The following is a 144,179-nucleotide window of genomic DNA, read 5'->3' as shown; positions in this document are numbered from 1 at the left end:
GTTCCTATCTTGTACAGAAATAGTTCATGGCTGTCTTTACAAAGCCTTACAGCTATGCTCTATTTTGAAATGCGATGTGTGAGCAGCATAAATCAGCAAACAGCAATCCACTGACAAATAGCTTCTTTCTTTATAGGTGACAAAGCAAGAGCAGAAATCACAGAAATTTAGCTGTGTAAGAGAAGAATCAGGTCCATGACACAGACATAGAGCTAGATCTGCTCCATTAAATCTGACACTCGTTGGTTTATATGGTTTGAACCACAATTTCATGGCCCTTGGAAGGATTGTAATTTATTCTTTTTTAAAGGGAATGCAATGAAGACTTGCTTAAGGTTACGGAAGATGGGATAACTGCAGGCTTTTGTAACAAACTTAGCGCCTCAATTCTAACATATGTTTCTAGTAACTGAAAGTTCACTACAGCAAAAGATCTCCAGCATTCAACAGACAGATCTGCCTCAGTTAGGAGCAATCCTCACATGTAAAGTTCATTGCAGCAAGTGGCATGCTGGCAATCTCATTAAAGACCTCTAGAGGCAAGCTGGCTATGGGCCCACGTCACAGCCTCTTGGCAAAACAATTCCAGAGACTCACCAGCCCTAATTCCAAAGTACCATCCATAATGCAAAAAGAAAAATAGATGCTCCTTTGATCATGCTTTCCTTAAAAAGTAAAAAATTCAGTCAGAAATAACTTCCAAATAGTTTCTTAGCTTGGTGACGTGTTTTGTCCTGCTTCATTTGAGAGGGAACATGCAATATCGTAACTGCCTTCTGTGATCATTTTCAATTCATGAATCACCAGGTAGGGAAAAAAATGCTCATTGTTCCAGCAACAGAAGAAACCAATGTGGAAGGTACTGTCTCTGCAGAGGAAGAGTGCACACAAGTAGCTTGGGCCTATTCACTGAAGCAATTATTATCAATTTCTTTGACAAAACCCTTCATGATTTCCAATAAAAGGATGTCTGTGTAGCAAATAGTGTTGAATTTAAAGACTTCGGGTTAAAAGGATGAAGAAGAGAATATCTTAAGTATTCCCATGTGTTGTTACTTGTCATGTATGACTCAAATCTTCTGGTTTGTCTGTGGATCCAAGATTTCATCATGTCTACCCAAAGGCTGACATACAATCTTTTCTATATATTGCAGCAGGAAGCCCATTTTATTACTGTTCCAAGACAACAGTTCACAGAGCTTTTCTAACTACCTGAGGATTAACAGTTGCAATAAAATTCACTCCCAGCTCTAAAACTCAGTTAAGAGGCACCATAAATGAGATGTGACAAAAGAAAATATGAGATATTAAAAAGATGAAGGAAAAGGGCTGTTCATTAACTTAGCTTCAGCCTCACCCTTCCATAGTTCCAATAAATGTTGAGAGCAGTATGTTACACTTGTGCAAGTGGAAGATAGGCTGCAGTCATTACATTGCCTGCAGTATACACTTCATGAGAGTAGTACAAGTTGCTACAGTCCAGAGCTAAATCAGTTTTGCTGTCACCGGTTTGCTGTTTGGCATAATCTCCTCCATGAAGAATGCATCTAGACACAAGTATACAGCACCTACAGTTTCTATTTGTACATCAGTCTGTTGGTAAGAAGAGCATAGTGACTAATAATTTTCCTCCATGGAAATAACTTTTGAAAGATTTATTTTTGAAAGTAGCAAATTGGTCTTGTTTTCAATACTATTCAGATGAGGATACGTCAAGGGCTACACACCAACTCTTCTGTAAAATGATACTATCTGAACACAGAGATAATTATGTTTCTTTTCAAGCCTTGTATTTAACAGCAGTACATATTAGATCAGTCTCCTTACCCCTCTTCCAAAAAACACCAACAAAAGTATTCACTATTATTTTCTCTAAAGACAGCAGCAACTCTGATTTCTATCCCAATCATATCACAGTACAAGCGCCTTAAAGCTAATGTGAAGGGTTGCCTAGCAACAGCACTAAGCCTGCCGGGATCATCCTGCTACTGATTTTTGCATTGATATTTTGGTTCCCAAGATGCTTTGTAATAATGAAAGACACTATTAACCCTATTTTCTTACCTCAGAATTTAATTAATGCTTTTACTGGTGTGAAAGTCACTGCTTTCCAAAACGTCTAACTATTTTGTCAGCTCTCTTAGGGCATTTGGGAGCAACACATAGCAATGGGTCCATCAAAAGAACCACAGGTTTCAAACAAACAGCATCTGGAGATCTTATGATACTCTTAAATCTGCACAAAAGTCATTATTTGCAATGAAACTATTACTGGGTGAGACTTCTGAGTTCACAGAACAAGAACAATTACATGCAATCTCTGATGATGACTTCTGGAAAGCCTGTATCAATGCTAATAGTTGTGTTCCACATTTACTAGCTAAACAGAAAACAGTTAAAGGAAGAATTATCACAACTCACAGTACCCAAAACCAACCAAACAAGTTGAACTAATTAAACAGCAAACATTACACTTATTTGGAGAAGGAAGGACTACATATTAGTAAGCATTTCAGGTTAAGGGAATTGCTGCCAGGACAGCTAAACTCAATGATAATGTTTTTTATCGATACTGCTCCACAGCAACAACAGTCTTACAATGAGTGTAAGGCCCAGGAATTGCGTATTGACATACAAATGGATTTACCTTAAATCTAGATTGAAGGCAAGGGGAGAAATAATTTGTGCCTTTAAGAAAGCAGAATATTATTCTTGGGCTAAGAAGTGTTCCATCCTGCCCCAGCCCTAATGCAGTGCCATCTCAAAGATGCTAATACCCTACTGAAAAGCCATCACTGTGTTGAGGAGGGGACTTTATTCCTCTTCGTTTCTGCTGGACTGAATAGAAAAGACATAGCTATTGAGACAATAAATATTTTTCTGCTATTAATATTGAAATGCAAAACATGGACAAAAATCCTGGTGTTCTCAGCTGCCATAGCCAACACAACAAGAATCAGTGAGACTCAGACAGAGACAGAGAAGTTATAGACCTGCAAATAACAAGCAAGATGTGAAGCAGATTCTAGCACTTTGTCTTTGTGCTTGAGCAAAGTTTTAGGACATTCATAATTCTCCATCGTCTAGTGACTGTTCACATGAGGCAGTTTCATTTCAGAAGTCAGGAGGCTTCTTTTTTTCAGAAGGTTAGAATCTGCTGATGTGCATCTCTTTCATCAACTAGGATTTTTAAGCCTCTGTAACTGACAGCAGGTACTTGAATACACGCACAGACAGGGCCCCAGAGCTAGACATCATATCTGAGAAGAATCGCAATGGTAAGATGACTCTTGCTAGAGCTTCCGCACAATGAGCCAAAGGTAAAAGTTCCATTTGCATCACTTCGTGCTACCCTATCAAATGCAATTCCTGGGTGGTTACCGTGGTCCTGACCCAAGACTAAGGCTAGGGATAAAAATTGGCCAACATGCCCCTCTAGAAGCTGATGTCAGATTGTATGATTTCAAGAGTATTCCAAACTAAAAAGCCCCAAAGATCCAGTCCAGATTGGCTTTGCAGTAGCAGTAATGTAGCTATTGTTTGATGGGAAGTAGAATGAGACCATCCGCTAATTCCTTGTGGGAGTCAATTAGTTCCCGTGGAAAATGACTGGCCATGACATCTAGACACTGAAGTCATGATCTCCACAGCTCTCCACACACTGATTTCAGGCTCTCTGTCCTCAAATTCTGAAAATCATGTCAGGTTTTCCTTTCTGCCTTTTCATGTGCCTGGTAGCCACACTGTTATGGAACCTTACACCTACCTTCAGGGACAGCAGACAATCTCCCAGGTTGCAACCTGCAGCCCAAAGAAATCAACTGGCACTATTCCCTCTATTTTCATAACAGAAGCAGCTCTCTTTAACAAATCAATTCCAAACAGAACAAGCTGTTTGACAATTACCATTTTGAACAAATATTTCCAGCCACACGCAAAACACCGTGGCAAAAAAAGCAAACTTTCAATAAACAGAAAATAGATGATTGTTCTAAAATGACAGCTTTCATGCTGTTTATCCCAAAGGATCCTCAGAGCTTATGTAGTATGAAATAAATTCGCCACTGGTTAAAAATGTAAATTCTTTAAATACATAAAACCCTAATGAAAAGGCTTGTAACATTTCCCTTTTCCTGATTCCCACTTTTCTCTTTTTATCTTCCTAGAAGAAGACGTTGATTATAATTACAGTGGAGACTAAAATGTATGCTTGATTTTGTGTTTAAAAAATTATTTGGAAAGTAAAATGGGCTCTTAGTGTATGCATGTGATTGGGCGTGTGTATGTGCTTCTACACATGCATGCATATATGAATTGTTTCGTGGTTTTTGAAGAATTTTCTTTTAATGCACCAAGTACATTCCATATTTAAATGCACATAATTTGTAGAGAGCACACAGAAGAGAGAGTCTGCCTATGGAGATGGAAGGGAAAAGCTGCTTTGAGATTCCATCACCTCTTTAATGCTTTCAAGATGCATAGTAATGCAGAACACAGGGACTGACTGCCTTCCTAGTGGAGCCATGAGGGCTGCAGGATCAGTGCCACAGCCTGTCACTTTCTGCTCCTGGTTAGCAGGAGCTCGTGATCATCACCGCGGGGTCAGCTGTTGTCAGGTCAGAGTATGCTACAACTAATGCTCAGTCTCCACTGCCCTGGAGGCACAGAACACAAGCTCAGGTCTGAGGGAACACACTGTGGCACACAACTCAGACTTGCAATGGGACCAAGTTGTTGATAGTCAAGTGGACTAATTTCGGATGCTTTTTTTTTTTTTTTTTTAAACTAGGATTTCCAATTTAGCATATTGCTCATGGAAGTGAGGAACTTAAAGTGAAACTAATAGAGAAACTAATAGTTTGCCTGAGAGGAGCTGGGTGAAAAGAAGGCAGTTTGGATCCCTCACATGTCAAGCCCCTACATCCAAACACAATTAAGACCAACTCCCTGCTTTAGTTCACAGTGCACAAAGTGAACACACAGGTGTGGATTTTCTGGGTAATGGATTAAATTTAAAAGCACTCGGTGACGTCTCCCCTAACAATTATTCTTTTCTTTCCTTAGCAGTCATCAGTGCAGATCCTGTGAGCAGGCTGAGTCCTTCAACAGATAGCCACTGCATACGTGCAAATCAAACATGCAACATGCAAGTAGTCAGCCCAACAAGACGCTCACAGGAGTAGCAGGTGCAACGTGCTGGACTTAGGACATACAAGTCATACATACACAAGTCCAGCAGAGTCAGAAGGTAGGCACCTGCACCACATTTAGGCAGAAGTCTGGCACAATTAGGACACATCAGCCTACCTGCATATCAGACAGCAACTATGTGATCCTGCCTTCTGTGGTAATCCCCATGTTATAGTGATATGATCGACTTTACTAGCTATCCTAAGATTATGCCTGCCTCTACCCCAACGCATGATGATGATCTTTAAATGTGCAACTATTAGAACTCCACTTCACAGATCCTTGAATCAGAGAGCAGATGATCTGGGCTGTAGTCCCATCACTCCTGTTCACTTGCTGTACGGCTGCGTGAATAGTAGTTCACATCTCATTCTTTCTTGAGAAAACAAAAACATCCTTCTTGCATACCAAGCTTCCCTTCTCACACTCAGGTCACATTCTCTTGGAATGTATCTCAGCAAAGTAACTAAAATTACTATTGGTCTTTTTTTGATTTTTCCTTTGCAGTTCACAGGGGGTGCAATAATGGTGACTTCTGTGCTGCTGCCTGGTGAAAACCTGTTTGACAGGCCAGAGCTGCAGGCATACTGTGTACTGGGTGCCATACAGTGGCCTAAAGACTTTTGGGTGTTGGATTGTTTGAGATGAAGTGTTCCAAGCAGGGTATGGACTACTGGAGTAGTTTCTGGAAAGAAGTCTCCTGTGGTCTGTGCCTGGATCTGCTTTTGAATGGCAGCACTTAGTTCATAGTGGATGGAACCCCAGGATGAAACTAGCAAGCACATACTATTGACAATCAGCTCTAGGGACCAGGGCTTGCCCTTATTCTTGAGGCTCAGCTCAGACTGCCAAGTCAAACATATCTGGTCATATGTAAGGGTGGAAGATTAGAAGCAAATATTTCCTTTGGGATCCTTTTCTAGTGGCAAACTGTAGGTACAGACAATGACTAGTTACCTCATTTATAGTGCTGAAGCGGTAGTCACACCGAACTCTCGGTGTCAATACATAGCCCATCTATGTTCTTGTTCCCACCATTTTTTGTGATTATTCCCAATTCATACAAACAAAGGCCAATGATGGGAGAAAGTTAGTTATTATCCTTTTCATTTCATAATTAATGCTTTCTACTATCCTCATCAGTAGCTGTCTATTGTGGAATTTCCTATACTTTGCCTTGCCCCCAGCAGAAAGATACTAAATTAGATAAATTACTGTTCTGCTCCAGCATGGACAACCCCACAGTGATACATATATCTAGCTTGAATGCACAACCAGTAGCTGAATGACATCAGAAATTTTCAAAACGTTTGGAATGATCATCTGTGCAGAATGTAATATCGTGAACGGTAGTCTTCCCTGGAGTGAGGCAGCTGAACAAAGAGCCAGGGTCCAGAGATCCCTTAATTATGGAGGAGCTCAAGTTTTGCTTTAAAGTTAGCAATGTAGATCCTTCTCTGCTTCTTTATTTTTTAGTGAAATCAGCCTAACGAGAACATTGTTTTTTATAGTGATATGTCTTGCAAGCATTTTCCGTCTTTCCATCTTTTTCTAAACCATTACTAGTTTTTGCAATCAACTGGACAAGCACCAGCATTACAAACAGTGGATGTCAAGGGTACCATCACCTTCCTTTAGTTACAACAGAGACAGAAGTATGAAAGGAACTCTAACATTCAAATGGGTTTTAATTCAAATCTGAATTGTGCTTTATATCAACTTTAGACATTCTTTAACTTTTATAACTTTTTCATGGGTGAACTTTGACTTACTTGGTTGTCTAAATGTGCTTTGAGCATGCAGTTCACACTGACTCTGAGACTATAAATCTAACAGTCAAACTCAATCCTCAGTCGGACACTGCACAAGGAGCATGTTAGGAAAAAACAAAATGCTTGAAAATGCAAAACCACAGTCACATTTCATTGCTACATATGACTGCATTGATGACAAAGGAATTTACAAAAGCGTGAAATAATTTGAACCAAACTAGACCATTTGTTACCCAGTCCACATCGTGTATCAAAATTGAACTAGAGAGGTTGAGAAGCTTCTCCCCGCTGCCCCCCCCCGCCCCCCCCAAGTGATTTATTTATGTAAAGAATAAGAAGGAAAGGTTATACAGTGCAACAGATATCCCCATTCTCCTACTAATACTATTGCGTGGATTGAAACTGGTAGTAAATTAACATCCAAAGATCTATTGCAAAGATGATAGCAATTCTAGGGAGGTGATTTCCAAAGAATTTGTTACACGGTTGACTTCTTTGATGCCACAAAAGGATTCAAGAGTTTCTCATGGCTGAAAGTTTTTAATACCTTGCTTCCATGACAGTTTCCTTATGTCAAAACTTGTCAGTGTGGCTTTTTGCTCTGTGAGAATATAGATTAAGTTCTGTAAATAAAGCATCTTTAATAGGTTGGCTGTTCTCTCCTTGGCTACTTATTTTCAGGAACCTTATAGGAATTTAATGTCTTAAGCCCTTTGTTCCTCATATCATATCTGCTTGAACTTTACAGAGTACAAAGATTACTTAGAGCATGATGAGAAAATGAGCATCAAACATCATAAGATGCATTTCCTTAGGAACCTAAGATGAAAATAAATAAGTTTTCAAACCCCTGGTTGGAGAGCTTGGGAGGATACAACTTTGCAGGCTTGCCTCTGGGCTCAGCTGGGAGCAGCTGATGCAGAGTTTCTCAGGCTCTTTCTCCTATTCCCACATCTCATTGTTTTCGTGCCAAAATAAAAGAATCAGAAATCTATTTTTATACTAGCTAAATACATCCATCATTTTCTGAAGGTATTACATGTGGGTGAACCTTCTCTTTTCATTCCAAACCAGGCTGTATTTTGCAAATACAGTTTGCAATTCAGGCAGAGACCAGCAAACCTGACTCTTCATCAGCATGCTACTCTTAGCTGCACACAAGACACTCGAGAGGTTTTAAGTTGCCTGACTTGCCCCTCCAGTTTCTCGTGTGGATTCACGGGAAAGATGCAGAGGGAACTTTGCACCCTGCTGCTACTGCTTGGAAGTCTCTGCATGATAGATTTGTCCAAGTTATTTCTGTTGAAAACAGCTATAAATAGCTTGCATAACACCTCAAGTGTGTTACAGAATTATTGGGAGCTTTGCCTGATTAGAAGAAATAAGAAGTAAAAGTTCTGAGAAAGGAGCTCAGGATTTTACATAGTAATAAAGAACAGCAATTGAAGGGCTATAGATCTATTCATGTGCTTAAAATTAAGAACATACTCAAGTGTTTCGCTCAGCTGGAGATAATTTGCCTGTGAAATAATGTTGGTCCTTATTTTGCCAATATAAAAATGGCCACAAAATGTTTCATCTCACACACTGTGTGTGTTAGATCAGAACTGTTTGTTACTACCAAAGAATTTGTTCACCAGCATTCTCACAAGACTTGTTACTCAGTGTGTTTGGATTCCCTTCCTTTCCTTTTCATACCCAAGATCTGGAAGCAATTTCTCAGTAGATGTCTAAAGAAAAATAAAAGGCTAGAGTATGCTAGAGAATAGACTACAGCATCCTTGGAGCAAAAGATGCATCAGATTATAGTTTACCAGTTGCGTACACTTCCATGCCTAATGCCTGAATGGGCATATCAGGATTTTGAATAGCACTATGGGGACAGCTATTCCTGCTTGGCCAATAAATAAAAGATGCAACCAAACACCAGTCAGTACTGTTTTTTGAAGGGCAAGGGGATAACAATAACGAGCTCCCTTCCTCTCATAGGTATATACATATCCTTTATAATGAATTCAAGCCAGAATGAATAACAGCTTTATTGGAAATTTTTCTCGTATTCAGGTGATGCATTAAGGAATGCTCTATGTTTCTGCTGGAGCATGGAAATAGAGCACTCATCTTGCTCAAGATAGTTATGTCCGTCCTTCACAATGGTCTCTTATAGATTCATTCAGAAATAGACTTTTTCATCTCTTCACTCTCAGGTAGCTAACAGCATGCTCTCTTTGGAGCAGTTTGTTTGTATACTGGCTGATTACAGGCCAAAGATAATACTTCCCTTACACTGATTCAATGTACTTTACATTAGGCCTTGAGAATCAAAGTGCATTCACCAGTGCGATTTACAGGTGAGGCAATAAGAATATGTCCGTAGCATCTTAGGCTACCTTGTATTTATTTCTAAATGTGGATCAGTTTACTACAGTAGTAGATAGGTTAGCTTTTCTTCTAGTCTAGCACATCAAAGCCCTTTATCTCACCTACACATCAAACCTGATGAGATGCTGGCTGAAGCGTTTCACTAAACTGGAATAAATAGCTGAGTCTGCACTGCAAAAAGTGCGTGTACTGTTCTGTGTACATGGTATTTATACTGAGTATTTGTTTTCATGGGATTTGCAATAGGACAACAGGCCTGCAAAGCTCAGTTCTGTTTTTCTTCTGGAGTTGTAGGTTGTTGATTGTTTATTTGGTGTATATACACTTAGGGGTAGACTTATGGCATGTCTTTGAAAATCTCTTAGAGTCTCTTTTTACCCAGAACAGAGTTAAAGCTCCTTACATTCCTCCTTTTTCAGCTGTGTCTGAATCAATCATCTGAGTGGTGTTGCAGGATGAGATCTGAGATAAAAGGATTAGATGAATCTCACTCCTTTTCACAAAACACCATAATCTTTAATTCTCTTTTGCTACAAAGTCAGTGCAACAGTAGAAGCTTTTATCACCTTGGGTGGTGTGTTGCTGTTCTACTTGGGATCTAAATTATATTGGGTTTTGGTAAGGTGGCTACCTACTGGAATAGCTTCAGAAGTTATGGTTTGCATTCATATACCACAAACCCAAGAAATTTTCTCAGTTGAAAAGTTTTCTGCTAAAACCCAGACAGTCATTACCTTTTGTAAATGAGGACCCTCAGGAAGAGCTGGCCTGATGCCCACTAGAGTCACTGAACAATACCTGTGGCCTTCAATGGATATTTGAAAAGACTAGCAATTGCAGAGGTGTCCTGCAAAGACGAAGAGATATCACCTCAATCACATCACACCGATTCAGGAAGATGCCATAGTATCACATGCTATGGATGATAGTAAGAGAAATGTGGGGTTTTTTCATATGGCCAAAGATGTTACAAATGATAGTTAATCTAAGCTAATCATGAGCATCAAACATCAATGACATCTGAAGAATGTGATTTCTAGATTTACTCATCATGGGAGAGTTTTCTGAAGTCACTATTATTTAAATATGGCCCCAAACACATTTTTCTGAATAAATTTGGAAAGCTTAACTACCCATCAACACGGCGAGTAAGAACTCTCATACTTCGCATGACTCAGGGTCAGAGTACAAAAGCTAAAGTGCTAGCAAGCAAAGGGTTCACTTTCCCAGCCTTCTTAAATGTAGCACTGCCAGCTCTGCCTGACATCTAAGACTTGCCTAGGGAGAACATTGTGCACAACCACCAACCTCCCCTGCAGAAGAACTGTTTCCCTCCCATGCAAGGAAACACCATGTTTGCCTGGTGTGGTTGCTCACTTTCAACCCGAACAATGCGTCATGTACAGTATTTCAAACAACACACCTGAAACATGTTATATCGATGTATATATAAAACATTTCATTTTCAGAGCAGTAGATTTTGGCTTTCCTAGTGAGGAAAGGCTGTCCAAGGACACTGTACAGAAGTCAGCAGTTTCCTTCAGCCAGACAATCAAGCTGCTTCCAGCCACTTGAGAGCTGAACATCTGTTACTTAGCAACTGGGGAGACAATTTGGGAGCATACACCACCCTTGCCACTCTCTTCTTGCAAACCTGTCACAGACCCAGCTACTGTGTGCAAGTAATCCTTTCCACAAAGGCAGAAGGCTAATGTAAGAAGATTATACATTTCCAGAAATAAAACTTTACTTCAACACTTCTCTAAACTATAGCTAGGGAATGTTTAGTATATCATTTTCTCCACAACCACTGGATACTTAATTCAACAACTGATCAGTCAAAAGCTGTTTCTAGGTCAGAGACACAGCTTGGGTAAAGCATTTAAGTACAAGGGAATTCATCCCTTGGTCAACAGTAGGCCTGCTTGCTTTTACAGTTCAGATAGACCACATGTCTGTATGAGGTTTTTGTTCTGTTTGTCAATAATCTCAAACCCCTTAAGTTATTCATATACACACATTACGTAGGTTCTCCATGTTAGATACTGATGGATTTAATTTAAGGATTGGCTCACTCTGCATCATTCTTTCCAGATACAACATGTTGTTATCATCTTGAATTAATTTATTTACTTTGGTGCTTTGTTGCCAGTTTCCTTCATCCTTGCTCTTACGTATTTTGAATTGCATCTTTCACAGTCCTCAACTTATTATTTCTAGCAATGATTTAGAGTTGCAATTTAAGATCCTACCAACAAAATCATGACTTTGACTAACTTGCTTAGTTCTCTTGCAAAAAAATGCATGCCATGTTTACTTTGCTTTGTGCAGTTTTGATGTGTTATCTTCATGGGACAAGGCATTGTAGATGTTAAGTCATTCAGGTGGACTTTTTTGATCATCATATCAGCAATAAGTTTTGTTTTATACTTTCTTTTATTCTAGTTTTCATGACAGCTATTGTTCCAAAAGTAAATTTTTGGTTTTTTTTTTTGCTTGGAATTTTTAGATGGCATTTTTGAAGCTTTCTTAGATTCACATAAGCAGAACAGAGAGGAAAGGTTTAAACCTGTTGAACATGTTACCATATGAAGCTTTTGAAAATAATGACATTTTTTAAACAAATTGCTTTGTCGTCAATAAGCAACACATTTCTTAGGAGTTCTATGATTCCTCATACTAACAGCTGCTTCCTATGTGACTAATAGTTTGGCACATTTAGACATTGTATTGTTGACTTGATAGGCAGGACAATTCACAACCTATCTTTTCCAAGTAGGACAGCCAGGTTTAAATACTCTATCTCTTCTTCCCCCTATATCATCATCTACTTGGATAGAAAGACATGTTCACTTTCTATGGAAGAAAAAAGTATAATGAAATAAGCCATGACAGTAAGGAGTAGGAAAAAAACCAAAGCATCTTCTCAATTATTTCATGAATATTAACAATAGATTTAGCAACATATCTTAATTCTATGGAAGGCTAATACAAGCACACAAGTCTACTTTGAAAATATGTATGTACAGCCTTGAGATATCAGTGCATTACAACAGTGCATCAAATCAGGAGAGCAGCCAATTACACAGAAACAATTACTGAATAGGTCTTCGTCTTGTAGAGAAGAACCAGAGAAATATGCAGCCAACCATAGTGACTTACATGGTTTTATTGTTCTTCCGACTTCATTGCTGTGAGGCCATTCTGACTAAAACTTGGGTTAGATAGGTAGGCTACTAACTCTGGTGCTCTTTTGGCTTGAAACAAGTAAGAATGCAAAATTATTTCCTGTTTAAATGATGTGTGAAGGTGACCATATTTACCACTGGCACCCAGAGACTGCTGCTACACACCTCCCATCATTTTTCCAGCATTCATGGACACTGTGTGTGGTATTTACACCTGCCTTCAACTGTGTTTCCCAGCTGCAATTGAGAAGTATGGCCCTAGGTTGCATTTCCTCCAAACAGACTTTGAGCCCAGGTGCTTCTGAGACTTCTTATCACAGACAAAATGGTATGTTTGCAATCCTACTTGCATGTGTGAATTTGAAATCTGTACTTCATGTGTTTAGTGTGAGGGAAGAAGAGGTGTCTGTGGTCTACACTAAGTTTAGGTGTAAAAATTCATCTACCCCATTGAAGGGGAGTGCTTTTATGTTCTACATTTGAAGTCTAGGCTCAGTTATCTAACTCTGTTCAGGATAATGATTGCATCTTCTTCCAGCTCTCTCCAGCAAAGACTTCTACAGCTAAGGAAGCTTGGTTTACTAAAATAACTTTATGTTGTTAAAAATTCATAGAAGATCCGACACAAATTCCTAAATGCTTCTACGATACAGGTAGTCGTTCCTATTGTGGTAGCTCAAAATTTAACCTATAGGTTGCAGTAGAGATGCATCAGTAAAACTACGCACTATGCAGAAAGCAGTGCAAGTATTAATAAAGAGATGGCAAATATTCTTTAACAAAGGCTTGCTTTGTTACTTCGGTCTTCAGAAATAAACCACTTGAATTTTGGAAAAGGTTTCCTTCCAGCTAAAAACCTAGTGGTAACAACTGTGGTAAAATGAAAGGAAGTGAAGGATTAGAAAATTATTTTCTTTTAGTTTTTCCACTGTCACCTTGAATTTTCTTGTATAAATCCTTAAAGCTTTTCTAGCATGTAAATGAATCGGGTGGATGACAGTTCACCATCAGTAATGCTTTGAGTCTTCTAAACACATTATTAAGAGTTAATGATTTCTAATGATGGTTTCTGTAGCAATTAAATTATTGGCTTCTTTTCAAGTATTAAATTAGGATTTTTGCTTCTGTTCTCCATACTAACACACATTTGGCATATTGGTAGGTAGCCTGAATACTGCAGTGGTGCATTTATACATATAGAATGGCTCCTGTAACAGAGCTGGGATGTATTGATGAAATGAAAGTATTTGTTGCTGGAAAGTGATCAGTGTTAGTTTTATGTAAGACCTGCCACAAAGCAGGTCATTTAATCTGAAGTCAATTGCAATTTAAAATCTCAATGATTTAAAAAAAATCAATACTTCAAATAGCAAAGAAATCTTATTTGAGATGGGCTTTGAAGAGCTATAAATGCTCCTTCCTATAATTAGATTGTGAGATGTAGCCACAACCATATTACTGCACACTCTAAGATTATAAGAGAGTAATCAACTGTTAGAATAGTTTAGCAAGGGAAGTAATGAGCACGTTATCACTGGGGCCTTTAAAATCAGCCTCACCATCTTTCTAAAGCATGCATTACAAGTTATTAGACTTATTGCTGCAATCACTGTATGAAATATCTGTTTTGTGGTAGGCAGGGGCCAGATAACGATTGCAACTGGTTTTTTTTATGGGAAGCTACTGGAAGATTTACTATAAGAGGGGAAGAAACCCCTCAAGTATTGCCAGTGGAAACTGCAAGTAACTGTTTACACAGCAAAGCAGTACTGACACTATCCCAGGTTGAGAGACCCAAGGGTTCTTCAAACAGCTGTAATTTAAGCACCAACATGAATGAGAAGATGTTAGTGAACTGATGGCACTGTGGTCAATATGCTGGCTCAGACCAAGTGAAAAAACAAAATTACTTGGGGTCATTAGACAAGTGAGATTTCATGGATCAAGTATCCTTTTACCTCAGCAAAATCTGCATCTCTCATGTCGTCTTACAAAGGAGACTGGGTAAGCATCTTTTGATATCGCTTCATTTTCAACAGTTTAGTGTGCTGACATGAAGACATCTAAACAGGTCAACACAAAGAGCTTAAAGGTTTGATTCTCAGGCAGCGTGAATAGCCTAGAGGAACTACAGCCTTCAGCAGTAAAATTTGAAGTTACAGGTTGGTATAGGCTTCAGACAGCAAGCAGAAAAAAACTAAGGATTTAAATTTTACCACAATGCACAGTCAATCAAGTTTCTTTTGTAGGTTTTCACTAAAGAAGTTTTAGAAGAGGAGAAAAGGTGACTACAATCTGTTTCCTTCTATCAAGAGAAACAGCTCTAATTTGAAGGGTTACAATACAATACAAACAATACAAAATGCTTTACCAAAACCAATATTTGTGCTCTGGAAGAGCACAGTGTGCTATCTGTGATTGCCACCTTCTCACTGATGAGAGCTGCGTGAAATCTTTATCTAAACCCACAAATAACTGGAAACTTGTAATAAAGAGAAAAAAATCAGGCTAAATGCTTGCTCTCTGAACTGGTATCAGGCATTCAAGGCCTAGACTTGCATGGTTTTTAGTTCAGACTTCATGCTGTGTAACCTCACATTTACTGTGCTGTGTCTCAGCACATGTCCCATTTTATCGCATCAGAGTGATAGGACAATTAGATATGAGCAAACCATTTCAACAAAACAAGAAACCAGCCAAAACCTTCCACCTATGTTTAGGCTTCTACTGATATTCAGAAAGATTTTAAAAGGACAGTGTATTTTTCCATAGGTGTACATGGCAAGAATCTAAAAATAGAATATTTCACTTCCTAATGCCTATCATTTTCTGCTTTTAAACGGAAATAGGATATCTAAACACATCAGGGCTGTCCTGTGTCAGATCTGAACCAACTCTGAAAGTTCCACTGAGTTCTTAAGGTGATCATGACTTCTGGGCTCACTGACCCTGGGATGCTCCAGAGTGGACTGAGAAGTCTCTCTGCATATAGAGCAGATCTCACCGAAATGGGAGTCATCAGTATGAAACACCGAAGCAACAAGTATTCAGGTATTTAATTTTTGTTAAGAAAAATAAAAGAGAAAGCAAACAAAAGTAGGACACGTTTCACTCCTCACACCATTAAAGAGAAAGAAAGCAAGTATGAATAGGAAATTACTACATTTCCACCCAGCACATATGCATACACAGATGGCCATCTGTTTATATGCACACTCACACATACCTATACATAGCCACCCATATATTTATATATAAATAAAAATCTCCTTATGAACTACAGAAAGTGCAGCTCAGTCCCCCACCTTTTCTACAGCCCTGGTTCAAGCAGTGAAAGTCTGCAAACCATCTGCAAACCTAGCCCTCCACAGAAAAGTTTTGTTCTGTTTGTACAGCATTGTGGAACTACCAACTTGTCAGCCTCACCTCTGTGCCTGGGAAGATCCTGGAACAGATCCTCCTAGAAGCTATGTTAAGGCACGTGGGGGACATGGAAGTGACTCAAGACAGCCAGCATGGCTTCACCAATGGCAAGTCATGCCTGACCAACCTATGATGGAGTGACTACATCAGTGGGCAAGGGAAGAGCCATGGATGTCAACTATCTGGACTTCTGTAAGGCCTTTGACACAGTCCCCTACAACATCCTTCTCTCTAAAGTGGAGAGATAGGGATTTGATGGATGGACTATTCAGGGGATAAGGAATTGGCTGGATGATCTATCTAGAGAGTAGTGGTCAATGGTTCAATGTCCAGATGGAGATTAGTGATGAGTGGTGTCCCTCAGGGGTCCATACTGGGACCAGTACTGTTCAATATCTTCGTCAACATCACAGATAGTGGGATCAGTGCACCCTCTGCAAATTTGCAGACAACGCCAAGCTGAGTGGTGCCGTTGACACAGCTGAGGGACGGGATGCCATTCAGAGGGACCTGGATGGTTCACTCAGGAAGTGGACCCATTGAACTTCATGAGGTTCAACAAGGCCAAATGCAAGGTCCTGCACCTGGGGCACAGCAATTCCTGGTATCAATACAGGCTGGGGGATGAAGGGTTTGAGAGCAGCTCTGCTGAGAAGGACTTAGGGGTACTGGTGGATGAAAAGCTGGACATGAGACAGCAACATGCACTCGCAGCCCAGAAAGCCAACCGTGTCCTGGGCTGCATAAAAGGAAATGTGACTGGCAGGACAATTCTGCCCCTCTACTCTGCTCTGGCAAGACCCCACCTGGAGTACTGTGTCCAGCTCTGGAGTCCTCAGCACAAGAAAGACATGGACCTGTTGGAGTGGGTCCAGAGGAGGCCATAAAAGTGATTAGAGAGATGGGATATCTCTCCTTTGAGGAAAGGCTGAGACAATTGGGGTTGTTCAGCCTGGAGAAGAGAAGCCTCCAGGGAGATATTATTGCAGCCTTTCAATACTTAAAGGAGGGGACAGACTTTTTAGTAGGGCCTGTAGCTATAGGACAAGGGGTAACAGTCTTAAACTAAAAGACTGTAGATTCAGACTAAATATAAGGAAGAAATTTTTTTACAATGAGGATGGTTTAACACTGGAATAGGATGCCCAGAGAGGCGGTAGATGTCCCATCCCAGGAAACATTCAAGATGAGGTTGGACCAGGCTCTGAGCAACCTGATCTAGTTGAAGATGACCCTGCTTCTTGCAGGGGGTTTGGCTAGATGACCTTTAAAGGTCCCTTCCCACCCAAACCATTCTATGATCTTATGATTTACTGTGCACAATAGGTTCTTGGTCTATGGATCTGACTGGACTTGTGACATTACAGTGCAAATTTAATAATCATCATAATCTCAGTCTGCATGAGCTTAAATTTACACAAGAAATCAATAACCTTTTAAGTACATGAGGCTGAGCGCAGAGTCTGTAGCTTCACCTGTGTTCAGGAGAGCTCTCACTTACAAAAATTTCACAATCCACTGCAGGTACAAAATTAAGCTTAGCCCAGAAGCATGATTTTACCATTTTGCTATAAAAACTCTGCTAGATTAAGCAGGAAGATTTTAATGAAATCTCTTAAGCAGATTTTGATGAAGTCACCAGAAACTTTTCATGGAAAGCCTTTCTAGACTACCCAGTGCACAAATTTCCTTTTAGGAGATCCGTTCCTCTGGATTTGCGAGAGTTATGAAAATATATATATGCATGAGAACAAGTATTGCTATCAGAGCAAGCAAATCCATTGCTTAGAGCAACTGCAGAAAGTAGCCTCATCGTGGTAGGAACCTTGGTTCCTTCCTGGCTTTGTTTGTAATCCCAGCCCAGGGGATGTTTATATATACTACAGACCTGTTTAGATGGAGTTGAGGTAACTTTAATCTACTTACACAGGCCCAAGGCTCTGGTATCATTACCAAGTTGATGATCTAAGAAGCTAGATAAAAATCTTGGTACAGTGCACATCTCAGAACTCATAACTGAGCTACCTTCTTAAAGAGATCAACGACAATCCCCGCTCTGTTGCATAAAGCCCTTTAAATAAGGCCTTCTGGAGTGAACATGAGCTGAAGAAGTCACAAAAAAACCCCTTCTAAACTAGTAAATACTGTTTTAGGAACAAGTCAGGTCAGACATTAGCATAGGCCTGCTTTTTTGTTCCGTAGAACCAAGGTTTGTATTTATACTAGAGATGGAAAAATTTTCCAACTTAATGGATGTAGCAGAATGTGTCACATGCACAGACTAGCCATGAGAAGACCAAGCTTCAGACAAACAGTCTCTCTAGTGTTTCTCTTGCAGTAGTAAGACTTCAACCAGAGCTATGTCCCACAAAGAACAACCCATACCCTTTAAAATTTTTCATGGCAAGAATGGTATAATAATGCAAGTAGTTGATCCCTTTCCTAAAAGGACTGCTAGTAAGGACTCTCGTTACTGCTTCAGGCAGGTAACTTGGTAATGATATTCATGACCATTAGTTTGAGCCACCTGTGGTTTGTAACACTTTCAGTTAAATGCACCAACAATCAGCCAATATAATCAAGCTTCTAATCAGGAAAGTAACCAAAATACCTTGAAATAGACCACAACTACCTGTTACAAATTAATTTTTATTTTTATTACTGTTTTAATCAAACTATGATGAGGTGCAGTAAAAGAAAGACAGAACCTTTTTAACCCCCTAGGGAGGAAGTTGGCAAACCGAGGCAAGGTATTAATACATTTATGACTAAATGAGGCCAACATTATTTAGTGAATAAAACAGGAAACCTCTGTGGTGTTGAGACAATCAAGGATCCACTGCAAAAAAGGGATGTACAGTGTCACTACAGCTTCACAAGAAATTGTGTTTACCACCATTACCCCCAACTCCCCAGCAGTTGTGTTTAGAAGAGAGTATCACAGAACCCTGAAAAAAACATCATTGATGTTTGACTCCTTTCAGAGGAGTTTGCCAGCAGCCTTTCATTCTTTCCAGGTTAAATAGTTGAATGTCTCCCCACCTGGGGCAGAAGGTGATACCACATAAAAGTCACAAGTCACAAAGCACATTTCTGCTCTGATGGACATGACTGATTGTTCCTTTAAGGGGCATTTCATGGCCATGAGCTGACAGAATCTTAGTAATCAGAAGTAATATTAAATCTCAGTGGGAATATTTTCAGAATAGCATGTAAGTCCCATCTTTGATGGCAGCCATCACCCATGCAATGGGGAGAGATACGAGTTGGGGGTTTTGCCTGGGGACAGAGGCCTGTCTGTGTCTTACATTTTGTCTTAATGAGGTTTTGGACACCTGGAAGTGTCCGAGGACTCTATTTTTTCTGCCCATTTAAACGAATGATAAAGAGGCACATAGGGAAAACGAAGGCCCCTTGCTGACACTTATTAAAAGGGTTGAACTATTTATGTATCATCAGGGAAACATTCATTGATTTCACAGAGATGAGCTGGGTAATGGAATTCAGAGCTTTTCATTTGTAGCCGCTAAGTCAAGTGCAGGTCATTAAAGACAAAAAAGAATCATCCCATTGCACTTCAGCAGTATCTGTGAAGCTAGCTTACATCACTACCGCAAATCTCACTATGACCTCTTGTTTTAATCCCTTCTTCAAAAAGAGCCCCAAACTACAATTTCTAGGATAGTCCCTCTGAGATTTCTGCTGGTATCAAAATTCACGAGGAACAACAATCCATATAAAGCTATACTAGGAAATAGTTTGCTACATGCCAAAACCATCTATAGTAGGGCTCAAGTTAAAGGAGAAAAAGTTGTATGACTCAGTCAACTAATTATGTAATTAAAATTTTGTACAGTGCCTTGATATTCTGTTCTATTGTACGACACGCATGAAAATTATCCAGCTTGCTATAGCAAGTAGATATTTTAGTGGTACTTGCTGGACTTTCTAGCTATCTGTATTTGGTATTAGATATATTTTAGGAGAAAATAGTAAGTCTAGTTAAATAATTTTAAGCAGTGGCTGCAGCTTCTGTGCAAACACTTTAAGACTCTTTCTTAACACCAAGAGTAAAAGGATGGTGGAAGACAGCGACTTTGCCCCTGCTAAGGTGAAATGTAGGGAGAACTAGTCCAACCTGTGTGAAAGCGAGCATGCTCAGCGTTTTATGCAGGTTAGCCAAAATGTAAAGGGTGGTAGACTCATAACAAATGTGTTCAGCAGAGATCAAGATGCCTGTACCTCAAGGAAGGATCAGCTGTACATGGATAATTTAAAACATATTATGTAAGCTATTCTTACAGTCTTTCACCAATGGAGGTTCTCTACTGGTGTACTTTAGTGCTTCTCTACTCTCCCCAGCATCTTGACAGGATGCTTATCTATCTCCATTAACACCCACTGTCGATTTATAGCTTTTGTCGATTTGTGTCAAGTTCTCTGCGCAACAACTTAACCCCATTACTTATTGTTCTGTCCTCAGATGAGTCCCTTCTCTGCTGAGACATTTTATATATGAAGCCCATAACGTCAGCATTCTTGGTCCCGAGCTAAATTATCCTTTTGCAGATTAGTGACTTACAACTTCTTGTCACTCTGAAAATAGGAAATTAAGGAGAGGGTTAGATTCTGCTGACTTTTAACTCAGCTTCCATGCTCTCCACTGAAATTCTCAGATATGTATTGACATGGGACAGAAAAATAGTCAGAGTTGACATTTGCCTTGCTTCTAAGGCCCAAACAACCCGTGAAACAAAGTAAGGTTCTAGAAAAGAAATCCTGAAAAAATCAGGATGATAGATTCAATGTTGATTTGTCATTGCTAATGATTTACTGAAGAAAATGAAATGTAGTTGTCTTTTGCCTGATGTAACACTTGAGATGTCAATGGTTTCTTCATGGCACCGCCGATACGGCAACTTTTGTATTATTTTGTCCTCCTTTTGCTGAGAAATCCAGAGTTTAACAGGCTGTACACTGTTTTATAATAGAAGTGTAAAGATTTGTATTGCCAAACTACTTTGAGCTTTGTTAGAGTGACATCCAGTGGCATATAAAACTTTCTTGCTTGTGGCAGCATATAGCAGATAAATATCTATTTGCGTGCTACCAGCTTTAATAACATTTCTTTTCATGATCATGTAAGTAACTGAGACATTAGAAGGAAAGTCCTCAGACTGGGTTGCCTGAAGTAGGACATGTAAACTGATTTTTAACATATCTGTATAAATGACCTGTTAGTGTTGAGAAAAGCAGAACGCTTTGTTATGGAATTTGTGGACAACTGAAACTTCTGAAGAACATGGATCTAGTACCCACTTCTGAAAATCCCGGTTTGTTGGTTTCAAAGACCACTTGAAACTCCTAATCTCAAAATTCCTAAATGTATGCATTTATGAAATACCTAAATACCCTGCTGGGAATTGCAGAATTAAAACCTGAGAAAAACATTACCTCTTCTGGCACAGCTTTTTAAATCCAGCTGTTCTGACATAAAAGGCATTAGAACCTCAGAAATAGATTCCTATACATATTTTTTCCGCAAGTCCTGCAAAAAAAGAACCTAACAGGGCAAGTCAGGGGGTAGACTCGAAGGAAGTTTCAATGTCACAGGAAACAATGCTGGTGATTTCAGGCCAAGCTAATATTTATCAGTAGAAGGCAGCCACCATGTTTTGAGCAGTAGAGATAGCCCACCTAAATTTATTCTTCACTGATCAAAAAACAAGCAGGGAGACACAAAAGCAGTTCAAAGACATCTTTGCCCTTCTCCACACAGAGCACACTAAAACTACGAAAGACTCAAATCTGAGGTAGAAGTCACATGCCAGAAAGGAGGCATTGGACCAACTTGGACGTATTTTGCCATTCCAATAAGAATGATAGCCTGTACTACTGTCTACTTCTTCTGCATGCTTATATTTAAGGTTCATTCATTGTTTTATTTAGCATATATGAACAGACATGCCCAATCTCTCAACCAGTTTCAACACTGGATCATAGTTTAAGCATCCTTCTGTACAGCAGGATGGCAGAACCATGCTCTGTCCAGCAAATATTTTTTATTTGAAACATATTTCACATTGATATGAACAATACGCTTCCATCTGAGTTCAGACCCTCAGTGTAAAGTGTTGGTCCAAAGAACAACATAAAAAGGACAGACAGGGAGTATCTAGCTCAGTATGCAAGACTGGCAGAGGTGATCCCATGTTCATACTTCATATATTGCCAACTTTTCTGACCTTTCTAACTTCTCCCATTGAGAAGGTATTAAATCACAAAGGAAATTACATCCTTCCTAGGCTTATGGGCAACATTTTCCTCCTAGCTTTGTCTCCAAAGGCTCTGAAAACGTTCTTACCAGGCAGCTAGAGAAACCAAAATGAGTTCTATACTTTGAGCAGGGGGCCAGTTTTAAAGTCATGATAGAAAATGAGATGAAACAAATCTAATTGCACCTTGGCAGCAGCTGGAGACTCAGCCTACCATGGCAGAGGACTGATACATCTGCTGAACTGTACAGTGCTACTGAGACTGAGGTCACTGAGGATCTAATTCTTAATGCAATTTCTTTTGTGGAGAGGAGAAGAAAAGGGTGCACATGAGGTGAGCCCTAGGCCAAATGAGTGTACATCAGGCGGGAGTTTCACATTTTGAGCATCAACTTTTTCAAGAAAGAAGCCACTGGAGTGGAGTGACAGAGGTTGCATCAGAACAACTGGTGAGACAAAATGCTGAAAAGTAACAGCCAAACAGGCCAATGTATTTATCTCTTCCTCCCTCCTTCCCCACACTGTTCTTGGCACAATGGGGGGGAAAAACCCATAGAATCATAGAATGGTTTGGGATGGACCTTAAAGATCATCTAGTTCCAGTCCACCTGCCATGGACAGGGACACAAAAATGTAGAAAAGGTATTGGAGACTGATAGAACTTTTATAGAATACTTCAGGTTGGAAAAGACCTTTAAGATCATTAAGTCCAACCGTTAACCTCACACTGCCAGTCTAAACACCACTACCCCTAAACCATGTCCCTAAGCACCATGGCTACATGTCTTTTAAATACCCTCAGGGATGGTGACTCAACTTCCCTGGGCAGCCTGTTCCAACGCTTGACAAACCTTTGGGTGAAGAAATTGTTCCTAATATCCAGTCTAAACCTCCTCTGGCACAACTTGAAGGCATTTCCTCTCATCCTATCACTTATTACCTGAGAGAAGAGACCAACCCCCACCTCGCTACAACCTCCTTTCAGGGAGTTGTAGAGAGCGATGAGGCCTCCCCTCAGCCTCCTTTCCTCTAGACTAAAAACCCCCAGTTTCCTCAGCTGCTCCTCATAACACTTGTTCTCCAGACCCTTCACCAGCTTTGTTGCCCTTCTTTGGATGCACTCCAGCACCTCAATGTCTGTCTTGTAGTGAGGGGTCCAAAAATGGACACAGTATTCGAGGTGCAGCCTCACCAGTGCCAAGTACAGGGGGACGATCCCTTCCCTAGTCCTGCTGGTCACACTGTTTCTGATACAAGCCAGGATGCCATTGGCCTTCTTGGCCACCTGGGCACACTGCTGGCTCCTGTTCAGCCGGCTGTCAATCAACACCCCCAGGTCCCTCTCTGACTGGCAGCTCTCCAGCCACTCTCCCCAAGCCTGTAGCGTTGCTGGGGGTTGTTGTGACCCAATTGCGGGACCCAGCACCGAGCTTTGTTGAACCTCGTGCAATTGATCCAGCCTGTCCAGATCCCTCTGTAGAACCTTCCTACCCTCAAGCAGATCAACATTCCTGCCTGACTTAGTGTCATCTGCAAATTTACTGAGGGTGCACTCAATCCCCTCATCCAGATTGTTGATAAAGATATTAAACAGAACTGGCCCCAGTACTGAGCCCTGGGGAGCACCACTTGTGACTGGCCACCAACTGGATTTACTCCATTTGCCAGCACTATATGGGCCTGGCCATTCAGCCAAATTTTCTGTGAGTAAGGTCTTAGTGCTGTGAGTTTTACAGAAGTCCTTGAGTGCAGTGTTTCCTTTCTGCTGCTAAACATGGCTAACAGAGGAGAGGAACTGGAAAAAGTGCTTTAAGACAAAAAAAAGTTATGTTTATTAACATGTTACCAAGCAAATTGGTTTCAGTGAGTAAGCTCATTGATTGTTGCTCAGTTAATTTACTATTCCTGACTTATTCACAAGTGTTCACATCTCATTCTTCTTGCATTTTATTCATAACTTTTGATACATAACACTACTCATGTGATGAGAGATCAGTTGCAAACAGACACTAGCTGTAGACCAATATCTTCATTCTTACCAAAAAATCATGAATCCAATGCAAGCCAAGCTTTTGTGCTAGAATGCTAATGGGCAGACCCCTACACTACAATTTAGTAACAAACACCCTGGCTTTCAGCGTGTTCATAAGCTGCATCACACAGCCCTAAAAAAAAAAAAAAATCTTTTTACATGAATTAAAAGAGGCCTCGGTATATCCTAGGTAAAGTACTGCACAGCATGCAGCAGTTTCACAATAGTTAAGTTTCCTCTGCAAATTTTCTCACTGCAGCAGGAGAATCACTACTGTGTATACCATTATCACACAAGGAATCTGTAGGAGAAATGGGGACTTAATTTAGTTGTTGCTGTATTTTGCTTTGCATACACAAAAGTATAGACATATTAGAACCTTTTCTCATATGATTACAAGAACATAAACATCTCCCCTTCTTTATATATTCTTGCATGTATACAACCAATCCAGTCCATGTACAAGTGACAGCAGAATTTATGTTCAGGCTCCATCAATCTGCTGTAACACTGTTGTATAAGCAGAAAGAAACTTTCTGGTATGACAGGTACAGGATAATGTCACGCAGCTGGTGCTTTATACACTCTCCTTTGCTTCCCACTCTTCTTCTGCCAGTTTAATGGTGCTAGAGATTCAAACGTACAACATAAACATAGCTTAACATACAATACAAAATTTGTTTCGAAAGACAAAATTGCTGAAGCAATTTTAAACGTTTTCAAAAGCAAATGTTGCTCAGACAGACAAATCTAGTTTTGACATGCGCCCCAGAAATAACCATGTCAGACTCAGAATTTACATCTACATAAAGAAGGTCAATGAACCAGGCAAATTGTACTGCACAGGAAACAAATGCCAAATATTGCTCTTAGCTTTTTCTTGTGAGTCAGTGGCTGCTGTGGAAATGAGGGTACTAAAATAAATAGTACCACATCCTTATTACAGTTGGAACATTCCAAAATGCCATGAAGCTGTCGGTCTGCATGTCAGAATCAATGTGCAAGTTTGTCAGGAGAAAGGCAGGGTAAATTTGGAGCTTTAAATAGTCACCATCTTTTACAGTTATTAGCAATAATGGTAGAAAGGCCTCCTTATGATTGGAAAGCAGGCTTTTTATTCAGAACTGCACTGTAATTACCTTTTCATGTGAAATTTGTAAGGAACACATATTTATTTATGTCTGAAAGAAAAATCCTAGTCAGAGGTGACAACAATTCAGGTTATTTGAAGATGCTCAGGGCTCCAATCCAAGATTAAACTTGGAAGCGTTAACAAGGTTTGGGGGAAGGGGACAGGGGGGACTGAGAAAATAAAAGAACAGTTTTAACTGATACTGGCAGAAACTTAAGCTCAACAATGCAGCTATTTTGAAGAATCACAGAATCCCTAGGGCAAACCCCAAGGGTCCAAGCTCAGTTTTTAATGTTGCAAAGAACTCTCACAAATTAGAGCTGAAGGACCATGATTAGACCACCAAAGATCCAGTTGCACAGTTGCTTTAACAAGAAAGCTCACACTAACTTCTATGGTCTCTTAGTTAAAGCCTCAGTGTGAATTGTTCCTTGCTTGACATTTTTTTGACAAAGTCCCGCTCAATCTCAGGTGACTTTTTTTCTCTCAGACAGCTACTTTTCAGGTCTGTTCAAAGAATATGTAGCTGTATCGAAGGCTTTGCTTTACATGCATACACGTGCACACACAAATACATATCTGCACCTTGTTCCAATTTTCCTTTGCCTGCTGCTAATCAAGTACATCTCATTACCTCACATCTGTATACAAAACTGTATCTACAGGTACTAATTATTCCCTCTTCTAATTTAATAGGAGGTAGCAGGTTTGCTTCAACTATTAATTCTCCGATTCCCAGACACTCAATGAAGCATCTAGGAACCATGATCATGGTTGAGGATAGGCTGACAGTGGGGATGTTTTAGTTGTGCGCATGGAAGACTGTATGTTATGTGATGTTCTTCAGAAATATTTGACAGGATTCAGACAGAGCAAGAATAATGAAAGGACTAAAGTCAAATTTGAATTTGACTTTTAATGTTCCAGTAACTAGATCTGAGCAACAGATCCATATATTTAATTAACATGAAAGAGTGACTTTGGAATGAAACTAGTTTTACTGGCTGAAATGGCTGTTTGTGGGTTTTTTTGGGGTAGGGGGTTTGTTGTTGGTTTTGTTTCTTTGTTTTTAAATGAAACATGGTTCATATCAGATCCACTGATCCATAACAGTTTTCTACAAGTCTTCCCGAAGGTCTGAAGTAACTCTAACTTATTTTATTACATTTAGGAATATATCAACTTGAAGAAAATCCAAATTAAATGAGCAACCCCATTAGAAATATTTCTAGCTGCATTCTAACAGTGCTGGATGCAGGACAAGAAAACAGTCCCTTCCACCTTGGTTATTACAGCCTAAAATTCACTTGTTTCAACTACTAACAAGAAAGCTGTGGTTCTGCAATGTCAGTGAACTGCTGTAGACATCAGTATCCGTGAGTATCTACAGTTACAGGCAATCCTGAACTCAGAAATTGCTTTGTGGTGAAACTACATACCTGTAGGATGCAATTAATTCCATCTATTTCATACTCAGTACAAATATGATAATTTTTGAGGACTACAAATAATTATGTTGTCTCTACACATCGTGGGTTTGACTATTTGACAGCAGAAGTTTTGCGGAAGTGGAAAAATTCATCTCTGCAGCAGCTAACACTAGTTAACATTTCCAGTTGACACCTGCATTTTAGGCACGCACAGATGTACAAGCTAGGGATCTCTGGTAGCATTCCTGGAAAAGCTGCCTTCAGTGAAGGCCAGTAAGGGAGTACCGAATAGCTCATCGCTCTCACAAGGTAGCTGCAGAACCTACTTCCACAGCTTAGTGCAATGTGTGTCATATCACAAATATTTACAAATACCTCCTTAGTGCGGCTTGAGAAGATAAAGTTAATTCTGAAAATCACTCATCAAAACTCAGATGAGAGCTAGCTGTGTTATGATCTAGACCATCTCTCAGACCAGATAAGAGCGTAAATGCTTGAGAGCAATCACACTGGAAATATTTCCTCATATATTTTTAAAAAGCCACATCACTGTCTTTCACTGCTTATTTTCTGGTAAGTTGATTCCTTGTTTGATATTTGTCTGTTCAATACAAAGTATGAAACCCTTATTTTCTTTGTTTTCTGTATTCTACATGGAAATTACAATTTCTTTCTGCTTCAAAGAAAATGGCATGAAAGATTTTTTTTTCTTGAGAACACTACAGCAACTGTTTAAGGTAATAATTTCGATATGGTAGTAATGCCTCTCAGTCACTGAGAAAAGCATATTGCTGTGCAGATCTACCTTCTCTTTTCCACAGGATAAGTTGTGGGTTATCACTTTTCCTTATACCAATTAATTATTTCCCATTATTTTACACATTCATCGCAGTCTCACTGAAAACTCAACAATGGCAGCTTCAGCATGAATCTTTAAGGATTTTTCATACAAAAGAAGTGTTCTTATAGCTTCTCTGTAAAGACCAGAAATGCATTCTTCGCATGACAGTTGGGGTCTAAGGAAACCTCTTTTGACTCCACGTCCCTCGGTTTGGTTGTTGAGCTATAGGGACAAAGTGATTTTATGTTGGCATGTGCTGCCACCTAATGATATGGAAACCGTGTTTTTTGACAAAAAGAATCAGAACTGTATCAAAACAGGCTGCAACTGCAGAAGGGACTTGCAAATCTAATTACCCGAAACGATGCGTGTCAAGTACCTGGAAAGAACTAGGAAAAACTAATGGTAGACTTGACCTCTACTTGCCTGTTGCGGTGTGCAGATGGTTTTCATACACAAACCCATAGATTCATCAGGTTTAGACCGATTCTAACCAAAAGGTGTCCCCACTGCACCACAGAAATGCCGTTAAAAGGTATCTTTCTGGAGCACCTAACAGCCAAGGAGGCTGCTCTTATCCGATACCTCAGCTCTTCACCCCCACCGAGAAAGGAAACGTCTCCCAGGGGTCTCCTCTACATCATTGCACAGCACAGCAGAGAGACTGCAAAGAGCATAAGCTGTTTTCTCCGATTTCAGTTCTGAAATGGAACTTTCAGCTGGGGGAAATTAAATTTTTAAGTCAGAGAGTTCATTCATTATTTCCATCTTAATAGGAAGAAATAGTCTGTTTCAGCTAATTGCACGTAAATGAAGAATGGCAGATTCTGCTGCAAGAAAGCAGCATTCCAGTGTGCAAAGAGCAGTAGCTTCACTGAGTTGAAGCATTCAGAGAGTTCTATTAGCCCATGAAGTTACCACAGTAATTTTTATTTAGTAACCAATACGGAGATGCAGTACCAAATTTACTGCCCTCAATACTGTATCTTCACTCCATTCTATCCACATATTATTTCCCAAAACAGAACAATACAGCTTCCAATACAGAACTGTCTATTATAGCATTTAATGTTTTCATACAAAACCCCAAAACTCTATAAAAATACAATTAAACTACTACAGCTGAATAGTTAAAAGCTTGTGTTTACCCTACCTTGATATACCAACTCAATGGATATCTAAGCCCATACAGGCTAGTGATGTGCAACAGGACTACACCAGACTAGGTGTTACAATTCCCAACAAGAACACAAAAGGTTTGAGAACATTTACAGAAAAAAAAAAACCTTTAACTCCAAAGAATTTTAAACCATTTTATTTGAATGATCTAAATAATTAGGATTTTTAAACTGTCAACAGCACTATAATACATAGAGCAGGTTTATAATTTAAACTGTGCATGAATGGGATAGATACTAGAAGAGCTTTGTGGAGGTTGAGCTTGGCAAGAGTAGGAATAATTGAAGAACAACCTGCACATTCTCTTAGTTCAAATCCTGCAATAATTTTGCCACTTCAGATCATAACATACAAAAGCCTCAAACACAATCCAGAAATACTCGAAAACAGGAGCTACAATGCTAAAAAAGTAGTTAAGACAAAACTGCCAGCCACCCCTCATTTCTCAATCCCTACCTATTGCATGCTTGAGGAAGGTAGAAGAGATCACAGTCACTACATCTACAATATCAGCTCCAACAGACAAAAAGAAATACATAACAACACCCCAATAATACTTGTTCCCAAGTCTCCCAACTTCTCCCTACCTTCTATCACATTCCTTTTCCTCCCCAGTCATGGTCACCATGTGCTGTCAATTACTTTTAATTAATCCAATCAGCTAATAGCCTCCAACACCACCACTTTCTCCTACTGAGGAAGCAGAGACTATTCTGAATTGCACTGATGAGGAAGCACAGATGTATGGAAGGGGGAGGAGAAAAGGGTACCTACAGAAGCAGGAGGCCTTAAAGCATGGGGAAGAGGAGAAGTCTGTACCACAAGAACTCAACAAGTTTTCTGTGAAGTCTGAGGCAAAAGCTTGGCAGACAAGCAGAGACTTTTAAACATAACCTGGGCTAGTTTTTTGGAAAGCTTATCTAAAAATAAGCAGTAAAAGTTAAAAGCTTATTTAAATGTCACTTATAATACATCATGTTTTCATCCCTTCAGACAACACAAAGAGATGAATTGTCCTTTGCTTCTCTTAATAGCCTATTCTTATCTTGATTTCTGCTTACTGACCTGGTACCACATCATTTGCCTTGTAATTTTTGCCTGCATTTCAACATAGACAACAAAACTAATTTCACTAGAAAAGGAAAAAAAAACACCAAACCAAGCAACCCAATAAAGCCCAAAATAATTTCTGGATGTGTTTCAGTTGAAGTTTACACATTTGTTCTTGAGAATTATTTTGGGAGCAAACTAAGAGTAGGGCTCAATTAGAAAGAACCACAGTGTTTTGGTGTGCCTACTTGAGCAGAGCTCAAAGCAAGGTGGTGCTCTGCAGCAGTCTCTGATCCTCTGCTCACACAGCTGAGCTTGCTCCTGCTAAGCCCAGTTGTGCTGATTCACAGATGGAATGATGTAAACACAAAACCAGCCCTGACATCTCTGTCCCATATGCATAAACCGCATAATTCCTTTTCCAAATGCATAAGGCTTGTGAGGGTGCAAGTGGTACAATGTCTCGACTGCGTCCCTTTACCATGCTTTGTGTTGTCTTGGTCCGTTGTCCCTCTCAGTTGTGCATGTGGGTGCCAGGCCTTCCTGACACCAGTGCTGATCAGATCATAGCTAAATTCCATGTCACTGGCTACAACCAAACTCAGAATTGGCCCTGGAGGTGGCTGCCTGAATAGCTGTAGTTTGCTCTTTTGAGCATTGCATGCCTTAATTGCAGACAGTTTTTAGCCCTTTGGGAAGAGGAGAGGAATGACTCATCTGTGTATAGTATGATAAGTAAGTGGGTGTTTTCATTTAAATAAAAAGAGATCAGCCAGAACTCTCAGTGTTTCTCATAAGATGTTTTACAATAACATTTCAGAAAAGCTGCTGTGCCTCTTATACAGTGTTGTAGTAGGTGCAGGGAATGGATAGTGGAGTTGGCTGACGGACTGTATGAACAGCAAGTCGATAGAAATAGAAAACATACCCCGATATTTTGTCACTAACCATTTATAGCAAGGAACTCTTGGCTATCTTTACGCTTCTCTTCTTGTTTAACTGGAATACCACAGTAGCCAGGACTCCCTCATTTTAAAAGCCATGGACCTCATCACAATGTAGAAGGACCCTCTCCATCAGCTGGCAGTAACATCTTGTCAGAAAAAGGAGGCTGGTGAAGGCTTCTGGTATGTGTTATAATAACATTGGAAACAATCGCTGGGAATGCATTTCTAAGAATATACAAAGATTTTTGTTCCTTCCACTTATGACAACGTGTGATACTTGGGCTTCTGATTTGGCAGTACCAGCTCAAGGCTATTCTGTTTGCAGGATGGACAAGCACAGACAATGATCAAGGCAACTGAGGTGGGCAGATGCAGAAAATCAGCTTGAAAGCCCAAGAAGAGCCTTCTGCAATCAATGTGAGCACGGCCAGCCAACAAGGAGGTGGATGTGCCTGAAATTCAGGATGACTTAAGGGAGTGTTGCTAATGGCTGAGGTTGGTTGCAGTTCTCAGACAGCAAAAGTTAAAAAAGATGAAGGAGCTGATCCTTTTAAAATTAAAGGGGTGTGCAAATCTTCCCTCAAATTCTCACTTCAAATCAGCAAATCTTGGTCCCTTTTGCTGTATTACATTGTAATGAATAGTTTATATTTTAAGAGTAGCTTTAGAAAGACCTGGAAACTGTCTTGCACTGTTAGCACTTCCCCCTTACAGTTCATACAGATCTGGGGAGTCTGAGCATTGTGCATTATGCCTTCTCAAGCTGTTCAGCCTTCTCCAAACCTTTTTTAAGAGCATCCTAGCCAATTTTCTGCTTTTTTTCTGCATTTGTGCAAATTTTTACATCTTCTTTCAGGCAAATGTGCAAATATATAATCCACTAGGACATTTTTGATCTAGTCAGAAACTGGTGCTGCTGCACTGTGCATGACAAAGTTCAGTTATTCCTCTGAATGGGGAATCATCAACATCTGAGGCCAAATTTTCCGATATGTTCAGATTTACTCAATATTTAGTTGCAAGATGGGGCCAAGAACCTTGTAATGATCCTGGCTGGATCCTAGGTCTGCCATGGGCTGCTGCTGCAGGTACAAGGACATCAACCCTGGGAAAATGGTGCACATCATTCCTGTGGTATCTTTGCTGCTGGGTAGAGTATTTGGTACAGTCAGAAAGGAACTGAAAGGCTTTGTCAAAACCCATAGCACATTTTCCTTATTATATCCATGCTTCATTAATCAACATGAGAAACAGCCTTTAAGAAAAGAGCTTCATTTCTTCTGTGGCAGGCTACCATATAATAGGGTGCCTCAGGGTAGTATATGAGAATTTTTCATCAGTGTGTCATGTACTAAAGCAAGCATTTTTCCCTGTACATGGGCCACTTACATAAGAAAGAATCACAGAATCACAGAATGGTTTGGGTTGGAAGGGACCTTAAAGATCATCTAGTTCCAATCCCCTGCCACAGGCAGGGACACCTTCCACCAGCCCAGGTTGCTCAAAGCCCTGTCCAACCTGGCCTTGAACCCTTCCAGGGAGGGGGCAGCCACAGCTGCTCTGGGCAACCGGTTCCAGTGCCTCACCACCCTCACAATAAAGAACTTCTTCCTTACATCTAATCTAAATCTCCCTTCCTTCAGTTTAAAACTGTTACCCCTCATCCTACCCCTACACCCCCTGATAAAGAGTCCCTCTTTCCCCACCTTTCCTGTAGCCCCTTTAAGTACTGGGAGGCGGCTCTGAGGTCTCTCTGGAGACTTCTCCAGCTGAACCCCCCCAACTCTCTCAGCCTGTCCTCACAGGGGAGGTGCTCCAGCCCCCTGAGCATCTTCGTGACCTCCTCTGGACCCACTCGAGCAGCTCTGTGTCCTTCTGATGTTGGGGGCCCCAGAGCTGGACACAGCACTGCAGGTGTACAGTAGAGTGTAAAAGCATAAAATTATAGCGCAAAAAATCGTCAAAGATACAGAGCATTGGCCTGTGACTGAGGCCACGGTTAGAAGGTTATTTTAATCCAGCACTACGTATATAGCAGCTGGAAGATGTAATTCACCTTCCTGTGGTGTCTCCCTCAGCACTAGCATTTGTATGGCCAGGCAGTAAGCTGGAGTTGCTGAGAACTAACCGTAGGCTCTTGTTAGGTGAAGTTTTAGTCAGACTGGTTCCTGAGGCAGCTCTCTACATGGCTCTCCTCACACTGCCAGCGACACAAAGCAGGCCACAGAACAACACAGCCAGGAGTGGGGAGAGATGAAGGCAGGGGGAGGAAAGTGGCAGCAGGTCTGCACTTTTCCATAGCAACATGGATTTGTATTAAATAACAGTGACATTAAGTTGTGAGATCAGGAAACTTCAGTCTGTTTCAGCCATAGATTTACTGGATGAGCTCAAACAAGTTGCTAAATCTTCTCTTGTTTCTAAGTTCCCCATTTAAAATCAAGGGACATGTCTGCCCTAACAGGGTCGTTGTGATTATTTAATTTGTTAGGTGAGACTCATATAAAATACATTGATATAAACTAAAATACACAGGATGGGTTTTGCCCATTTCCTTTAATTTTTGAAAACAAGTAAGTAGACGAAATTTTGTGCCCTTCAAAACCAAACAGAATCTTTCTTTGTGTAAAATGTTCCATAAACCTTAGTGGTTGTTCATTTTTATTGTATTATTTTTAATAATACTGCAGATATTTCAGAAAAGGGCAATATTGTTTCTACTGCATAAAAAAAAAATCATCACGATATAGTTGGGTTTTGCATTTTCCCCTTCATATTGTTTGAAAAAAAACCCCAAACAAAACACAAATACTATTAGGAAATTTACCCTCCCACATCCCTCCCCACAAAAGAAAAATATTTTTTAAAAAATCAGTAAAGTGTTAAACAAGTCAGATATTAAATGCACACATTTACAAGCACAGCACATTAGTAATACTGTATAATACTTTAGACCATGCCAAACCATATGTATGTGTATAAAGCTACAGGTGAAATGGTTCATAGCAGCAGAATAGGAAGCATGTTCCATACAAGTACATAGTTCCTGTGGAGATATATGGATGAGTGCAACGTTTCAAAGTACATTGACAAGCTAAAACACACAAGTTTTTCTGCTACAGCAGTGTGTGTTATGATTCAAAGGGCAATCTTGACTTGTCTGGGGTTTTGATTTTGTGTCTAATGGATGGCCAGTTGAGTGGTGTGGGTTCCACCTCTTGGCACACTTTACTGTAAACATTCATGAGGAGTCCTGATTGCTGAAGATAACTTCATTGAAATCAAGGCCAAGTATAACCTAACAGTACATCTACATTTGCACATCCCCCTCTGATAAGAAAATGTGTTGATGTGTACTCTGGAAGAGAACATAACCCATCCCAGGGCCCATATGTGGCTTTAGGGCCTTAGTTCTGCAACTCTGGTGGGTGTAGAGAAAGACCAGAAAGGGACACTGGATTAGAAATATTTGTGACTCATTAGGACTTCCAAAAATGTTAATTTCTAGGTTTTGGAGTGGGCATTTTTTCAATGTCAATATGTAGTTTTCAGTTGCTTCGTTGTATATAACTCAATCTGTAGTTTCAACTCTGGGAACACTTCTCTTCCAGAAGTATCATTTTCCAGTGGGACTGTGATTTTCATTGGTAACCTCTAGTTATGGATGCCAAGCTGAAGAGCCCCTCTGAGGGAGGCCACCATTCACAAGGTGATGGTTCTGTACCTTCATAAAGGCAGGCTCCTTCAGAATGTCCTTTCCTAAGCACCTAATGATGGAGACATGCAAAGGCAAGCAGGACGTAAAATATTTGAAGTAGAATTGTGATAGAGAAGTTCTCTCTAAGACTTCTACCTTACCACACAAAAAATACAACTAAGATAAAGTAAAATTAAATAAATCTATTGGATTTAATGATGTGACTTGAGACAAAGCGATTCTATGAAAATGCCTTTTTAAGCCATAACTGTAAAATCTCAAAGAAATGCAGACTACCTGTACAGTTCTATGTAATATTAAGATATACTTAGGGACTTCTAGTGAAATGTTTTCCTCTGTAGGCGGCCAGCAGCCACTTCTGTTTCTAATAACTCCAGATGCTGGTGTCTGAGGTTTGGTGATTTTGAATTGTAGAGAAGGCAGAAGATTTTATGACATTTCTTCTGAGCTGTCATAGGCTTTTGCTTGTCTCTCCCCATCAAACAGTGTGCGGTATAGTACAGTATTCCTCCATAGGTTTCTTATACAACCGTTAAATAAAAAAACAGTACAAGAAAAAAAATAGTTCAGAACAAATAATAGTGTTTGGAATATTGGCAGAAAAAAAAAACCAACCCAAGAGATAGTCTAGAGATTTTGATACTGGGACTAGCATTTGTATACCTCATGGTAACAACCATCCATCAGCTGGATTCACATACAACACCTCTTTTAAATCAGAGGGAGTCAGTTCATACAATTGATAGACTAAGAAGGCCTGATATCACAAACCCAACATTCCTCCCTCTGTGAAACAGAGAAGTCACAATATCCCTGTCTTAATTCCTTCATCTGCACCATATATAAATTACCTTCTGGAACTCTTGTAGAGGTTAAGGACCAGTTACTCTACCCTTCCACCAAATAAGCTCCTATTCTGACTTCAGTGCAAGCCTTGATACCATTCAGGGTAGGAGAATCAGTGCCTAATCTGCGACTATCTAGAAAGTACCATGAAGATGAGAAAAGCGATATAGTGCTACATATTGTCATTGCAGGATCCTTCATTTCTCTGAGGGGAATGAATAGATGTTCAGACAGACAGACTGGCAAACAGATAGAGACAGATGGAGAGGCCAAGGTATGCAGAGCTCTAAATGTGCTCTTTCTTCCTCAGAATATTGCCACATATATAAAGTAAGCTTGGTCTCCTGTTGTACCAGCATAGACAAACACATTTCAATGTAGGGGATGGGAAGTGTCAACCAAAATGAAGTACTGGCCACCCAGACACTAAAGAAAATGAAAAAGTTAGAGGTCTCCTGAAGCAGCATACATCATCTTAGAGACCATTAACTTACAAGAGCAGCAAAATTCATAACTCTTTAGAAATATTCTCTATCCAATCTCCAGAAAAACAGTGACTCAGAAGTGGGCCCATTCCACCACATTTTTAGACCTGTTGAAGGGGACAGGGGGTGGAGGGAAGGCAATAAGAGCAGCTGAGGTGGTGCTTCCTGTTGGCTTCACAAAACTCGCCCTGAAAGAAGAGCTTTGTTAGATGCAAAAGTCAGTCTTGCAGCTGCCCGAGTCTATGGAAATCACACACAGCCTGGTGCAAAAGCCACTGGCCTCAGCTGGGAAGGCTCACTCTGATTTGAGTGGACCTTGGATACAGCCCACATTTAGACAGTAATATGCAACAGCAGTTACAAGTCCTCCCCCCATCCCCTCACAATTTCTTCCAATATAAACAAAAGGACATTCTGGTCCCCTTTATATACATACATTAAAAGCTGAAATGGTCTGAAATGCTTACAGATTAGAATGCATATATCTATACAACATTACACCTGCCAGAAATCAAAGTAGAAAAGTTTTACAGCACATTATACAGATCCCTCTAACTTCTAAAAAAAACATTTACTGAAATCACCATATTACAAGAAGTCATCACTAACATACCATATAATACTATTTCTTTTTCTTTTACATAATCATTACTTATATAGTAATTTAAAAAAATCACTTTTAAACAAGTATACAATTTTCACTTTAAAATTAACTGGTTAATAAAATTTTGTGCAAAACAAGCCAGCCTCTATAATTAAGTGAATTTATTTATTTATTTATTTATACAAAAAAATAAAACAAAAAAGATAGTTCTTTCAGAAATGCGTCTCCTTTTCTGTAATGGTTGAAATGGTGCCATCTCCTTTCAGTTTGGCATCGCAGTCATTTATTGCTGCAATGTAGGCTCCTCCTCCAAGTTTCCCTCTCATTTTCAGATCTGAGCTAGGTGTAATCAGCTTCCTGAATTTCTAGAAAATTTGAGAAAATGGAAAGCATTATCTTTTTCTTGGTCTCAGACACACACTTCTTAAACAGATTGACTATAAAACCCTTTTCTCTTGCATGCCTGCTTCTCATTTCCCTGTTATAGGTACATCCATAAAGCTGCATGCTGCACAGTTCTTTACAAATCACACCAGACCCAAGGCTAGAGAATGCAGGTGAAGACAAAGTCAAAGTGAATTCTCATGCTGATTTAGAGCAACATTCCCTTCCATGAAGAAACTCAGCACAATGCTTTGGGTAAGGCCTGTTATATGGGTACATTTTGTTTCTCATGGTATAGTCAAAGGTTACACACAGAAAAAAATAAATAAACAAGAGACTTTTCAAGTGTATTAAGCTACAATAAAGAACAAAATAATTCAACTCAGTGTTCAGACAAGAACCTTCTCTTTTATAGCAATAACATCAGTAGCAACATTGCTGCTTACAGCCTGGGGAGCAGAATTGTTGCAAGAAGTTGGCTTCCTGAGAAGCTCCCAATTGTAATTAAAAAACCCTCTCATTGTTTATGTATGGAAAAGATAATGACCTGTCTGCCGTGCTTCAGACTACAAGGCAATGCAAAACAAGATTCTATAAATAAAGTCTATTTACTTGCAGAGACCAGGTAAGGTTGATGCATTAAGGAAATATTTCATGTTAAGATCTGTGCAAAACTTCCTTCTTTGACATGCTAAGAAAACTATATTATGGACAATTAATTTTTTTGTTTATATACCCACAGTAAAGATTTCCTACGTAGTCTCCAGGGTGTATTTAATCAGCTTAATGGAGTCATTTCAGTATGGACTGCTGTCAGCCAGAACAACAAATTGCCTGTTAGCTTCTCCATTCAAGAAAGCAGTAGCTATCACATTGAGATATACTCAGATATATTCAGATGTCATACACTTTTGTTCTGAGTGGAGGATAATTTTGAAAGTGTGGATATACACTGTGAGACAGATCTTTCAAACATGCTAGAAAAGTTAATGAGCCCCAGGCATCCTAGACACAGGAATTCCTACTGTTTTGTTCTTCATGTTGGCATTATCCTAGCAAATATCAGAAAGACTGAGAAAGCGTGAAAGTACCTTCCATATATGTACTGAGATAGGAGGAGGCAGTACTGGGATACCGACTTTTACTGACTAGTATCTAAGGAACTCCAGATGACAGAACCAGGCTTTTCTGCCAATATGAGAAAGCACAAATGGCCAAGTAAGATTTATATTCTTGTTTCTTCCATTACAACCATCTTCACTGTCTTGGAGAAAAGGTCTTATATTTAATAATCTTAACCTCAGCCTAGATCTGAGATAACCTGATACAAACGCTAGTAAATTGCACTGAATATTTCTTTTTGTCTCTATTTCTCACTTAGAGAACTGTAATCAGGAAAACTGTCCAGAAGACATGTAAGTGTTTGCTACCCAGCTCCTGGAGGAAAATCCTGGCAGCACAGACATTAGTTACCAAAAACATGGAAAGAAGGCAGCTGACCTGAGTGAATGGCTGGTACAAACCTTCTTGATGGGTTTAGCTGATGTTACAGACATTTTAAGCTACAAAATGAGCTGGAACAGAGCACCTTAAAGCTATAGTATTAGTTTACCACAGGCTGAAATCATCAAAGGCAAAAAAAAGGAGGAAATTCAGAAGAAAATACAGAAAATTCAGATGCCTCTTTCCACCAGTGACTGAGAGCCCTAACCCAAGCTGCCACTGGCACAGGTATGTGGCACTGCTTTTTCGATTCAACTGTGCTTAGTCTTACGCAGGTGAGGATTCACTTTCCCTTCCCACTTCTTCTTTCAGTATCATTAATCTGAAAATATATCTTACCTCTATGAAAGTGCCTTCTGTCTTCCACAGCTTAATGCAGATCCACAAAGGGATACAGATCATGGAAGAGAGCGCCATCATCCATCCTATGCCATAGCCCCAGTCAGGGTATATATATATATTGTTGTATTTCAAAGGCTTGTATTTCACCAGGAAAAAGATGAAGATTCCCTGAAATAAGAAGAGAAACACATTAGCAGTATTTGAAAAAACACTGCCCTGTGTAACAAGAAAATGATCGACTGTTTAGGCAAGGCCAGTCTCCCTAAAGATGGAAAGTAGAGGTAAGATTTTCACTCAGAGAAAAAAAAAAAAAAAACAACAGCAATATATTCTTTTATGTACAGCTTAAATAACATGTCTCAGTAGCTTCCACAGAACCTTTCAAGTTTAAATCCTATTTACCTCTATATGACAATAAAACCTGCAAAGAGTACCTGGGCAGGAAAGATTAAGTTTTGCTACCACAAACCAGCTGTGATTCAGTAACACAAGCTCTGTTCTCTCCAACCTGTCATGATGAAAAAGGAAAGTTAAAATTTTCAAAGTTGCCTTAATCCACTGTCTGTATCTGCAGTTCTGCAGGCCAACTCTCTCATCCTCACCAAAGCTCAAATATACCTGTCTGAATTCAACAGTTGTCTAATCAAGCAGTTTAGACCATTTAAATTTATGAAGTATAGAAAAGTTACTATGTACTTTTCTTCAAAGTGGTGAAAAGAGTGTACAAGAGCAAGGGATATTAAGTTCATTTCAGACTTGGTGTAAATGAGTCAGAAATTTTCCCAAGTTTGCAGATGAACTGGCAGAGCTCAAGGGGACCTTGATCTCCAGGTGCCCCAGCATCTGTGGTTTTGCAGTTGCTATCATTTACGTACTGGACAATTGGAAGGTTTTAGTATCTAATCCTCAAGCATTGTGGATCAAATTTATATATAGTATCTAATCTGGTCATGCTCCTTTTGTAATTTTGTCCCTGTTATCTAGCTGCAGCAGACTGCCAGAGCTGGCACCAGTACTGCTAGCTTCTGGTATGGCAAATTCCTTCCCCCTCTTCATGCATATGAGATGTGCTTTTGGCCTCTTCTACTACTCCTGATAGAAGAAAAAATGTCTATTCGCCCAAAGAGAGCGAAGGAAATAGGAACCTGGAGCAGCAAGGGAACTAGAACAAGTCTAGTGGAACTGGAGTTATGCTGGGTAGACACAAGGTATACTAGCAGTGCAGTGAAAAAAAGGCCTCTGTTGTATTGGCAAATGTTCATATAGGGCCCTGAGTTTATTTCTTTCCTATTATTGTGTATACTAAGATTTCTCACAATTCACAGAATATTTAACAATTTTTGCAGATCCTACAGAGTGTTTTTTAATTAAATCATATGCTACAAATCAGTAAGCATTTTTCTCAACTGTTGTGAATTACTAGCATCAGCAAAATTCTAAAAAATATGCACTTTATGTCTAAACCAAGTTATTTCAATATTCTGTACTTACTGCGCAAATACCTGGAGTTAAGACCATCCAGCACCATTTAATCAATGACAGTGGTTTGTACCCAATCATATCTTCAATGTTATCATAAAAGCGATTGCTGCCTGCCCCAAAAAGCAAATTAAAAGCAGATTAGAATGTACATGTAAGAGGTTGTATAGCCCAGTATTTAAAACAGTAAATAGAAAAAAATAGGTTCTGACAGAGCTGCAGAGACTGAAGCTGCTATCTCTTTCCCTGACATGCACATCTCTCCGTCATCTGCTCCGTCCTCGTGGCAGAGACTGTGCCTACATCTGTATCTGTCCGATATGAACAGAGAGTAGGAGTGGGCAAGCTGTCAAATAGAAATGGCTTCTGGTCAGTAACAGTTTGAGCAAGCCCAGTTAAAGAGTATATCTATGCTACAAGCTCATGTATGAATCCCTAGATAGCTTGGGGACATGTGTGAACTGAAGTCTACATGTTGTTTTACAAAGTAAAATTGTCAGTCCTTTGTGTGCAAAAAACACCTGAGGATGTCACCATGAACATGCCCGGCACTGTGGTGGTTTTCTCTTGACTTTGCTGACAGACAGAAATGGCAGAGTGAGGGACAGTACTATGTCCCTTATGTGTTTACGATGCATGAATTCCAACGTTCCTGGATTTATCTGTGAGTGTCAGAAGTGGATGGGAACATGCCCTACACAGATGCTTTGCGAGAGAAGAAAGACTGATTGCCACCCCTACTTCCTAAGGCAGCTAGGGACTTCCTTGGTGAAGGAAGGTGGAGGTCAGTCCTGACAAAGACCAAGGGGGAAAAAAAAATATCTATTCCACTATCTTTGTTATTTAGAGTGGAAAAAAAGGCATTCCTGACTTTTGGTAGGGCATGGAATGTGGAGGGCCCCAGTCCATAAGGATACAAGTCTTTCACATTGCTTTTATGCAAATAGAAAACTTTCATAAAAACTGAATACCACAGCAATTTTCAGCAACTCACCGTAAACCCAGCCTATGCAGACACATTCAAATATGGCAACAAAAAGAAGGCACATGCCACTAGCTGCATAAGAGTCAAATAACTGAAAGACGTACATCCCACCCTAAAAGACAAAAACAGAAAAAGGAAAAAAAAAATATTGTGTTGGCACCACTAGGAATATTTCATAGCAAATATGGCTTTAATTACACAGTCAATCTGTTGGTTCCCTGGCAATCTTCCTACTAAAGTTGGTTCCTTCTTGAACAAAGAATCTTCATTTCCTAGTGATTTCTTTTGGTGAAAGATTTTTTTTTTTCCATAGCACTTAAGATTATTCCCTATGCCAGTTGAATACTGTGCATTTGCTTTAAGGTACTAAATCCTGGAGTGGAGAGAACTGCATTTGACTTGTTTCCAAAACACTCCCACCTCCATGCTTTTTTTCAACTTCATTTGTTATCACATCAAGCTGTAGACATCTACGGGTGCTTATGATCTTAGATCACTGCACATGAAGATGCAGTGTCTTGGTTTTGTGTCTGTGCTACTAATATGTAAAAGAATTATTTAAAATGTGGGGAAAGAAACCAAAATCTGTAGCTACTGGAATCACTCTCCAATGGCATAGGGACTGTAAAATGAGTAAACTGACGTGCAAGGTTTAACTGTAGCTCACAGCCTTTAAGCCACATTACTGAAACAAGTCATTATTATCTCAGCAAAAAAAAAAATGAAATAAGAATCACCCTGACTCCAAGCAAGCTTTTTAAAAATGTTTTCTTAACAAGTTAAAAATTGTTCTCCAAATGGCTTTAAAATAGCCACCTCTGCACTTCCAGAAAGGAGAGCAACCAAAACCAAGCAGTGTCCTCAGTTAGCCTGGCATCCATACGCGAGGCACACTGTGCTATCCATGAGCTGTAATTTTCTGCATTCAGTGGTGCCAAAATACCAACTCGTATGAAAAAGGTAAATGTGCTTAAGACATCCTCACTTACTTACTGTTTGACTATGACTCAACTATATCTGTTGTCACCGCTATCAAAGACATAATTCTTTTCTTCTTTTCCTGTATTTTTTCTCTTGCTTGCAACAGTCAGAGCCGTTCAGAGAACTGGCTGGCTTTCTAGAGCCTTTGCCTCGAGGCAAGATGAGAAGAAAACCTATGAAGTCCAATTAATAACATTATGGATAACCTGACTATTAAAATTATATGAATAGTATTACACTACTTTCTAAGCAAGATACTTAATCTTTTATCACATATGCGTTCAATATTGAAATAATAATGAGGAGGAGATTCAGAAAAGATCATTTCCACAGAAAGGAATCCTAAGACTTCCCTCTTTGCAGAAAGCTATGTGAAGGGAATAGGGGCTTGAGATCATCTCTTCAGTTGAAATGTAATGCTATTTGAGTAGTACATATGATCCATTACATCTCAGACCATTTTCTGCAAATGGAAGAGAACCCTAAAAATATAAAGAAAACTAAATCAAAAACAATACCTAGGATTTCCCCCTTTTTTCTCTGTATTAACTGACTGAAGGTAAGTTAAGATGGACTCTGTAAACTTGAAATCCTGTCTAAATATTACAGAACGTAAGAATGTTCTAAAGTTATTGTGTACAATACTGCACTGATGTCCAAGCAGGCGTTTGGCAAAACTAGTGCTGTATAGTTAGGAAATGACCATATATAGAATCACAGAATCATTCATATATCTGAATGAGAAAGTTTTCCTATAAGGTAAAATACCTTTTATGAATAATCCAAAGCCTGAATAAAATCCAGGAACATGTATTTAGAAATGCAAGAGAGGCCAAGGACAGAGTTGGGATATATGTGTACCCTTGGAAGTCTCCCTCATGCATAATGCCTTGATGCCTTACTGAAGTACCATGGAATGGAGCATTCTCCACCAGTGTGTCATTTCTGCACTGGATCACAGCTACTCAGATTGCCTAGTTGATGATGTAAATAAGTCACATCTCTCAGTAATAACTTATGTCTCTCTAGCGATACTGGGAAAAAGGTGTTTCTCTGCCCTTTAAGGTTTTTGTTGAGCAAAAAGTTATAGTAAAAGCACTGTGGAATGTCAGCCCTCCCAGACCAGAATGCAAATGTTGAAGTAAAATTTTTTTAATTAAATGAGATTTTTTTTTTCTCCTAATGCAGATGCTGCTTTGATTATCTGCTACACTGCTTTTAGTCAGCTCTGCTAGCTGACTGCTTCTCAAAATCTCAAGTTCACAAGTGGACATCTTTACTGCAAAGAGCTCATGGTGAGGTTCAGCAAATATCTGAGCCAATTGGAAACTTCAGAGATCAACCAACTAAGACAATACAATGTAAGGAAACCAATTCCACAAAACTCCTGCGCAAATATTCCTGTCATTTTGGAGAACTTGCTTTCCCTTCACTCTTCATGCTTATATTTCTTTTAGCCTGTACATCTTGATAATGTATCTCTCAGTGCTCTGAGACACTGAGCAAAGACAATTTATCTTACCAAAAGTAAGAATGATTAAAGGCAAACTGGTCCCTATAATGTTGCTCTGCTCCAATGTTCAACTTACAGGGACACACAGCTGGCAGGAATTCTTAATCAACCACTCACAGGGAACTGTGTCACATAATACCCTTCATAAACTAACTGACAATCTAAATTCCAGTTTAAAGCCAGAACTATTTTCTTGGACAAACCTCTAGAACACCACTATTCTGGTGGATAGAAATCCTTTCTTAATTTTCAGCCTAATTATTCATGGCCAGCTTATACAGCCTGGATTGGGGATGAGGGAAAGGGAGCCATTCTTTTTGCAGAAATAGTACATGTTTATACTCACTGTTACGTCTATCATGTACTTACAGAAAGCAATCATACACCCTTGCTAATATTATCATCATTTTACTAGTTTCTGGTAAAATCGTCTTTGTACTCCTAGGATCATCCTCACTGCTCTTGCTTTGCATGCTGTTCCAGTCTGAATACAAGTATCCAGTCATACAGAATACTTCAGTGGGACTATTACCTTTTCCAGTCATGGGACCATTCCCATCTCTTAATTGGAAATACCTTTCTGAAACATCTAAGAAAGATAGTTTTATGTCTACAGCATATTTGTAGAGTTTAGTTTCACATCCAGATACTTCTCTTTCCGAATTGTTTTCAATGCCTAGCAGAACTGCTTACTACTATATGGACAACCATATACCTTGTGCTACTATGGTCTACCCCATCTTTAAGAGTCCAGTCACCCAGTTCTTCCCTATTATTACGCCTTCTTCCGTGACCCAGGAACATTGGAGTTAATGAAGCCTGATTTGGACTTAAATCTTATAGATGACTGTAAGCCCTTATACTTCATACACTCATTAGGCTACAGCTATTTGTGAATTCTCTGTTTTTCAATAAAGACTGAACTCATGCCTTGTTCTTTTGAACAATAAGGATACTGCTAGGACTTCTCTACCTGGCTGTCAACTTTCAGGAATGTTGAACTTTCATGGAAGAGGATGTATCTTTGAAACTTCTGTTTAATTGACTGAAATCTGCCAATAGGTTCAAAATTTAAAATGAAGAAGGAATACATCTCCAAAGAGCTAGTCTTATGTAGCCAATATGTGTCTTGTTTCCACAGTGAGTCAACTACAGATACTAGATAAAATTTCTACCAAGAGCTGTCTGTGTAGCTTCACTAAGAATCTCTTTTAACACCAACAGCCATCATCTCCTTTTTGTCCAGTCACTTGTACAAGTCCTTTTCTTCTGAATAAAATTAATAATTTTTCTTGTGGTGAATTTTCAATTCCTCCACTGAAGTATATAAAACTTCTGCTTGCTACATTTGCTTCATACAGTGTCATATCTCTTATCAGAGAAAGATAACTGATTAGTCTCGCACAAACTGTCACTGTAAAAAATAGTATGTTTGATTTTGTCCTAGTCTTCACTTTCCTCCCCATCTTCAGTCATTCTTTCCTTGAAAGTGTATCTAAAGCTAATATATTCTGATTATCAATTTATTCTATTCGTTGTAAAGCTTGAATACTGAGGACGACGGACTAACATGCTTACAATTGGCTAACACCTTTTTCCGGTGAAATCTGCTCATTTTTAGTAACAAAGCAATTTGAAAAGCACATAGTATAAGTACTGTGTATCTCTGTAGAGGGAATTTAAGTGACCCCAGATGGGTTCACGAAGCCCTGGGAGACTGCTTCACTGGGAAACCCTGCCTGAGATTGCTGCACAACAGAGACACATCGTGGCCCTTCACAGTTAATACAGCCAGCCTTCCTCGGACAAACATTCCTCAGACATTTAATTCTACAGCTCCTCAGACATGAAACTTTTTTCATTGCCTCACTGCTTGGCACAGGGAGGCTTTAATGGCACAGCAAGCAGAAGAATGTGGGCAGAAGAGAGTGGGGATTCTGCCCGTGTTCTTCCTGTCTTGAGAGGGAAAGGTGAAGGAGAGGAAGACTGTTGATACAACTCGTTCTCTAAAGCAAGCACTAACAAGTACCAAAGGTTCCCAGAGTCCCTCCCACACCTAGGTACCAAACACAGTAGTGGCAGATATGTTGTACCATGAACTGATGGGATGGACTGACACCATCAGAATTTTAGGTTAAGAACATCCCAAAGCAAACACCCTGGTTTGTTTGAAAATAAAAAATTTTTTTTTTTTTCCACTCTTACTGAGGCAATTTTTTCTCAGAGATTGTCTGTATTGATTGACCTGGCCTGGTGATATAAAAATCAAAGATGTTTTAGTGTTCTATTTTCACTTTACTTCATCTTCTTTACTGGTCTATTCATCATATTGATCTAGTTGTTTTCAGACTGGTTTGCCCAGAGTAAATAAGCAGAAACCATGATCAGTATACCTGGTTGGCTGGCGCAAAGCAGATGGAATTTCCTTGGCTACGTAACTTTGATTAAAATATTTCCTAAGCTCAACTGAAAAACTGAGGATACATTTCACATTTCAAATGTTACACAGTAGTTGAGAACAGTCTCTTAAGTATTTTGTAGTCATATTCCTGACAGTGAAGTTTGTCTATGGCAGATGTCCTTGCATTTTATTTGTTATGATTATAAACAGAAACCCCTTTCCTTTTTTCTGCTGTAGTACAACAAAGCACATCTTACCTCAGTTAACATTATTAGGCCAATGAAGTATGACACAATGGAAAGGCCGAGAATCAACAGTTCTCTTCTGTAGCCCCTTCGGAAAATCTTTGGGTACATATCTACAACAGCTGTCACAAGGCTTTCAACACACACGAACTAGAACAAATGATAGGAAAGTACAATGAAATATGTGTCTCATCTGCTGTTGGGATTTGCTACCAAACACTTCAAATATCCTTCTGTGTTCTCATCATAGAGACTGAATGATCCCTGAGGACACTCTATAAGCAGAAGCTCAAACTGGGAGGAACATAATTTCAAAATTAAGAAGCCCACCACCAAATTCAGACACTTGAATCCACTAATATTATCTCAGAATGCATTTGCCCTGTAGCAGATGGATTGCATAAAGATTAAATCTTTCAAATGGGACTTCAATGGGACTTAAATATTGTACAAACCGTTCACAGGATTGCATCAGAATTTCATTCTAAGCATTCTGCTCTTCTGTCACTCAAAGGAATGATATGCAGTGCTATGCACCTTTAAGCACTGCTAAATGAACTTCAGGTTTTTTGGAGAAGGTCTTTCCATTTTACAGGAGAGAGAAGTTCCACAAAGCTATTAAGTGCCCAAGCCAAGTACATCTAATGAAGGAGGGAAGGAACCTTCTTACTAACTTTAAAAATCAGCAGAAAGCAAGAGGCCTGAGCTTCTGACTCAGGGCTCTGGAGCAAGGTTTCTAAAATAGGCACCAAAATTAATGTCCAAAAGTAGACAATACAAAGCCTGCTTCATTGGAACCGTCAAGAGTAGAATTCAGGAATTGCTCATTTTAAAAAAGACTTTTACAAAAATTGTTAGATCAGGAAAAAGAGCAGTTATTAAAACGTTAAGTTTAATGATTGGAAATGTCATGCATAATAAACACTGAAAGAGCTTTATCTACAGCATACAATCATAAACTTTCTGGACCAAATCACGCTGAGAGCCGAGCTGCATGCTAAAAATGCCAGCTACTTTATATTTTCCATTGAACAGCTTTCACAATTTTTAAGGTCACATAGGAAGGACAACTTCTACGCCGTCACTTTGCTGAAGAATATGACTACACATTTCTTACTGTGGTATCCTTAAGTATAAATACACCATAGGAACTTACATTATCACTATCTGATATTCAGTTTCAAAATTCATTGCGAAGTGCTTTAAAAACGGGAAAAGAAGACACACTGGTATTTTACTGAATTGTGAATTTTAATCACCCATATTTAAGTTCAGACTGATTTCCATATTAATAATGAAAGCTGCAGTCAGGCTGAATCAGTGTTCACAGTAAATCATAAAGAAATCTCCAGCATCACATAACTAAGATTTAAAATAAGGAACTTGAATCAATGGTTTTAAGCAAGGAATTAAGTTAAGGTTCGTTCTTTCCTCAGGTTATATGCTGTTTACATCAAGGATGCTGATCTATACATGTTAGGGAATCTGACAAATTGTTTAAATAGACTTTGTTTCATACCTGACTATCTAATCCAAGGAATATGAGCATCATGAAGAACAGAGTTGCCCACAGAGGAGAAAGAGGCATCATGGTAACAGCTTTAGGGTAAGCAATGAATGCAAGTCCTGGTCCTGAAAAGGAAGAAAAGAAAGGAAATAGTTTATACTTGTGCACTGGGTCTGGCTGAGATGGAGTTAACGTTTTTCATTACAGCCTGTACAGTGCTGTGTTTCGGATTTGTGGATAGAACAGCATTGCTAACACCAACGTTGTGGCTATTGCTGAACAGTGCTTGCACAGTATCATGTATTAAACTGTCTTTATCTGGACCCACCAGTTTTCTCACTTTTTCTCTTCCCGTTCCCTTTCCCATCCCACTGGGGTGGGTGAGTGAGAGAACAGCAGTGTGGATGCTTGGCTGCTGGAGAGTCAACCCACCACAGCTTGATTGTTCTTTTATGGCAGATAAGAGGAACTAAATACAAGATTGAAAACCTTGACAAACTCTACATCTCTAATAGTCTAAATATTTGGTGATGAAGTTAACCAGTAATGAAGACTTGCTTGACACATCAACTCTGCCTACATCCTGTCCAAATGTTTGAAGGTCAAGACTTCTGTTAAGACATCACTGTGCTTTACATTCTCCTTCTTCTTTGTGTGGATGTACAGCAAGACTCACATGCCTGAATAAATAATAGCATGTGGTCCTGTGATTGCCCGATATAACTTAAAACATATTCTGGAATAGTGGTTTTTTTTTTTTTCTTAAAACAGCACTGTATCTGACATCTTGTGCAAGAATGCAGTCAATGGTAAGAACTGCACCTTGGAAGCCATACATGGTGCAAGCCAAATGTCTACTGTTTGTTCAGAATCTGCTCTGCATTTTTGAGTGCTGCCGTTGGTACGTAACATTAATTCATTAGCTGCATATTTACAGAAACCCTTAAAATAGAACATTTTTGCAACAGCAATTGGGAACTTCTCAGATCTGCTAAAATACCATCTCAGCTCATATTTTACTGTTCTTATTTACCTGTGCCCATTTTTCAGCTTATGCTATAATAGCTTTTATTGAAGTTAACCAGCTTGTAAAGCAGGGATACAAAGGCAGTATCACAAGGCTGTTAAAGGAGTACCTCTGTGCTCCTGCTGCAATAACTTCAGTGAGGACCTGTCAACACACTACTTCTTTTTCATTTAATGCAATATTTACAAGCTCCTATAGTCTCCAGAGTTGCTGTAGTCCTTTAACCTTTTTCTATAATAGTATAAGCCAGTTGTCTTGATGGCTTTAGGAAAAGAGAAATATTTTCCATGACAGTATCAGGGAAGCTCTACTTGCTTTGCAGTTTTCCTGCTAACCTTGACTAACTTCATGAGAGTCATTTCTCCTTCTCAACATTATACTGGTTTTCTTTCTGGGCAGCACTCCTTTTTATTCTGTGGAGTTTTAAGTGATGCTTAAAGATGCTACATCCACAAAGGGGTTAAAGAGCAATTCACTTTCATTACTTCAAGTGATGGTAATGAATATTAGATAGTTAATTTCTCACAGAGCTGGGCCTTTGTGCCTTTCTGGACTCAAAACAAGAACTTTTATACTTAATCAACCAGAGTGTCTCAGTGTTTGTCCCTGGGAGAATACCTTACTGACATTAGGAGATGGAATTAGCTGTTCGACTGTTAGAAATCTGTATTTGGAAAGTATACAGTAAGCAAGACTTCAGAGGACTTCCAAAGATTTCTCCTAAACAGCTGGTTTCTCATTACTTTAATAGATATATCTTTTGCATTTTCTTTTTATTTTTATATTTTTTTCTTCAGAAGGAACAAATGTTTGTGTGCATTTTGGTCGGTCTCATTTAAAGAAAAATGAACGCCCCATTCATGGGGATATAACACTCAAGGGGCATAACTGAGCTAAACAATCTTCTGGACGTTCAGCTGGAGTAAGTTTGTGTTACAATAGTTCCATGACTATGAATTTGGTGCTATGCACAGTAACGTCAATATTTGCCACACATACGTGTATGACCATAAAAATAGTTAAGAACTCTTCTTACAGTAGCTATTCTCATGAGTCAGGTAGCAGGTTTTTAAGACGAGTTTTGTAAAACTATCTGCAAAACAGTCAACTTATTCATAAGACATGGCACAGGAAGCAACCTCTGGGCATTTTTTGTTAACTTAGAAAACTGCTTTTGGAACTTACCTGATTCTGCAACTTCTGCAATGGGCACGCCTTGTTCATAAGCCATAAATCCAAGAACTGAAAAGATAGCAAAACCAGCAACAAAGCTTGTGCCACTGTTCAAGCAGCAGAGCATGATGCAGTCTCTGAAAATACAAATAAAAAACACTGCAGTTGATCTCCAGAGCTTGGGTTTCTTTCATACACAGAGCCATAGGACTAACAGAACCCCAAGGTGCAGGAATGGACATTAAGTTACTCAGTAAGAATGAGATCCCAACTGATATTATGTCTGAGAGAAATCAGTCAAGCATAAGCATTTGCAAGAATATACCATCATAATACCCTTGCTTGTGTTTTAACTGGTTGAATTGCAAACCTGTTGCTTCTCACTTACTGTTTTTCAATAGAATCTTTAAAAAACATGTAAAAATGCTGTAAGAATGGTGTAAAGAACAATTTTTCTACAGTAGTTGTAATACTGCATTCCAGAGGATATGAACTCATTTATAAACTATATAAAAATCATAGTAATTTTTTTCCTGGAAAAAAATCCTATGGTCAGGTATTAGCTAATTGTATTCCAGTTACAGTGTATTGGCAATATATATCCATATGAAATACAACTCCAGTTTAGTTTATAAACTTTTTTTAAGAATCTGTGGTAATGAAAAGCACCATACACAATCTAAGAAGTGTGTACATGCCTAAAAAAGTGCCTAAAAAGTAGGCAAAGACAGTGCAGGGACACTAATCTTTCAGACCGATGTATCCTACCCATCAAACAACGACAACTACGAGGCCAAGGTGAAGAAATATTTCGTTTCCCAGATTGGAAATGTCACAATAGTAAATCGCTTTAAAAAAAAGGGAAAATACTCTTGCAGAAAGGTGTGATCTTTCCCCAGAGCTCAGTGAAATATCATTGTTCATGCTGCTTTCAGGCTTGAGAGATGATGAGTTAGGAATAATTTATCATGACAGTCAGTCTTTTAAGACTGTTTGCTATGAGAGACAGCTGTGTACTTGAGAAAGTAATAATCTAACCTAGATGGCCTGAAAGTAAATTAGGATCCTAAAACACTGAAACACAAGGCAAGCCTGTAGCTCTGTCAAGCCTATCCCTTAGTCTGGTTTGTTTATTCCCATCCTACTACAGCTCTGAAGCAAATTTTTGTGCGAGCTATCGATGAAAAGAAATGACCCTGTAAATTCTAACAGATTCTGAACGCACATCTTCAATAAAGATTCCCATCTTTGTCACAGATTTGTAGTGACTTTTTGAGAATCAGAGACAATTCATATTTTTGAAGTCCTGGCATATATTCCAGCAAAACTTCTTTGGTAATCTCCACCCTGTTGCTTGCTTCATTTGGTATTTTTATTCTGTAACTTTACCTCATCAGTTTATTAAGTTGAAAGTGAGGTGACCAGTTCCAGCATCTTACTCCTTCACCAATGAGCCCTGACCTGCATCCCACATCTGTTCAAAGCTCTTTCTGTTACTTTGATTCACATTAGGATCTCAAGCACAGATATTCTAAAGGGCAGGAGGCGGGCATGCATTTCAGTACTACAAAGTGAGTGATCAGCTGAACTACGGCCATTGGGCCACGGAAGGCTTTGGCTTTCGCTCATCACCTTACCTACAGTTAATTTTAACCTTTATTTTGAGAATGTTTTTATGTTTTCATAAGCGTTGCATAGTAAAAAATTTCTAGATGGCATATCATCTATAAATTGACAGAATTTGTCCAGAAATGAAAAAGAATGAACACTCCCATTTGTAGATCAAGACTCGGACATGGAGCAGTCAATGCTCTATGAACAGAGATGTTCACACTTTTTTCATGCACGGACTCTCTCTAACATTATTTGTTCATTAGCAGGGGTAAACAGCTCCTTTAAAATACTTTCTGAAAATTCTGAAAATGGTCAGAATTCTAAACTGTTTATTTGCTTTCCTATGAAATTGCTTCCTGTAGTTATGCACAGCCAGGCTAGTTACACACTTTGGATGTTTTAAAGCAAAACAGCAATCTAAAAGAAAGCCACCAGAGGCACAGAGTTCTTTGTACTTTGCAAAGACATAAAACAAAGAAAAAGGTCATCTTCCTAACCATTTTTCTCAGTGTATTTCAGCACTGAAGTAGCTCTGGAAAGATTCCCACCCCAGCCTATCTCACTTCAGAAACTGGTGAGTTTAGTGCTGAGAAATTAAAACTAAGTGTGATGAAAATGTCGATAAGAGATGTCAGAAAGATGTATTTTATAATCCTTTCAGAAAAAAAAAAGAGATACTACTTCAGTGGGATGGATCTGGCTGCTCACCAGTCATATGATGCCTCCATTTGGAACAGCCTGTTTTCTGCAGATAAGATTTATTTTAGATAATTCCCAGGCTTCGAATGCAGTCCAAACAACCAGATATTTTTCTCTGGTGAATGATGTGGCACAGGACATTTGAGAGCTGCTGGTTCCTAACCATGTGAAAAAGGGTTGAGGTGGAGACGCATTGCTCCCTGTGCACCTTCAGTGCCCCTGGCAGCTTCTGCTGCTTTCTCTTGAAGGAAAGTCCTAGGGCAAGGCCCAAGTAGCTTAAGCTGGACGATCCTATATAACTAGATCATCTGTGACAGAGCAAGACGAGTACTAACGTTTCTCCACTCACAGGGAAGACCCACGAACCACAGTGCCATGGTACAAAATAGTTACAGGGTAGATATGCATTTCTCCAAGGAAACGGGCAAAAGTGAACCTAAGGGGATTTTCATCATCTCCAGTTAGTGAGGTACCTATTCTTTTAATATCACACAGACACAGCTCCATCATCTTCTTCCCAGTTAGACAGTCATAGACTGAACACTCTGTTCTCTGGGGACCTAGCAGTTTCCCATCCTAATAAAAATACAACCTCTGATTTTAATTTCCATCCTTCCTTTATCTTTGCAGGAATTCTACTCACCCCTCAACTCCTGTTTTTTTCCTTTAGATAGAAGTGTGTAACCCTTAGTTCAGTCTTTTTTTTTTCTGCTATAGGAAGAAAAACTGAGAGGGGAATCTGGATCCATTGATTGTGAAACCAATGAATTTTAAAACACAAATGCTCGAGAACTATTGGAAGGAGAACATGAAATTTATCTCATTTACCATCTATTTTTTATAAGCATCCTTGGTAGGAAGGCAACAGCCTGACTGAAGCCCAAACTGACTTCAAATGAAAGCAAAACTTCAAACTTTTATGAAAACTTCACATTCTTCCAAATTAATGTCTTGCCAATCACCTGAATAATTCAAGACATGCATCCCTTATCATCTCCCTGCCTGACAGGCAGGATACTGCTGCAAGTTGATTCTGCCTTCCTTAAGGAGCTTCTCTGATTAGAGAGAAAAGCCGACAGAGCGTTTTGCATCCCTCCAGTTACTTCCTTGCCTTTATGAATCCCCTCAAGACCAATTCCCATTCTTCTTTTCCTCTTAGACTAGAAACTCGATAAAGGACACATCTTCATTTCTTAAAAGTTCTGTCCGTTTGTTGACAGTGTGTGAAATCACTCATTTATCTTCTGCACCACAGCAGCAACACGGCAGCTAACCCCTGATCTGTATGTACATGGAGCTCATACAGAAAAGATGGTACTGCTGAGCTGCAGCCTCCCGTACAAAGGAGCGGTGCTGTGAAGCCAGATGGCATTTCCCCCAGTGCGGAACTGCACAGTGTCCAGTGGGGAGCTGGGTCAGTGCTGCAAGTACAGAGCGCGTGAAGCAGGAACAAGAACATTTTCCTATTCTGTCTACTGGGGTTGTCTGAAGTTAATCCATCCCTTAAGAAGGTCTGAATGGATTAGGAATTCTTAGCTTGCTGAAAATTACAGGAGACATCAGTACTCCTTTCTTTTATTTATATGGGGAAAACATTGCCTCCTGATGGTACTGCCATTACCTTCATCTTTTCATTAGAGTCACTTTTGATATAAACTGTTGTAAATCCAGGGAGGATCTGTATTAATGTATTACAATGAAAGATAAGCAAGGACAAATTCATTTCCTATTCAAAAACATGACTTATTTGCAATTCATTGACAATGCTAATGAATTAGATCAGGTTGATAATAAGAAAAACCCAGGTGCAGTTTAGATTTTCCCTTTTCCCACTAAAATACCTCATATTATTTTCCACTTCAACTTTCCCTTAGAAAAAATATTCCAGCAAAACAGAGTGCAAAAAGAGTGGAGGTAGGTGTTACCACCAGTTGATACACTGTGGGTATTGCAAGAGGCAAATCTATAGCTTGATATTAATGTTTTTAAGTACTAGTTAGAACACAAGTTTAATTCTGCTTTCCACCGCATAGCTGCTTTGTATGTCCTGCTCTGTGAACAGCCCTGTTTAACCCAGATGCTTTCTGCACTTAACTTCTGCCCTACTTCTTTCCTCAGATTTCTTAAGAGTTATACTTCAGGACTATTCAGGAAATTTGTGAAAACATTTTGTTAGGGGAATTGTGAAGCTTGTATTCAGTAAAAAGGATTCTGTTGCAGCATCTTGCCTAGGAACTTTAAAAGAGAGCGGCTGATGTTTTTTACAAGCTATGCTGCTAGGGTCAGAGGAAAGGAAGGAAAATTACATAAGCTCTCTGACCACACATCAAAACTCCTGCTTTCTATAATGAGTTACAAAACCATAGTGACAATATTACTGCTGTCCTTGAGGCAGTGACCAAATAGTTTCTAGCTGGGATGCAACTGGAAAGAAATTTAAAAAAAAAAAAAAAAAAAGAGAAAAAAGAAATAGTGCCTTTGTTAAAGTACCACTTATGCTAATTAGGGAAAAATTTCATTACCCACTGTTCTGTAGGGGCATTCTTTACCCTCTGTTGGGGCATCTTTAATATTATTCTGAAAATAATGTCAACCAGCACTGAAGATTGTAGCAGACTTACACTACTTTATGCAGCAAAACAGTCAGAATTTTGGCTGTCATAGCCAAGCAAAGAGTGACTTACGATGCTGCTAAGTTACTTTGCATGTTTAGAAGGCAAAGTACCCTCAACTGCCGCTAGAATTTGCAGACATTCAGCTGGCAGATACATGTGTGTGTCTGTGGTTTCCAGTATCCCAATTCCCTCTCTGCCTGGAGGGTCCTACTGTTTGGTGTTTCTCTGACAAAAGAGCAACTTCTTGCTAAGACATTGAAAGAAGAAGGCGTTTCCTAAAAATGTCTCCTGAACTCTCCAAGTAAAACTGTAGTTTAGAATTTAAATACTTACACTTTGGGGGTTTTGGGGGTGGTGTGTTTGAGGTTCTTTTGCTTTTGCTTTTGGACTGTATTATTTCCTTTATATGAGAATGAAATTTTAATTCTCTGTCTGGAGATCATAATGGAGTCAGCACAATCAAACTGTCATTTACTGTCTGTATTACAGGCTGTTGAATAGTAGGAAAACTAATTCAGTAACTACTGATGCCAGAAGAAAAAAGTATTCATATTCCTGCCCATGCCAGTAAAATGGAATGAGGATTTTGTGTGAGTCATATCCTTTTGGCATTGATTCAGGAAAGATTAAAACCTACTGAAGTCATTAGCAATTTTCTTACTGGTTTCTATAAAGATAAGCAATGAAATGCTCCCCATTTCTACTGCGCTCTAGCTAGGAGCCAGTAAACTATTGGAAAAAGTGACATTCAGAGCATAGACCAAACTCAGGTGAGTTTTAATAACAATTTTTTGGTAGGATTTTTTTTTTAAAGCAGATATACATTATACAATCAAATATTGGACACAGACGCAATTATACATGTATGGAATTCTGTATATTACACATGCAGTTTTGTATACCTGTGTGTACTGAGTGGCTTGTGGCTGTGCAAGGGTCACATATGATCAAAAGGGATGAAAACACCAAATTTTGGAAAAGAGTTCCTCTGAAACAATTATAAGAAATACTACAGATCTCTGTTCTACAAAAACACATGCATATGCTTATGATTATTCATGTAAATAGCTAAAGGAAAAGGGAAGTACTTCTGAGTGAAGCTACGTATACGGACACTTCCATCACTGAAACTAAATGTAAAAATGAAGTGTGGAAGATATTACCTGTAGCAGTTATTATTGTAATTGTTGTAACTTCCCAACGCTGTCAAGCACCCCAAGCAGATCGCATAAGAGAAAAATATCTGTGTACCAGCATCCACCCACACCTGAAGACAAGAAAAATGGAGTTGTTAAAAAAGGTCAAGAAGGAATCACTTCTATACATATAATAACTGCAAATTTTCAGAAGCAACTGTACAGCGTAATAGTGTCTATCAAACCTTTTATAAGTCACAACCTTAAAAAAAAATATGCCATGAGTTAAATTCCCCTCTCCTTCCCAGTGGTATAAACAAGGAGTAACTCAGCTGGTCTTTACAGATTCAGCCCAATCTAAGTAGCAAGAAAGACATAATTTCTGGAGAAGAACATGACCCAGTATGAATTCCTTTATGGTTTTATTAACACTATAAGGTGTTAGTAATTGCAACCTAGATAGAATCATCTGCATAGTCTCATTTGATAATTATTTATTTAAATTTTAAAAGTTAGTGTGAAAAAATATTGTAAAGACAAAATACGCCATTCATACAAAATATACAAATTGAGCTGGGGAAAGAGAAGAGACAATTTATCCAGGGAAAAGGGGGTTTTTAGCAATACGTAATGGCCCCAGTTAGGCACATGGACATGGTTGTTCTGATCACTGCATAATTAATGAATAAAAGTCTGTAGAGCTTAAAAGTAGCTTTATAATATTATTATGGTAACACTTATATCCTAAAGTGATGCAAATACTAAATTCTAAATCAGAGAAAAGAAAAAAAAAGGAAGCATTAGTTGACACAGTGAGATTATTCTCCTCACAGCCATCTCAGAACATGACTATAACATGCAAATTTTTTTTACTTTAAAAATACTCCAACAAAACAGTTCATTTCATTCAGCTAGAATCTGGGTGTCTTATTATAGGAGGTGAACATTTTAACTCTTTTAACTCCTGATTTTGCCATGAGAGCAACGTGAAGAACCCACATCTACACAGCTGCACTGTTATTTTCAATTCGATAAATTCTGACTCCTGGTTTCCCAGGATAAATAAGCTCTCCAGGTTGGTTTTTTTTTTTTAAAAAAAAGCAGAGCAACCAAAGTGCTTTTCAGAGAAGTAGCAAAACACTGACTGCTGACCAGAGGCAATAGCTGTGTAGCCATTAGCTACTCTAAGTTTGAGACAGGAAAGAGGTAATAATTTCATTACTAATAATAGTAATATTAGTAATAGTAATCAAATACTTATAAATATGAAGGGGGTGTGTTTGTTTTACATGTGATCAAGTAAGACCTTGGTCTCTGGAGTTGTTGAGAGTGTTTCTGTTTAGGAATAACATTACGATCACATTTTATTTGCATCAGTGGCTTAAACGGTTTCATTGCTGTCATACTGAATAAGATACAGCTGGTTACATCTCAAAGTTTCACCACTTGGTAAGGAAAAAAACTGCACAGAGAAAGCTTTTTGAGAGACAGGCTCTTTAACAAGATCAGAAGCTCTCAAAAAGCTTTAAGTAGCATAGGTCAACTGAAAATGCACGGTCTTCTTAAGCATAAACAAAAGCTAGGAAACTGGATCAGCACATGTAGAATCTGCTGTTTCCTTCCATTTCTGTTTTAGCACAATGTATTGTTGCAGCCCATTGTATAGCACTTAGATGAGCAATAGCCTTTCCTCTTGGCATACGCCAGCTCCACAGAAGTCAGATTATTTCTTGGACAGCAAGTCCTAGTGGAAATGGGAACAAAGAAGAATTGTGCTCTCAAGTGAGAAACCCCAGAGCTGCTTGAGATGAGCAGCAGAGAGCACATGCCTCTGGAGGTCCTGTGTACCTAGTTAGAAAAACAGATAAAATTCTGGCCATAAGTTATATTATTTCCTTCAAAGAAAACAAGTTTCCTCTAAAGACCATGACATTTGGCAGTGCTTCAGCATAAGAAGTGGCAAATACTTTATGAGAAACATGTTCCATAAGCAAATACTCATATATTCTATAAAAGTTGAATTAGACAGACGAGCCCTTTGTTTTTGTTGCACTGGATGACATGATCTAGAAATTTCATCAGAACTTATGGCTAATGTTTAAACAGAAAGGAGGAAGTAATTTTATTTACTGAATGGAATAATAGAATCAGTGTATCTTCTTTTGGGTTGTATACTCAGAGAGCCAGTGACATTTAATTTGTGATGACCATTAATATTTTCATTTCAGGTTTCTGAAACAGCAAAACCATCTACAACTGATCAAGGAAGTGGCAAATAAGGAAATGAATTTAGAAACCACAGGTAAATTTTTGGTAGCTGGAAAAACATAAGCACTGGACTAACTGTTGTATTTTTATCACAAGCCCAGACATGTCAACATTTTAAAGCCATGCAGTTGATATTACAGATCAGTTTTTCACATCCTTGCCCCAACAGCTAGTGACCTTTTGACATTCAGCATCAGACTGCAGTACTCATTCATGGTCAGAGAATTCGTTGAGGTACGCAAATCGTTTGTTAGTCTAAGTCACACCCAGTCTTAGTCATTCATAAACTGCACCTCAGGGAAAGTTGTTCACATTAAAACTAGTGGGTACAGATGAGCTCTTGTAGATACCACTCACAAATCCAGGTGTCATCCATCTGGCTTACGGCAACAAAAGCATTATAAATTATTTCTGAGTGCTGAATTTGCAATGTCTGGCTTAGACTAGAAGTTGTAACATTTTCCAAGTACATGGAATGCACGTAGCACGATTTTGCAGAACAATGAAATTCTGAAGGACAGAGACAAAGAAAATACTGCCAGTAAGCTGCAAACCAAGGGTTCTGGAGCCAGGAGCTGATGAAAGGCTGGGACAAAAGGGGTACTTTTTTCTGAAATGAGGTGGGGCTTAATACATTTCTGGCATAGAAAAATTCCAGAGGAAAGGACCTGCACCAGATAACATCCTGTTCATGCTTTATAAACTTCGAACCTTGAAAATAATTTGGTTAATGATAATTAAGTCCATTCATAGCATGCATCCATAAATTTGGGGACTGAAAATGTTTTATAGTCTTACACTAGCTCCTACTTTAGAAGATGGAACTAAGTGTTTCTCCTTACTATTTTCATCTCATATTTAAAATGTTTCCCTGCCAAACCAAGATTAAAATTAAAGCACAACGCCTTTGTTTATAATACCTGAATATTCCAAAAATCCAAAAGCACCTTTATATCTACCGTGCTTACATTTTTGCACCCAAGTTACAGCCATTTTCTAGACATGCTAGGCCCAGTGCTACATTAACAACAGTATGGGCAGACTAGAAGAATGCAGATGCCAGCTCAGAATACAGCAGCACAGCTATTGCTCTGACTCCTGTACAGAAATAACGCTTGCTGGCTAGGAAGAAGGGACCGTTCAATGAGCTCATGCGGTGATGCTCTGTTCCCAAAGGGAGAGGCAAAGTAAACAAGCCTCAACTGTATGGCACTGCCTGCTTTCTTCAATTAGAAATGAAGCATGACAGTGAGAGATTGTGTCTCTCCACTTCCCATTTTCTGAGTGGGAAGGGGACCAGCAGAGCTGTCTGTGCCCTGATCCCCATTTTGAGGCTTTCCCACACCTCACTTTACAGCTTTCGTGATTCACACCACTGTCTCACAAGCAGTGGTCTCAGCAGTGTCCTGCTGATAACTAACTTACGTTGGTACAAACACAATTCCACAAGACAGAACAAAGAGGATCATTTTTTACTAAAAATGGAAAGTGCTGTTTTGCGAAGTCCAGCTCTCAAAAGCTAGCAATACTCAGATAATAAGTCTGACTGGGTAATCTTAATTTGGCCTTCTTGTGTGTAGGTCTAGGATACAGTCTTCATTTACATGACTATTCATCTTTCTGCCCGGGGAGATTAATCGGGCTAGTCAAACAGAGGATCCTGTTGTCTGGAGGATCCCTTGCCTCTTTTGTTGCCATGATTGTAGTGCATGTAATGGATGGAGAAGGTTGAAGAAGGAAGAAGGGGGATGTGCTGTAGTGAAGACAACAGAACACTGCTCTGGAGAATTAGGTTCTTTTTATGTCTCTGATACAAAGTTTCTGTGTGACATTATGTCCATAAATCACTTAAACCAACCCTTTCTCAAATGTTCATTAACTGGGTAGTCCTCATTTAATGGGTGTCCAAAGTGAAGTACAAAATTACTGAGCGTTCACTGTTGCAACCAAGTTGAATGAAAGCTCTGTATGGAACAAGTGAAAAAAAAGCAGTATAAAAACCCAGGTCTACCGACTGCAAATTGAAAATCCCCAAATGACCGACAGCCTCTCATTTTAGTCTCACTATATATTGCTTTACACCAGTAAGAAGGGTCATGCCATACATTGAAAACTGAGTAAGTGAGATTTATGAAGCGCACGGACAGCACAGAAATAAGTCACTTTGAAAGGCTGAGCCATTTTTTGTGATGCTCGAGGTCTGAACCATATGCAGTATATTTACAGGGCCAAGCAATGAGTGAAAAGGATAAAGCGAAATACTGCATAACTGTCCTGATATGAGCTTAGTTGATGCTGTACCTAAATAAAGCAGAGACCTTGGGGAAAACCAGTTATATGTGGACGTTTATTATTTCCATAATGCATGGAATAAAAATGAACATTATTCACCTGAAGGACTATCATTGGACTCCAGGTTCTTCTCTAACTTTGTACCTTCCCTTTACTTTCTGTACTGTCTGTATAGACACAGTACAGAATTACAGAAAATATAAGTACATGGATTAGACAGCTGGGCAGACAATACCTCCATAACTAGAATCAGTACTGCCGTGTCTCAGTCCTTACTGCTGCCTTACAAGACACGTGCAGCACAGATTGTGACAGCCTCATATAACATGTACGGTTACGTGTTACCTGGGATTTTCACTCAGCAGGCTCACAGTGCAGGCACAGCAAGCTCCCAGCTGCTTCAGAGCACAAGTCATCCAAACTCATGTCTTCCCAAAAAGGTCTGCACAGCTATACTGACATATTCCCTATGCTGGGATAGGGAAACCACAGAGATCAGGATCTATGGGGATTCCTGCAGCAGCCTCTCTCAGGAGAGAGAGGGAGCCCTTGCCACCTTTAGTCCATATCATTTCCATGTATCAAATAATTGGGAGAATATTGTTCACTGCTTAAGACCATACTTCATTCCAGAAGTCCTTTACTGCTCTTAAAGCAAAGCAAACCCTACTATGCAGCTATTATGGAATCCTCCTATGACTGCAGGAAATCTCTCCCCGTATCAACTGCCTTTCACTAGCACTTCCACAAGCTTTTAGAGTCATGACAAACAGCTGGATATAACTCAAAAGGTAAAATTGTTTCACGTCCGGGGAACATGGGAAAAATAAATAGTTATTTTCAGTCTGACCCTCCTAAAAGAAATGTAGTTTTAAAAAAATATGTTGTCACCTGAAAAGCTTAATTTTACACTGCAGCTAGGAAGCTATTAATGAAATTTCACTGTTCTGTCTCCATGTGAATGTCTCTGCATATTAGCCTAGAGGAAAAATGCAAGATGCCTAAAACGCATGTTGAGGACATTTTGAGCAGAACTGGGAAGGGTTTGTTAAAAATGTGATACTTGGAAATTATATTTGTGGCAGGTTGTATGTTCAATTCCACGGCCAGCCATCTCGCACCTCAGTGCCTGGGCCCTGGAGGAAGACAGGACCTGGTCAGTCTACATTGCCTCTGCCAGCGAGGATCAAGTCTGTGGGCTGGGTAGACAAGTTCTTGGGATAAACACCAGCTTATGCTTTAGTTTTTAAGTCTGTTGCTCAAATAATGGTAAAAATGGGAAAGGCAAACAAAATAGAATATGATTTTTTTAGAAATGGCCCAGTGCAGCACTAAATCACCTCAACCCCTTCCTATACTTACTCCTTGTTCAAATGCCTGCCTCTATGTTCGGTTGTGTGCGTAGCTGTACATCCTCACAAGAACCCTGCACATGGTAACAGCAGCCTTCTAACTTTATTCACAGATCTACCGTGATTGCAACGTGATTTTTTTTTTTCTCTACTTTAAGTCAACAGATGAGAATAACTGTGTAACACTAATGCTGTTGTCACTGTGGCATGAAATAGGAAAGACCGTTTCTGGGCCTGAAAGATACAATGGAATTTACACCAAAAAAACCCACGCCTAACTACACACAAGGAGAAGTAGCAGGAATTAATAAAGCTGCTATAAAGTAAGGCTCCCGGCTTTATAGCGAACAGGAAAACGTATTGTCAATGTCGTTACAACTGGTGCAGACCTAAGGGCTGTATCTGACCTGTCACAGGAGAGATGTGATTTCCTCCCAGCGGTACTGCTCTCTGAGCTCACAGAATCAACAAGGTTGTTTGAGGTAGTAGCGGTGGATTCTTGATACTAATCTGGACTTAACACGTAGGTTTCAGGTACCTGCATATTATGGCTTCAGAGAGATTTGTGTATGTAAAGAAACACACACTTTCACTTTTTGCAGTCTTCCTAATTATATTTCACAGATTTCTTAATGGTTCCAAAACATTTTCATATTTTGGTTCAGGAGACAGTTTAGAGAGTTTCCAATGTATCGGCTGATCTAAAAGAACTGCAACATCCAGGTTTCTCCATACATTACTAGAAGAGCAATCAAGCACTGTGAGGATTCTTCTGTTAAACAAAACAGATATATATTGTTTATCTGTCTTTCCATGACCTTTCCCGTAGTCTACAGTTGACAGATCTGTTTGAAAAGATAAACCTGTAAGGGCTGCTCATATTTGTACCCACACACTTAAATTTGCTTCCTTGAGTATTTCTATCAAAATCAAGGGAATTAATTTCACATTGGTGTCTGAGTAATGGCTGAAATATGCATCCCAGTGGTGTAGTTTCATAAATATGCACTTTTTTTTTTTTTTTTTTCATTCTTAACAGTGAGATTAAACACCCACTTCAGCTGCAAAGCTCAAAACATCCTTAACTACAGAGTGGTTAAAGACAATTCCATAATGAAGCACTCTGTCTGAGAATATGGGAGATCTCATAGGCCAGTTAAATGCTGCACTCACTCTTTAAAACATGATGTTCCAAATGTTGATAGTCATTTATTTCACATTTTGTTATCAGAGAATGAGCAATCACTTTACAGTTTTCTTTTAATTTAAATTATTCATTATTTTTTGACGAATCTCAGCAGTGTTTGTATTTTTAAAAGCAGTTTGCCTTTGGTTTCAAGTAAGAATTTTAAAAAGAATGCCTTTGCTGTCAGGATATCATAAATGAAATTTCAAGGTAAAGGCATAGAACAGTTGCAGATTTTTATAACAGTAAGAACGCCTGAATAAAACAACCTGTTGCCAAATAGGTGTAAATAGGAGCGTTAATATAAGTCCTACACATCATGACAGGTTTAAATGTTCACATGTCAGTGTCTCTCACAATATGTGGGGGAGTGTGTAGAAAATGTCAAAAATTCATGTCAGCTGCAGAACATCTCCACCTATGCTAGACTGCAATGTTTAGCATTTCAAGTTGGCTTCTAAAGCATATCCTTGGTGAGTCTATGGTCACAAAGCATGGTTTACGTCCAAGCCACCTCGGAGTCAGTCAAGTTATCTGCATATTCCATGTACTGTGAAATGTAGGCAAATTCAATGGATAGAGGAGGCCACGAGAGGACTAAGCCAAGATCAGAAAAAAAATAAAAACAAAATCCATATGCAGTGCAGAAAAAAGAAGAGAAGATGGACAGCAAACAGAGACTGAAAACCGGATATAGAATTCACACAGGATGGCCAGGATAAAGATCTTAGCTTTGTTAGCTTTGTCTTTTGGGGAAAAAGCACTGCACATGCTTTTCATTATCATACAGATTTAGGTGTCATAGGACTGTAAGATGGTAGGTCTTAATCTTGAAATAGCACCTGCACCTAAAAAGTACCTCCATCAGACATGAGGGAATTAACAACATGTTTAATTATGACACTAATAGAAGCTTTTGGAGAATCAAACCATTTCAAAAGAATCCGCCAGCCACGGCCCTAACATAGGCTTCCTTCCTCTCCTCCTGCCCCCTACCCCATTAGGTAAGTGTTTAAGGGACTGCCTTTGGTGATGCCAACTACAGCTCCAAGCACTGCTACAACAGGTCAGAATATGCCTATAATTTCTGCATAAAACTGTAGAAAAAAAAAATATGCTGAGCATATTATGATGAAAAAATGTAGTTTCTAATGACTTTGGGAAAAAGCCAAAGTCCCTATTTCACCCTGTCCTTTCATCCCAGATAGTCTGGGTATTTCTTTTCTATCAGGTCATCACTAAAGACTGTTTTCAGTTACTACTAGCTAACATACCTGCCTGAATAGGAGCTGAATTTAAAAACCAAGCTGACCTTTCTGCTGTAACCCCACAGAAAAACAGCAGGGATTGTGCTGTGAGCCTACACATACAATTCAGAGGACAATCAGATGGATGGACAGATACTACTAAAAAATTCTGACCTTGTTGCAAGGTCAGACTAGAATCTTTCTTTCATCTCATGACTAATAGGCCTACATTTTACATTGACACTAATAAAAAGAGCTCTGATTGTACATATGAAGCAAAATAAACCATGTTCATACATAATGGTATGTTTTTCCTGCAGACATACTTGCTAATGTACAAATCCTGCACATGCAGAGGCTCCTGACTGTAACTGCTCTGCTGTAGCAAACTCCAGGGCCCCTCGACTCTGCTACTCAAAATAATATTTTGATATTAAGAAAAGCGAGAGAGCACATACTCTCTACTGCCACAGGAAAGTACCACACAGCCTGAAGTTTCCTAGGCAGAGAGCTTTACCATTTTTTATTTACAAGACTACTTTTTCCAGTCCTAGATCCCATATCTCTTAAGTAAATGACAATACTATCACTCAGATGAACTTTTGAAGACACTGGGAAACTAAGAATTATTCTACTAATTGAAGCGTGTCTACACAGTGTAGGTTAATGTGCAACTGTAAGAATCATTCCCAGAACATTTCTTAAATTGCCGTTTATTACATTCTTCTGCTACAAGTTACATTTTTATGTATATACGAATGTATCTTCTACGAAAAATTATAAAACAGACAGTAGCGGACTGATCATTTTACCTCTGATCTTATTCCAATTAAAGCCATTTTTTCCAGCTTTCTCATTATGAAGAACATTCAACCACATCACAGACTATTGTGTTTGGCATGGTGTAGCATAGTTCACAATAGCAGGAGAGAGCACCAGGATGATAAGTAGACTGGATACATACACCCTGGAAGGAGAGCAACGGGTACATGTGGGGGGGTTTTGGGGGCTTTTTGTTTGTCTGTTGTTTTTTGGGGGTTTTTTGACACTTCCTATGTTGCTCGTATGCTAACCAAGATGACGAATGTTGTACATTCACATGGCACTCCATCAGACAGAGATTCATTTTGAGTATTTTCCGTTTCAATGCTTTGTCAAATGGATGGAGAAGAGGCTGAAGCACCTACATCTGCCCTGGAGGCCACACTGGGCAGGAACATGCAGTGGGTTTAGATCCCGTTGCAAGAAGTGCAAAAGGTTATACTCTGGACAATTCACTGACATCAACTGAAATCTCTCTTCAAAGGCATGAAAAAGAAAATTAATCAGTTTTCATTTATTCTCTAGTCACTCTCTCGTAATCAGCTGAATTTTTTTCTTCAATAGCAGCTATCACAAAAATCAGCTGAACGTCTGTGCTATGCAACTCCGCAAAATACATATTTCAGTTCAAAGTACTTTTCTATTCTCAAAGCCAATCCAAACGCTTAGAAGATGCAGACATTCAAAGTGAATAAATCCATTGCTTGCATGCATTCTGCTCTTTTCCTGACTAGCAGTTCACTGATAATGTATCTTATTCCTATGAATCCTGCATACTAAATCAAACAGGGAAGAATAAACTTTATTATTTGGATTTTCCCACATAATTAGCACAGTTATTACAACTGCATAATTTCTCATGTTGGACTACAAAATAGTAAAAAAGACTGATTTTCTCATCTTTGTATATGCTTATTTTTTAAAAAAAAATCTGCAAATCTTTTCAACAGGGTTAATAAAAAAACCACACTTTTATTTAAAAATCAGACAAAAAGATATTTCACAAAATTAAACTAGTTAATCCCGGGGGTCACAATGAAAAGCTTTTTGCTGACTAGGAACAGCTTCCAGCTTGAAACTGAAATCTTGAAACAACCAGCGGGCAAAACAGACTGTTACAATGCAAATTTAAAGTAACTTTCCTGAGTAGAATATTACTTTAACTAAAGGCACAGTTAAGCTTCTGAGAACTTATATGACAACCTTCGCAATAAACCCTTCTGACAGTCACTGTGTCAACAAATATACTTTCAACAGTAGCTCAACATACTTTTGATATACTTACACTCCATTAAATATACTCCTTTAGAAGAAAACGTTCAGTTAACCAATCGACATTTATTGAACCTATGCTAGAAGTGTGATGTAGAAAAATAAGGATATAAATCAGACTATTCACTGAAAATATGCCTGTCCTCAGGCTACTTTAAAGCGGCAACTGTTTGTTCAGACAGTCATAGATGTAAAAGAGAGTTTAGCATGATGTTTTACAAGTGAAGCACAACTCCTCTAGGCTTATCCAGAAGGTAGGAATAGTACTAAAATATCCCTCAGTTATCTCCCTGCAGCCTCAGTCAACTCCAAGGAATTGTGGCTGAGGGCAAATCTGGGGTCCCCGTGTTCAGAAAAGTAAAGTAAAAAAAACTGCTGGATCCAAGCACGCTGGCACCGACTGCATTACCTAAAGTAAATAAGCTCTTTAGCCCTTGCCCCCTGTCCCCAAATGCCTTCTTGGAAAAAAAAAAAAAAAAAGAAAAAAAAAAGAAAATAAAAATTATCTTGTTACTCTCTCAACTCAACGGGAAATGTCATTAAATGGGAAACTAAACCAAAACAAAATATGAACTGTGTATTGTGGAGAAGCAGCAAAAAAAAATGTTGAGTTTTGGATACAGGACTTAGTTTGTTTCTGAAGTTTACTACCCAGGGGTTTTTAAACAACACAGCTTCTGAAAGCAGAGCCTTCATTAGAGCAGGAAAACACAACTTAAACGGCCAGGCAGAAAATGGCTGAATTAAGCTCTTTTTTCCCTCTCTTTAATGGTAGTTATTCTCAAAAGATTAAAAGTAGGTTAGGCGAATAATAAAACAGCTATGTTTCTAGTGTCTACCTGACAACAGCTTTTGTAGAAGTGAATAATTACATGAAAATCACTTCCTTTCCACCTCTCTTTGGGATTTCTGTGGGTTGCTAGGCAGTCTCTCTCCTACCTTCTGCTAATGTTACTTACAGACGGGATGAATACAGTATATTCATTATGAGAATGGTAAGCTGAGGGGGAGAAGGACCTAAATACTTGAAGTTTTGTGTATTCATTGCTGCCTTTGGAGACCAACACTATAGCTCAGATTACTTTACACATATTTAAATGCTAATTTTCCAAGGCATAATTGTTAGCCAAGTACCACCCTGTTAAAATGGAACAGGACCTTCCTCAATACAGGAGCCACACTAGTAGTATGTTTCTGTGTTGCCAGCCAATGTTGAAAGTCAGGTGCTGGAGCAAAGCATACGGAGGTTCCTTCTGGGACTTAGAGAAAGAATTCTTTCACTCACCCTTATTGCTTTTCATGACTGAAATAATGTTTGTTATGAGACTGGTTTACTTTCCTGAACTCCTTAACCCAAAACTTAGGAGGTATCTTGATTGCCTTGGCGTGATTCCAAAACTAGCAGCCACAAAATACTGCTGTAATTCCCTGTTTGCATAATCACGAGCACACTCACATAGGTTAGGGTATATGTTCATTAAAAATAAATAAACATTATCCAAAAATCACTCTTCTCTGCAGAGTGCTAGCTGAGATAACTAGGGGCGTGAATGCTCACTTCAGATATCAGGTATGCACGTGTAGTTGTGGGAAGGGCACTGAACCAAGTGCAAGGCTTTGTGGGTTTTTAAAAATGTCTTTGATTTCCAAACTCTGATTTCAGTCTTCTGAGCCTACAATTCACTTTGATTATGGACTTGTCAGTTGACATCCTCAAAGTTACCTCACTCAGCATGGTACAACAGGAGACAGGAAGAAGACCAGAGGCTTTGGATTCAACTCCCAGTTAGCATCTTCTGACGGCAGGATTCAAATACACAAACTAGCACCCCAATTAAGAGAAATCCCAACCTGGCAAGAACCAACATGCTAAACATTGCATTTTGCATCGTTATTTTAATAGTTTCTTACCAATTGTCTCCTTAACTTGGCTAATTGCTGAGGACAGCTAGCTGTACACCCCACGTGCCCCACACATCCACACAATTTTACTTCAAATTTAACATCATTACAGAAAGAACAGAAGGTAAAACTCCCAGCTATAAATCTGTTATTCCATTAAATTGCAGTACAGTGAACTAATTTATTAAAAGAGCAATCTCCGCCTCCTACTTCACCCACTCTCTCAAAGGTACAAGGCTCAGATGCATTCAATGCTGGGATGCTTGCTTGTCTACTTCCATTTCTAACCTCTGTATTATCTCCATTTCTAATTAGCATCTCAGACCTCAAGAGGGGTCTGAATTCCAGGACACAATACTCAGGGGTGACTTCAGTCTTCCACAGTGGTAGAGCTGGAAGCCTTGTTTCTGCATGGCATTGCCACCACAATGACACCTTGGAGACCTGGAGGCTCAGAACTATGCCTGGGCCACTACAGGAGTGACAGCGCAGGTAAAGAGCATGCTTTAAACTCTGAGCTGTCCCAGTGTCTTTACATCCCCAGCTTCACTCAGAAACAGAAATGCCTAAGGGCAGTTTTGCCTGCGAGTGATGTAAAAGGAGGCTATTACGGCCATGAAAGCACCCTTTCAGGTTACCATGTTCAGAGATTTAGTCTGTCACAAAGATACATCACAAAGAGCAATTGGAGGTGTGTAAAATAGCATTATTAGGGTTTAACCCTTTGGAGCTGCTCTCTCTAACCAGTATTTCAATGGCTATTTCCTGACCATCCAAGAAAGGTAAAGGTGTGAAAGAAATAATAGATGGCTATCTCATGTTCCTTGTTAACTTTGTTTTAATAGCACCAACCTATCTTATGCCTTGCTTGATTTCTTCTGTGCAGATATGCAAAATCCCAGGAGTAAATTTCATAGAACTTCTCTCATATTAGAAAAAAAAAAAAAAAATCTAATGAAAGAACAAATATTTGGCCAGGCCTATCTTTATCTGAAAGTTAATACTAACATTCCAACTTTACGGAAGGGAAAAATCCCAGCTACAATGGTAGTTATAAGTCCAATAATTTCTCTAAACTACCTTTATGATAAAACTTGCATGTTCTCATTTACAGCCAATAGTTACAACAGTTGCCTAGAATACGTGTAAGGAGAGAGTTAGCTTATAATATAGAATTTTCCCTTGAAATATATACCAGTTTTCCATTACTTTAGTTCTGAAGCATAAGGTAAGGAGATGGCTGACAGTTTAAGATACACAGAAATATTCAAGAGATATTACTTGTATAAAAACATTTATGTCCCTATGATGAACACGATTTCTGGGGGAAAAAAGTCACTGAGTAGCTGGAACAGTCCTTTTGTGCCTGAGCAATAAGAAATGAAAATTGTCTTCAGTAGACTGGTGGCTTAAATTTGGGAATCTGGCAAGCTGGAAACTTTTTTAAAGAGGTTTTGGTAAGAGGCAAAAATATCATTAAATCCCGATATCTCTTGGGAGTCCATTTTTTCAGACTCATTTCTTGTAACTGCACACCAAAGGTATCTAGAGTTCAGATTCAGCAGGATGGTTTGCATCATTCCTCTGTGATGAAGCCTGCTTGTATTGACAGTTCTTGGTTACACTGAAAATCATCCAGCATTCTGGAAAGGTAAAGTCATCAACTGCTAGAGCATCCACAGGTTCCAGTTGTGCTGTACAGCTCTCTTGTAGTATGCCTTGAAAGCATAAAAAATTTTGCCTTGCACTACATAAAGCTTCAGGCATTTGGAAATAAAAGAAGTTTTGGGTTTTTTCTTTCTGTGCATGATATGAAAAAGCACAAAAAATAGTTATTGCCTTTCTTTCTCTTTTCAATAAAGTGTATTTTCAGTGTCTTAGAGACACCAGACTTTAACAGGTCTTTCTGGGGGCATGTTTGAGGGTTGAGGCATGCCTAATGTCATTTCCTATAAATGATAAATAAAGATGCTCAAATTTTTTAAATAAATGCAGGAAGTGCAGTTAACTAATTTCTAAAATGAGGGTGTTGATTAGTGTTCCTCTTTACTGACTAAGACACTATCATCAAATGCTCTCAGAATGAGGTATTTGGCTGCTTCCACATATACTATAATGCCTATGGACAGTCAGAGGAGCTTCAAAATATTTATACTCAATTGCATTGAGGGATTGACGAGAGAGGTCATCCTGAGTAATTTCTGGAGTATCCTGAATCCAAACCAAGATGTTTTCAAGGTCTTTTTTCTTCAAACATTCCATTTGCATAACATTTATCAGAAAGTTGGGCTCCGGAGCTGGTTTGGTTTTTAGGTTTTCTGGGGGAGGGTGAGGTAGGAGTTTTGGCAAATGTAATAGGGTTCCATATCCTCTCAGCAAGTTGATCATTTCAAGATACCTAACTGCTGTTACAAAGCTGCTTGACTGTAATATCACAGAGACAAAACAAATCCTTCTCTGATAGCTTTTCTGTTTACTCCTGTTACTTTCTTAAGATTCTCATTTGGCATCCTTGAAGCCTGAGGAACTCTGGAGATATTAAACACAGTATTCAGCCCTGATTGCAAATACTTTTAAAAAAGGGGTCATGAATCATTATTCAAAGAATTCACTTCATTCAGAAATTAAGAGGAAACTATACTTAGGTTATATAACATTAGGTTAAATGTTATTTAATCTAACTTCTTTGGAAATAATAATTCTCAAGATTCTTTTTAAGCAATCTTCTTAAGAATACTTATTTTAGAAACTGGACTTTTAACAAAGTATCTAAAAAGAATGGAGTGTGAAACATACAGTTATAGAAGCATGAGAATTATTTGATCTTGAATTCTTCCTCTTATTGAAAACAGTCTAAACCTCATACTAAACTAAGTTTTCCACAAGGGCATTTCCATTCATTCCTGCAATTTAGACACTGTCCAAGTACCCAGTGATGAATGCTGAAATGACACATAAACCCTGACTAAAGCGAAGTTGACTGAGAAATAAAATGTTGTGCATTGTATATGTGATATTATTTAAACAGTTATTGCTCAGTTATTGCTGTACAATGCTGATCCAAAGGTTTCAGATGTATTGATGAAGTAACTTAGTGCCAGGTATTATTCATATGCAGTAATAACTAGAACACATACTGAATATTACTAAAAATAACTGACATAATTGTATTGAACTACATATGAACCACTCTTAAAATAGAGGCTAGATTTCTTGAAAGAAGTATTTCCTCTTCTTTGAATACTATACTAACTGACAAAAAGCCCTTTGGTTTGTGTAAACCTGCAATTCAAAGACAGACAGACTGTAAAATCACACCTCAAAAATTATTTTTAGATAACTCCATTTTTCATTTAGGCACAATTGGAACTCGCACGGTACTGAGAACATGGCAGCAGCATACCTGTAATTTCTTCCAGTTTCAGTGTTTATACACTAGACAGTTCCACAACAAGGTCATGCAATAAGGCTGCATAAAATAGTCAGGTCTGCACTAGTTTGTTAAGCAGCCTCACAACAAAGTAAAATTTAAAAAACACTATGGCCATACGCAGGCCACAACTATTCCATCCATACAAGGATGCTATACTACAGGGCTGAATCCAGCTGTGCTGTGGAAGAAGCTGTGCAGGCATGCCTGAATTGGAACAAAAATGAAACACTGCTACCAGGAGCGGGTAAAACAGTGGCTTATAGTCCCTCTCCCTGCTCAGTAGATCTGTGCCTAATATGATGCCAGAAAAATATTCCCAGAGTGGATTCAGTTTGTTAGGAGAACAGAACTTCTGCCTGTAGAACAAACCATTTGCACCGTCAAAAAATGCATCACATCAAAAGCATGGTTTTCCCAGAAAAACTATCACTATATGAGGAGTTTTTTCAGGATTCTTATGTCAGTCAAGGATCCTGCTCCTTCCAACTAGTGATTATAAGATAGCTATGATGCCAAAGTCTGTCTGCTGCCTAGGTTAGAGACTAATGAGGGTGCTTAAATCAAGAATGCACTCTCCTGAGTTCTCCTGTAGCCACAGGCCCCTCCTCGGAAGTCACTCAATCATTAAGTGTGATAAATTCCCCTCCAGAGGATCCTATTTTCTCTCTGTTACTTATACACTGAATTAAAGGCATTACATTCAGGTTCTTTAGTAGGGTACCTAATATCAAATGGCATGAACACCAATATTCAGGAGCCCCCAGTGATTTTCAGTTGGGACCTGTGGGAACAGAACATCTCAGACTGCTTCGGGTCCGAAGGTTCTACTCAAGTTGCATATCTCATCTCTAACATCTTTTAATGTCTACTTCACAATGTGAAAATTTCTGTTTAAGGAGAACTTACATTTACCGCTATACACTGTTAAAAAGATAAAAAGGAAAGGAAATTCAAAACAGAAGAAAATTAATGTGCTACCTCACTACTGAATGCTTTAAAATTTTACAGTTCATTTTAAACAGGTAAAGCTTATGCAACGTTAAGGCACAAAATTTAACACAAATTTTCACATCAATTTCCAGGGGCCAAGATTTTGCCTTAATAGTTTTTATAGAATTGGAATATTTAAAAACAATAAATGCAACAAAAAGACTTACTTATTGGCTTTTTTTGTTTGCAGAAATATTGATCAAGCTAAAGTTTGAAATATGAAGAGAGAAGAGCTAATATGTATTCTACTTCTCTAATGTAGCATTTGGCAAATTGTGGGCTTGAGGACACCATATGCAGTGTAAAATAAAAAAAATACTCATCCCTTAAATTATAAAGACTAAGGTTGAGCTGCATGGGAATAATTGAATTTCTTATACAAATTCTCATCTGAACAAAAAATACCCCTCAGGAACATACTCAAATTTTCTAAGCAGTTTATCTCACGAAAGCTTATCTATATTAATTATATCTTTGTTTACTTCAGAAATCCCTTTCATGATACAAAAGATTTTCCTGATTGCGAATATCTTGCAGAAGGAACCCTAATGGCAGCGTTTGGGTATTAGGATAATTGTCATAAATATGATAAAATAAGCACATATAGAGATTCTACCCATGTATACACTGTTGCAAAGACAGAATTCCCTGTTCAGGTCACTGCACTATCTGGTCAAGTCAGTCTGAAGATACTGTTGATTCGCAGGTCTGAGAGATCAATGGTTAGTACACAATGCATACCCAAGGTCTTAGTTCATGTCTTTGCACATGAATACAAAGATCTCGTTAACTCCTGATGAAAAGAACTGTCTTTGACTGGAGAGTTTGTGTCAAGGGATATATGAAAGTGATTTGGCTCCATGTACCAATACTGTATTTTTTTCCCCAGGTTGCATTCTGCAATGACATCTAACTCTTTTCCTCAGAGTCGGTTGTGCAGAGATTGACAGGCACTGTCAATACAGAGAAAGAGCAGACAGAGTGGAAACAGCTCTCTTTTAAAATGTGCTCTTCATTTTACACCTGTTTTTTCTAGTTTGTTCTTGCATTTTCTATAGTAGCAGCACCAGCACTAAAGGCTGTTTGGGGCAATCAATGCACTAAATATTTGTTTCACGCTTTCTCAGATCAGAGTACGCTATGCCTTCCTCCAACTGTGTTGGGGGACGTGGCATTAAGTCTCAGTAATCTTTTTTATGGCTGTAGTTTCTACTCATACAACCTCTTTTTACACTGACTGCAGTCAGAAAGTGATTGTAAGGAAATGATCTGTCTCTATTAACTCTTCACAGAAAGCAGAATAACCCACTGCCTTTCTCCAGCCACTGTCAAAAGCGTAGAAGCCCAAAGGCAAATTAAGCAAAAGTCTGCAGTGTTGACTTGCCCAGAGGTGAAGAACATATTTCCCCTTCTCAACTACAGTGGCACAGTGCTGTGGGTGGGCACCTCGACATTGGATTCTGGCCCAGCTGCTGGAATTGTGCCACTGGCAGCTGCATTTCAAAAATTAAGAAACCAATCAAGTTTCTGTATCATTACCAGTGCAGAATTCATCTCTCTCCATTTCCAGAGCGCGTTCCCTCTGCTCCTTCTGTTCCTTCTATACTTGGCATTAGAAACATGATAGAAGCTGCTGGTAAAGCTTAGAAACTGCAGAAAAGATAAACCCTAACCAAGAGAGTTTATTACTCCTACATTTTTTGGAAGTGGTCAGCAACCATGCAGTTGAAGATGATGTAAGCTTATTTTGATTTTCAAAAGTATTTTTGGAAAAATCTGTCACCAACGACACTTTAAGAAACCAAGCACCTGTGGTTCAAGAAAGAAAGTCCTTACTGGAAAAATAATTGATGAGACAATAGAAAACACCAGATAAGAGTAAAGGAATAATATTTATAGTGGAGGGAGGCCACCAATGGAATACTACAATGACCTGTACCTCTGCTGTTCAGTTTCTTCACAAGACACTGAGATAAAAGGGGTGACACACAGTCAGACTAGAAAAGATGGTAGTTAAAAAAAAGTGACACTACATTACCCAGACTAGCAAGAATGACAGCTAATTGTGATGATGGATCTTATGAGCTGGCGTGACTGGAAAATCAAATTTAAAAAAAATGGCAGATAAAATTCAATCACATTTAAAGTAATATATACAAGAAAAAGCAACTCTGATTTGACCCATGAAATTATGGGCTCTTAGCTGTTAATTTTGATTTGGAAAGATTATCTTGTAGTGATGCTGGCTAGTTCCAACAGTGCTCAGCAGTGGTCAAGAAAGCAAACTAAGTGCTAGGCCTTATTACGGAATAAATACAAGGAATACTAAGGAAGAGAACAGCATTATACCATGGACTAAATCCATCTTTTGTCCACATCCTGAATACTCTCTGCAGTTCTCATTATGATCTCCTCACATTAAAAAGTTACAATAGAGTTTGAAAGGGCTAAGATGAAACAGGTAACCAAAAACAGTGTTGTATTTGTGGTATGAACAACCCCATGTATCCATACAAGCTAAGGGACAACCTCCTGGAAGGTCCTAGAGGACAAGCTGACCTGACCGTGAGTCAACACTGTGCCCTTGGGGCAAAGACAACCAACAGCCCCCTGGGCTAAGCATGAGGAAGAGCATTACCAGCACATTAAAGGAGGGGAGTGATCCTTTTTGTCTGCCAAGCACTGTTGAGACATGCCTAGATTGCTGTGTTCAGAGCTGAGGTCCCAGTTCATGAGAGACATAGACTCCACTTGGTGGAGTAAGTCCAGTAAAGGGCTACAAATATGATTAAGGGACTGTTGCATCTAACACGCAAGGAGAGGTTGAAAAAGCTGGGACTGTTCAGGCTAGAGAAGATAAGACTCAGAGAATCATAACAATGTGTATAGATACCTGATGGGAGGGAGTAAAGAAGAGGGAAACAGAGTCTTCTTAGTGGTGCCTGATGGAAGGACAAGAGGCAATGGGCACAAACTGAAACACAGGAAATTCCATTTAAACATAAGAGAAAACTTTTATTGTGAGAGTGATCAAACACTGGAACAGGTTGTCCACAGAGAGCTTGTAGAGTCACCACCCTTGGAGATACTCATAATCCAAATGGACATGGTCTTCGGTGGACTTGGCAGTGTTATATTTACGGTTGGACTCGATCTTAAAGGTCTTTTCCAACCTAAATGATTCTATGGTCCTGAGCAACCTATTCTAGTCGAATCTGCTTTGCGAAGGGAGGTTAGACTAGAAGATCTCCAAAGGTGCCTGCCAGCCTCAACTATACTGTGATTCTGCAGGAGAACATATTGACTGTGCTAGGGCTTCTTCAGCTGAGGTGGGATGTCAGTGCAGCTTAACAAGTCATGAATGAGAACAAAAGAAAGAGTAGGGATACTTTGTTTACTGTTACTTCCAGTGCAAGAACTTTTGATTCACCAGATGAAGTTTCTAGGAGTCCAGTTCAAAAGGAATGAAAGGAGGTAGCTCTTCTTGATATAATTAGCAGACCTGTGGAACTTGCTGCCAAGAGATGTTGGGGATACTAGAAGTCTTCATAGGCTCTAGAAGAGATCAGAAAACTACATGGAAGGGAAACCCATTGAGGATTTCTGAACATAAAAAGCCACACAGACCTCTGGAAATCACCTGAGCTGAAAATACCTGGCTGTCCCAAGAGTTCAAGGAATCCTCTTAAGTCCACTGCTGGAGACAGCATATTGGGCTACATGATCTTTGTTCTAAGTAAGTTTTTATGTAAAGCATCATCTTCTGTACTTTCAAGAAAATAACATGTTGTTTGATGCTTACTTTAATGCTCCCTGTTCTGAAGTAGAAATTACCGTGTTGAGCTGACTGTCCATTCCAATAACATTATCTAGTTGCTTCTCACACCAGACAAGGACTATTATGTTTCCACACCTATACAACTTACAGCACAACTTCCCACACCAATCCATGCATAGGATAATGAAAACGATGAATAATTACTATCAAAGGATTAAAGATATCAGTTAAACTATGAATCTGTAGCAGTCAGCCACTGATGCATTTTCTATTCAAATAAACATGTTCTGACTAGCTGGCATAGACTTCATCTTATTTTATAGGAGGGACACAGGAGACTGCACCTGCAGGGTGGACACTGCAGGACAGAGAACCTGCCAGTAGAAGCTGGACAGAAATATTCCAGCAGATACAAGCTGGAACCACAGGGTATATGTGGACTCTTGTGTTTAAAAGTTCACAATTGACCCATCTGTAATTGAATGAATTTATACTTTTGGCCTCCCACATCCTCTAGCAGTGAGATCCACCATTTAGTTACTCATTGTGTGAAATAGCACATTCTTTTGTATTTTCCTAAACCCACTACATCTCCATTTTTATAGACTTTTGCCAAATGCAAGGCAGTGTTCCAGTAGGACCTCCTGAGTTACTGGCTGACTGCCACACAAACAGCGAATGGTGCCTTGGCTGCAGATCCAGGAGGGTTGTGCTCCAGTTTCAGGTCTGACAGTGTGTAAAAGCTTTTTTTTTTTTTGGCTTTTTCACAAAAAAACCCAGCAGTGACTGTTAGTTATATACTGCCCTACTGAGCTACCATTGCTATTTAACGAGCAGATTAGTCTTCTAAGGAGCATCACAAGTACGATACGGTTCTCTGAAAAGCTACTCCACTTAATTGTCTACAACACCACCAAAACTGTAGTCCAGCTTCCAGCTAATATCCACTGAGTACCTCTACTATAGTTTATTTATTTTAAAAAATATTTATTGCTGAAAGACCAAAAGGAAAAGTGAAAAATGTTTTTAAAATTTAACAGGAATGTCTTCAGAAAATCCCTAAACTAAAACCAGTATTTAATAAACTGACTAAAGGTGCTAAGTGAAAACTTATTACCTATTGCACAAATAAATGATTAATTGAAGACAGCACTGATTTCACGCCGCCCACATAACAATCTAAATATTGCCCTTCACAAGCATAATAAAACCTAAATACTTAGGGAGACTAAATAATAAAGACCCAATTAAAAGTTAATTATCTTTTTAAAATAGTAATCTGAAAACATAGAGAACTGAAATCTTGTGCAACATACTCCTTCAAATATTGGTAAACCAATATTGACAACATAGGTCAAATATCCAAAATGACATACAAGAAAGTATATAATTTTATTATAATTTAATCACATTTTAGTCACTCAGCCTTCAACAAAAGTGCAGATGTGGATAATCCCATCCTAACTCAGGAAAAATTGTCCCAGAAATCTGAGAAAAGCCATCTAGTTAATCTAGAGCATTAACTACCTTACTAAAACACCTTAAATCCTCTTTTCATTTGAGAACTGTCATTTTTTAACAGGTCTTAAGACAATAGAATGGAAAGGATTCAAACTGCTATCCAGACAATCAAACGAACATTTTTTCACTTTAGCTACTTATGTACAAAGGATACATATTTGTGTATAAATACATAACAAAAAATATGTCTACATTCAATCAGTACAAAGGTAGCCAGCTGTCCTCTCTTAATTGTTGCCAAAACCAGATGCTTGGGGAAAGACTACAGCAAACATTTACCAAAACAATAAATTTGAATTTTAGTCTAGTTAGTTAAACTATCAAAATGCTATATGACATCATGTGTTCAAATGACTCGAATACAATGCAATGGAAATGCTCTCCGAAGGTGGTTTTCTGCTTCCACTGTCTGCACAGGAAGCCCAGGACCCGCATCACCTCTCTTACCTCTGCCACGTACCTTCTGGCTGTGGGTCATGGGCAACCAACAGACTTTAAATTGTATCGCTCTGCCCCAGGAGTTCTCAGAGGAACTCTCAGGGGCAGAACATCTTGGCCTTTGCCTTTGGTACGGCTTTGGTGTTTGGTGCCCTACTTTCTGTCATTTTGTACAATCAAGTTCAAACTACAAACAAATGTTTTTATCCAGTTGTTTGAATGCAGAAGAAGAGTAACAGGAATGAGAGAAGGATACATAGAACTGTCTGCATGACAGCTCAAGGAAGCACATAGAAATGAAAAGCCGATAAATGTCTTTAAGCAACAATTAAGGCTAAATGGATGTGCCCCCACTGTGTACAGCAAACGCAAATGAGTTAAAACAAAAGGCTACATATTACTTGTCTTTCTCGGTCAAAACAGAATAGCAATTCAAGAAACCAAAAGTTACCTCATCGCTAAACCTTCAGAATATCAATTCTGTGGCAACACTGGCCAGTAGTGAACTGTTTCAAAACACGAAGCACTCCTCAGTGAGTGTATGCCACAAAACCACACATATTTATTCACTGCAGTTCTTGAAGACTCCATATTCACAAACAGAAACTCTACTTCTTTGTCCTGTAGCCTCTTCCTCATTGAATTTCATCAATGATTAAGTATTGAGCAACCAACAGTCATTAACTTAGGCATTTTATAGAATCACAGAATAACTAACTTAAGCTTTAAATTCATCTCTCTCCATACTCTTAACTCGCAAGTCAGAAGCCTCCAATCCTAAATGTAACAGCCAGCTAGAGGTGGGAAGCCTTGTAGCATCTGCACTAGACAGCAAGCACTGCTCTCAAGGGTGCGTGACCAAGATTCCCAGGAAGGAATTTGGTCTGGTACATAAGGCTAAATAGACCAGACACTGACTTATCCTGTGGACTTGGACAAATCTGATTCTGTGGATGAACGAGCGGGGCCATAGCTCTGCAACTGGCAGGGCACTATTGCATTGATGCAAAGATGATAACTTGGTATGTACCATCTGACTATGTGTCTCAGAGTTAATTACTCATGAATAGTAGCTGGAATTTGCTTGGAACCAGACCAAGAGCCTGGCACCTACCCAGGGTTATGTGCCAAGAGTCTCTGAGGTTCCTCTAGCAAGCTTAGAGCAACAACGTATCCCATCAATCTCCGATCTTAAGATTTTTTAATTTTTTTTTTTTAAAGGGGCATTTTGGGTTTTCTGGTTGTTCTCAGTTACAAGTCACTGTGACTCCACCTGACAGTTTATAGAAGCTCACATCACTAGGTAAGGGGCTACTAACAACACCCAGCTCCATCAGGGTCTCAACAGATATAAAAATCAGAATGAGTTCCCTAGGTAATTTTCATAAATAAATGCAAGGGGGAATGGAGAAAGGCAAAGTAATAAAGCAAATTTATTTTAGACCTTCAGGCATAAGCTTGTCATCTCTTCCCTGCAACGGATTTGTCTTGGATAAGTTAATTTCGGAAACAAACGTTGTACTGCTGATATTCTAGGCTTATTTTAAATGCTTATCTGAAATGTTCGAAGAGCTGATGTGCTAGTAGGTATTTTTCCTCATAGCCAGCCAGGAGCATGGAGTGATGTATAATTCGTTCTAACCCACAAACATCTTTGATGCTATGTCTGTCCCTCAAAATCACTTCTTGCACGTTCCCCCTCCATCTGAAGGATAACTTGCTTCTGTCTGATACCTCCAATCTACAGTACTCAGTATGATAGGATGGAAAGAAGACACAAAGGGATCTTGCTTTTGTTTATTTCTTCCCCTTTCCCACTTGCTGCCAACGTATTCAGTCTCTGTATTTTGGTAATATGCACTCAGTTCTTACTTCTACTTGCACCTGTTTGACTATGCAGTTAAAGTAAAAATTTAAGCCAGTGTATAAAAAAAACAAAACCAAAAAACCACCTCTCTTGGATGTAAAGAGAGTGCAATAAGTGCAATATTAATATTTTACTACTTGGAGCTGTGTTTGATAGACTGGGTTCTTTAACAACTGACTTAGTGACTACACATATTACCTTTTTATGACCCAAACTACTTCAAAATATACAGGTAAGTGGAGTTACATAAATACAAAAATACAGTTATCAATGATATACCAGCACTGAAAATCATTGCCTGGCCAGGCTCAAAACATCCAGGAGAGTAAATTAACCCCTATGTTATTCCACCTCTGCCTCATTCCCTCAAGCTGAGGTACCCGTCTCTGCTCTGGGTGTAAGGCTGTGGTCATTCCAAGCGCTCCACAGAATTAGTGCAAAAAGGAATTTATAAGACTGATGTAAATGGTGGGTGACTGAACTACACTTCCAAGACACTTTTCCCTCTCCACTGATGAAAGAGGCAGCCATCTACAAAGTCAGAACCTTTGTTTACACGTGCCAGTTATATATGTAATGTTAAATATGATGACTCTGGACCACCTTATCTGCTTTGTTGTGAAGATCAAGATACAGATTAGTTTGCAATCCCTAAACACATGCCGTATTTTCTGCCCTCCTCCATAAGACAGTAACTCACTGAAGGCTAGTGCCCCAATTATAACTTTTTCAGTGCTTTAACTGCAGCAATCATTTTCCACCTACGTTCTGCTCACCTTTATGGATGGATAAACAAGTTCATTTAGACCTCCAGGCTGGGAAAGTACCAGCTTTCACTATACCTTTTTGTCAACATCCCTCAGAGTCACCATGTTCTTTTATTATTTTACACAAAGGGATTTAGAGTATTTTAAAACCATGAGTTGTTTTTAGAGTGACAAGAACTGTATACCCAACTGGCAAATTTTAGTAAACAAACCACTTAATGTTCACTAAAATTGTGCTGTGAGCCTAGTCCTTTTTAAAGAGAGCTGGGCCATGAAAAACCTTTCATTTATGCCACAGAGCTGGCAGAAACTTAAAGTAAAACTGAGTTCAAGATAACAAAAGCACTAGAATAGAAAAATGCCATTTAGGAATTGTATTCAGGACCTGCACTTCTTGACACTAAGGGGGCTACTGAAAGTATTGACATTGATCAAATATTTGATTTTGCAGAAGAATGAAGATTTAATTTGCATTATTTGTAAATTGGTGTCAAACAGTAAAAGCATTTGGTCAAAACCTGAAAGGTTATTTTGAGAAGTCAAATGTTATTTCTCTATTTTTAAATGAAGCATTTGATTTTTAATTCCTAAACAATATTTTGTTTTAAAATGTAATAACAATAGTAAAAAGAATAAAGGAAAACACCTCTTTAAAATAAAAACACTTTATAAAGTTCTGGTCTGTGTGAAATGTTTTGTGTTTGTTCTGTTAAAATATCAATATGTGAACACAGAACTTAAGCGCAAAATCACCAGGAACCAGATTCTTCTTCCCATTCTTTACAAATTCAGCTGCACTTTCTTGATTCAAATGTTCTCTGAAAAGTTCACATGGGTTGACAATAAACAAACAAATGAAAGATCGGTGAACCCGCATCCCAAACTGCATCAACATCTGACGATTTCCTGCCAAGTCTGTAACAAATTTGCTCAATGTCTCTCTCTTTGTGACAGTCAGATGCTTTCTTTCCTTATCCTTATTTACAGTCCTAAATTGAGTAGTAGCGTTTGGTTGGCACTGCTGTGACAAAACACATGTTATTGCCTCTGTTCTCTGATGGCATCAAAAGATATTCTTGCAGCCAGGATTCTGGTGCAAATGGTCACGGAACGCTCAGTTTATTTGAGCCTCAGTGTTTAAAGTAGCTGTCTATAAACATCCATATGGAAAAACACGTTAACATATGGAAATCTAAGACTGTAAACCCAGTTAAGGAAGATATCTTTTAAAATATTGATTACCTTTGCAGGAATTCCTCTATTACAAAATTTTCTGCAATTTAACATTAACACAGGAATAAACTTATCTCTTAGAAGACTCTTATTTCAGAGAATAGAATATGAACTGTATCCCCAACTCATGTAATGTACCACAGCAGAATGTGAAGTTAGGAAAACACATTGACCATCCCATCCTGTCATTTATCTTTCTGGGCAGTTTTGATGATATAACTTTAGTGTGTATATATGTGTGTGTGTATAAACATTTTATAAAGCATAAGGAAGAAACAATTGTGCAGTACTAGGTAAAGTAGCCAATGATCACTCCAGCTTCAATGGCCTAAATATAAACTATACTAATACAATGGAGTTACTTCATCCATAAGGAAGGAATAGTCAACAATTTAGCATACGCATTCAGAGCAGAGACCATCAGAAAGTCACAGCTGCCAATACACACATCTCATTTTTCCAATTGCTCCCTGGATCTGGATCCTTGCTGCGAGCTGCCTAGAGCTGGTGACAGTTCATGATGGGAGAGGCAGCCTGTTTTCCCACATACGTAAGGGCAGTGTGCCAGCAACTGCCATCAGTCACCTCCCACCTTCTCCTCCCAGCTTCCCTCTCCTTGCTTTCTACCACGTTTGTCTCCCTTTCCCACACTGCCCTTGCAAATAAATCACATTGTATGCACAAGTGTCATACAAACTATATTCTAGCAGATACAAAAATCATGGTAGGAAGAGGGAAGAGCAGCAGGAAGGCACATGTAGTTGTAAGATGACCACATAGCCCACAGCTCAATGCAGTCCCCAACTTTCTCATTCCACCCTGGAGGAAGGCACCTTTTCTGTTCCTTTCTGCCACCATCTCATTTTGCACTGCCATTAGTTCAGAGGATACCTTCAAGGGAGAACTTCAGTACCAACCTCCTCTAGGCTACTTCTGAGGAAAAAATGTGTGTGAACCCGAACTGCAAAGCCTGAGGTAGAGACCTTTGCAGGCTGACAGTCACCCCTACAGCATGGCATCTTTCCAGTGGCAGTCTGCAGGGTGTACACTTCAGCCATTACTACTTTTGTGCAGCTCTTTGCCCAGCCTTCTTTTTGTTGGATCGTTTTGAGAATTCAACTGTTATTCCAGTTCTAGGATGGAAATAAAAATTATCAACAATGTCTTGGGGGTTAGAAAGCACTTTTTGTACAGGTCTTCAAAGAATGATCTTTAGATGCACTCAATTTTTTGAACTGCAAATAACAGATTTTCTGCAAGTTGCACATCATTCCACTAGTGTAGTAAGCTTTTTTCCTTTCTTTTCTCATTCCTCTGGAGTAACAGGATTAACAAGAATCCTGTTAGCAATTCTTAAAATAACTGTATATTTCCAGTTCCTCTATTTAGATGGCATCATATAACCACATGTGACTGTCCCAGAAACAGTGTGGAATATTTGCTTCATTTACTGACTATCCTCCCTGTGCACAAGGTCCCTTATTATTATTATTTCATTAATATCCACATATCACAGTATTTTTTGAACCAATTTTTAATTTCATCTGAAACAAATGAATTTTTAATAACAGTTTTTCTCTTGGTAGGAGACTTGGCTTCTAGAGCAGCTGACAGGTTGGAGTATTCACAATTCCTTAAATGTTCCTGAAAATATTAATTTATGCACAAAATGGCTCTTCAGGTTCATCTAATACTTCTTTTAAGGTGCCACCATTGTAAACAGTGAAAAATCTCTCCCTTTTATGCCAATACACTGAGCTAATGTGTGGATCCTGTCTCCCTCCAGTGGCATATTGCACTAGCCATAAAGTCTAATATTAAAGTGCAGTTAAGAGTTTCCCTGGAACTCAGATGATGTCTCTCCATTGCCAAGGTTGCTAAGGGGTTGCAGGGATAGCTGGAAGAGATTTCATGTGGCCTAGAAGCCCCAGGGAAATTACAAAATGACCCCATTCTTTCAACAATTCTCTTCTAACTGCCAAAATCTGCTGTTGCCTGCTCAGCTTGCTGTTGCTTGTGTAGCAGTAGCAAGAAACACAAGGAAAAACCATGGGGAGAAGGAGGCAGATTATTTATTCAGGGCTTGAAATAACTCTCCAAAGCAATAACTGGACTTCTGAAACCACATATACTACATAAAAATTAATAGTCACAATATTGTGCTGTTGAAAAAAAACAGAGTTGTATATTGAGGTATAAAAAGGTATGTCGTGTTCTTTCATATGAATATGTTGGTGAACAGTTTAGCAATGATGTATTCAAGTTAGATTGTGTCTTTCCCACAGCATACTTAAATATTACTAAAACCTTTGCCCAATGGAATGACTTGTGCTGTGAACAAATACTAAGCTGTTCCATGCACTGCAGAGAGTAATTTTTTGTCATAGCAGAAGACCCTGAACGTCTTCAGCCCGTGCCTTTTGAAATGTATGTGCCTGATCACTGTAGTGCAGGTGCACTTGAGAGAGCAGTATGTATGTTCCTTTGAGCAGGGGAAATGAAATGTACTCCCAGACTTGCCTTCAGTCTTTCTTTGGGGGAAAATGGGAATAGTATCCACCCCAGGAGTGATTTATGGCTTTGTTAAATACCTCTGCCCTTTCAGCAAGAACACTCCATTATAGAAATTTGTTGGTTTTCCTGTTCTTTAAAACCACATTTAAAACAATTTGTAATGCAAAAGCCATAATACATAGTAAAATGAAATAGTTCCTCATTGCGGAGATTATAAATTGCATTGTAGGGCAAAATGTTTCTAAACATTGTACCAGTCTATATCCTGTGCTTACCTTACAATTAAAACCCCAGTAATTTGTAATCATGGTGCAAAAAGCAGATTTGAGAAGAATTCATTCTTTTTCAAGTTTAAATTTTAAAAAGTTTGGGTAGGGGATTACTACTTAACAGCCACATGAGACTGACAATCAGCAGCAATAGTTTTTTCCTTTCATAGAAAGGACAGTTTGAAATTTAATTTCCATATCAAATGAACAAAAACTGTTTGTTCAAAGATATATGCATCAAGTGGGAGCTGTAGTCATATAGATATTAAATTCACCTAAGGATTTTCATACCTATAGCCTTTGTATGAATTTCTGGCATTTCACTCTTAAATTTACTTCAATTCACATGCGCGTGCATTACAACTGCCTGGTTCGGAAAGTGAATACCTGATGAAGCAAACAATACCGAAAATGGGAAGAAAATTGGTAGGAAAAAGATTATATTCCATAGCTGTTAACAGAACTGCATGGGTGTGATGGGAACTGGACATCTTCCTTCTCTCATTACTAGTATTTTTCCCTCAGTTAATTGTTTTTTTGAAAATGGCTGCACGAACTCCTATAATGGACAAAAATGCAGGAAGTTGCTGAAGGCATTACTAGACTTAGTGGCATTAATAGGCTGGTAAGATTTAGGAGATGTGACCCGCCTCTGAACCCTTTCTCCAAGTACTATGCTTAAAAACTAGGCTTACCATCCAGTACTGAACCCATTCTACGAAGTAAGTTTCTCATTAGACTGCAAGTTTCTCACTTGTCACATTACAAACAAATAAAAGCATAAAAAAATTCTCCAGCAACTAGATATCATTTCATTTCCAACATATGAAGATTCCTAGGTTTCAATTTTAAGGATCGGTATGCTTAGATAGGTACAGTACAGGTCTATAATCCACTACTCAGGAATCCAGACAGTTCCCTTGATTTTCTGAGCATCAAATCACCCAAAACTGAAATAACAATTTCTTCTACAATTTTTTTTTTTGTTTTTTTTTTTTTAAAGAAGACAGAACCATAACAATTCTGTTTAAATGCAACAGTTTCCTCCACTTTCAAAGCTAGGAGAGAATTTTTATTTCCTTCTGCCTTTGAAAACATAGGTTTCATTCGCCCTCAAGGTGGCGATACAATTGTGATAGTTGCTTTCTTCCAAGGCTGCATGGACTGAGATTGAATCAATCTGGGTTATTTTTTTTACTGCTAAGAGGAGAGTTCTTGGTAAAGAATCAGAGTGGCATTACTGCTGCAGCTCTTCTCGCTAAAACAACTCTGCATTATTAAAAGTTGGAAATAAAAAGTTAACGGAAGATAAATTCTCAAATACATTCCCAGTTTGGATTTTCAGAACAGAATTTAAGAAACTATTATCACTACACCTATACAGTATTCCCAAATGCATCTCACACATATGCATATTATAAATAGCCCAATTGGATAGCAATTGTTTACAGCTTTGGTGAGTAGCATCTTTTTTAAAAGTATAATTTTATGTATATGCTCAATATAGCTCATTATTATGTATATGCTCAAGATGATGTCAAGGAAGGAGTGAAGAACTAGCAAAATAAACTCATGCTAACCTGAAAATTAAGGAGTACATAATGCAAACTACCGTTTTCAGAGGGGGTGGGGGGTGGGGAAAAGTGCATTTATTCTAAGTGATTTTCTACCAAAAAAAGTGCTTTCCCTAAAACAGATATCCAATGTACTAAAATGTTCTTTTTCTCTCTAAACACACAGACCATGAAAACTTAGCCTAAATGCCCCACAGAAAAATGAAGGAAGAAAGAAATTTTTGAGACAGAGGGCAATGTAAGGAAAACACCATCTTTGTACCATAAGACTTATCTAGTGTAAGGGGTTTTTCAGGTTAAGTTGACGCTCATTGCTGTGCATTCATGTCTTGTTACTTATTTTCAAGAAGGGCAAGAAGGAAGATCCAGTGAGCTACAAGCCAGTCAACCAAATTCCAGTGTCAAGGAAATTTATGGGAAAAGTCCTTCTGGAAGCCATTTTCAAATTGGGCGGAGTACCCACTGCACAAGTAGCCACAGGAAACACCTGGAGGCTCTGCAAAGTCATCTGCAGCTACCTAATAGTTGAACTCTCATAGCTGAGCTACTAGAGGTGAATTGTAGAAACGTTTCTACAATCAGAAATTCTATTGAAATGTTAACGCTTTCCCACTGCAAATAAAAGATCAGAGAAATTTAAAATCAATCCTGTGATTTCTCAGATTCTTCCTGTACCTTATGTGTAATTTGCCCTGTCATTTATCATGCTAAACATTCACAAGAGTATATCAGAGATAAAGCACAACCCGTATTCTTCCCACATAGAAATGTATTCTCATGTGCAATTCAGTTGCAAAACCCAGATTAATTAAATTTGTTCAAGATTCTGATAAGCACCAACTGTTCAGAGGAGAGTACAATTCTGACTATGTTGACATGTTCACCCCTACAGATGCTATAATGAATATCTTCATTAAAACAATACTTATTTTTTAAATAAAAAACCAGTAACTCAGCCAGTTATTAGCATACAAGCACACAATAAACACGAAGGCTTTATTTTTGTTTTCCTCATTTTAAGAATCCACTGCTATAGTAGCGTTTAAATTTACATGAGTGTGTTTTTCCAGATCATTGGCCATAATATAACTCCTTGATCCATCAAACTGGTATGTCTGCTAATCCCTAACTGATTTAACCTCTTCCATGCACAAATGTTTGGAAAATCCCATTAGGAAGAACCAAATGTTTTCCCAAAAAAGGAGCAGTGAGTACCACACACAAGCACCATTACATATTAAGTGACTTAAATCTCTTGAGGGACAACCAGAACTATATTCTGAGTCAGACTTGCACACAAAAACCATAACAATCCTATTAGCTTTGCAAAATATGTTTTTTGTGTGAGTTATAACTCAGGAAAGACCCCATATTTAAGCTATAAACAGCACCTGTGTCTTCCAGACTGGGGTAGAGGGACATATTTCAAGGCAATTTGAGCATGAAGGCTATAGAGACCTTCCTGTTGATGAAACAAAGCATTTCTGAAGCTTAAATATAGTACTCCACTATTATAATGAAAAGTGATTGGTATGAGCTCTACAGATACACAGGACAAAAGATGGCATTTTCAGACCAAGAGGATTCAGTCTGCTGAAAAGATAGAATATAAAAATGAAATAGAGAACACAGCACTTGAAAGCTAAGAGGAACTGAAAAGACAGATGAATAGCTGCTTAGAAAGCTATAACTAACCATGGAATGCAAATTGCACAAAGACAAAAGATTCAAGAACTTCAAACTAAAGTGAGGCTTGAAGAGAAACTTAATTTATTTAATCCACAGTAAACATAGTTGGCACTGTGGTTCAAATACCACTCTCCTAATACAGACAGAGTAGTCTCCCTGGAACATTATTTAAACAGACCTCCAACTGCAGAGGAAAACAACTTCTGCTAGTACGCATGCATTATGCTTTGATATTGTGGAGTAAATACAAATAAACAAGAGTAAAGATGAAAACTGGAAGCACAAATGTCAAGGTCACTTCAGTTGTCCTATACTTGCTTCTCGGCAAAAGTCTCTAGAACAAACTGAGAAGAGGCTTATGGAATGGCTTTTTTTGGATGCAAAAATCCGTCATTTTGAATGTCATTAAGTTCTACATTTCCATAAAATGGAAAATGTCTATCTATCTTATTACCAATTAAAAGTTGCAATAAAGCTGAACCAATTCCATTTTGCTTTTTTTTTTTAAACAAAACAGGTTGTGCCAAATTCTATTTTTAACATTGAGAAGCTAAACTTCACTTCTTAAAAACTGGCCAGAGCTCCCACCCATAACTCAAAAATCTTTCTTCAAAAATTGAATTGATTGGTCTCAACAAAACATTTCAATGAAATAGCATTTTTTTCAACACAAAAATAATTCTCTAAAACCATTTCATCACACATACTACCATTAAATTACTTGTATTAGTGTTCACAATCTCTGTTATGGTGCATTCTACTTCAGCTTCTTTCCTAAAAAAAGAAGCTTAAAATACTGAGGCTGAAGTAAGTACATGTCAGTTAAAGCCTCACTGAAACAGAGAAGGAAGTTGGCTCTTAAAGCAATCCATTAAGCCTTCCCAGAAGACATTCTAGTATCAGCTGAGCTATATGTGTGGGACAGACAGACACATGCACACGCGTCTTTTAAGTGCTTTGTGCTTCACAGGCTGCTTAGACTACCACTATGTGCTTTGGAAATTGTCATGGCAACAATGTATTTCTTTACAAATGGCAACAGTATAGTAAATAGGCATATAAAAACCCCTTTTAGCCTGACAATAATGTTGCTTAAGCTTGCATGCCCTCCCTCAATGACAAACAGAAGCAAGGGTTTCAGTGGCATGTGAAAAATCCACATGCAGGGCAAAATCCTGTTAACAGGCCTCACACACCAGTGGACAAGCGAAGGAATCCACATTCAAGCAGCAGGACGACCTTCAATTCATACCAGGTCGACAGACTTGGCAGGTGGAGGAATCATCATGGTGTAGTACAAGAAAAGAGTACGAGGGAACACTTTTTGTTAAGGCAGTGGGTAACTTTAGTTGTCAGAACCCCACAATAGTGAAACACTAGTTAAAACTGGGCAAAATAAACCATCCATGTCCTCAGATACGCATACGACAGTCCAATTTCTTGTCTCTGCTAAAATGAGTAAAGATACACGGGGTTCACCTGAAATTGTACTGGCTTGCTAGTTACCACAGTCTGAGTCTATTATATGTTACAAACAGGTAACTGGGAGTGTGTCAGAGAATCCTGGTGGTTTTCTCTGTTACTGTGCTCATTTCTCAGGTGAACTGAGGCCACCTCTAAGCCGTAGCACATCACTGATGTTTTAATACCACTTTCACAACTATTCTTTCACTTCCCATCTATGCTGACACAGAACGATGGAAACATTGTTGAATCCAAAAGTGGCAACATAATTACATTTTGATCTAAAATTTTCAATATTTTAATCTTTTTCTTTCTTGCTGTTTTTTTCTGTAGAAATATTACTTGTTTAAAGCGAAGTTTATGTGAGTCAGTCATTTCAGACACTTCAAGGAAATAACCTGAAGGGTCCTCTCTATTGTCTTTTGCAACAAAATACACACTTTCAGTAAACAGAGGTTAAAAACAGTATGCTGACACATTTTCAATACGCAGATTTAAAAAATTAATTTTGACAACTATTCTCAAACTTCCTTTCTATTTCCATCTCAGGATCCATTTAATATTGTAATAGCCTTAGGAGTAACACTGTACAATGTCTTTTATACTGACAAACCAGATAAGTAAAATGTTGTCTGCAACCTGTCAGGTTTTGTAGAGCTTGTGTCATTTTCCCTCTTTGATATCACCCAAATTATATGTAACAACTGTTGTACTTATCTGTCACTGAAAAAAAAAAAAAAAAAATCCAGTATTTCCATGTTCAACTCTACTCTGGAAACAATGAAAAAGACAGAGTTCCTGGCTTGAGTACTTCATTCCTCCTTGATTGCATATAGAGATTTCTGCTTCAAACACAACAATCATCTGAATGATTAATTTCTCTACTAATCTTGACTGAGATTTAGATTTAGAATGAGCAAAGAAGAATAAAATGGATAAGTCTCAGTCTCAGTTAAATTTGTTCCCGTTGAATCAGTGGCAATACTCGTGTCCCTCAGTGGAAGAAGCAGCAACTGCAACTGAACGCTTTTGAAAATTTTGATTTATCAAGCAAGGTAATTTTCTACTAAAAGAATCATATATTCCAACACATGTAAGCAGTTATGGCTTTAAACAATTATCCACAATTCCTACTTTCTAACAATGAACAACTATCCACTGATCAGCTGTATTCAAACTTTAAAATCAAGAAACTCGCAGTTTTTACCAGTTAAGAGAGGAAAATAAATACATGGACCATGATCCTACCTGTGGGTCAGACAGTCGAGAAAGGTCAGGGTACAAGTAGAATTTTATCCCCTCAGAAGCACCTGGTAACGTTACTCCACGAATCAGAAGAATCATCAACATGATATAGGGAAACGTGGCTGTTACATACACAACCTAGCAGGAAGAAGCAAACATTAGAAAAATATTTTCTTCCGACTGCAACAAAACCACCTCATTTCTACATCCATTTTGCTATTAGATTAAAAAAAAATAATAATCCTTTTCTGGAGGGAAAGTGCTTTTGATGCCTTTATTCATGCAGGTGAATTCTGTCCTCCAACCACATTCCCTTCCAAAGTATTTATGTCTTGTAGGAAAGGTCAACACTTTTTTATAGAGAGATTCGGAAGTTCCCTTTAAGTACATTATTTAATCTCTCTTTGTAACTAGTGACCAGACACTATAGCATAGTACACTATACCACATGCTATTCCAAACACAGACACAGGGAAACTGACTCATAATAGCAAGGAATTAATTGTATTACATATATAACAACATACACAATGAATTCTCAGTCACCTGGTAATTAGTAAACTGTCATCTCATCAGACTGCTTTGCCTGCGTAACTGTGTGTGAGGAATAAACATTTCATCAAGCCTAAAGTTTAAATGCTATGTATATCTCCTTACGATTTGCTATAGTACCCTTATCATGCAAAGCACCGTCAGGCAAAATTTCTTAAGTGCTCAAGCCCAGCAATTTCTGTTTTCACATATATTCACATTTTTTCTTCAGAATCAGTTCACTCTGTGCACAAGCAAGTGAACTTTTCTGGACACCTGCAAGAAGTCATGTTTTCCAAAGGAAAAATTGAGCAGAATTGATCCCATTTTACAATCACAAACCTGAGAGCAGTATATAACTATTAAAAACTCTGAGATGGATTAAATGATAAATTCCATGTCACTATAAATATTTCCTTTAAATAATAACATACCTTAAACTTAACTCTCCATAATTCTCTATAGCCATTTCTGCCTGTGCAGAATAGGTATAAAATATCCTAATGAGATGATACTGTTATACACATGCCTTGCACGAGTCAAAATTACTTAACAAGCTGGAAGAATGGGAAAAATCATTTGCTGAAAAATACAAGCTGTATAGCCCTCAAAAATATGCATTTTAAATTCAAAAGTTTATTATCTGTCTCATGCCTATGTAAATGAAAGAGATACATCAGAGAATGCACCCATGAAAGGATTCTCAAACACATTTTCATGACTAATGAACTGAAATTTGGTTTTCAGACCATGCTGAATATTTAACCCCAAACATGAAATCATCTCATGTGTACCTCAGCTGGTATGCCCAGAAATGGAGGAACTTAAAATAACATGGCAGATCTTCAAACATGTCCAGCTGCCCAAAACAGACTTAAGACACTTCACTGGCCTTAACAGGAGGTAAGCATCTATGGATCTTTCAGCTGTCTTATCCCTTTTGAAAATACAAACCATGATTTTACCAGGAAATGGAGACAAGTGTTATACTCCTATAGGTCTCAGAAGCATGAATTGCTGAATTCAAGGGTCAATAAAGTGCAACACAGAAAGCTTTATCCCAGTGCTTACATTTATTATAATTGACTATTAGTGGAAATGCAAACTGATATGACTGGCTGAGTTCAAACAGACCTTGTCTCCAACAGACTGCTCTCCACATTTAGGTTTCAAAAACAATGGATCATCGGGTAATGAGAAGAAACACACAGAACAGACATGGTCCTGCTCTGAGTCCTCTATTGGGTGGAAAGGATGGAGGAGCCAGCAAGTGGATTTTGTGTTTCTGTATTTAATTCTCTACCAGCTATTTTCCTCTACTTCTTTTAAATGAGTAGTTGCACTTAATAGAGGAGAGCCATGAGACATACACATTTGATGACATGGAAGGGATTGCACCTGAATATCTGTTCTAACATTAAAGAATAACACTGCACTGCATCATACTTCATTAACTATATTGGTTTGCAGCCTGCTATCTTGCGCATTCTGCCACTGCTTTGAAACGTTTTACATCAGGAAACAGATTGCAATTTTGTAGACACAGTTTTCTTCCCAGGTTCCTTTGGGTGTATTTTGTCACTCAGCTCCATGAAGGAAGACCTGAAAGAGCTCATCTCTATGCCCAAGGGAGGTCAGGTAAAGGTACCCTTGTACAGTAGTCTGTAATCCCACACCCGCATCCAGGCTTGTAGAGCTACACTTCACACTTTTCCATTTGATTTTCCAAATGTCTTCCACGGCCCATCCACACCTATTAATATTATAGCAAGTACTAGAACCACAACCTCTAGCATAATTTTTTTATCATGAGGGTAGTCGTGCCTCGGCTTTAGAGGAATGAGGACTCTCCTTCCTTTCTGGTTACCATGCAGAAAGAAGATATAAATAGAGCGCAATTGGCTCAGCATTTCTGGCAATACGTACTGATACAGATATCCAGAACAACAATGAAAGAGATACCAAGGAAGCATGTGTGGGAAAGATAACACCCTTCCTGAGCCAACTGACATTGTTGACAATGCATCAGTGCTAGTACTTATACAGCTAATAAGGCTACTAAAACTTCAAGCTTCTCTTGTACTGCAACAGGTACGTGCATTGCATTCAGAGAGGGGAGAGAAGGCCATGACTTGTAGGTGGTGTTCGAGTCTCCCAGTATGTTGAGCCACTTACTTCCATCGCATCCAGTGCATTCGTTGCTCATTTTATCCTGCTTCTCAAGAGCTCATGAGGTGAGGGAGGATGGGGCATTTTAGAAATCAAATGCCATTATTAGTATCATCATCACATCTGTAGGCATTAAAAGTTTCCTGAATTGTTTTCTTTTCTTTCAACACATCAAACCTCTCTGAATATAAATGTGAACACAACTGTTTCTAATTACACTGCATCCTGTTTTAATTGACTTTAATTGCTTGGTATGTTAATTTGCATTCCAATGCTCAAAATGCTTTTTTTAAACCCTTGTCAGAGCAATGCCAGTGTTTAAGCAGTTGGAAACAAAATCAAAATTTCTGGCATGCTAGTTTTTGCACCAAGTTCTCCTATTACAATATAATTGAAAGACAAGTTTACAAAGATATTTAGACATACAAGTATGTGGAAAGGCACCTACTGGGACATCTAACAGCTCTTAATCATACTTAGGTGCTTGACTGAAAGTACACTAGGACCAAAGATCCTGAAAATAGATATTTAATTGACTGCCATGAGCTTTAAGTACCAAAGTATTGGAAGTTAAGTACCAAGTACTGGAACCTTAAATACCAAAATCTTAAGAGATTTAAATGTTTACAGCACTCAAGGTTAGTTATAAAGACATCAAGGTATCTACGCAATGATTTCATGAGTAAGGCACCATAAAGATCTTGAGAACTTGACTAGCTGCCAGTTTGCATCTTTTCATATGTAAGTATCTTTAAAGCATAAATATGGTGCATAGGTTCAAATCTGGCTACTGGGACTGTTGAACTTGTCCTAAATGAAAAGGTGCTTTTCTGAACATTCTGACAAGATCATGCCACACAAGTTCAAGTGAAGGTGACTTGGCTTGTAAGAAAACATAGAAGAAATACATGATAAATCTGTTGAGAATAAGGAAGAAGCCCTGCATGCAATGAATTGAGTCACACACCCACAGAAATCTAAAAGACTAAAAACAGATTTCTCTGGCTGCAGCTACTACAGAACACACCAGCCTGATGCTCACACACTACCTCACAGCAGCTTCTTAGCAAGGTAAGGCATGAATAGGAAGTAGGGAAGTTTAATCCTGTGGTTGGCTCTTGCTGAGAACATAACTGAACTAGAATTCAATGAAGGAAATATAACTTTCTGAGGCTAGGAAGTTTAGGGAATTCTTTGCTGCAAGCTGCAATGATCGAGCTTATTTGCACTATAATGATTCATCAGAATCAGCAAAATTACTGATTTTTCTATTTTCTCTGTGTGTTTTATAGATTTATTCGGCATCGTCTTCTGTTTGTCTTGTTTGTTTATCCACAGAGGGAAATTTGCTCCAGAATAATCTTGAGAACCACCCTTAACCAGATTGCTTACAAACTGCAGAATTTCCTCTTGGAATTTCTTCTTCTTCAGATAGTTTCCACTGGAGTATAAAAAAGTTCAAAAACCAACAGGTAAGAAAATTTAATGAGATTTGAGAGCTGAGAAATAAGTATCAAAGAGGAAAAATTCACTGGGAATGCAAGAAGAGCTAGAAAATAGGGGTCAGGAGAGGACACTTAATGAAGGTATGCAAGTAGCTTGTTAAATTCACAGTGATCACAGGAAGCAGAAGATTCTACATGACACAATAACAGCAGAAAGGAATAAACACCTCTAATGCCACAGCACACTGAGGTCATGGGCTGGGATGGAAAAATTTCTATCTATCATTTTTATCCATGTGGTGATGAAAGTCAATAAATAAATGAGTAAATAAAAGTCTGACTCAAGCTGAAAGAGTTACCTTTACAATGAAATGAAAACTCAACTCCAAACTTCATTTTGAGTCAATACAAAAGAATTACATTCTATTCCATTTTGCTTTGGCATTCTTTTTCCTGAATGGGTGGAAGGGAGATCTCTCTTGACTGAAAAATGCTTTAACAAGCCAAAGTAATTATTTATAAGCTTAATTTCAGTATTAAAAAAATGGGTGAAAAATCTTTTTTTCCTATTTTTTTCAGCAAGAATTATTTCTTACATCTGGTCTGACTTTATGAACTTTTCATCACTTCCCAAATTCCATTTCAGTGACGTATTCTGCGTTCAAAAAACTGTCTACCTGTAGTCAAAAGATCCAAAAAGAGGGGAAGAAAAATATGGTGGAAGGTTTGACTGAGTGCTGAGGGACCCTAGTGTTCTAACAGCCTCTATCAGGGCAGTCCAGAAATACAGCTAAAATTGGAAAGCAATGAAAAAGTACCAAAGGCAGACAATATCAATGCACTGCAGCAGCTCACATTCCCAGCTGAAGTGAGTGAACTGTTCACTTAGATGATGAGCTATTTCTCCCTATAAATATTCCTTCAGCAGCATCAAGTTTTCTAAATACGTGTTACTTGAAATTAGTTTCCAGATAATTACCACAGCTGGTTTTTGTTTCCAGATTGCCTAGGACCATTGAAATCATGGTCTCTCTTATTTCTGTTAAAATCGCTCTTGTACTTTGTTGGTTATTTTGATGGGGTCTACAGGCCTCATCAATTTAATCAAAAAACCATACTACTAGATCAAATGCAAAGCTAGATTTCCATGTATTTGGGTAAAAATTCCCTAATTTAACAGATACTGCTGCCCCAAAACATTCATCTGTTAGACTACCCAGAGAAACCAAACAGAAATAGTCATAAAGATGGCCTGAGAGATTTCAAGACAAATACCTTGGAAGATAGCTGTATCTACATTGCAGAACTGGTGAACTTCACACCACACCCCCAACAACACCCCAGTTCCTTCGTTATCCTTACTTCTCAACTCAGTGTTTGAATACAATAAGAGGGTACAAAACTCCCCACGTCTCCTTCAGAAAGAAACCTTTCTATGTGAGTAGAAGGGATTTTCAGTGATTCTGCAGACACTGCCTGATCCATACAACTGGAAAACACAGACTAAGAACACAGACTAAAACACAGACCTGTGTTTAAGCACTAAATAATGGTAAATGCAGATAAACAGATTCTTTCTGGAACTGACTATATGCATGCACAGCTTAATAATGACCTAATGACTTACAAAGAATGCGCCTACACCTTCTAAAAAAAGCGGGACTGATCATAATAGATGGGTTGGATCCTGAAAGAATGTCTTTAAATCACAGTTGCATATATTTCAAGAATCCATTCTAGTCTGAATAGGCCTTGGTCAAATTCAGAGTAAAATTTGATTCAGGGCATCAAGAGAAGAGACTCACTTTATCTAGATTAAGGCTCACAGGAAACTATTTGCATGATTACCCTAAGCTTACGCAGTCTACAAATTAATTCATAGGTCTATAGTAGTTTTTGGAGACCCTGCTCTGAAGTGTACAGAAAGATTCACTGGTGAATCCACACAATGCTAACCTTGCTAGCCTGAACAGGGACACAGCTTGAACTAAGAAAGTGTGAGACTGTTAGCCATCCGGTTTCATCACTGCTACTATATTTTTTGCTGTTATTAAGTGCCGAAGGAGGACAGCTGGAAGACTTACTTCCTAGATAAATATCTATAGTAAATACAACTCAGAGAAATCTCAGGAACTCAGTACCATGGCTTGCATCCTCCCAGTGCTTCTGTTCCTCAGTCTCCAAAATTATATTGTCCAAACTCAATATTCATCCTACACTTACCAACTGCCTGAGTGTCCTCAGAGGAGTTATGTTGATAAAAAAAGTTAAGCGTGCGCCAACTCTAAACACTAGCACGCCTAAGAGTATGCTATCAATTTGTTAGAAAGTGTGCTTGTCACGTCGTTAACATATTGTTAATACACTGCCAATGCAAAAATTCCAACAGTTGTAAAAACAGTATGCCCAAAATAATTCTGTGAAGCAAGAGGAGGTCTGTAGTATAATTTTCAAATGCAGAAAGTTGCAGAAAACCTTTAGCAAAATGAGCACTACAATTTGGCAAGCAGATACAGCCCGACCAGTGTAAATACAAAAGAAGCAATCTGATGATAAAATCAGGGTATTATTGTCCCTAGTATAGGGTGTGGTGGGGTTTTTTTTGTTTTGTTTGGGGTGTGTGTGTTTTGGTTTGGGTCAGCTTTTTACCCTGAAGAGGCTACTGATTTATCTCCACCATAAATGGGCCAGCCTCGAACTAGAAAGGCAAATGAAATAATGGTATCCTATACCTATGAATATCTAAAAGAATAATGTTAATTTATTCTTTTGGTTAACATTCAAGTGCACAAAGAGGAAGACCTGCCCTGTGGTTGTGGGCAGGAAAGGAGGACTGATAGGGAGGAAGCAAAATTCAGCATCTTCGCTAAGCTTATTACTGCAAGCAACAGTGTTTATGTAGAGCTCCCATCAAGTAGGGAATTTGCAGGGCCACAAATATCTCAAAATCAAAGACTGCTATTTAATCAAGTAAAAGTCAACTTTAAAAATCAATCAGGAAGAATTTTAAATATAAATTAGGACTAATTAATCAACTGAGAGATTTTTAATTTTGAAAAGGTCTTTTAAAAGTTCAAGCTTTTATAAATCAAAGCTGTTCCTTTTCAGATCCTTTCATGATTTTCAGACTTCCGAATGCCATCTAGTTTGCCTTTGTACACAAGCCAGATACTGACATTAGCTACATATATGCACAGAAACCTTAATTTTTCTTAAAAAACTTTTACTATGGGATGACTATTCCTGATACAAGACAATCCCATTTCTATGTAAATAATTTACAGCAGGTCAGAATTATCCCATACTAGCACCTGAATTTCCACTTATTTTACTGAGTTTACACAGGCAGAAATGGGGGACTGATAAGTCACCAAATGAATTTGATTTCTTAGCTAGGCTAGACATGCCTTCCAGCTCTCCCTCTCCCTGAAGGCACCTGTCATTAGATTCTGACATATTCTAAAAATGTTTAACCTGTAAAGCAGATAAAGACTCATGGGTCAGAAAAGGACACGAGATTTTTTCCTTATGTAAGAAAATTTGTAAGATCTTAAACCTGCACTTGAACAAACTCAAAATTTCTGGCCAACTCATTCCTCCGATCCAGAGGACAGTAGAAGTTTGTTTGCCCTCTGACTGCTTGCTGGAGAACATGAAACTGGGTTTTCCAGGTGAGTGTTGTCCTCATGTAATTACTAGCTGCTCTGAAGAATGACTAGTTCCAGGGAATCTACATGTTCCAGTGAAACAGAGCTTGACCAGAATATTCCTTATTATCTCCAGCTTAGACTGCTTGCTTGTCCTGCTTGATTTTCCTCACTTGTCTTCAAAAAATAACTCAAACAAAAAAAAAAAAAAACACACACACCCCCCACTCCCAAACATCACCACCAAGGAAAAAAGATGACTGCATGCAGTCTGGAAAGCAGACACAATGCTATCTATGGAAAGGATTAGTAGGTGAGGTTTCCTACCTAGAACTTCTCCTTCTTCAGGTAGCCACAAAAGGTAAAAGATGCCAGTCAGCAAAGATCAGTATAACAATGAGAATATACTATCTGCACAAAGCCCTTGACTGGGAATGAGGTAAGAAGAGAACAGACACTGTAGCCAGCATATGAGAAGTCATCAAATAAATGCATAGCTACATTAGATAAATAAATTAATTAATAATTGCAACTATTAAAACCATGAAACATCAATACAATAGAAATTTCCCTAGGATTTTGCACCAAAACTAGTCACACATGAGCCTCTTTTTGATATGTAGTCCATCAGTCTTCCAAGCACTCAAGCAGATATGTTAGTGGCCATCTCTAAATGGTTTATCAGTCAATCCTGCAGTTTTCTAAGAGTACCACAGCATTATTTAATCTTGTGGAGAAAATGCTGGGAAAAAAGTGATTTGTAAACAAGGAGGCAAAAAAGACATCCCTATAGCACGCTCATACCTCTTCTTTCTTTCGATAATTTTTGTAATCATGAAACTCTCTGGTGTATTGGACTCGATGACCTTTAAAAATCCCTTCCAAACGAAACCATTCTATGATATTATGGTTCAGGATGTTTTATAGGATAATAAAGAGCTAATTGTTTATTACTGAAAAAGGTGTGTGTTTGTCTACCCACAGGATGACAGACAAATTTCTATTATTCACTGAGTAATATAGGCCCATATCACCATGGTGACAGCTGAGCGATGTATTCACCATAAAGCATTTGCAATACTACTTGTGCATTAAGTATAACAATTATAACAAAAATATAATTAATAGCCTTACCACCTAAACTAGCAATTACCCTTACCATCCAAACCCTCATTCTCTACACTTCCATTCCCTATGGCTACTATATCTATTATAATGCAGTTAGTCACATCTTTATTTTATTTAAAGGCTTATTGCACTGTAACTTCCCTACTATACAGCCTCTAAATGTAGCCCCTAAATCACCTCAGGGCTGACTTGTAGGACGCTGATCTGACAGCATGCTGCAATTTAATTGTGGTTTTGAGCTGAATTTCAGTCTGAGAAGAGGTGATGCGATCCGTATGAAAAATTAGAGGAATCACACAATAAAGACATTGGGCTGGAAGACAGCGTAACTTAAGAGTATGTTACTGCCGCAGATTTATTCTTCTATCTTAGGCAAATGCTTTGATCTCTCTGCTCTCCCTTCATCCCTTCAGTTCAACAGAGATCTCTGACTGTCTGTTATGCGGATGTAAAGGCAAGCTCTTTGGGGAACAGAGGCATCTCACTGTGTTCATCCAAGACTTGGGACACTGAGATTCTAACCTCAGTAACACACTCCGGGAACAAGCGACATACAAACTAAACCACAAAAATACTTACTGACCTGAACTACAGTTAGTTATCTCAGATAGCAATGAACACATTTTATAGCCACAGGAAATAACTCAAAAAAGTTTTTATCACAGTTAATTCTTTGTGTCAGATTGTGATAGCAGTGCCTTACACTTTCTACAGATGACACAATAAAGCTTATACAGGATGTTTTGAGGGTTTTTTTCTTTTTTTAACCACACAAATTTTTCAATTGCCAAGCAGCAGAAGAGAATAGCAGGTGCATGGCAGCCAACTCACTTCTCTGGGATGTGTTTTAGTTACCAACATAGCACCAGCAGTTGCCTGAAACTGCCTTTGTTGGTCGTGTAGTAATTTATTTCATTAAGCTTTCCCATTCTTAAGAGTGAGTTTGGATTCAATCCATGTTAGTTGACACTGGGGTGGTATACAGAATTAAAGTTTGTAAATCTCACAAGGACAGCCTTGTAAACAAAACTACTACAAAGACATCTTTACATTGTAGATAAAGCCAAAAATCTGCCCTATATTGACTGTAGAAACTAAAGAGACTGCCTTCCCACTGGCAGGAATTTGATAGAATTCTAACCTTTGCATGCAGTGCAGTGGGGATAGATACCTATAAACTGCTTTGTATATTGCAAAGAATGAGCCAGTCTTGAAGCTCTATAGATTATCACTAGTGGAGGACAAACTATCTGTATGAGATTATATCTATTCTACTTCATCTGAAGAAATATGAAATTGAAGCATCACTAAGAGTCAGTGCTATAAAATGGATACCAACTCTCATGTTTCTGTATTCGAGTTGAGGGACCAAGCAGATACCCTGTATGCTCTTGCTGAAGAAAAGGTGCGAGTAATACTCCAAATACATAAACTAAGATCCATCAAAAGCACTATCTATAGCAATTTCTGTACACACATAGAGACTAGGATGTGGGCAATCACACAAATGTTTTGGTACAATATAGCTTCATAAAGCCTCAACAGTTATAAATCACAGACATAAGCAGTGTCATGCACCTGAAGGAGTATTGTTTTAGCCCCGACACATGTGCATCAACAATGATAACAGGAAACAGAACAACTTATATTGTAGCTCTGGTTTGGTGTTTTTCTGTATGTCATTGTTCACTGATTTTTTTTTTTTGGCGGGTGGGGGATAAGACAATTGGTAAGGAGAGGCAGGTTCTGTGGAAGGAGAAATTAAATATGAAGAGGTCATATAGGAACAAATGACTGAAACTATTGCATTTCTAAAGTCTTTTTTTATTGGGTTAGTGTATTTATTTTTGATAATGGGCTAAAAGTGCCTGGTAACTTCAACAGAAAAAAATAAACCTGTACGTGTTACCTTTAACCTATAAATGCATTCCTCCTATAGAGATGGCTCAATATTAATATGTGCCTTTTGGTTTCACCTTTAATATTTCAGCCAATTTCACTGCATTACCATTGCAAATATCACAGTTGACCTTCCACCCAGTCCCACCCCCCACCCAACTCCCTTTTCATACATTAGGTTGACAGATCAGGTGATTTCTCTGCCCAAAAACTCTTACATCTGCATGTGCCCTCAGCTGTCCTTCAGCGCACGGAAACACACTTTTGACTTGCTTGGGCTGTGGACCAGGGCTTAGATCCAATCTAAGTAAGTATTCATATAAAAGTGGATCTCTGATGTTAAAGTGCAGCTGGGAAGGAATGAAATCATGAAGATATGAATCTGATATAAGTTTACTATTTGCTACTTTCCCCAGCTGCCAAACAGAAGTTTGCAAAAACCACCAAGAGAGGCACAAAAATCTTTTTTAACAAATCTAAGGTGTCCTTAAATGCTCAGTGCACAGGAGAGTGAAAAAAATATCGCAGTAGCTGTTTTAAAACCTCACACAGAGGAGGCGGATAGCAGGAACTCTGCATGCATCTCATGAATGTTCTACTTTTCCCCTTTGAATACAGAGATCAGTCTTGGACAGAGTGTTAAAGCCTCGCCATGAAGGGCTATTCTTTGCTATTACTTTAGGCTAAAACAAAAGACACTTCAGCAGATACAATCATTGCTGCCTAGTTCCTTTTCCTGGGTTCATACAATGGGCCCCAGTTTTGTTTTTTTTTCTTCCACACATCTTTCTCTTATTTTTTTCTTCTGTCCTTTTACTCTTTCTTTCTGCCTCATTGAATCCATTAAGGCCTTTATATAGCCTGCTATTGAGAAATAAATTTTCTTTGGGAGTAGTGACTGAGTCTTAACTGCTGGCAAGCGAGGCTTAACTCCTGATGGGAGGGCAGAGAAAATGATGCGTAAAAGGTATGAACAGTTCATCTCTGAATTTGGGGTCTTTGAGCACACCAGATACCTCGCAGTGTCTTGCTGGTAATCAGCTCAAGGAAAAGGAACATCCTAATCCTAGCGGGTTTTCCACCTCTTTCATGCATTAGTCTTGATTCACTGAGTTATCCTTCTGCTCATATTTTCAATCAGATCAATATACTCTTCTCAATTATTTTCCTTGGTTTAGGTCCATATGTCAGTCCTTTTTGCACAGTTGTAAATTAGAAGGCACTCTGACACCAACAGACACGCGCTGATATGAAAGAAATGTAAAATTGGGTCCTCTCTCCATTAACACAAAATTATCCACAGTCAGAAATATAAACACTATTCAGGTCTGCCAATAGTGTGATAAACTATTTCAAAGACACTAAAGCTAGATTCAAACTGTGTGCACTGCAGTTTACCCAGAACCAGGATAGACCTGCATGCAAGATGAAAAAACAATCACTCTGGGGTGATAAACCAGGTTTTATACAGGTGCACAATGCAAGAGGAGCAAGGGAGCCACAGAGGGGGCAAGCAGGGACCTGTCTGAGGACAGAGAAAGAAAACCAACCCATGGCCGTATCTAGCATAAGAAAAGAGGTCTGCATACAAACAGGCCAGCTTAAGCAGGTGTACGCAGGCTGGCATAGAGGGAGCAGGCCCTCTCCGTCTTTCTCATGGTGGGAAGCTCTGTGGGGTCAGTTTTTTGCCATGGGGATACATTCTAACAGTGACAGCATTGGCAGATGATTTGCAAAATCTAAGGCTTGGAATGAAGGGGAAAATCCTTCAAATCTTGAAGTTCTGAGTAGCTGTTACATAAAACAGAAAACGTCTCAACTATCTAGAAACATATAAATCATTCACAAAATATAAAGAAATATGAGCAGGGGCAGGTGGGGATGAAATTGAAAAATAATTTACTGTTAGTGTGCCCTCTATTGTCTCCAGGCTGGATAATGAAGTTATCTGGGGGCATGAACAGTGAAACATCCATAAATCATCCTACACTGCCCAGCACTGCAAATACAGGTGGAGGAGGGAACACGACTATAAGAAGAGAGGTAAAGGGGGAATATGTAAAGTTCAAGAGATGACACTACTACACTCAGCCAGCTTACATTTTGCATTTTAAACTGTTCACGCAAATTCTGGGGTTTTCCTCAACAGAAAAATTAAAAATAAAATGTAACCAATACTTAAGCACAGTTGCAGCCTTTTTTTTTTTTCCCCCCCTAGTAATGCGTAGCAAGGAGTTTGATATGTTGGAATAAACTCTCAACAGCTCGTATGTCTACTTCATATTGAACTATTCAGTCTACTTCATATTGAAGTATCAGAACTGCAGCCTGGGACAGATGGTCTTCAGAGGCACTACACAGTGAAAAAACAGGTTTCTACACCTTTAGTTAAACCTTGCTAAAATGTGGATGCTAATTAATGCATTTCATTGGCCATCTTATTCATTCATTATAAATGGTCTTACAGTTTCAGTGATTGTTTCCTACCCATCCCATTCACAGATTAACAATAATTTCAAAACTACTTACCAAGCCATTTTTCTATTATTGTCAATAGGTCTATGTCAAGATGCCCCAGTCAAACAGGCTGTACCTTACTGTTTTCTCTTATCCTTGGTCTTTTAATACATAGAATTAATATAGACTTTCATAAAATTTCTTGACAGTTCACACTTAAATGGCCCTTCACTGCATTCAGCTCAGCAAATCAAACTGATGAGTGGAACTAAGTAGTAAGGAACAGTGCAGCATTGGGAAGGACAACAGCCACGTAGTTACAAAATGAGTTTCATGAAGTCCAGCTCAAGACCCCCATGTTGATCACAGCTATAAAATGCACTTAACAGGCTTTACAGGACTCTTGTCTCAGTTTTATAAAGCTTAAATAAAACACTCAAACCAGGAAAAATCTGGGAGCCCACAGGGATTCTAACCAAGTTTGTCGAACGTAACATTTAGAATGAGACAGGCTCCCATCAGAAACAATAAGCAGGAAAGAACTGTAATGTGGAGACATTACAGGCTAAGACACTATGCATATACACAGGAAAAAGAAAAAATTCAATAGCATAAGAGTAAAAGAACAAATTATGCCATCACTTACACATATTCAAACCAATATCCTGCTTACTTGTGGTAGGTTAAACAGTTGCTGCTCCTTTAAGAAAAGAAAGTTCTCTGCTTTGTTAAGGTGTTTACAACTTTTCCAGTGATGTCATGGTAGAATGAATGATGAAAGTGACAAGTCATGTCAAGTTGAATGAATAATGAAAGCGACAAGTAAAAAAATCGGAGTGCCTCATACTTTCATGTTTATGATATTTATATAACCACATCACCAAGAAAGCTTGCAAGGTCATTTCTAACAGTTTACAATAATGAACTGCAAATTATTTTCTTAACCAAACAATATCCTTTTTAGAGATGCAATGGATCATATGAGGCTATCCAATGATAAATCAGGAGAAAAGTCGTAAATGTTTCATGAGGAGATACTGTGTAATCATGAATCTATTATTTCAGCTTTTGACTTGCAGAACAATTTAATCAAGCATCTTAGACAACTCATGTTTATGTAGAAAGAGTAGCTGTATCAGTGCTTTTTCTTATGTAGCACTTAAACAGATGTGAGCACAGCAATATGTTTCAGCAATGCTTTCTGTGCTATGGTTAAGAGAGTACCTACAGAGCAAAAAGGGGTAGCAAGCGATAAGCAGAACCACATTAATGTTTTCTGGCATGTTTTCAAGTCAAAGCCTGATGAGACAGTGTGCAAGACATTTTCAAAGTTGATTATGATCTGAAAATCCAAGCAAATTTGTTTTGGAGCTACATCCACAGCGTTTTACAGGGGGGGCAGCCTCCTAGCTCTGTGTATACTCCTCCAGATTGTTTTGTAGACACTTGATACCTGTGAAAGAGTTGACACCTTCTGCATGTTCTTGTGTCATGTCAGGACAACACTTCTGACCTTATCTTTCAGCATCACCCTCTGTTTTTATTAGCCTCTCCTTCTGTTGTAATTTTAAAGTATATCAAGTGGAGAAACAGCATAAAGTTAACACACTCTAAGATCAGGACGATGCTGAACTTCAGGGAACTTGACACAAAGAGTAGGAAAGGATCAAAAGATTCAGAAGTCAGAATAAGATAGAATAATATTCAGTGATTACTGAAGCCTATCTCTGTGATACATATATTAGTTCCAGAAAAATTTGAAGAATGGACTCTTATGAGATTTGTCCCTCCTCCAGATGATCCTGAAACAAGGTGAGAAGGATTTCTCATCACATAATAACCAGTGGCTAATAGAGAAGTATAAAAGAGTAGAAAGAACTTCCTGGGTTTGGCTCTGGCAAAAAAAATAGAAGTATAGTCTTTATGATACTAATGAGAACTCTTTCAAAAAGAACCAAAAAATATATGAGTCTTGGCCTTAGTGATCATACAAACTGTGATATTCTAATACTAAACAACATGAAAATCTTGAAGGTACACAACAATATTCTTTTAACACTTCATATCAGAAAATGCTGACTTTGTGTCGAGTCATAAAATAACAAAACATGACCTACAGTTTTACTAAACATTTCCCAGACCAAAAGCAATTTTCCTCCAGCTATCCAGATTTTTTTCAAATTAGTGTTACCCAGACAAATTATATCAGAACTAATCACACTTATTGGTGTTACCCAAATATATTTATGGAAAGGTTTCTGAGAACAAATTGGAATGCACTGTAAACCTGAACACAGTTTAGTATTTTGTAAGAAACATAAGCTTCTTCTGGTTGCTTTTTGTAACCAAACCATTATTTAATAATGTATTCTATTGCCATGGAATACATGGCAAAGCAAAGACAATGGTTTGGGGTACAAATGCATATGACAATATTATATGTTACAAATATTGTGTAAGATGGAAGCTGTCCTTTTGGCAATGTTTTCCTATAATATCCTTTGGCAGAGCCGTTGGAAGTCGTCAGCAGACTTCACATTTTTTGTTCATTATGTCCAGCTCTTTGCAAGAGACTGAAAGGGTCTTAGCTTGATTTTTCAAGAAATGTGGAAGCTATTGCATATGGACAAAGGCAGTTTATGGCATTTATGACACATTACATACTCACAGCCTAAACCAGCCTTTGCATCTAAATCTATTAGTCATTGTTGTATTAGTTTCCCTTGTACAAGGAGTTTTGCTTTTCTCTTTGTGGCTTGCTTTCAAACATAAGATATCACACTTAAAAATGCAAAGCTGAGGGTGTGGTAAAATGTTCTAATAGCCATACTTGAAAATGATAGCAAGACTGCGTGTTGCTTTTAACACTTTTAATTCAACCCTTCCTCATCTACAAAGCAGACAGAAGTAGTACTGTTTTATGCAGCACAGAGAACAGAAGCATATCATGAAGACACGAGCAAGTTTGATCAGTTGTCCCATGGCTGCATGACATACTGTATGCTGATTAGCTGCCACTCCCATTCAAGAATGGACTAGTGATGCTGGCTAGGAAAGAAAGACTAGAGAAAAAAGAAATCCAGCTATTCTCTTATTAATATAAAAGTATTTTCAAGTCATTTTATGTGCATGAATAATTGCAGGCACTCAAACACATGCTACATAGTAACACAGATGATACAAAAATGTATTTTAATCAGGAGTGGATGACAGAAATATAATAAGCTAAGGAAAAAATATTATAAATCAGTAGCAAAATTAAATATTGGAATCAACCTACACGTAGGAAAAAAAGAATTAATAAGTGACTCATATCATGAGGACAATTAAGCATGGGAATAGGTTGCCCCAAGACATGTGAAATCTCTGTCCCTGGAGGTTTTTAAAATGCAGTCAGTCAAAGAACTAAGAAAACCATTCTGAGTTCAGTGTTGATCCTTTTTTGATCAAGAAGCTGGAAAAGACACTTCCCAAGATCCCTTCCAACCTGTACAATTTTGTGATTCTATAAGTTCACATACCTGAGAGGGTTCAAAACTAACGGTATCAGCCACAGACAGGGATGTTTTGACGCATTCAAAAAGTAAGCAAGATGTTTGAACAGAAGAGGAATGGACTGATGAATAAGACAGAGACTACCATAATGCCTTTATGTAACTCTTTAAGTCTACCAGCCTCCCCACTTCAAAAGGAATTGTGCAGGTGTTCCTACAAGTGAGGAGTCACTAATGAGCTCAGAGGAGTCATCACTATCTGAAAAGACTCCCATACTCTCATTGAAAAAAAAAAAAAAAACGAAGAAAAAAGGAGAATATTAGGATTACTTCCTTCAGCAAGTAATTTAGGAAAAATAGATTAGGAACTTCTGGTGTCCCTTTTTCAAAGTTTAAAGCACAAGGACATTTAGTCAAATTAATAAATGAATAGTCATGATCCAAAAAAGAACTGGTTCCCTAGTACCAGAAGTTTTCATGAATGTTATATGAAGATAAAAATTTAGCAGGACTCAGCAACTATGTAGGTATTTGCATTACAGAAATACTCAGAATTGTCATAATTATCAATCAAAAATATTTTGGAAAAATAAGATAGTAAACCAAGACCTAATGATCAGAGTCTAGAATGATACTTTAAATTTTTAGAAAATTAACTTTCTTCGGCCTTCTACATAGTTCTTACCTCATCTTTGGAACATTTGATGCCAGTTACTGAAAATACTTCTGCATAAGATGGATATCGTGTTGTCAAGCTCAGCAGGTTGCAATATACACATAACATAATGATAACATTACATTGTCATATTTTTCTCCTTTTGATTTTGAGTTTCTTATTCAAAGACCCTGCATTTAGTATACATGTAACATTTTAAATGTGAAAGCTAGCATACAAATAACTTCAGATCTAAGACTGAATAATTAGTGGCAAGAACCTCAGAAAAGGCATAAATATGTTTCTCCTGAAAGCTGTAAAAAACACCAGAAATTATTTTGATATTACACATCTATTGGAATGGAAAACTAAAATGTTTTGTGAGAAAGTGATGACTTCCAAGAACAGTAATGGAAAAGCTTGAAACATCTCATTAACAGTCTCACAAGTACTTCATTTGGGGTTAAACTTTATGTTATATTCAATATATGTAAAATCTTAAAATATTAAATATTCATAATCTGAGTAGATGAGTTCTATGGTAGTGCTAGTTTGAGAATGATGGTTTTATTTTATGACAGGTTTTAAGGCTTGGAATTTTTTTCACCAGACATTAGGATGCAGAGTAAAAAGTGGAAAAGAGTAAACCAACCTCTTGAATATTTCACAGAACACATCTGTATGAAGATGGTCTCTCTCTTCCCTTCTTCATTTTGTCTCTTTCTGTTTCCCCTGTCCTTTTTCTCTCTAACTGTTCTGTCCCACAGACACCTTCCTTTGAAAATGTTTCCAAAGGTGATAAAATTTTAAGAAGTTTTCTGCTTTGAATAAATGTATTATTTCACTGAAATTATTCCATTAAAGTATATAGCAAATTTAACAGGCTATTCTAGAAGTCAATTTAAATGTTTCCTGGAAATGAATATATAATAAATTCAATCTAGTGTGAAGGACTATGATTGGACGAGCTTAATTATGAACTTTCAAACTGCCAATATATCAGAAATGGAAACTGCAGCCCCAAAGACTGCTCTGTCATCTATACTCCAGAGCATTTCATTCCTTTGTAGCATTCACAACACCTGACTGCTATGTCTTTGTTTAGCTGGCCTGGAAAGGCAGTGATCTGGCACAGATTTCCAGTGATTTTGCAGGTAATAAGTGGCAAGTGTAAGAATATTAAAATTCGTAAGTACATCTAGAAAGTCCAAGAAAAAAAAAAAACAAACATATCACTGGAAACCAATTGCAATGTCACACATTCACCTAGTAAAAACCTTTCCTTACTAGTTACAGGAACAGAAGTGGAAAAAGAAACGATCAATATCCCAGCTATGAAAGATCCTTACTGCATGTTTCTTGAGAAGCAATGGATCCTCTGCATAGACTGCTGAGTACCACAGTGTCTCCTGAGGAACACAGGAATCTACCAGTCTGCTTCCTCATGATTTTGAAAACAAAACTGCTGCTCATGGTAAACTGATCTAAATAGTGCAAATATATGATGAGTCTACTTCTTACAGGACCCTGATCTAATTTTTTTTTTAAATTGAGACCTATAAAGCCAAATACTGAGTATTAATTCCATTTTCTTTGCACTTCTGCTGCAAGACTGCCAGTTACTTCCACTTAGTTGAAAAGCTCATCATTCCATTTCAAGTGGGCAAGACATGTCTCTTCCTCAGGCTGTTTCACCTAACCTCTTCAGAAAGGTGGTTATCAAAATCACACTGAAATAAAATAAAAATTATTTCACCTACCAGTAAGCTGAGCTTTTAGCTAAGCTATCGGGGGAAAAAAGAAAAAAAAAAAAAGGTCAAACAGGTCAGTTTCACTTTAATTACTTCCAAAATGCAGGATCTATTTCTGGGGTAAATGGCATAAACTGAAGGAATCTCATGTGCTATGTGTATGAAGACTAATGAAAATCTGAATGTAAACTACAGAAATGAAGAAATGTAAAATATATCCTTCCCAAAATCACTAGAGCCTCTCCCTATCAGGAAATTATTTCTACCAATGTTATTTTTAAGTGCAGTGCAGTTTTGCACAACCCTGCATGCATGCATGCATGTGCGTTCACCTCCACCCTTGGGTCAGATTATACTACGGTAGAATAGATCTCCATCTTCAGACATTCTTTCTGATGGAAAAAAGAAAATTAGTTTTGCTCAGTTTCATTTCTTCACTGCCAGCTGTAGCTCCTCAGACAACTCTGAACCACTTTTGTACCTCCCTGGAGTGCATGCTTCAAAGGCATATGGACATTTATCTTGTCATTCCCTTATATCACCTTCACTTCTCTGTATTTTTCTCTTTAGGTTTTTTTTCCCCTCTTTCCTCTAAACTATTCATGCTTATATGTATCCCTAGACAGTCTTTCTCAGCATTTTTCATGCAGTGACTTGATAAAAGTGGGGCTGCATAAATCTGGGCGTGCAATTACTTAGGTGGAAAATGCGGTACCAGATTGACTGACACAGTTGGCAAATACAGACAGAATCCAGCAAATAGTTTCAGCCAGAATTTTGATAGGAATAAAGTCATGTGTGGTTAAGAAAGCTGAAAAATTTCACTCTGACATTTTCTAAATTAAAAAAAAAAAGTCTACATTTCAAACATTTCATTTATAAATGTAGGCTACTAGAACAGAAACAAACAAACAAAAAAATCCAACCACACTTCCAAACTAAGTAATAAACAACTGGAAATTAAGTGCACAAAATGTTTCAATCCACCAATTTTTTTCCTTGTATTCTTTGGTTCCAACATTAGAAACCAGTGCTTTTTCTCAGAACACCCCCTCCAGAACTACAGCTCTTTTCCTCTCTGTTTAGTTGATGAATCCTATATTCTAATCAGAACTATGTCTGCTACTACTCCTGGGGCAACCTCTTCACTAGCCCATGACTTGCTTAGGCTGTGGAGTAGTGTCTCTCTGCTGGGTGTCCAGAATGGAATAGTATTCACTCAAAAAGCTACAAGAGTACTAGATATTTTTCTTTTTTCCCCCTAATATGTCCATCTTTATCTCTCTGAGGTTTTTTTCATTATTTCTGCTTTTGGTGTTCCATTTGCATTTGTTTGCATTAGCATTTGTTGTAGGTTGCTGATATTTCTAAATTCTCTCTGTTTATGTGTGTAACTTGTGTCACTGAGAGTTTCAACTCCTGTCAGTTTGGGACAAAATTCACATTTTGGATGCCTCATGCAAAGAAATCAACACCAGCCAGTACTGATTTCAGGGTTCAAGGACTGGCCAGTAGCGTAGTCTGCTAAACCAAATCAAACCAAAAACAACCAGCTTCATCTAACAGAATTAGAGGAAAAGCAAATCATGAAAAACAAGAGGAACAAACCAAAGTATGACTGATTCTTAATTGCCCAGTATTACAATTCATATTTCCCCAAGTATAGTTACTTACAGCAATGCAAGATGCATGTGAAATTCTACTGTTCTGATTAAAATAAATATAAACACAGGTTTGGAGCACAAAAGAGTCATAATACAGCTGATGCACAGAATTTTAATCTCACCTTTCCGGTAGACTTTGTTCCTTTCCAAATGCAAAAATAGCAGATAGTCCAAGCAGCAAGGAGGCACAGTGCAAGTTCCCAGCGAAGATTCCCAATATGTTCAATTCCATCAGATATAGCTAGCACCCTTCGTCTTACAAGGAAAAAAAAAAAAAAAGAAAAGGAAAAAAAAGATAATAATATTGATGCAAAACAGCATTACCTATAAAACACTGGGCTAAAATCAAATCACCTTCAACCAAGGAGACTCCTAGTTACTGACTACTGAAAATGCACTGTGCTAAGATAGAAGAAACAGAAGGAAAAAATAGAATATTCTCAGTGGATTTTACATCTGGTTAAAAACGAACAAATCTTTTTTGTTCATTTTTCATCTTTCCAGGCCAGTAACAAAATAAAAAAGATTTTAAAGTAGCCTTTGTATACAGTAAAAGTCAAAGAAAAAACCCCAAATTTCCTTGAATTAGTAACTGACATATATAAAGCCATAATAATTGTTTTTTTCAGTTTCACTGTTTTTTCAGAAAAAAAAGTTCTAACCTTTATTTTTACTTTGTAACATTTATTTTCATAAATTTCCTTTTGTAACTGAAACTATAATTTTAAAACATTTCTTTTCAAAACTGTCAAACATCACGAAATTTTCCAGATGGATTTTACTTAGGAAATGCCAACAGTAAAATGTTGATATTTTAAAAAGAAACAAACTTTTTTTTTTTTTTGTGAAAAGCAGTCATCAAAATTACGTATTGCATTTACTATTTGAAAATAGAGTATTTGAAATACTAGCCACTCAGTTCTAAAACCAGTATTCCTCATATAGTTTAGGAACGCCCCCCACAGCTCATGGTCCAGGGCCAAAGTATTTACTAGTAAACAAGATAAAGAGGGAGAGTGAAAAGTTTTGGGGGCTTTTTTAAACAAGAATTCAGAAACATAAAAACCAAGCAAATTGCTAGTATACACACAGGAAACATATGAAACCAGGCTTCAATGGTAGTTTCCAGAAATCTGGGCTAGCATTTTATTTACAAGAATGATTTTTTATATAAGAATGATGCTCTTATCTGGGAGATGCATGGTCCTTTTATGCCCTTCTAATTTTGCTTTAAATAAACACTCAGATTAAACAAAATGTAAATTATTTACCAGCCTGTAAATAAAACACGGGTACTCCTGGTTGTATGAATGAAGAGGTTAAAAGCAATAGCAAAAGTTTATTCCTATAACTCTCAATGATTTCGTGAATTCCCTTGAGATTTTTCAATTGCTCTTAAACCTGAAAGAAACCCTATAGACAATTAAAAGACTTTTTTTCAGGAATCTCAGTTTTCCATAACAATAAGAGTATGATTTAACTGGTATGCGAGGTCAGAAGTTGATATGGGTTTAAATTCCATACATTCAGAGATTTGGAAACACCTCATCTTTTAAAAAACACTTTTTTAAACAACTTAAAATAACCAAATAGACATTTACTAATTACATACACAGAATAATTCCTTTGTGCCTTTTATCGGCTTAATCAAATCTCTATAGGGACTGGTCATGGCTCATTCCATGTGTGTTTCCATAAATATATTTATACACCTGTATGCACACATATACACAGTCACACAAAAATTTCCAACATTCAACCTTACATAAATTGTCCTGGGCAGTTTTCTCTGAAATCTGTATTACGTGTTATCTATACACCCTCAGAGACCCTAGACTACACTACCCTCCCTCCCAGAGACACTGTGAATGAAAACAAATGAATTTCACAGGTACTCTGATATAGTTAAAAGCCCTATAATAATCATCACTGTATTATATATATAATTCATGTACATAAAGTAATACAGATAATGTAATTAATTGCAATAAAAAATATTTAGGTTAAGAGTTGAGTATTAAGTTTAAAAAATCCAACCTACAACATGAAGTAATTCTTCCTTTCTTCCTTTTGCATTTGATTCAGTCATTGGCTGAGGTGATCAATTCAGGGCGTGTAAAGTATGATCACATAAATCAAGGCCGTGCCTAAAATAAATAAATGTTGGAGCTGCCTGGGGAGGAATCTGATCTGGTTCTTTCTGCTTTCACCTGCGGTGGGCTGAGGATGAAGGGAAGTTCCTTCACCCGCCTCTAATGATGGAGTAGGAGGATAGAGATGTCAACAGCTGGTGATATAGTGGGAAAAGGAAAAGATCTAGTTATCACCAAGTCTTTCAAGGCGACCATACAGATGCTGCAGAACCTGTTCAGTCTTTCACACATTTCAAGAGCTGCAGCTGCTGCTCCCGCTGCAGCCATTTACAACGTATGGGCTAAAAGTTTACTGCTTAGCTAAAGCAGGACAAAATTTAACAGGTTAAAGAAAATTCACCAAAAACCCCCCAAAACCCTAAAGCCTGAGGTTTGTCGTCTTATTTTCCAATGAATATAGAGGTAGAAGATCTTTCCACTTAAAAAAAAAGAGTGGAAAAGGAGGTTACACAAACTTTTTGCAATAGAAAGTGTTATGTGCTTAAATGTAAAATTACTGCTACCTCAAACACATTTCCTCCTCATCCAGTAACTAGCTTTATTCTGCAAAGCTTCTAGTTAGGGAGAGAAGTGATCTGGCACGGAACACCCTCAGCTAAGACCTGCAAAGAACCTAAAGAACTGTCATCAAAATGCATTCAAAAATGAAAAGAGGTAGCTTTTAATGAAGGATATATTTTAATCAAGAAGGGGAAGCACATATTTTATATCTACAGTCTAGAATTGAAAATAACATCACTGAGCCATAATTATACAGAAAGGCTGATGAAATAGATACTTAAAATTCAAGTTCTTCTAAACAATTTGACAGATGATATCATGTGGAATTTGACTTAGGATAACATCCACCCTCTTAAGAAATTCTCATTCAAAAAGCAAAAGGAATCCATGAATTCTTAGCTCACCTTGAATATTAGGGTGTTATTTGAAAGAGAAACAAGGCAAAAAGTAGTATAATGTGATTAAACAGGGTAATAAAAGACCAATGAGTATATACTGACAACAGGCTGCAGATAACTACGTTGAAAGACATGTGAAGAGTGAACAGTCCACCACAGAAGCCTGATGACAAAGCAAAAGCCAGGTATTTGTAAAGAGACATATTTTGATTGCACGTACTAAAAGGGGTTTTTTTAACCAAAACCATTTTATAAATAGACTAAAAAGCCTCAAACTATAAATTACTGTCATGGAAAAGAAACAGCCAATAAATATCTTAACGTTCCTCATTTGGGCACCAGTGTTTCCATGCAGAGCCTGCCAGACCAACAGTCTTAACCCACCAGTAACATTTCTGCTCTGCCAGGATTAAGGAGGAACAGCTTTGACAAATGCAGCTGCTAATATCAAGAAAACATTGTTGTAAACACTCTGACCTTTTGCAACCCTACAAAAAGAAAGTAGCATATTATCAGCCTGTTGGCACATAGCATAATATATGGGCAGCACATCTACACAGTACATACCAGCAATATGGAAATCACATCGTTTTGTTGTGAGACTATACATATCCAACCTTCCTGCAATGACACGTAAGTGTACCTTACCTATAAATTCCAGTTTATAGCTGCAAGTTGTTGGGTTTTGGGTTGCTTTGGGGTTTTTTTGAGAAGAATTAGTATACCGACTTAAAAATGCAGGTTAAAAAGAGATTGGTCCAAGTTCAGTTTGAACTTCACAATCAGATTAAGTGAAATTTATAAGACAAGCAGGGGCAGCCTAAAGACTTTTCATTGTTGTTTTGCTTAAAAATGTTCTAATTTTTATTTTCAAGTGACATACAACATTTTAAAATTAATGGCGTTTCTTTGTAAGATGAAAAAGAAAACTAACTCAAGAGAAAATACAATCAAAAAAAAAAAGAAACAAAATGTTTGGGCCACAGTAATTGTGAAATGGAAACTTTTCTCCTTTAGCTTTATTTTCACTGAAAAATAATAATAAGCAAATTTTGTTATGCTTGAAACAAACCAATATTTTTTTTTTTTTTTTTGGCTATTTGAATGGCATTTATGTTCACCTAAACATAACCAGCATTTCTTTTCCAAAATGGGGAGGTGTGAACAAATGTAAGATGGCTGCAGTAATGCAAATCAATGCTATGGAGAAATCTATAAGCTTATTCAGCTACTGGATGCTGTAGAGCCATGCTAACACAGCACTCTGCCTGGGCTAAGTAGTGCACGTAGTTACTTGCCTGCAACACATATACCATGGATGTAGCTGCGCTGCTTTCATACATGATCTCAGAGGTCTTTTCCAACCTAAATGACACTCTGATTCTATGAGTTAGCCAGTTCAGACAGCCTGGAACCTCAGCCCTAGACTGTCATATCACGTAGGTAAGAACTTCATGACAAAACCTGCCACAGGACAAACCCCCAGCAACACAAATGGCTCCTGGAGGATTGGTAAATCTATTTAAGAGAGGTTGGCAACTTCCTCACTTGAAGGTTTGTGCACATGTATATGGATGATGAACTGCAACACACCAGTCACTGATTTCCATGAATAGCACCTGCCGAGTCTCATGGAACCTCTCAATACTCATGTCAACAGTTATGCATAGGGCTACAATCATTCCTCAACTTCCAGAACCATGAACGTGTCAACTGAGATATCAATCTTTATTCAGCTGTCTGGTTGCAGAACTGCATGCTGTGGGGAAAAGACACGTAAAGCTTTCAATAATAATTCCAGTGCTGCGATCGCATTGCAAAATAGTGAGCGTGATGGAAGTATATGATCGATTCACTGGCACACTCAGGGCTCAAACAGAGCTTGCAGAATTACTCTAGACTTGCACCATAATCCATATCTAGCTTTCAAAGTAATCCATTTCAGCAGCCAGTCACTTGAATTACTACACTGTTCTTCCCTAACTGCATAACAACTTAATAAATAAATGTTATTACTCTCTGTCTCATGGTTAGAATGCTTCACACACCCAAAACCAACTTTGTCTTAAGAACACAGTTCTCAGTGAAGATTCAAACGGAGGATTTTTAAAAGCAACCAGTTTCTGGAAGCTGTCTGCAGAAAGTCAATGCCCAGTCTTTTCTGAATGCTCTGTGAGAAGTCTCAAATAGCAGAGACACCTACCTTAACCATCCAGAAATCTTGGCCTGATTCTTTTGTAAAGAGTGTCATAGAAAGTAAATGGCAAATTAATGGGCTCAACACAATTATCCCTGCTGCTCCCATTTAAAAGAAGACATGTGGTGCCAATCAGCTTGAACTGTTAGCACCATAATGAGTATTGAAATATACTGAAGTGCTGTAAATTGTTTTGTATTTTCTTTGTTCAAGCAGAACAAAGGTTTAGTGTTTCCCTTAGAAAGTAAGCAGCAACAAGTCCATAATTAAACTATAACATACAATGTATTCAAAGAACAGATCCAAGGGAGAGAAAGTCTTGCTCAGAGGCTAGCAGTGATTTCCTCAGCAGGCACAACCCAGCTCTCCCTATCGCCAGGGCCTTAGCTCTCCTGCTGAATCCACCTGAAACAGCAGCAGCAGGGTTTGAAAGGAGGCAGCATTCAGAACACGGAATTCTTCTCACAAAGCCTCACTTTAGTCCGACTGCAGATACCTTCATATCTGCTCTTCTTCTTTTATTATTCAACTTAAAACAAAAAGGGCAAGTGCTTTAAAAATCATGATTATTCCCTGCATCCAAGGGAGGCTGATGTATTCAGGGGTCAGAAGATGACAGAGTTGATCACATTTTCTTGCTCCTCAGCAGTTCATCTTCTATCTAAAAGCTGCTATGACCTTGCATAAATCACACAGACAAGAAAAAAGATATAGTGTGGCTTTCACTATGTCTTCCTCTTCTTCTCTTACCACTGCAAGTCCCCTACACTACCTTGTTCTCCTCACCTCTTAATGCAGGGAAAGGTAGAGAAAAGAACAAGAGCAGTAAAATCAGCATGGAAAGTGCTACTTTCTGTTTTGAAATAACAAGTCTTTGAAAAAGAGAAGTTCCATAGTGAGACGCCCAGAAATAGCCAAATTTGTGAGTGTTGTTTGCACCAACGTTTCATCACTTGTGATTGCACATATTAAAGCAGAGCAGAAGGGAGTAATTTATGCACATTTATAATTTATGCAGATTGCAATGGGAAGAGGTTGTGAACGCCTCACGGTTATTATAAATGAAATTATTCTCGAACAGAGGGTCTCAGCATCACCCTAAGCATCCCCTGGTATAAACTACATGGTCTTGTAAAATAAGACAATGGGATTCTGAGATAAACTACAAACTCATAGTGGTTTTATATTCCAACTATCAGATGAGATTAAAAGCAAAATTGAAATATAGTGATTTTCTGAGCACAAGGCACCCTAGTGTGATAACTACATAAACCTGACAGTCTCAGGTAAGCCACTGGAGATGACTGACAAAGCTAGTTTATATAACTGAGCTATCAAGAATCAGAAACCTACGTTATGGGATGAGTTCAAGACATTACTTTGTGATAAAACTTTTCAACTGTCAAATATGAATATCCCAGGAGGGATCAGAACGCCAGCGGCCATATGACTTAGCAAAGGTGCCACTACATGCCAGTCATACTACAAAAAAGCAGACATTTCCAGTAATTGCCTCCTAGATTTTGCTTCTTGAATTCTATATGCTTTCCCAAAGGAATCACACATGTCTGTCCTTAACAGCACTATTAAAAAAATACAGACACAATCTAGAGAGTTCATTTTCACTTCAGCTGGTTTGGTTTATACTTGTGTGGAAAAAAAAAAAATATCTTTTTCCTTATATATTTCAAGACTTATTAAAGCTGAGGATCTTTAAGTAAAATCTCCCCAAATTAAATGAGGAGAAATATCTTAACACACATTTCATTGGAATGTCTTGAAACTTTATCATTAGAATTCGCTTCTGCCAGTGGCCTAAGGCCTGAATATATTCAACCTTCAAAAAAAATATTGCAAACTCATCTAACCTTGCAGGGCATTTAGATAAAAAGATACTGGGTTCAGGAAGGTTATCTAATGTTCCCTTAATAAATGGAAGTTTCCATAAATCATCATACATTTAAAGAAATAAAAAAACTCAACAACAATCCTGATAGAAAAAAAGCCCAAGAACCTAGGGGATCACTGTAGCTACCCGTACAACAAACTGGAGGTAGCTGCAGGTAACCATCTGAATTACTGCAGAATCTAAGATCACTGGTTAATACAAGCCATGTTAAGCAGAGTAGCCTTGAGTATACTGTTTGCTGCCAACCACTTAAGACTATGTGAAACTTTGCTGTAAAAAAGATTTGTCTTGCACAGAGACCTGAAGCTACAAATCATGAACTATATTTGGATTTCATTGAAAATAGAAATTGATGAGTTTGAAAAAAAATTACTGTAGGTATTGAGTTTGGGTTTTTTGTTGTTGTAGTTGCTTGGGGGGGGGGGGTTGTTTTGTTGTTTAAAAATACACAGCAGTTCGGTTTCTTGAGCTGACCAATAGCCTGGGCAAGAAGCCAGGGGACTGGTGGCATTTGTACATCTTGAACAGAATATTGAGGGAAATAAGCTCCATTGGTATTAGGGTTAATTTGGAATGCAAAGGTTAACTCAAACCAGAGTAAGGTTTTTAATTCAGTAGTAGAAAACTATTAATTCTACACAGGATATTTCGCTTGTAAATAGAAAATTGAATTTAAACCAGTCTCACACCCAAAGACACACTATGAAGGTTTCACTACCTCTAGTCACACATATATAGCTTGACTAAATGTTATTGAAGAAAGGTTTTTGCTTCTTCCTGTACATAACACAGGGGAAAAGTGATACAAGTTACAAGAATCTAATGAATAAAAGATAAATTTAAGTGAAATAATAGGACATATATTCGAAGGGTGGCATTTTTTATGTTTCCCATTAGCTGTCAGAAATGCTGATGTTTAGTCACAAGGGTATTTACAACTAGACTGAACAAAATCATGACATTAGAGTGTACATTTATTCTGGTTAGAGCTTATAGTACCAAATATTATGAATCAAAATACGTGTGGATAAAAACAGTTGAACCTAGACAGAGTTGGGAAGAGATAACAGAGCCATAGAAAAATTTCAGCATACTTTAAGTACACCTAAAATAACATACTTAGCAAGAAACTAGACAGCATACAACGACCTTTTGCTACCTACATCCCAGGAACATACTGTTGCTAATGGTTACCTCTGTTCTTTCAATTAACATCATAGCATGCGTATGCCCTATCAAAATTTAGAAAGATAAAATCTTATGAGGATTATATAAAAGTATTATATACTTGCTGAAAACATTTTTAATTTGTTTGAGAATGTACTAAAACACCTTTCAAACTAGTAGTTCAGTACATCTGTCAGGAAGAAGGGCCCCTCCATTGTTGGAACTGCTGTAGAGGGGCATATGATGAAATAACTGCTACTTCTTATTATTCATAGCTGAAAAGTAACCTTTCCCTCCAAATTTGAAAGCTTACACCACTACATTATCAGCTGGGAGAACACTGCATTTTCCTGGGAAAGAGTGTCTTTATTAAAGTGTTCCAGTGTGCGGAGCTGTACCAGGCTCTTGAATAGAAAGAGGATTAGCTGCTGCCAACACATTGTTGAAATGAATGGATCGGGGTACTTATTGCATTATTTCATTATTTGGAAAGCTGAAGAACAGATTCAATCTATTTGAGGAAGGTCCCTTCATGTTCCCTCTCCAATTTGGAGCAGTTTCCAAGATGTTTGTCTTAAAAAAAAAAATTCAGCAAAAACCAGCCAAACAGAGGAAGCAGCCTCTTGAGGTCACTTCTCCATCTGTATCTGTTCAGCCAGGATCATAGGTGACAATGTTCCTTTTTACTCTGGGCCAGACTCTGTCCTCAGAGCATTCTGTGGGGAAATGAAAGGAGAACAAAATGAAGCCACCAAGCAGCAGTAGTGCTACTGTACAGTGGCCTTTCTTAATGTATGTTTTGGTATGCTCTTCTCAACCCTGCAGATTTTTCAGACCCAGTCCATATTTACCTTGTGAGCCTTGTTACTGAGCTCCTTGTACAAAAACCATAACATATTTGATTGCCAGTGCTGCACAGATTTCCCATCAGTTTAGTAGAAAAGTATCAATATCTTTCAGACATCCTCTATTCCTGTGTTAAAGTTTCTATCCAAAGACATGTTTTTTAAACTCTAACCTTTCTTTCTCTCATTGCACTTCATACAGGTAATATTCTTTAATTTTTGGGAAGATTTATTGGTTTGAGTATTTCCTACCCAAATGTATTTAAGTATTTTGTGCAAGTATACGGTTTCTGACATGCAGAAACTTGAGCAGATTTTAACAGAATCCTGAAAATGGTGGGATTTTAACAGAATCCTGAAAATGGTGGGATTTTAACAGAATCCTGAAAATGGTGGGATTTTAACAGAATCCTGAAAATGGTGGGATTTTAACAGAATCCTGAAAATGGTGGGATTTTAACAGAATCCTGAAAATGGTGGGATTTTAACAGAATCCTGAAAATGGTGGGATTTTAACAGAATCCTGAAAATGGTGGGATTTTAACAGAATCCTGAAAATGGTGGGATTTTAACAGAATCCTGAAAATGGTGGGATTTTAACAGAATCCTGAAAATGGTGGGATTTTAACAGAATCCTGAAAATGGTGGGATTTTAACAGAATCCTGAAAATGGTGGGATTTTAACAGAATCCTGAAAATGGTGGGATTTTAACAGAATCCTGAAAATGGTGGGATTCAGATTCCATGTACCAGAAGCCTCGGTGGATGCTTGAACTGCTAGGCCAGAGAGCTACCAGCATCCAAGGTTCTGGTAAACATCTGCATGAAGACAATGACACTGTGGATTGTTGCACTGTCAGATGCTTATGCAACTAGTTAGCAGACATAAAATCAGCCTCCTTTGTAAGATCATAATGATTGCAGTACTTCCAGACACACTGGAAGGCTGAGATGTTTGCCAGGGACACACAAAAAAGTAAAGTGACATTTTTGTCACAGACATCAGAGGCAGCTGCTTATCTAATGTGTTTGTGGCACATTATTTATTGATGAGAGTGTGGCCAACCATACAACTATAGGAATGGCTTAAACAGCTATTTTGGGTTGTTTCACTGCCAGCAACATTTGTTCTCTCTTGTCTGAATCACTGCAGCTTTCCCACTATCTGATAGAGAAACTTGAAAATTGAATGCTGAAGCTCACTTGACCCTGCACCCTTCCTAGGCAGCAGTGCTGTGAGTTCTTGCTCAAGTCAGTGCTTCCTCAACTCACAACTGCAAGCAGCTTTAAGGCATCTCCCAGGTACTAAAATTCCTCCTTTCTTCCTATTAAAACACTAAGTTCTGAACAGCACAGAAGCTTTCCTGTACTGCAATATCTTTCAGGGAATCGCGACACTTCCCTGTGGCTGTCTAATCTGCACTAACTGTTGTCTAATTTGGAAGAGAGGCTGAGCCATGCATCCAGACTACGTAACTCAAAGGTGGAAAAGGTACAGCTTAGGAGGAACAAAAACTTTTGAAAGAATACTTATTTTAATCATAATACATAAATGTACAAGCAGTGATATTTCAGAGAAAGTTCTATTGCTTGAGTCAGTTTACTGACTAGGCACACTAAAACCCTCATAAAGTAAGGAATAATGGCTAAGAGAAGGCAAGTTCACCAAAATTACATGCTTCCCACCTTTATTTGAATACGGAGTGTTTTTCTCTCACAGAGAGTAAAAAAAAAACAGTACTAAGCAGAGTATACAAGATGCTAAAGATTTGAGAGAATATTCTCCACTGCTTACATACTCATATGATAACTTTTGATAACGGCACTCATATGACAAACTTACAAAATCTATGCTGAATGCTAAAGGCTGTAACACTCTATGAAATCCAGAGGCTAGAAGTTTATAAAGTAAACTTCTCGGGAATTTTTACTCTCTCTCTCTATATATATGGGACAAGGTAAAAAGAAAAATTATCCTTCAATAAAATGATCCTAAAAAGAGTCTTCTTGTTACTTCCCTAGTCAATTTATTACTGTATTTATAACTTATACTGTTTTCCAAGGTTTTTCTTCTCTGGCATGATTCATTATCTCTCGACACATGAAAACATACCGAATGGTACAATATTGTCTCAGGCAACAGGTATGGCAACATTCTGTGTATTAGCGATATCAAAGCTGCAAAGTGCTTTTCAGTTTTAAAACATAAACCAAACATCCTGTTCTCTACTTTACTGGACTATATTCTAAAATAGCTACCACATAAAGTAAAGGACGCTTTCTGAGCTTCACCGAGTGAGCAACAATCAACAGAATGAAGAAAAATTCTTGTTAGAAGAGAACCTATCTGATGCCAGACTTTGACAAAAATGTGTGGGAGGCCTCTCCCTTTTACAGGAAGGGAACATATATTTTAACAGAGATAACCCTTATAAATATAAACCCCAAAGTATAATATATTCTACATACTACTCCTATACTACACATATTATACACTGCATTGCCTAAATGAATGTCAAAATTTAGTGACACATATGTCTCAGGCTGCATATTAAATTGTATAATATGGATGCGAGTAAGTTCAGAGCCAATCTCAAACCTTAGTAGAAGTGAAGGAGACAAGCGTTCAGAAGACGCGCTGCACAGCTGGCTAGTGCATGAACCCTCCTTTGTCTTGCTAACCTGCGGAGCTCTGGTTACATGATGACAACATGGGAAAGAATGACATATTGATAAAGTTAATACCATATTGTAGGCATGTATCTTCAAGGAAGAGAATGCCTTAGAAAGTATTCTTTTCAGACTTTTTTTTCCCCCTCTAGATTCTAACATTTAGGAAACTAAAAATGGGCTGGTTGTGTCAGGTTTCTTTCCAGTGCAGCAGTGTGGTAATCACTGAAACACCTCCAGAACAAGCATGGATACAACTATAGGGTTGAACTCTTCCAGTGAATTTGTAGCAGATTTAACCACTAGAAGTGTATGTTCTTTGAAACGAATGGAGAGAGTACGGGTGCCAGACTCTCACTGGAAGTCAACATGAGCTGACATTTTCACTTTTCTGAAAGCTATGTACCCAGGACTGACAAAGGATACAGAATCTCTGTCTTGTACAAACCTCCCAAGGTTTCATATAAACTCCATGGATATGTTATATTTCCTGTTTTAGGTTTCTAAAAGTGCTACAGATAATCCTTGCCAGCTATTGCTGGATACCCACTTGTAGTCTTCAACCATCAGTGCTCAATGATTAGAAAGACGTATTTCAGTTTTTAGAAGATAATATACAGATTAAAGATTTTGTAATAAATTTTCTCTCAAACCGTAAAAGTTCTCTTCTGGATATTCACTGAATTCCATACTTGGCTTTTTTTTCAAGCAGCAGACAGACAATTCCCAGTGGTCACATTAGCAAGAATCCCTCAGCTAAAGCATTATGCACAGCGCTAAAATATTTACCTCTTACAGCATATTTTCTGTGACCTACACATATCAGAATGAATTATTTCTAGCTCAGCCACATTTGCTGCTGTTCAGCCTAGTTCTTTATTCTTAAAGTCCTGAATGTTGCTCCATGCATTATCCATTTTTACACTTCTTAACGAATTAAAAGGTAAGATTAAACTCTCCTCAGCAAACTTTTCTCTCAAATTTCTAGTACTGCTTGCAAATAATGACAGGTATTTCTTGTGTCAACCCCTGCCTCGTTAAAATCAGTACTTAAGTTATCTGAACATGACATTACTTAGTAGCTACTGTGTATATACATATATTGCTTTTTTTCATTTTTATATGTATATGTGTGTGTTTGTGTATATCTATAGCAAGAGACTGGGACAGTGATGGATTAAACACAAAACACTCCACTTCTCTAGCCATTCCTGACCTATTTTCCTTCAGCCTCTTTCACCGAAGTCATGGCAACTTCTTCTTAACCAAGTCTAAGAGTTTAATCAAATAACTTTTTTGTACTGTTCCACTCACATCTGCTCTATAGTTTCTTGGTACTCTCTCTCAACATATCCAACAACTCCTTCAGTCTTTCTGCAGTTTTCTCCCTACTTTTCTCTGAAGAAGTCACACAGTGACAAAAATTTCATTTTTTTCCACCTTCTGAGTGACATATATTAGTTCAGCACACAGTAGCAGCTGTGAACTGAAAGCACCTAGAAAGAAACATAAATCAACCTGATGGCTCTCAAAATTTGTGTTGAGCCTTTTACACAGCCTGTAGACTTGGACTCAATAGTACACTCTTAATTAATTGTTCAGAAAATGAGAACTTCAGACCACAAAAAAAAAATATCGAGAACTGTTCCATGATTTTGTAAAATAGTCCTTCATAGTGAGCTCTTGCCTACAAACTCATGTAACAAATAGGTGATGGTAAGGTCTTATCTCTTGCACACAGAACGGGTCCATACAAAACTATTACCTGATTACCTGACTGACCAAAAAAAAAAAAAAAAAAAATTTCAATCTGTCAACATATTTCTCATACTCACTGGCCCTGTACTAAATCCTAGTTACAAATAAACCTAAGAAGTGAAAGTGCAAAGGAGCAGGGGCCCAAGGCAGTAAAGAATAACTGATAGGTCAAAAGAGAAAAAAGAAAGCAGTAAATGTACAGGAGCTATTTTAGGAGGTCCCAAGTCCTTTGTCCACATTTACAGCTACCGGGTCTTCATAAAATACCACTCTCCTGTAGCATTTGCAACTTACAGTATGAGTCTTAATTAAATAGAGTCAGATAAATTCTACTGGCTCAATTTTTCATTTGTAAACTGAAACCAATAGTCTACAGAGTTGAAATTATAAAAAAAATACCCGTTGAAGGGACTTTGGGAAGATAACAGTCATTCCCCTTTCCACACAGAGGACAACTATACTTACATCATCGTTTCAAGGCCTGCATTGATTGATATTCTGTAACCTTTATAAGAATTCCGTAGTAATATTTAATGAGTCTTCCTCAGGAAGTCCTCCTGACACTGCAAATCAGTTACCTTGCCACCATATAAGAATGTAATGGAAAATAGTGAAAAATTTACCAAAAAATGGGGTTTTTTCCAGTCTGTATTTACTATAATTTTTTGCACAGCAAGAACATCTCTCCTTTGAGCATTTAATTTGACTAAAAAAAACCATGCAACCACCCTTTCTGTTAATGCCCTGAATCTACAAAGCCATACTTGCAAAATACTCCTTAAAAGTGTCTAAACATTGTTCTTTTTTTTTTCTTGTGACGATACTTTTTCAAGAGCCAAAAGTAGACGCAAGCTTGTTTAATTGCATGGAACTATTTGCTTTACACAATACCCAAGATAGCCAAGAAGTAGATGGATGTGACTGCTGTTTAGCATTGCTCTCAGTGTTACTTAGGCATCTCTAAAACCCGTGCACCAAGGTCCTTAAGAGTCTCAATTTCAAGACAGTAAGCAAATCTATTGGACACATTCCTGGACAGTTGAAAGTTACAGATTATTATTTACAAAGCCACATGCATATTTAAAGGATTCCAGAGGTATTGAAAATTATGTCTTGGAAGAGGTACATACTATTTGTTTGCACTTCTAGTCTTGCAAATCCAATTCCCATGGTAAACCGAGGGAGAAAATACTTACTGGGGTGGGCAATCTTGTAAAACATTAATGTAATTTTTCAGCTTGTCCTGTGCAAGACACCTCTCTTTAGGAGAGCTACTGAAGTGGACTAATTGGTTTCAGGCAGCAATTGTCACCAACCATATCTTGCTTTTAGTTTTCTAGAAGATTTAAAACTTTGCTTAGATACAAGTATGGGAGGCTATACATAATAACTCTTACAGAAGGGGATGAGCTCACTTTTGTATTTGTACAAAACCAGACATAACTGAAAGAAGGCCTTTCAGTAGAGGTCTTCTCTTATCTAAGCAACAAAAAAGCCTACAAGAAACCCTAGCAAAGCCAGAAGAAACATGCCTGGTTATTTTGGCATGTTCTGCAATTGAATTATTTGGCCAAGCTTGTCATGGCACAAGTGAGGTTTTGCTATTTTAGACCTTTCACTTTTTTTTTTTTAATTTCCCTGCAAGCAATCTGTGCTTCTCTCAAATACTTCTTTCCCGACAATATTAAAAAGTGCATATATAGATATACACATCTTTAAACACACACTCATACATTAACAATAACAAAAATGCCCATAATTTTACTGATTCCTTGAATAAAAAAAAATATATTTTAGCATTCTTCAGCAAAACTGCATATCTGAGCCAGCAGCTTCTAAAGGTCACAGTTTTTTGCATGTTTTCCAAGTATTAGCAGGTAATAATAATATTGCTAGAACTTTTACAGTTGTGTAATTAAGGGATATTTTAAATAGCTCATGTATGATTATTGCTACAAAAATATAATTTTTATTTTTGCCAGCACTGCAGGCCAAAACTTTCCCATATTTTATCATAGGAACCAATCGAATGCTACAAATTCCCAAAAGACAGTCTAAGTAGTAGGTAGTGAAATACATGTTTTATGAACTATATCTGAAATAACGGTATCATTCTAAATAACTAGAAAAATAAAAGACAAAATTTGTTCATGGTACCTTCACAATCAAAGAAGTTTGTAACATTTAAAAGTTACTTTTCCAAAACATAAAGGTGCATCGCCTAACAGCAAATTTTTATTATTTAAAATTTTCCATTATGAAAACTTGTTTTCAGATACAAATATATTTATTCAGGTTTCTACTGTTTAGACAAAGGTTTTTATGATAATTAGCTTCAAAAATATTAATGGCAATTTTTGGCTGCATCTAAAACACAGGCATAGGAAAAAATACTTATTGCAATAACCTGACAGCCTTATCATTGAAGAAAAAAAGAAAGGCACACATTGCCAACAGACTTCATCAGGATGCAGATAAAATCTTCTTAGATTCCTCCATCAAAATGCTCTAATGCTGCATACTTACTAACTTTGCCCAATTTGCAGAATATCAGGAAGAAAAACATACCTGGAGGACTGGGATTTAGGGAGACTCGAAGATAAATTGGACTGAGTCTGTCTGGGTAAGGAGGTCAGCCTTTCTCACACTAGCAGATAGGCATGGGGAGAGAAAGAGAAGCAATGAGCAGAAGGAAGAGCAGTCTGTGGTTAGCTGGCCAATGAATTTAGGGAACAGATGAAAAATGTTTAAGGAGTTAAGACCGGAGACCAGTGAGCATCCATCTCGAGACTAAATGCAAGTTTGGGGAGTGGCTAGATAAAACGACTGGGACTAGGTGGCTGGAGGTGGGAAGCAGTAATATACCTGATTTAGACAAAAGTCAGAGGACAATCTGACCTGCCCAAGAAAGGAGACTAGCATGAATTACAAAACAAAGAAGAGACAGCAGTGGGAAATATATGTGGGAATGGCAGGACTGGATGTAATCCTAGGGAAGGATACTAACCTGGATAGTTGTGGTGGGGATGCCAGGCAGGCACTAGCACGGACCAGGGAGTAACAAATCAACTGAGGAATTAAGATAAGAACTGAGATAGCTCACCAATGTCCCAGAAGCAGGCTAACATTAGGTTCCCTCTGAATAGACCTTTCAAAGTGTCCAGAACTAATATTAGAAACATGCAGAGTGAAGAGCTGATTCACCTAAGCAAAGAGAAGAGGCTAGGATAGGGAATGGACAATCAAAAAACTCACCCATCATGCTGGAAACCCATATTCATAGCCCTGCTCAACCCTAAAGCCTATAAAGTTTTCTAGCAAGAGAACTCCCCAGCTATCAAGCTTCTTGCTATTCTGCAGTAGATGGATTCAGAAAAAGCTTTCACTCTCTCCTGTTAGTACTGTGTATAAACAATTAAATATTTATTGGCATAAAGACTGGAACTGGATGGTCTAACTATTAACCTATAAAGTATCAGAATAACCTCCCTCAATCCTTCTTGTCCTCAAGTATCCCCTTCAGTCTAAACCATCTAAATAAGTACAGGAACAGTGGGATAATGATCCTGTAAACTTCTGGCCAGGGTATCCAAGAAACAAGATGTCAGCATCCCAGTCTATGCTCTATGCTTATTTAACTTTTAGACAAAGTAGAGCAAGTTCAAGAGAAGATGGTGAAATTCCCACCCCATATAGAACACGTTCAAAAAAGTGGAACATATGTATTCAATTCCTTGTAAGCAAAATACAATGAAGAGAGCCTTCTAAATACTGAGTCATTAGAGCAAAGATGACAAAAAGTTACAGATTTTATTTAACAATTTCCTTAAATTTTCATGAAACGGAAGAAAATAAAATGTTTTGTTTGGAGTGAAATAGCAATTGCTTGCTTCAAACAAGTGTTACAGTATCTTCAATTAAGTAACTTTTTTTTATCTTTATCTTTGGACAAAGTTGACTTGTGTACATTTTCTTGTTTCTTAACTGAAATCAACTTTGCACAAACCTAATGCTAAATAGTAGGAAAAATTGTCTTGGGCCGCTCATCCTTAGCACTTTTAGTTTCTCTGTAGCTCAGCTCCCCTTCTGTAAAATGGGAATAATTTGACCTTATCGAGATTTTGTGAATATAAATGAACACGTAAATAATCAAGGAAACTATGATTGCAAAGCCATTGACACCACGAGCACCCTAGGAAGCCTTGATTAAATTAATAACTTTGTCAGCAGAGCAGGAACCTAATAATAATGAGAATATAAAACATATGAAAATGAACAAAGATAAGAACAGCAAAATATTGAATACCTGCACAGTGCTTGCTCCCTATCCATCCTCTAGCAAGAACAAAGCAGATCTCTTGAAAAAAAATATTAGGCAGTTCTTCAACTAAAGATGATCATATTCATAAAAGATGTGAACTTAAAATTGCTCAACCTTACTTGTAGTATTTCCTGATACCCAAATACTTGACTTTGTAACTTTTAAGGTAATTTTTTTCTCTGTAGTAAAAATGTTATGTACAATGTTCAAGATAAAAATAAAAAAAGATGGAAGTTCATCTGCCTGGTTTAGGGTAACATTTATCCCTCGATATTTAAGAAATCATCTTAGCATTTTGACACCTATTCCATTTACTTCTTTCAACTGAAACCAGGCAAAGTCAGTGGTTTTGAGGCAAAACCAGATGAAGAGCTCACGTGACTCCAAACAAAAAGCTATTTTCACACAGCCTCTTATGAACTGAACAAAAATGAGCAAGTCTGGCACAACTCAATGTTCTACAAGACATGCACAAAGGGCCTAGTTCTGAGAGGTGCTGAAGGTCTCTGGGTACTGAGCACTGCAGGATCAGGCTCAACTTGCTAATGACTTTTCATAGGGTAGTGGGGATTAACCACAATGTGACTCCTGAAGTCATTTGCAGCCTGAATGAAACAGGAAAAACTCTTTTTGACTTTGCAAGGAAAGGGTTTGTGCCTTTTCCTTTTTGCCGAGAACAGCCCCTTTTCTTTTCCCTAGACAAAAAAATGTTTTTTCTCACTAGGCTTTACTTGGAAATGCTAAGGATGTGTCACCCCCTCCAGAGAATGACAGGCCAACAACTAGACCTTCTTTAACAGAGGACTAAGTTGTTGTTATACAGCCAATAAAAAACTATTGAGGTGGAATCAACCACAAAACCATGGGTTCTCTGTCTGTCCAGCTCCCTTCCCAGGCACTAGAAACCTCAAATTCCTGACCATGGTGACAGACCGGAGTAGCAGCCAAAAGAGCACACAGACATGGTTGCTGTCCCCTATACCTGCCAGACAATTTCCTCTCCTACGAAAGCATACAGAACAATGGAGTAGAGTATCTTCTCCTTTCTATTCTGTTTCCCAGGCTATAATATAGCCTCACCCATGGCCACGGCTCTCTTTCATGGGACTGCTCTAACATACCCAAATTTATCAACATCTCTATTATTACTGCAGCTACCACTATTAACTGCTCAAAGTTTGGACACTAAAAATTCCATGTGCCATACCTTGAAATTATGGTTATTATTTTTTCTTAGAAAACACTTAATCAAGCTATATGATTAGGATGAGAGAAAGGCCATAAACAGTAGTTAACTGGACAGTCTCTAAATGCTAGGTACCAGTATGAAATGAAAAGTGAAGTTTCAGACTTGCCTGTCCTTCTTTGGAACACAGCATCAGAGAGTTTGAAGAATAAAAAGTGAATTTTGATCAATTCAGCTGCTTACCTTAGAAAACTATACACAGATGGAATGTGAACCTTCTCAGGGCTATGTCTTGTAAGGTCTTTTTAAATAAGGTAAGAAATCCTTTAATCTCCTAATTTTTCCCAGACTTGTCAACACTGATACCTGTAGTCAGTGGCAAGTCTGCTAACTCAAATGAAGTCTTAAAACATTAACAGGGATAGACATTTCTAAGCAGGAAACCAAGTAAAGAGGGTCCAAACTCCCAGACTTTGCCTACTGCTCCTCCAGCAGGATCAGACCATTTTCACAGTGGGTACGGAGAAGTAGTTATCAATTACAGGCTCACAAAAATATTTTAAGTTTTGAGGTCTTTGCATGTACAATGAGATTCTTCTGAGTGTACCAAAAGGAAAATAGCATCTAGGATCTAGTGCAGCACTTATTTCTAAAGTCTTCACTTTTTTTTTTTTTTCTTTTTAAAACCACAAATAAACAATCCATCCAAGACATTAAATAGGCCTTCACCCTCTGTGTGACTTGGCCATCAAAGCTGGTAGAGAATGTTGAATTATCAGAGGAAGTGGGTCTATACCTGCTAGGGTAGCAAGGAAACAGTATCCTCTGTACAGACCTGAGGAAGGGTAACTACTAGTCTGCATGCCAGAGAAGCTTCATAGTACTGCAAAGCATCCTCTCAGTCATCACTGCACTTGGGTGAGTTGCTGTATGACTTCAGCAATAGCTTTAGGAGCAGCCAAGGCCACAGAAGCAATAAAAGCTAGAAATCTTTCAGCAGAGATGCTTTATTTGTAATCCTCAAACCAACGGAGGATTTGGATTTGCTTCCAGTCACAAATAAGTAAGGGCTGAGCCTTCTAGCCTAGATGATGGAAAAGACCTAGTAGTACTAGTTAAACGGGAGAGAGAGAAAGAGAGCGAGAGACTCCTTTTCAAAGCCAGAAAGACAAACCTTTTGGGTCTGGTGTATTCACTTACATGCACACAAAACCAAATCCAACTTGTGCCCCTGCTACTGACCTCTGCCGGCATTCACATAATGCCAGTCTAGTCTGCTGTGTGATACATAGCAACCCGTATATCCCTCAGCATTATTAACTCTTAGATTGAGAGCACTGGGCTTGAAACACATAGCACTCCTAAAACATGCATTTGTGTAAATACTGAGTCATCCCCAAGCATTTTTGTTGGCTTGCTGGGTTTTTTAATTAAAAAACTCTGAAGGTATTGTGAATAGTCTAGAAAAGTGTGGTAGTGATAATGTCATATGATTATCAAAAGAAAGATGTAACATCAGCCTGACAGTTTACAAATGCAGTATCCCATTCTACATATGAGATCACATACAGTAAGCAAATAGGATCACTATTCACAATAATTACCACTCTAATTCACAGATGATCTCAAGAGTAGATGGACAAAATAACCCCAAAACAAACAGAAAACCACAAAGCCCAAAACTTTTTTCCCCCCAGCTGACTCTTTACACAGTAAATTGGCTTTATGGGGCCACAACTTAGAGGAATTTCAATTGCAGTCTTGACATTGCAGAGAGCAAAGTGTAAAGGTTTTGAATGGTGTGGTTGTTCATAAGAAACCTAGAGCCTCCCCATTCCCTTCACAGGCATCAACTTAATTAATTGTAAGGAACCTGGTCGTTATGCAAATGAATTCAGTTCTGTGATTGGTTATTGCAGCAATGAAGGTTCTCACACACTATCCCCATGAGTTCTGAAAAGAGCAACGAGCATCTGCTCTGTGCAGTCTACACCCTCAACATTCCTTTCACTATTTGTTTCAAAAAGTCTTTCAATAAACGTATCTTTCCTGACATCAGAATTTATAAAGGAATAAAGAAATATCATGTGAACAAGACCTCTAGCTAAGTGAAATAACATTTCTGGTAACATTTATCTACAAGATTATGACTTGCTGGACAAATTAACTCGTTTAGTAATATATTTACTTCGTATTAAGTACTCCATGATCTGCACTGCACATCTATACACAGAGACCTCTGCTGTGCATCTATGTCTGATATATTTAAGACATATAACTTAATTACAATCTTCTGTTCATTCCAATTAGTTATTTTAATGCAAAATCAGTCCTGATATTTAATAAAGCTCATTTGTCCACTTCTAAACTAATTTGTCATGTCTATTTTAACTTTTGAGGCCATGCAACGTCATACCTACTTAAATTTTAACAAGGCAAATACCTTCCTCAGCAGGAAGAGAGTACATTTATCTTCCAAGGGTGAAAAACTATGCACCTTCAGTTTTGCTTGGACAGAGAAAGTAGATAAGTTCAATATCTTAAGGTATTTTGCAATAGTAAGAGTTTACTGGCCAAAAAGTTTGTCCAGAACATAACAAAGAAAGAAGTTTCATATAAATAACAAATTATTTTGTTTACCTTCTCTTTTGTTTTTTGTGATTTTAAAACTTTTGGTGTGTGTATTTTCAACTTTGTATAAGCAAGACTGTAAAACAAGATAGAGAAAAGGCTAAGCCCGATTATCCCTCCTAGTTTCATAACTCATTCCTAACTTAGCCAAAATCAAGTAGGCAAATATGTCCAAAATTTGAAGGATTTAAAACTCACTGTAACTTGAATCCAAGTTTAGTTATAGAATCTTGTTTAGTTTCATTTTTAGAGAATTCTGAGAAGGGGACATGCTTAAAATGTATCTGTATGTGCGTCAAAATAACACTGACATGGAAATTTAGTCAATCCAAAGATGAGCACTAACAAAAAAAAAAAAATCCCAAACCCTAGAAACATGAGGATATAAAACTTAGTCTGTGCCCTCCATATGACTCAATTGGACGCTGCTTACTTCTCTGGAGAGCTGGAGTTACCATCAATTGCTGAGTTTTGGATATTCTTGAATAAGCAAATAAACACAATGGGTAAATAAGGCTAGTACTGGAGAAAATACTTTCTTCATTTACTCTAACTATATGAAATCTTAGTTCTAGTTATCCCAAAGAACTGTAAGATATTTTTGTTAAAATGATGAAGTCATAGCAATAAGAAATGCCATCTAAAAAACTCTTCTGAAACATTAGCTGGGACGTGGGTAGAGTAGGTATAATGTGATTTAATATGTTAGGTGTTCAGATTATTGAAAATTTTAACAGAAAATAAAATCACAATTTGAACCAGAGAGTGTATGCTTTTTTATGCCTTGTTCAGATTTAATTTGGTTTTTTTTTATTTTATTTTTAAATAAAACACTATTATGCACCTAAGCAACAACTACCACCCATGAAGACTAAGGTAACTGATATAGCAAGACAAAGAGGTTCAGATGCAGAGACAATAGCATATGCTGACATTCCAGAAAATGATGTCAGAGTTCTCCCTTTAAGGGTAGTCTTAATTTACGGTCCTTTCAAATTGTAGCTATTGCTGTCCTGAACATAAAACAGAGCTCTGAACGTACAGCCTCAGAATGCAGCTCTATATTAATAATAAAATTAATGAGATTAGAATGGGCCCTCAAAAATTTTAGTAACCCAGGATTTTGTAACACACTTTGAATTATGAGATGCTTTAGTATTAAAAGTAACATTCTGTTTCTATGACTGTCTTAACACACACTGCGCCCTGTAAGGAACAAATATGCGACTACACATGCACTAATTAGATATTTATAGTAAGAAAAAAATTCGTGCCATCATAAAAGCAGACTATATTTTGTAAAGATATAATTTTCTTCTCTTGCTCTAACTAGAAATCAGAATCAAGGAGACACAAGAGAGTTAAACTCTCCCATTATTATAGCTGAATAACTAACACCTATATAGTCCTTTAAAAAATAATGAGATACAGAAGCCAAAGTATTAGTTAGCTCAAACAAGGATGAAGGTGCAACTCTCAAACTGCTAGGAGAAAAAACATCCTGGAAAAAAACCAAGAAATATTTTAAATAATCCTCTTTCTTTCACCTCTGCCTCCTCATTAGTATGGGTTTGAGGCTCTTTCCTCCAGCAGCAGGAGCCAAGCTCCCAAGCAAGTGGCACACTTTGTTCTGTGTTCTTTCAGGATATGGAATTCTTTTCCTTGTAACCCCTAAAAAAAGAGTTAAAACTCTCATCCTGACTCTCTTTGCCTGTATGAGAAAATTTCCAGCTGAACCCACATCACCAAGTGCTATAGGGTTACAAGGTATCTAATCATGTGTAAATGATCAAAATATTGGAAGATAATGAATAGTCCGATCAAACGTAAAGTTTATGTGCACTTACTCCCAGAATTCCATCACTGGAGAAGTGGCATTTTGTAAAGAGACTTGACTGCAGTTGCTCATATTAAGTTTTTGAAATTCCACACAGTTTTCTATAAAAGAACAAAAAAGAGTTTGCTATATTGACATGTAAGTACATTTCTTCTTGTGCTTCTTCTAGTTTATGCATCTTGTAAAGACACCATTCTATAACACATTTTGTCTATGTGGTTGAAGGATTTCTAGGTACCCTAAAATGTCACAGCTGCTACTTCTGCAACAATATATTTTAATCACCAGATCACAGGCCTACCCCAGAAAAATATCCATGCAGAATGCTACATTCTCCTATAACACTTCCCAAAGGCACAGTTGCGATGGCAGGGGCCACTAAAACATCTGAAGCAGAAGAAAGATGCTTTGAGAAACGGAGGGAATTACAACATACTCCTACTCCAACTGCTGGTTCAATGGCCAATGGTAACAGTTGGCTTATGAAACACTGCCAGCAACAAGTTTCCACTTTGCCTTAATATGGCAAGTGAAAAGTCGCTCTGGCTTATTATTATCTCTAATACAGAGAAGGGAGATCAAAGCAGCTCAGCATTGTTGAGTTGACACTTAGTATTTGAACAGCAATCAACATTGGCTAAGCTCCTTTGCAGGGTTGCCAAAACTGATACTGAAGCCTTCCACAACTATTAGGCCCAAGGCTAGTTCCCCAACATAACCTAAACTGCAAGATTTCACATAGCTTTAGGTGTGCTCAAAGAACACAACATTGACTAATTAATAAAAACCATGAAACACGGTACATAATTGGTATATGACTTGAAATCTAAGGAAGAAATGCAAAAACTTTAGGAACACTGGAATAAGGGCATTGATATGTATTCCTCCCCATAGACGTTTTTGATCTTCAGATGCAATAAGTAGAGCATTACAGATAAAAATTATCAATGAGAGGACAGATGCAGAGCCCTGTACTGCAAACCCTTACGAATACACACCTCATCTTTCATGTAAGAGGCTACTTTGCATGCAGTAAGGATTATTTATGCAACTAAATTTTCAGAAGTAGCTTGATGAACATTATCCCTCAACATCTGGCATTAAAAAGAGTGAATCCAGAGTTCCACATTTAATATTTTCCTCTCCACTTAAACTCCTCCTGATTTCATTAGAGTGAAAGAGCAAGATTGTAACCTGTCATCAGGTCATCAGCTCTTCAGCAGAATTCACTTACTGTATTCAGGGAGAATAGATATGATTGCAAATGAGAGTCTTGGGATTTAGCCAGAATATCTTACAGAATTAACGAAATCTAAAGTCATCTTCTGCTATCTGACATTATATTCTGCAGGAACAAATGCTCATACGATGACCTAAACGAAAAAGGTATGAATAAGTCTTCACTCCAGGATTCCTTTATCATAGTGTAGTGTGATGCGATTGGCCCATTTCCACAGACTCTTCTACCAGAATAGTTTTGTTCCTGACATTTTAATATATTAATCAATTACTTGAAAGTATTTGTTTAGCAATAATCTCTACTGAGGTCATACCTGTATTCCATTCATGCCCACAGGTAGCCCAAGGAAGCTCTGTAGTAAAGCAGTTAAACAAATAGAAGATAGCCCATGCTAAAATGATGATGTAATACACATTTAGATGTGCCTCTATAACTTGGGTAGCATATCCAATGCCTAGAGAAAAGCGAGACACAATAGAAATTATTTTTCAGGTAATTTAAAAACAAATGCTTACCACTTCAGGTATATCTTAACTTCATTCTTGATACAATTTATTTTATTTTACTTCAAATTTAATGCATTCTTTTGCAGTAGAACACAGAACTGTTTGTTACCTTCAAATAGAGGGCAAACTTTCCTCCAGCATGTAATGCCTCCTTCGCTAGTAAACTGTCCCAAGGCCGTCTCCAAGAAAAATACTGGTATTCCACAGCAAATAAAAAAAACCACATATGGGATGAGGAAAGCACCTACAAACAAACATTGAGGTGGTATTGGTTATAATGAATACAGTTCCTTGACAGCATAGCCAGAAATTAATTTTCTTAATGCAGGAAAGATCACCTATCAGCCACCCTTCAGGCATTGTGCTGGAAGTGCAGAAAGTGTTTACTCCTGGCCCCAGTATCAAAAGTTAACCTGTAAGCCAATATCATGAACTAAAAAAGACCAGACCAAAGTTCCTCAGGATAGACTAAACTCTGCTCATGAGTCTCTCAAACACAGAAATGACCACAGTCTTGGTCAGCCACACAGTTCTGCTCTGATCATCACCGAGTCAGTCTACACTATCTTCTCTTCCTCGCTTTTCTCAGGAAAGCAGGGATGAAGAAGTGTTATGGAAATTAAATCCAAAAGTCCTTCACACGTTATTTGGATAAGCCTGATGATAAGGATCATGAAAAGGGAATGATGAAATTAACTTTAGAACTACTTACAAGAACAGGAAAGCATGGCTTGGCCTTATCACGTAGAAATATTAATGTGAAATTGTAGTAAAACAACAAAGCATCACTTTAGATGAGGACAGTAAACTCCAGCACAGATTAATAAATAGTACAAACTAGTGCTGAAGCATTGTATACAAAAACAACAACAACAAAAAATCTTCTCTTATCGATTAACACATAGCAGAAGTATTGTATTATTTAATGATTGATCGTGTTATTAGGTATGGCACCTAAAGAACATGGCTATGAAGTATGCTGAAGCAAAGAAAGGAGAGAAGATGCATATGTTAGGCATAATGTCACTTGCTACTAATGTAGGTTTTAGGTATTCCATTTAAAACTGAACCTAAACAATAATGAATAAAATACAGCCTTTTGACTACATAAAGAATCAGTTAACATATAAGGCATAAAGAATTTTTTTCCTCATTCCCCAAGTACTCAGACTTTCTGATGACTCAAAAGATGAGGTGGAAAGCAACAGCTATATTGGTTTAGACTGAAACAAGGAAAGAAGGAAATAAATACTGAGAAGAAAGCACAAAATAACTGATCCTGCCATTTTTACTTACACCAAGAAAGTTTTCCTGGTTTAACCAGGCAGACTAGTGCAGCAAAGCTACTGCACAGAATAATTTATCTGAAGTTGTAAGAAAATTACAAAGCGTTAACTGTCTAATAAAGTTATGAAAACAAAGGTTAGTACAACATACGTAATGCATTGTATCCAGGCCTCAACCTACTTGCTCCCAAACAAATAATCCCACAACACAAACTTCATTTAATGCTCCCATTAAATGATGTAAGCATCCCACCATTCATTCCATTTCAAATCAACACAAGATATACTAAACACACAAAAGTTTTGGTGGATGCAGTTATTCCTAGGAAGATGGTTTACAGTGCTGTCCATTACTGCATACATTGAACAATTCTTTAGAGCACTAGCAATAGCAGCATTTCCTTCCTTCAGTGGGAGTCCTGCAAATAAAGTTGATCATTAATGAACAGCACCTTAATAGCTACCTCTCTATTAGTCAGAATATTAACTATGAACAAAATGATTCTGAATATACTTCAGGAAAACTTCTACAGCTAGAAGACAAATAGGTATCCTCTTCATGATCTTAAAAAAAAAAAAAAAACAAAAACAAAAAACAAAACAAAAAAAGAACAAAAAATCCCACACCAAAACCAAACACCACAACACACCCACAACCTGCAACACTTGTTATGCTTTAGTCACTTCAATTACAAAGCTGAGACAACTAAATGCAGCTGCTTTGACTTGCAGTTTTTTTCTTCAGACCCAGCACATCAAGAGAGATCTCTTCATGAGTAGTTTCCTCCCATAAGCAGGCAATTTGCCTATAGTTGAGTCTTGGCTGCATCTCAAGCAATACACGTGGATTTCCCAAAGAATGGGATCCTTGCATCTAAAACATGGCTTCTCTGTATGATTTACTCTGCAGTTGGTTTGAACAAAATCCTTACAGGCCAGGTGAACTGCTGGCCAGTATCAAACCCAGCTTGGCCCGCTCATGCGCACGATCATAGCAAGTTTAACGTGACAACTTGTTGAAAGTATCAGCTTTGACTCTGTTTTTCCAATGCTGTTCTACAACAAGTATACATGGTAAAAATTAGAGGGCATCAGGTTTCCCAGCTTGCAAACAGATCATATGCCAAGAAATATCTAGTTCTAAGCATGCAAAGAAATTAGTTTTCCTAAAAAAACCCACTAAATATCCATAAGAACTAATCAAAATTTCAGAAGCTTATGCCTACACTACCTGTTATGACTCAGAGTAAGTATCAGAGAGATGTCAGACCTCAGACTAGCTCATACATCTTACCATTTTCTTCACTTACCACACACTAAGTAGTTTTCAGTATTTACATCTGATGCATCAAACAAGTCCAACTCTGGTCTAATTCCAGCAGGGCATTCCAGAGAGTTACAAAAACACAGGTCATAGACCAAGTCCTCATTGAATACAATTGAAGTCAATGGCAAATTTCCCGTGGTGCCAGGACATGACCAATTAAACCACACGCATTAATTCTATTCTTAAACAATCAAGTGGTGATTAAGTATGATATTTAAGTAATTACTTTTTCACCAAATCACCCAAAATTAAAATTTTAGAGGTTTTTTTTACCTAATGTTGTAGCCTTAAAAATGATAGCATCACATTTTGACAAGCTAGCATATATACAAATGGAAATATAAAGGCTACTGTATGAACAAGGAAATCATTATATACCAAAATAATATTTGTATCTTTTCCCCTGCCAAAATTTCTCTGGGAAAACTCTGGCAATCAACAAGAACTGTTCTGCATATCATATCCAGCATATTAATATTTATGTACTAACAGCAGTACTTGGTAGCATCATTCTGAAAACAGGTGAAGTCTTGTTATCTTAGTTTTGCCAAAGTACAGATATATAAAGAAAGAAGCTGCAAAGCATAAACACGTCTTTCACAGTGGTATTAGCCTTATAGAAACAGCAGGCAAAATGGGCCACAACCACCCCTGAGTTCAGGCAACTGTGCCTAGTTTTGAAGGGACAAGGCAAAGAAATTTGGCACAGCGCTGTTAGCAAACAAACCCGTTAAAGAACAGATCTTTGCACATCAGCCACCGAACACATTCTTTTTCTCCCAGCCTATATGCTCACACGAACACGGATTCAGACCTTAAGTGGGGAGAATGTTGAATCCAGTCCACAGAACTCTAAACTCAGTTTTTAATTTACTTTTCTTTCCTCAGTGCTTCACAAGTCACAGCTGACATGCTTATTCTTAACTGTCACATATCTTACATAGTTTATATTTAACTATAACCAATATACACCACACGTTATACTTCTGTAGAAGTTAAGGCTGTTCTTTTCTCTCTCAAATAACATTCCTATTCTCAGTTTTATAGAGTTTGCTCTCTTCTTTGAGTAACAGGCAGCTTTTACATCTTCCCCTCCCCTACTGTAGTGATTTGGGAAGTAATGAGAAAAAAAAGTATGGTTGAGTTAAAGAAATTTTTGTATGACAAAGAAAAGAAAGTAATCTTTGTGGCATTATCAGAAGCAATATTCATCCTCTCCAAAGTATACTGTTGTGAAAAACAAACTTTACATTCTTCTCTACATCAGGCAAACTTATTTAAGTATGCTTGGGTCTGTATCCACACGTAAAACAAAACACAGTGTACTACTATATCAGACTACTGGCTTCTTCCACATTAAAAATCTTCCAGGAAAAAAAAAAATAAATTTACTAACGTAAAAGAAACTTGTGAAAGTAAGCCACGCAATATTTGGGGAGAAGGGAAGAGAAACACGATTTTTTTCTTAGTTGTCAGATACTTCCCTACCCACATACACTGAAATCCTGAATACCTCTCTCTTACTAGTGCAAGAAATCACTGTAAAGCATTCTTAACTGTTTATTTCCTACATGCTTAGGGCGAGCTGTAAATCAACAGATGATACCATCTTACCTCCTCCATTCTTGTAGCAAAGATATGGGAATCTCCATACATTTCCCAACCCAATAATCTCCCCTGCCACAGAAAGCACAAATTCCACCTTATTGTTCCAGTGACCTCTTTCATGAACTTTCTTATCATTTCTGTGGACAAGGGTAGTACTTGAAGCTTCTGGGTCCAAAGCATCTTCTGGCTTGCCATTAATTATAGGAATAGTCTTTTCAGCTGTCATGACTGTTCAGCCTAGGGGACAACAAAAGAAAAACATACAGATGTTTTAAATCACTTGTTAGCAATAACCTTCAACGACTACAGAAGTGCCTCAGCATATCATTGGCTTCTTATTACCTACATAGATTTGCAGGTGAAAGTGAAGGAAGCAACTCTGTAAGGCCGGAAAAGTTGTAAAGAAAGAAAAAGGGAAAAGGAAGAGGGGAGAGGGAAGAGACGCTTATGTACAAGGGAAGGAGAATACTTCCAAGTTGAGACAGATAACTTAGCAGTACGACATTGTTTTAAGGCACAGACAGTGAAGCCTTTCAAAAATCCCTCCCCAGGCACGGATCCCAGCGTGGCTGACCTACCAGAGAGCAGAGATCTGCTGCACCTTCCCGGCGCACAACCGAGAGCCCAAGAAGAAAGGGATGGGGAGAGGGGGCCTGGAGGGTTCTGGCCGGCCTGGAGGAGTGAGGGAGCTCCCAGAGTACTCACCCAGGGCTCTGCCTGTGCCTGCGCGGCTGGGGGAGGGACAGGGGCTCTAGCCCAGCGCTCGGCTCCGCGCAGACCTCCGCCGGCTGCCGCGCTCCGCTCTGTTGCGCGGGGGGCACGGGGCAGGGCAGGGCGGCCGCCGGCGCCCCGCGGCAGAGGCGGGCAGGGGGCGGCGGGGCTAACGCGGGCAGCCTGCGGGCAACCGGGAGCCGGGGGAAGCCTCGTCCTGTTCTGCGGCTGCTGCCCGGCCGGCCGGCGGGGAGAGGATGCTCCCCGCGCTCTGGAGCCGGAATTTGCAAATGCTCAGCCTTCCCCGCAGCGATGGTATAACACCCGCCTCCCCTCCTCCGCCCACCTCAGGCTGTCCCGCCAGCTCCCCCCCACCCCTCCTCCTCCTCCTCCTCCTCCACCCAGCATCACCACCCGAGCATCCCCAGCCCCTCGCTCCCCCGCCCGGCGCAAAGCAGCCAGGGCCAGGCTGCGGGCGGTCCCCAGCCCTACTCCCTGCACCCCCTCGGCTCCCCGCTACGCGAGGGGGAGGCGACCTGCGTGCAGCTGGCGGCGGGCCCGCGGCGGCGGAGCGGCGGAGCGGCGGGGGCGGCTGGCTGCGCACCTGCGGCGCGCCCGCGCTGCTGCAGCGCCCGCCGCCGCGGAGCAGCCCGGCCCCGGCCGCGGCCCCGCCACCGCCCTGCCCGCCGCTGCCGGGGCTTGGGTTCAAGTTCAGGCCTGGCAAGTTAAAAAAAGGAACCCGCCGCAAACAGATATGACATTAACTTCGGCTGGAAAGGGGGGGGGGGGGGGGGGGGGGCGGAAGAGAGAACGGGATAAAAAAAAAATGTGGGGGGAACATTTGGAAACTGTGGAAACAATGTGGGCGCTTCTGAGTTACGCTGAGAAAATGCAGAAAAGGCCCGTGTGGGCATTTCTAACCGGGGTTTTGCTTAAAATTGAAGCTAGACAAGTGTAAAATAGAAGCAAGAACAGGAAAAAATAATACACAATGCTTTGTTTTAAGTTGAATGAAATATTTCAACTAGAGCATTTTTTTCCATTCAATTTTCTCCCACCCCCCCACCCCTTTTTTTTTTTTTTTTTTTGGGAGGTCAGTTATTTCCACCCCATGTTTCTCAACCCAAACTACCTCCCTCTCCCAGTATCCATCTCTGCAGCTTCTCCCTGGCAAATGGCAAGACCCAACTCAGGTTTTAGCTTCAAACCTTCCCTCAGATCCCAACTCTCAGCTGCAGCTCCGATCACCAGCGTTTTGCTCTGCAGCTACAGGAGATGCACTCCGGAACACTGTCTCTTAAATCCTGGATTACATTTAAGCGTGCTGGAGGCTGTTGTCCCAGACAGCATGCTCTTCCATTGAATTCTCTCCCTCTTGCCTTCCAGCTCCATGGACTTTTCACACTGCCAGGAAAACTGTTATCCAGTGCTTACTGAAGACAATGGAAAGATGCCCATGGATAGATTTTATATTAACTTTAGCTGGCTTTGGAAGCTAGAGCCTGATCATACCTGCTTATGCACGTAGCCTCAGTGTGTTTATGCATTGAAGCTCCTATTGTGGTTAAAGTTTTTAGAATTTTGCTTTTAAATTATGCATGCCACAAGAGTGGGTGTTGAGACCTCACCCTACATCCTCTGTCAACTATATATCACAGAAACACCTGCACCTAACAGGTGCAGGAGGGTGCCCTTTCTTTTCTTATTGATACCAACATATAGAGCACTAGTCAAACCTATACTGTGAAATGAAAATCTGCCAGTGGTAAAACTATGATAAAACTGCAGAATTCTGATTTTTTTTTTTAATCATTTTTTTAAAAGTATCTTCCACACAGATATCATTACCAGAGCTGGGTTTGGGTGG

General features: G+C 38.4%; 1 protein-coding gene across 5 annotated transcripts; it reads right to left on the bottom strand.

Annotated features, from left to right (window-relative positions):
* Nucleotides 1-33,378: 33,378 nt before the first annotated feature.
* Nucleotides 33,379-142,934, bottom strand: SLC6A11 (solute carrier family 6 member 11). 5 transcript variants are annotated; one of them, XM_074879697.1, is made up of 15 exons: nt 142,849-142,934; nt 141,608-141,838; nt 137,490-137,624; nt 137,188-137,328; nt 135,645-135,735; nt 112,184-112,316; nt 91,225-91,359; nt 56,126-56,229; nt 50,047-50,171; nt 47,847-47,959; nt 46,340-46,477; nt 41,197-41,299; nt 40,215-40,315; nt 38,721-38,891; nt 33,379-36,859 (listed from the first exon to the last, which is right to left on the bottom strand). In XM_074879697.1, exons 2-15 carry the CDS (start codon nt 141,825-141,827, stop codon nt 36,707-36,709), a joined length of 1,863 nt encoding a protein of 620 aa, XP_074735798.1. In that variant the 5' UTR covers nt 141,828-141,838; nt 142,849-142,934; the 3' UTR covers nt 33,379-36,706. The 5 variants fall into 5 exon arrangements, with proteins under 5 accessions (XP_074735798.1, XP_074735796.1, XP_074735800.1 ...); XM_074879695.1 differs by lacking the exon at nt 142,849-142,934 and adding an exon at nt 142,307-142,627; XM_074879699.1 differs by lacking the exon at nt 142,849-142,934 and adding an exon at nt 142,307-142,627 and having other exon boundaries at nt 141,713-141,838.
* Nucleotides 142,935-144,179: the final 1,245 nt, after the last annotated feature.

Source organism: Strix uralensis, chromosome 10 (genome assembly GCF_047716275.1).
Source record: "Strix uralensis isolate ZFMK-TIS-50842 chromosome 10, bStrUra1, whole genome shotgun sequence".
NCBI lineage: Eukaryota > Metazoa > Chordata > Aves > Strigiformes > Strigidae > Strix > Strix uralensis.
This window is presented reverse-complemented; position numbering and strand designations above follow the sequence as displayed.

Bases quoted from the DNA above. Each gene is read 5' to 3' on its own strand.
- SLC6A11 (XM_074879697.1), bottom strand. From the start codon at position 141,827: ATGACAGCTGAAAAGACTATTCCTATAATTAATGGCAAGCCAGAAGAT. The intron at 47,960-50,046 runs GTAAGTTCCAAA...CTTCCTTTTCAG, and splicing joins TGCAGAAGTTGCAGAATCAG to GACCAGGACTTGCATTCATT. The intron at 36,860-38,720 runs GTAAGATATATT...CAAATTTTCTAG, and splicing joins CAGAAGGCACTTTCATAGAG to AAATTCAGGAAGCTGATTAC.